At 46.4% G+C, this 125,033-nt stretch overlaps 1 protein-coding gene and 1 long non-coding RNA gene across 3 annotated transcripts; one reads left to right on the forward strand and one right to left on the reverse strand.

Moving 5' to 3' along the window:
- Positions 1-3,145: 3,145 nt before the first annotated feature.
- Pik3ap1 (phosphoinositide-3-kinase adaptor protein 1) lies at positions 3,146-115,707 on the reverse strand. 2 transcript variants are annotated; one of them, NM_031376.4, is made up of 17 exons: positions 115,562-115,707; positions 106,451-106,870; positions 62,814-62,950; positions 59,805-59,949; positions 58,697-58,839; positions 58,436-58,568; positions 55,090-55,286; positions 52,107-52,296; positions 39,041-39,136; positions 33,028-33,222; positions 28,817-28,882; positions 26,909-27,114; positions 23,358-23,430; positions 18,075-18,230; positions 13,685-13,755; positions 12,476-12,612; positions 3,357-4,958 (listed from the first exon to the last, which is right to left on the reverse strand). In NM_031376.4, the coding sequence occupies exons 1-17, from the start codon at positions 115,572-115,574 to the stop codon at positions 4,901-4,903; spliced, it is 2,436 nt and encodes an 811-aa protein (NP_113553.1). In that variant the 5' UTR covers positions 115,575-115,707; the 3' UTR covers positions 3,357-4,900. The 2 variants fall into 2 exon arrangements, with proteins under 2 accessions (XP_006527535.1, NP_113553.1); XM_006527472.3 differs by lacking the exons at positions 106,451-106,870; positions 115,562-115,707 and adding an exon at positions 100,590-100,832 and having other exon boundaries at positions 3,146-4,958.
- On the forward strand, positions 13,451-16,711 carry Gm52406. The gene is made up of 3 exons (XR_003952935.1): positions 13,451-13,810; positions 14,743-14,959; positions 16,390-16,711. It is a non-coding gene; the product is annotated as a predicted gene, 52406 (long non-coding RNA).
- Positions 115,708-125,033: the final 9,326 nt, after the last annotated feature.

The following is a 125,033-nucleotide window of genomic DNA, read 5'->3' on the forward strand; positions in this document are numbered from 1 at the left end:
GCCTAGACTGGCCTGGAAATTCTAGGAGTTAGGCACATTGCCTCTGGCTCCTTGAACTTCTGTTTCTTCTTCTTTATATTTGTCTTGGCCGTCACTTCAGGAAGATGAGGGAAGAACACCTGCCACTTTCCAACACTACTTTTCCTGTTCTAGCTGAACTGTTCTAGAAATTTATTATTGCTTTGAATTCTTTCTTTAGGAAGCTATCAGTCAAAACATTCAGTTCTATGGGCAAGCCAAGGTGCCTTCAATCCTTGTAACCTGAGTTTTGTCTCTGGAATCCTCATGGTAGAAGGAAGGAACTCCGTCCTACAAATTGTCCTCTGACCTCCACTGTGGGACAGATCTCTGCTCACCCCCTCCACCTCCCACGGCACACAAATGAGAAAAAACTTTACTTTGGGGACTTCAGAGCAATCAAGGCCATTAATTTCTTTCTGTGGTTCATATTTCATTGTATCTGACTCAGTTCCCTTTGGGTTTTGTTGTCTGTTTTTGTTTGTTTTGAGATCTTCAAGATAGAGTCTCGATGTAATTCAGGCTAACCTTGACATCACTATGTAGCCCAGGCTGGCCTCAAACTCATAATCTTTCTGCTTCTGTATGGATTGTACAGACGCAACACCACACTCTGCCTTCACCCAGTTGGGTTTTTTTCCTTTTAATTAATTAACCTATTATAATGATTAAAGGCAAGAAACAGCAAGTGTCACATAATATGAAGCTCTGAGGCTGGAGGTTGCACAATTGTAAAGCTCTTGCTCAACACAAGGAAAGTAGGGCCTTGGGTTCGATCCCATCTCCTCACCCTCTCCTTCTCCTCACCCATCCCGCCCCCACACAAGGATCCTAGCTGCTTAGGTGGTGATGACTCCAATGTTCCCTCAGAAGGGGTTCCCTGCCTTGGCATTCCAGACTTGGAGCCGCCTGGAGAACTACCAAGTGCACAACTGTGTGTTTCCAAGGTGATGAAGCATACCACCGTGACGTCATGATGTGAGTTCAGGCAGTGGGCAGCTGACTGAAATAAAAGCAGAGCTTCCTGCCTGCCAAATAAAGATCCTTGTCCTAATACCACGCTGACTCTCCTGGTATAGAAAAATAAAACTGTCTTCCACCCTGTGGATGAAATGAGCTTCGGCAGGCTAGCCGAGGGACCTTTCTTTCTCTATGAGAAAATAAATTCCAAGTTGTGTGTTGGAGAATTCTAAATCTTTTACCCTCCCACTCACCCTCTCACTACCCTGGGAAGCCTCGTGTCTGGCCAGCAGGAATGAATGAAAACTATTTTTATTCTTAATAACTTGCTTGGAAACCAAAAGAAATTTTACATATGAATCCAAAGCAAATATTTTTATAGTGACTCAGATTCCTCGTTTTAGATTTAATCACTTGTCTTTCTCAGAAACAAATCTATTACTAATATTTTGTCCACCAAACAGGTGGAACTCACACACTGTTTTCTGAAGGAGTTGCATAGAATACCTACTTGCTTCCTTAGGGTATGTGGGAAAGAAATCTAAAGACCCCAGCTATAGGAGTCTTACTGGACTGACTAAGCTGCCCTTTGCTTTTGTGTGTTTTTATAATAAAGGATCGGGAGAATCACTATCTGCTTGATTTGTGGGATCAGTCATTAAAGTGGTCTAGATGCATATTCATTGTGTGGCTACAGCAACGCATGAAGAGTCACTGGAATCCGTTAAATATGCCAATTTAAATTATTCGCTTGGAACATCAACTTCTCGTTCATATTTAGTCTCTCAGTCTTTGTGCCTCGTTATTTATGCAGTTGGTCATCTGTGCCTAGAAGTGAACATAAGATGAAGGAAAGTGCTTGCTGACCTCATTAATGGACGCTGCATGGAATGTGACTTTTGCTTTTCTCTCTGTTGAGCTCCCTGGTAAAATGTGGAGGAAAGAAGGCGGTGAAAAAGCTATCAGCAATGTGCCAGAGAAGACTGGGAGACCATCTATACCTACCTGCTTATTTTACCTTCTGCTCTTCATTGCATTTTTTTAAAAAATCAATGGTTTTATTTTATATAACGCATTCCTAAATGTGTGGGTAAATGTGTTGTGTATGTAAAGAACGAATAAATGTGTGCTTTGGGTGTGGTTCTCTTTCTAGGTAATTAGAATTCATTCTAACCCTTAAGAACAAACTTTAATAACACCATCCAGGTGATTCATTTGGATTCTTTCTTCCTCCTCCTCCTCCTCCTCCTCCTCCTCCTCCTCCTCTTCTTCTTCCTCTTCCTCTTCCTCTTCCTCTTCCCCTTCCTCTTCCTCTTCCTCTCCTCCTCCTCCTCCTCCTCCTCCTCTTGCTGCTCCTTCTTCTTCTTCTCACACAGCTTACCAGCTTGCTGAAGCGGGAGTTATGGCTATACACCACTTTGGTTGCCAGAGGATCACACGTGCACACCACCACCTTCCCCCACTCCACCCCTCCAGGAACTATCTTTGGATCCTCAAATGAAAGATACACACACATTAGCTTAATTTTAAATACCTCAAAGGTTGGACACTCCTAAACCTTCCCCTGCTACCCCAGGTCCAATCAGAGAAGTGGCCAGTGGCCACTTACCTGAAATCTCACTTGGCTGCTTGGCTTTATCTCCTGCCACTACTGTGTTCCATTCTTCTGCCCAGGGTCATCGTGAATCTCTCCAGTTCCTCTTTTGTCCTAGATCACACAACTCTAACTGTCCCATCCCATGCCCAGTCATTGGCTGTTGGCATCTTTATTGATTGATCAAAAACCAATTGGGGTCAAGGACCTTTAGCATATGGGCACTCAGATTCTAGATTGGATCAAAGCATTAGAACCAATCTCCAACAGCTTGCTGGTTCAGGGAATATTTCCTCAGGACTTAAGACTGGCCACTCCTGACTCTGAGCAGTTCTATGTACCTCCCAAGAGTGTCACGTCCATCAGTCCCAGGCTCCTCAAAAAGCACTTTCAGTTTTGTTTACTATTTATATATCCAGACATTGCACAGACAGCAGTGTTGTTATCAAACTTGTTCACCAGAATATGTACACTAGCCTCAGTTTGGTATCCAAAGGGGGCTTAAGATAATGAGATACAAATCTTTGATCAAAATCCCTGAGAAGGGGATGGTCAAGAACAACCACACTGATGTCATCTTTGTTCTATGTGATATTCTCTTACTTCTCCCAAACAAGTGACAAGAGGGTTGAGGGACACTTGCAGAATGGCTCCCATGTTCCAGGTTCTCTGTGAGATACTTTGTGAAAATACTCTCCCATGGTAGACATGATCAGTGGTGTGCTTTATACAACAACTCAAGAGTCCCCCAGAGGTTAAACTCAGGAAGTGTTGAACGGTGGAATGAGAATGAAGGGGAATCTTTAATTATGAGAAAAGGGCCCAGTAAGAATACACTTAAACAGATCAATATGTATATATATGGGAATGGACAATGGTTTCATGAGAAACAACCATATTACTTATATTTTAAAAGGACCCCTCCTGATAACCTTACTGTATACATAGGTAAAATTAAGGATCTATGCTCTGAAGGTAGGTTTATATAACAGGAACTCAAAATTCATAACATGGTGACAGGTCTATACTCTCTATACATATTTACCAGATTTGATTGTAACGGTCTGTAGTAGCAGTTGTATTATTATTGGGAGAAAACATTTTAGCTTCTTTCTCTACTCCTTCAGGCTCCTCAGGAGGGAAAGAAAAATCAAGGGTCCTTCTCCTTCTTTAATGGCCAGAACTAAGACATATAAAGGCCAGACCATAGTCTGGTTCTGATCATTTTCAGTGGTTTCCTATAACACAGCTAGTTGGACAGCATACAGAGGTATGAAAGCCCAAAGTGAAGGCGGCAGCTGATAGTCCCATACCTGGGTGATTCAGAAAAGGGAAATGTCTGGAAGGCAGACAGTGAGGTATGGCTCTCTATTTCTACATTTGGAGAGTTCTTAAGAGAGGGTGAGCCGTGGAAGGATTGGACTTCTTAGAGACACAAAGTGTGCTGACAGGGGCTGGGGAGATGGATCAGTAGATAAAGTGCTTGCTGTCCAAGCATGAGGGCCAGGATTCGGATCCCCAGCATCCCACAGATACCAAGGGGCCATGGTAACCTGGCTGCGGGAGCCAGGAGATCCCTGGAGCAAGCTAGACTGATTGTACCAGTAATCTCTGCCTCAGTAAATAGAGGGAGAGTGACAGAGACTTCCAACATTGCTTCTAATCTCCATACAGAGGTGCATACATATGCCCACAGACAGACAGACACCTGCACATGCACACCACACACGTACATACTCAAGAGAAAGAGGGTGATGACAGAACCACCTGTTCCACACGTCTGGGGGACTCCAAATGCCACAGTGGCACAGGAGTCTGGCTTAACCCCTTCTAAGATGTTTTTCAGCTTGTTGTATGTGACCAGCCCCAGGACAAACATAGAAATGTGGAAGAACTACTTGAAAGTTAGGTCCCTTCCTACCTCTGCTGGGAGGGTTATAACCACTTCCAGAGATTAGGCTGCTCTGCCAGGTATGTATGGGATAATGGATGTTGACTACAGTAGGCTCACTTGATAAGAACATGCCCATCAATCCTGGTAGTCTCCTGCTGTAGGATACGAGAGGTAAGTATCTTCATCCTTTTGGCAAACTAGAATGTGAGCCAATATATTCGGCAACGTTGAACAAAGACGCCTTCATCTCAGGTTTCATCATGCCTTAATGATGTCTTCAAGGATTACCCAAACCAGCAGGGCTACACCATCACCAGTGACAGTGGCTCTCAAGGTCCATAGTCATGCAGAAAACTCAATATGAAGACTTCATCAACAGGCTGAGAATTGCTAGTCTGAAAAGTCCTGAAGTTGGCCAGATATAGGAGGCGGGATCAGCGACCTCTGGGTGGAACCGGCGGAGGAGGATGGAAGGACTCCCGGGTTAGAGGCCTGCAACGAGAAATAAAGCAACCCTATAAAAAACTAACCAAATCAGAGTTCTTGGGTATCCACAACCTGTGGCTAATTTGAAGTGATGTGTAAAAGACACTGTCCTTTGTCAAGGAGTCAAGACACAAGAAATGTCTCATGACATAGATGCCATGGCTTCTGATCCGTGAACGTAGGGGTCTACCAGCAGAGGTAGTGACAAATGCCAATTCCCAGGCCCCACTCCTGTGGTGGTTTAAATATGCTTGCCCCAGGGAGTGGCACTAGTAGGAGGTGTGGACTTGTTGGAGGAAGTGTGGCCTTGTTAGAGGAAGTGTGGCCTTGTTGGAGGAAGTATAGTACTGTGAGGGTATACAATGAGACTCTCCTCCTAGCCACATGGGAGCCAGTCTTCTCCTGGCTTCCACTAAATGAAGATGTAGAACTTTCACCTCCTCCAGTGCCTGCCTGAATGCAGCCATGTTTCCTGCCTTGATGAAAATGAACTAAACCTCTGAACTTGTAAGCTAGCCCCAATTGAATGTCCTTTATAAGAGTTGCCTTGGCCATGGTGTCTGCTCACAGCAGTAAAACCTAAACTATGACGACCTCTGTTCACCACACTCTTGAGCTCAGTATAAGACCTTTCTACAGTATCCCAGTCGCAAAGCCCTCGAATTAACTATGCCTTTCGTTTTCTGTTGCTTTGTCACCCTTGGGTCTTGTTGACCCTGGAGGGACTGCATTTCTCACAGTTTGCTAAAGCCCCCATGGCCTCCTTGTGAGCATTATCAACTTGCCCTTTTCACCCCAGGGTCAGGTGGCAGACAGCTATAGTCCCACTGCCTCAGCACCTACTGCAGCCATCCAAACTACTGATCCTAGGTCTATTTGACCCCTGCGCTACTCACTGTTTCTCATGGGAACCACAATAAAAAGCCCATGCCCACTTCTGACCTTTGTCCCCTCTGCCTCCTGACCTACATGCATCCCAGCAAGAACCCTTGCCCATTCTCCTGCCCCACTCCCGCTCTGGAGAACCACGGATCCAGCACACCATCTTCTCAATACCAGCTGTCTCTTGTTCTGTTGACCTTATCGTATCTAAACAACAATGGAGCCTAGATGGTAAATGCCAGCAATTCCAATAGGCAGCCCGGATAGACCCGCTATCATAGTGAGGTTGGAAGAAAAGAGACAAAGAATTCCAGTGTCTGCTTCCCACTTCCTCCTGGATCACTGCCATTCTATCTGCGCTGCCCACCTAAAAGTCCCTCTTCATGTTCTTCTGAGTGGATTTTTGTAAAGTCCTAAATGACACTCCAAGTAGACCAGGGTGGGTCTATTTACAGATCGGACCAATGATTACAGATAGTATTTCCATGTGTGTGCTGTAAAACCAATATTTAGTCTCCAGGAAACAAATCAATAACGTTCAGAAAGAGAGCTTTGTTGGTTGCCATAATTGAACTGTGTAACCCTGGAGCTGCATAGACCAGGATTGAACTAATCTGTGAGTAAATATTTGCTAAATGCCTCCTGCACAGTGCTTTTGAACAGGTCAAGGAAATGACAAGAGTTGGAAAAGAAGAGGCTGTATCCTGGGAACGAGAGAGAGAGGAGAGAGAGAGAGAGAGAGAGAGAGAGAGAGAGAGAGAGAGAGAGAGTCAGACAAAGCAAAGAATAACCACAGATGTCCACAGGAGGGGAGGGCTTTGTGTGTTGGTCACTGAATAGCTGGACTTTTCCCAGTGAAAACAAAGGAACGGTGTCCTTCCACCTCTCTTCAGTCTCCTGCCCTATGAACTATGGGCCAGGCCATACCTCCTAAGCAAGTTTAGGCCATTCCTACCTTTCTGCAAACATTTGTGACAAGCAGCAGGTAATAGGAACAAGGATCTGGCCATCAAGATACTGTGTGCATGTGCATGGGACAGAGAATGTGCAAAATCAGGAGACCATCCTATTTGACAGGTGAAGCTAAGACCTTAAAGCTCATCTAAGCATGGATGTTTACATACACAACTCTCTCTCTCTCTCTCTCTCTCTCTCTCTCTCTCTCTCTTTCCCCTCCCATCTCTCTCTGTGTTTCTATTTGTCTTTCTCTTTCTCTCTGTCTCTCTCCTTTCTTTCCTCTCTTCCTCTCTCTCCTCTCCCCTCTCTCTTTCTTCTATATTTCTCTCTCCTTCTCTCCCCTCTCTTTATCTCTCCTCTCTCTGTCTCTCTCTTTGTCCTCTGTCTCTCTTGCATCTTTCTTTCCTCTCCCTCACTCTTCTCTCTCTCCCTCTATTTCTATCTATCTATCTATCTATCTATCTATCTATCTATCTATCTATGTCTCTGTGTCTGTGTCTGCCTCTGTCTGTCTGTGTGTGTGTGTGTGTGTTTATGTGTGTATGTGAACTCAACTTTGATGACCATGTTTTCTCATCTGCTCAATCAAGGTATGTGGGTGCTTAGAGATGACATGGAAATTAGTTAGCTGCCCTACACCTGGCCCAGAGTAAAAGGCTAGAAATCTCAGAAAGGTAAGCTAGAAATCTCACTCTGAAGATGAGCAGTCTCGTCTGAGACCTTTCCTCATGAATGTTACAGTTTGCCTTACTCTATGAGACAGTCCCTGTGCCCCCTGGTCCCCTCTCTCATCTTGCTGCCATGTTGACACACCTACAAGGATATCAATTTAGTTTCACTCTGATGGCCAACTCCAGCAAAAGATCAGAAGCCCCGTCTCAGAGAGAGGGGTTTATGGCAATAGGTATAACAGTACCAGGGGAGCTAAAGGATATTATGTCCAAACTGGGAGTGGTCTGTGTAGAGACTGCCTTCTCAGATGCTGAGAAGCTGAAGACACCCGCATACTTGCCACTCTTAATCCAGTGAGTTTTCATGGGTGATGTTTGGTTCAAGAACCCAGTAACTTTGATAGTGACAGTGTCCTCTGAAAATGAGGTTTTTGCCTGGCATGCCTTCATATACACACCACTAATACAACGTCCCAATTCCCTAAAAGCTAATTGTTTTGTTTTGAAACAGCCTCTTACGTTATAGACCTGGTTGGCCTCAAAATCTTAGCAATCCTCCTGCCTCAGCCTTTAGAGTGCTGGGATTTAGAGACATGAAATCTGGCTTGATGGCTAATTCTGCAAGAGCTAAAGAGGTCCAACCCAAGCATAACCACTCTATTTTCATAATAAGTTTTTATTTAAGTTCCCAATTTGTGCCTGTTACTATGCCAGACAATGGGGAGAATAGGAAAAATCATTCAAAAGTAACTTGTAGCTTTGGCAGACAGCCTGTTTGATTTAGCACTTGTGCAAGCACGAGGACCTTCGTTGAATCCCATGTAAGAACCTGGGCACATCATGATGGGATGCTTGTAATCTAGGTGCCGGGGAGGCAGAAACAGAAGGACCCTTGTGGCTTGTTGGCCAGTCAGCCTAGCCTACTCTGCAAGTGCCAAGCCAAAGAAATACTTGTGTAAAAATAAAAAGGAAGCCTGGTAGTGGTGATGCACACCTTTAATCTCAGCACTTGGGAGGAGGAAGGCAGGCGAATTTCTGAGTTTGAGGCCTGGTCTACAAAGTGAGCTCCAGGACAGCCAAGGCTACACAGAGAAACCCTGTCTCAAAAAACAAAAAGTAAATAAATAAATAAAAATTTAAAAGGAACAAAAACAAAACAGAGTCCCTCGAGGTTCTCCTCACAACGACACACATAACTTCTGTTCTCTCAGCCTTTGAGATCCACTTGGACAGAGGACTAGAAACAGTGTTTGCAATAGGGGAGGTAACAGACTAGAATACCTGAAACAAAGTGTCACACTCAGTGTGGATCTATCAGGAAAGGCTTCCTAGAGGAGGGATGCTTGGACTAAGTCTAAAGGATGTACACAAAATGGAAGGGAGTAGAAAGAGAACCCTCCAGGGAATGGGAGAGATTGCACTGGAGAAATAATAATATTTCTGAGAATGTCTAAGTCATGGAACATAGAGGAGCATAGGAGAACGATGTGGCTTGTGGCTGGACAGGGCTAGGGCACACGAAAATACACCTTCTCCAATTCTGAGGTTCTTACAGGAAATGACATTATCAGCTGCACCTGCTCTAGACAGTGCCCTTGACTATGGTGTGGAGGAGGGACCGACGGGGGACAGCGAGGTAAGTGGGGGCCTCAAGGATGAGCCAAACCCTAGCAGGTGGGAAGATGATCACTGACAGGGCTAATGGATAATGCCTGGAGAGTCACTGGACGTGGAAGCCGCGAGGGGAGGGTATCTCCGCCCCAGGCTTGGGGACTCATGAGGAAGTGGCTTGGGGAAGAGAGTGGAAGATAGCCGGTTTGGTAAGCTCAATGCTTTTATATGCTGTGTCTGAGATACCATGGGGCATGAGAGTTCAGGTCCCCAGCCAACAGCAGGAAGTAGATGGTAGAGATGGAGACAGAGGCACCAGGCCGTCTGCTGGCAGCAGTTGTGGCCATGTGAATGGCGTGTCAAAACAGCGGTGGAATGGGCCAAGGCTTGGCTGGTGTGGGACTGAGGTTGCACCAGAAAGAGGAGAAAGTTGAGGAGAACATGGGATTATAGATTCCCAGAGGGGAGGGAGCTGGGGACATGTAGCCAGCTTCTTTTATGTCGATCAGCAGATCAGCCATTCAAGACGGTCAGAGAGAAACCTATCTTATTCTCTGCTCAAAGACTGCTTCCTTTTATCCCGAAACCTGCATACATCCTTACAACACAAGCTCATACCTGCAGATCCTTTTCAAACCAAAGTGCACACGAGCCTTGAGTTCTGTTAATTACAGGACTCCACAAATACCAATTTTTTTAGCAACGTGCTTTAGCTTTTTGTTCTCCCTATCTTTATCACAACATCCTCCCCAGCTCCCCAGACAATCAGTCTCCCATCTCTTCTCACACAGTTAAAGCCATATAAAATCCATAGCATGGCAACATGTGTCTGTAATCCCAGCAGGGGAGGCAAACAGAGGACCCTGGGTGCTTGCTGGCCAGCCAGTATAGCCAATTGCCAAGTTCTCCATTTAGTGACAGACACTCACACAGTTAAATGTGCTCCAGTTTCTAATCTTTTAGTGTCTGGCACTTGTTTTCCTGATCCCTCTCCTTTCGTTTTCCATCAACAACAACGACAATGATGTCGACAGCAATTACAAAATCCTACATGAGCCTACGGCTGCATTTCTCAAGGTTGCCACTTCCTGTCTGGGTACGATTAAGACAGGTGGCTCCGGAGTCCTCATCCTTCAGAAATAAAGTCTTGGATCTTGGATCTCCTCCTCTCTGATACCTAAGACTTTCTTGGCCACGTGTAACATAATGACTAGAAGATCCAATCTGTCAATCAGAGTATCTCCCCACCCACTTCCAAGCCTCAGCCTGAACACCTGCAAGAGGTGATAATCATAAGTAGGCTTTGGAGAGCATTAAGTCAGTCATGGACTGAACGCATCCGGCATGAACTCTGCCACACAGTAAGCAGTCATTAAGTAGCAGCATTGATTACCATAATCGGCCCTGCAAAGCCCCACCCCCACCGAGCACATAGTAACTTTCAAGCCACGTCATACAAACTCAGGGCACAGGCTTGGGTTATCACACTGGGAGTGGGAGTACCCTCATGTGCATCCCTAGGCTGCACCAGAGAAACATGCCTGTGGTTGCTGTGTGGCTTAGGGCTGTCAGATATTCCAGCAGCAGGTGTCAGTATAGGAATGTCACTGGAAGGAGCTGGAAAGCAGCAAACAGCAAAGGCCAGAATGGAGAGAAACAGAGAGGCTCAGCCCCACGAGTCGGCTTGAGCTCACTCTTGCTTACACTCCACAGACCATAGAGAATGTTCCTCCAGAGGCCCCTGTACCCACCAAACACAGACCCAGCAAGCGAGTCACATTAGTCTGAGCCCATCTTCAAAGCCCCAGGTGTCTATTCCTCTCCTGTACGAATATATCCTCAATGTTCCTCATCTCCTGCCACAGTCATTACCTTTTCTCGAGGAAATTCAAATAGTCACTCCATTTTACAGACAAGAATATCGAGGCAGGAAAATGTCAAGTACCTCATCCAAGCTCATGAGTGATAGCAGGACACTTAACCCCATGAGACACTTAACCCCAGGGCCACTCCAGAGCCTTGCTCACCCCCTCAGACCAGGATGGTTTTTGGTGTGTTTTTTTGTTTGTTTGTTTGTTTTTTGTTTTTTGTTTTTTTTGTTTTTTTGCCTTCACTTCTAATTTTATCTCCTGTTTCCAAGAATTCCAGAACCCACCATACAGCCAAGGGAATCCAATGCTATGGGCATAACTCTAACCAAACAGATTACTAACAGATTACTAACAGATTACTAAGGGGACTGGGGAGATGGCTCGTTTGTTAAAGTGCTTACAATGCAAACATTAGGACCTGAGTTTGGAGCCCAGGCACTCATAGAAAATCCAGCGCACGGCAACATGAGTCTGTAATCCCAGCCGGGGAGGCAAACAGAAGGACCCTGGGTGCTTGCTGGCCAGCCAGTATAGCCATTTGCTAAGCTCTAGGTTCAGTGAAAAAGACAGTCACACACAAATATGAACATACATACACACACGTGAATAAATAGTTAAACTTAGTGTTAGGAGCTGGAGAGACGGCTATGCACTTAAGAGCATTTGCTATTCTGCCAGAGGACCCAAATTTGGTTCTGAGCACCCACACTGAGGGGCTCACAACTGCCTGTAAGTCCAGTTCCAGGGAACAGTGTCACCCTCTGGCTTCTACGGGCACCTGCACACGTGTGGTGCTTCATATACATGGACACGTGCATACAGATAAATGGGAAAATTAAAACACATCTAAAAATTAGTTTAAATGCTGACAGTCATTTGAAGGTCCTTCACTTACGAACTTAAATGTTATTTAAAGTGTGAGCAGCTAAGCTGGGCATGGAGGTTTGTGCCTGTCATTCTAACCTTCAAGAGGCTCAGGCAGGAGGATTGAGAGTTAGAAGCCAGCCTAAACGATATTGTGAGAACCTAGCTCAAAATAATAATAATAATAATGATAATAATAATAATAATCAAGAACTGGGGGCTGGAGAGATAGTTCAGTAGGTAAGAGCAGTTGCTACACTTCCAACAGATCTGTTTGGTCCGCAGAACCCACATCAAGTGGTTCACAACTATCTGAACTCCAGCTCCGGAGGATCCAAGGTCTCTGGCTTCTGCAGACATGTAGACTCACACGCATATACCCACATGCAGATACACATAACCTACACATGATTTTAAAACATATAAATAAGTATTGTTTTAAATCAAGGGCAAAACCAAGCCAACAAAAAGTCATGACGTATTGGTATTTGTGATGGACCAAAGTATCGCTTTCTACTGAAGAGACCGTGCTGACTGACGTATGTCAACTACAGGTATCTCCATTGGCTGTGTGCTTGCTCTTTGGTTGGTTTTGATGTTCCTAAATCCTCCTTTGCCTTACAATTAAGTGAGTGTGAAGAAGACATCACACGGACTTCCATGTTACCTCTGAGAAGCGGCTCGAGGAGGCACCCTAGGGGGTCTCTCAAGGGTCCCGACTGGTGTTCCGGTCACAACTGGAGCTCCGTCCACCTGCGTAGGACCTGGGCCACGACTCCGGGTAATTTCGGGGATTTCGTTGTCCTATATCGTGCAAGATGAGAAAAGAAGGTGAGCATTGCACAAAGCACATTGTGATATACCGCCAAACACTGTGGGATAGCCCGCACCATCACTAGGCTTTGGCTGTTCCCAAGCCAAGGGTCAACCTGGTGACAATGGCAGTTTTCCACACCCTTCTGGTGTGGCCAAGGAGCATAAATGTACCAGGATTATCACAAATTTCCGGAACTCAAAATCCTGTCTTCTCCAAGTATGGCCTGCTGTCTGCTAACACCAGTGCTGCCTGAAAGTTTGCAAGCGTGGGCTCCCTACAGCCCATTCTCCTGAGTCCTCAGAGTTCTTGGTGACTCACATGATCCCTTGAGCTCAAAGCCACTGGTCCACCAGGTCAGGACAGACACTGGGACACATGTGGCCCAACTTGGAATGGGGCCACACCCTAGATCAGCTGACCGTCTCAGAAGCCTCTGGGCTGGAGAGCGTGTCCCTCTCATGCAGAAACCCAGGGAAAGCCAGTGTACAGAGAGGGATGAAGTCAGAGACGATGTACTCTGGGCCCTGGGACATACAGGACAATCCAGAAGCTCCATACAGCAAGACACAGGCTCCTGATCTAGACCCAGCATAATGCTGTCCCTGGAATCTCCAGCTCCTTCCTGCAGACACCCACTTATGATTAATCTGAATGGATCTGCCTATCCCTGGCTATGTTCCCCTCTTCCCCCTCCCTTCCTTCCTTTATACTGGGGCAAAATTCAGATAGCGTGAGGTCAACCAGCACAAAGTAAAATGGCATTGGCGCATTCACGGTTTTATGCAACCTCTGCCTCTGTCTAATCTCAAAACATTTTCCTTGCCTGCAAAGAAAACCCCAGACCTGTTAACAGTTCTTCATTCCCTCCACCCTCCAGCCCCACCAGCCACCAACCCACATCCTGTCTCTCTGGATTTGACCATTCTATGGTATTTCATACAAATGGCTGCCCATAATATGTGACCTTTTGTGTATTACTTCCTTCCCCCTGTATTCCTTTCCCTTGTGATAAAATGACCCCTAAGACCAGACAGACAGACAGGAAGTCCCTCCTCTCACCTCGTTGTCGCCCTCCATTCCACTGCTCACACTGAGGAGGCTCCGTGTGCTCGACCGGTTACTCGTGCTGCCTAGAAAGCAGAAACAACATCAGCTGGACTGTGGATTCTCTCAGGAGAGAGTGAGGTGCGGAACTCCGGCCCGAACTTATTTATAGCAACAGAGACAGTGCATAAACCTGAGAGTCTTCAAAGTGTAGCCACCTTAAGCCCTTCCGTTAGAGTTCAGCTTTTCCGTGAGCAGCATACAAAATGGTGTGCTTTCCGATGACCACTTTGGGCTTAATAGCTACCATTTACCCAGGGCTTACCTCACGTGGAGTGCTTTCGAAAGCGTGATTGCCATTTAATCCCTTTGGAAATCCTATTTGATATTAGAGCTTTGATTTGACAGACACGGAATCAGAGGTACCCAGGGTTTCAGTGGCTCTAAATCTGCAAGCTGCTTTTTTGTTTTTTGTTTGTTTTGTTTTTAACTGTGTCTTGCTGCTTAATTAGGAATTACAGGTCCAGGATGTACGTGTGGCATAGATGAGCCTTCTAATAAGAAATTACATGCCAAAGCCAAACAACAGGCAGGGCTGTGGGTGTGGCTCGGTGGTAAAGTCCTCGCTAACGTGTACGAGGCCCTGGGTCCAATCCCCAGAACCACAAAAACAGAAATACACAGTACAAATTCCAAAGTATAATTTATGTTCATAGTAGGAGTTCTGCGTGAAAAGCCTTTTCATTTAGGAATTTATTACCTATATCATTAAAATCGCATTAGCCCACAGAGCTTTCTGGAAATGTGTGTTACTCAATATGCTAGCTTGTGGGAGATGCAGTTTAGAACTAAGAAAATTAATTGTAAAATTGAAGTTTGTGTTTTGACATTGAGTCTCATTACCTAGCCGTGGCTGACCTAGATCTGGCTATGTAGAGCACCCTCCGCCCCCATGTTCAGAATAAATGCTAACAAAAACCTCTCTAGATGCCCAACTATAAACAATCCCTGAGCCCTGGGTCTCCACGCCTGTGCCTGAGCCTCCGTATGTCATTTGTTACTGTCCCTCACAGGCTCCTCAGGGAACTGAACCCCATCGAGTTCTGAAGTTTACCCATCAGCAGGAAGTACAACAGGCGTTGGCTCCGGGGCTGTAAATTCACACCCATCAACTCCCTTGGCATTCCTAAACCTATAACCACAATGTTTGGCTCTAATCCTTGGCACTCTGATGTTGTCTTCCCTCTGGGCTCATGACCGACCCACAGTCTGCTCCCTTGGCTGCTGTTGGTAAGCAATCTCTGGTCGTGACCCGCGTACTCTGTTCTTATGTCGGGGAGAGGGAGGCGGTACCACATCCTTGTTATCAGGGAAGAAGGTTCAGCATCCAACTCATGCTGTTTGTGCTTCCCTCCATGATGAGCCCCTAAAGACAGGATCTTTCCATCTCTCTGTCTCCAGCAGATGAATAAGTGAGAGGAAAAGGTGGCCAGTTATAATATAACCCGTGGGCCAGATAATCCACAAGGCCAACAGTAGTACAGTCAGGCTTTTGTTCTCTAAACACATCGCTAATCACTGGAGCTTAATGACTTAGTTAGAACCATGTTTAACCTGCAACTCTCTCCCTGCAGGTCCCGAGAGATGACAGCTGTGTTGTAATAAAGATAGTGGTGCTCACAGGCAAAGGGCAGCTGGTGGCTCGGGGCCTGGCTTCCCCACCCTCCCTCCCTGCCAAGGAACCGGTTCTATTTGGAAAGTGGAGCTTCCCTGGGTAATAGCACGGTCAGATCTGGATATGACTGGTGGACCCTCTGCTCACTTGTCAGAAAACTCAAGACCTGTTTTCTAATCTCTGTTTGTTATTTAGGAGCTACAAGCTTTACTGTCTTGGATGAACTGGGTCAGACAGGGGCATGCTTGTCATGAGAGGCAAAGAGCAATTGTGTGTCTAATTGGTGGGAGCAGCTACCATTGGCAATTTTAAGGCAGTATATTATCCTTTACTGCCCCCTTCCCCACAGTGAACTTCACCCCATTAGTGTCTACGCCTTTATGTTCCCCACACTCACTCCAGACTCAGACCTGCTTTAGCCAATAGAACATCAGCAAATGTGGCAAAGCCAAAACCCGACAATGGGCTTGCCCCTTCTTCCCAGATTCTGTTTCCATGTAAGAAGTTTGTGCTGTTGAGTTAAAGGCCACACGGAGTGAGGCCTTAGAGGATACCAGGCCATCCTGGAGGCCCCAGATGAATGCAGCTATCCAAGTGACTCCTGCTCATTGAACATGGAGGAGACATAAGACTCCCTTCTGAGTTGTGCCCAGGTTATGGGATCAGGTGTATGGAAATGGTTATATTTCAAGCAATTAAGTTTTGTCATGGTTTGTTACATAGCAGAAACTGGAGCAAGAACAACTCTGATCTGTAGCCACAACAAAGAGTATAAGCACTTGGTCTGGCATTAAATAGCATTTCCTATTCCCACGAGCTAGCCATTTTTGGGCAACAACTTATTCGATCTATCCTGTCTTCAATGTAGGCTGCCCCAAAGTAAAGCACACATAGAAAAACAACTTTGCAATTGTAGCACTTCACACACACACACAGAGCACTTCATATTTGTCTATAAGCTTTTGCAACTATGGTTCCTGTTGCCAGTGAAGGCTCTGGCACTCCCCCCTCTCCCATTCAATCATGCTTCTTTTCTCTCCTGCAGGCTGTGATTCCCCCATGGAACTCTCTTCTGCTCCTGATATCAAAGTCCTCAAATTGCCTTTGGCAGAGGCAGTCTTTGGGTACATGTTATTGTCCCCATTATGTGTGAGAAGGCTTTCTTTTTGTCTAGCCTACATCCCATGTAGTGACACGATGGACTATGGATCTGTTGCCACGGTCAAGCAGTGAGGAATATTAACTGAAGAGAACAAAGCTGGGCTCTACTGTCACCTTTGCTAGTCTCTGGCTGTTTAATTTTTAGCAAAATGCTTTCCCTCTCTGGGTCACAAATGACCCATCTATACAGTAAAGAGTCCTGACCTATGTGTCCTTGGGTGAGGAAAATTGTACATGTATTCATATATAGGTGTTTGAGGGTATGTATGGGTGTGATTTGTGTGTGGCAAGATATAGGCACGTAGGTTTTTCTGAGAAACAGATCCAGAACACACAAGAAATTCTCAAGAAGGCTGTGATGTAAAACAGAGCAGAGTACTGACTTGGAGCTCCTACCTTTAACCTGCATTCATTTGTGGACTCTCTGCCTCACTTGTAAGGAGACCCAAGTCCTGAAGTGTGTCCACTTCTCTCTACCTCTTTCATCATTTTTTTTCAGTTGTTTTGAGAACCGTGAAGAACGAGACAGACAAGAAACTCAGCATACGCTGCTAGTGAGGCCAGCACATCAGCAGATGCAGCCCTGGACACAGAGACAGTGTCGTCCCTGAAGCCTGCATGTCAGGCAGCGTCTGCCGCAATCAGACTCCCATTCACACTTCTTCACCAAAAAAACCCGAAGACGTGTCCTAATTAGATCCTGAACTGCCTGCATAGACATTGCAATTCTCAAATTTGAGTCTATTGTTGTCTACAGTTCTGATGAAGACTATAGACCTTAGCACAGCTGGAGAAGAAGCCAGAACGGGTGTGAAGAGCCCTGACTTGGCTCTAGAGTGAATCCAAATCCCAGCCCAGCCCAGCCCAGCCCAGCCCAGCCCAGCCCAGCCCAGCCCAGCCCAGCTCAGCTCAGCTCAATTAGATAGTCAGCCTGGGACAAGGTGCTAAACATGAGCACTTCCTTCTCAGTCAAAAGAGGTCACAAATCTACCTTAGAGAGGTTTTGTGGCCTTTAAACAATCAATGAAGACAATTCACCATTGGTAAATGTCCTATCAACATGAAGAATTATTATAAAGCAGGCCAGGTGGTGATGGCACACACCTTTAATCCCAGCACTCAGGAGGCAGAGCAAGTGGGTCTCTGTGAGTTTGAGGCCAGCCTGATCTACAGAGTGAGTTTCTGGAAAGTCAGGACTACACAGAGAAACCCTGTCTCAACAAAACAAAATACAATACAAAACAAAACAAAAGAATTATTATAAAGCAATGCTGGGCCAAATCTTTCCACCTCTGCTGACAATCATTAGGTCTGCTATTTATAAATTATCATACAACTGGGCAAATGCCCCAGACCAACTAGTCCACATACCCCACACCTCTCAAAACCAAATCAGGTCCCAGTTAGGGTCTTGGGCTCCAGAGGGCAAGGCCAACAGGTGCCAGCTGGAGTACAGGAAGAAGGGCTCCCCTGGCTTGCTGCAGGAGGCAGGTCACCCCTGGCTTGCTGCAGGAGGCAGGGCACCCCTGGCTTGCTGCAGGAGGCAGGGTGCCCCGGTTTGCTGCTTACTTGCTGTGCTGGACATGCTGTCCGTTTTCCAGTCCCCACGTCTCAGCTCTGTCCTGGCCGGCAAGACACTCTTCCTGGGGCCGCTCTCATACACGCCAAACTCCACTTTCTCTGGCAGGTGCTGTGAATGTCGGATTGGGACTGTGATCTCCAGGTCTGGAGTCAGAAGAAAGGAAGAGATTCAGGCAGGCTGTCATTGCCAAATGTCTCCCATACTCATTGTCCATCTGTCTCCTGGGCCTGGGCCCGGAGGGGGGAGAGAAGAGAGAGAGACCCCTGGAGTCTTGTCCCACTTCAGCAGTGAAAAGCCACAGAATCCAGAGTGGCCCAGCAGAGTAAAGGGATGACAGGACACAAGAAATGGGTAGAAGAGATCTTCCATCTCAGAGAGTAGAAAGAAGATATACGTAGACACAGCTTGGGCTCTGAGACCCACCACTTGGCAGCTTTGCAACCAGCCTCTCTGAGTTAGCCCCCTGCCTAAGAAAGGGTCATGAACACCCCCGATGTTTAAGTGGGGTGTCACGAACACCCCTGATGGTAATAAACTCCCCTGCACACCAGGATCGCTTTAACAACCCCATCTTCTTAGTTCACTGGATCCTCATAAAACCCAAGAAACTCACACTGTTACTATCATTCCCAGAAGCAATGAGAGCACAGATGAGTAAAGTTGTTCCCCCATCGCACAGCTGGACATGCCAAACTGAGATGTGGACCCTGGCCCTGAAGTCCAGGCTGCTCCCCACTCCTAGGGTCAAGGGCCTCTTGCTCCTTGAATTTACTAAGGATGACAGATGAGGGGGTCTGGGATGGGCAACCTATCCTGACAACAGTGGCCCTTAGCGTTTGTGACCAAAGTCCTCCACGCGGAGGACAGTGACTTCTGAGGCTGATTCATGGTAAAAACGCACAGACCTTACCCAGCTCAGTGTCAACCTGACCTCTTCAAGGCTGGGCACTGCCTTGTTAGTCCTCCAAAGATTTCGACCTCAGGGTCCTGGGAGCATAAATAACTTGTGCTAGTGGGCAGAGTAAGCTGTCTGGTATGCCATCAGCTTACACACACACACACACACACACACACACACACACACACACACACACACTTGACCCTGTGAGTATGAAGCAGACAAGGGAAACCATGGGAGCAAGGGTTAAAGAGAAGACACTTTGGAATTGTGCTTTGTTTCAGACACTGCCTCTCCTTGCCACGTCTGTTCTTCCAGGGAGCAAGCGAGCAAGCGCAATAGGAATTCAAAGGCAACCCTTCTTGCCCAAGCCAGAGTCCCACCAAGAAAGCTAATGAATAAACTAGAGCCCTATGGAGAAGCAGCATGGGGGCTGTATGGACAGGACACAGCGAACAGCCTGCAAGAACAGCTCAAGGGTGGATTGCTGGTCTTCACGGGCCCCACCATTCCTCATTCTAGAGAAGCTGGCTCTAGCAGTCACCGGGTCCTGGTGGCAGTCAGCTCCCCAGTCCTTAGTGAAATGGGGAGTGTTACTCATGTCCCAGGCTCTTTGATTACCCGGCTGGAGAAGCCCTAGTTGTGCTCACTGCTCTGGGCACGGAGTGTGGCTAAGGCATGCTCTCACGGGTGAATAGCGAGTCTCAGAGCCCGTGTGGATATACCATTCTTTCCTTTCCGTTTCAGTTTTTATCTGTCCTTTTTTTTTTTTTTAAAGCGAGCCACTTTACAACCTTTTTAAGGTTTCCAGACCGATTGATTTCACTGTGGTTAATCTCCCACCACTTCTATGAAGAAGAAAAATAAAAACACACAGGAAGAAAAGGACCAGAGGTCAACGGTTTAAAACTCGGCGACAGGCTAAATGTTTCTAAAACACTGCTACTCTTTGCCCGAAGGCACGACGTCAGGACTGATTTTTTTTTTTCCCATGTGTATTGATAGCTTTCCTGGAATGTATTCCTCTGTGTTATTATTTCCCTTTGTGTTTTGGGACGTTTCTATTCCACGGGTGATTATAACCCTTCAAGGAAACGAAGCTGCACAATGAGTAGAGGAAGGGCCCTAGACATGGAAGTGATTCAGTCGATAAGGCAAGGAGCAGAACCCAGGTTTCCTGAGCTTCCGCTGGCTCTGCCTCCCAGGGACACACCTGGAACACAAACATCAGCTGTCTTCCCTGTGGGGACACAGGATCAACAAGCGCCACCTGATTGACTGTGCCATCGACTCCCTATACCACAAAGCCACTCCCTGGGGCTGAAGACCACAAATGGAGGATCCGTCTTCAAGGGTCCTCGGTGTTCCAAGCCGGATGAAAGAAAAATGGTAATATGTGTCATTTTCTATGGCAACTGCAGTTTCCAAATTTGAATCAGTCTGGGGTCAGAATGAGTTACCCTTCCTAGAAAATGTCACACAGATTGAGGTGCCACTCACCAACCCCAAGGTTCTTACTGGTTGATGAGATGTGTGCCAATGGTTTTCAGTGGCTTGGGCAACAGAATTCTTTCTGCCAGTGGCCCATAGTATACATATAGAGGTCCTGAGGCCCACACAGAGTGCATTGTGAAAACCCACAGAACAGAGCATTGCAAGCCAGTATGTAAACTTAGAATTAAAGCTCACAGTTTAATAAGTCATATCTACCCAACCACAAATGATGCCCTCTCTTTGACAGGTGCCCTGATACCTCCTGCCTGACCCCAAAGGACAGAATCCAATTTCTCAATACCCAGTGTTCCTGGCCAGAACAGGGCACCATCTCTCCTAGAACCAGAGCTATAAATAATTGTAAGCTACCACGCTGGCACTGGGATCCCTCTGGGTCCTGTGTGAGAGCAGCAAGTGCTCCTAATTATGAGCCATCTCTCCACCCAAAACTGTGCCATTGGGAGGTGGTGGTAGCTTTAAAAGGTGGGGCCAAGGAGAGGCCTTTAGATTATTGGAGGCTGCCCAGAAAAAGACAATGAGAACCGTTTCTGTCTTTCCCCCTTTTTGTCTCCTTTTCAGCGGTATTAACTAGGGTTTTACTGCTGTGAACAGAAGCCATGACCAAGGCAACTCTTATAAGGGCATTTAATTCAGCTGGCTTACAGGTTCAGAGGTTCAGCCCATTATCATCAAGGGGGAACATAGCAGCATCCAGGCAGGCATGGTGCAGGAGGAGCTGAGAGTTCTACATCTTCATCTGAAGGCTGCTAGCAGAATACTGGCTTCCAGGCAGCTAGTATGAGGGTCTTAAAGCCCACACCCACAGTGACACACCTACTCCAACAAGACCACAGTACAGCAGCAGGGCCATAACTTTCTAATAATGCCACTCCCTGGGCTGAGCATTTACAAACCATCACACCAGCTGTGGGGGGTTTTGTTTCTCTATGTTCTCTGTACAGCCTCTGATATCCAGCCTCATCCCAAGCCACAGGATAACAGAGCAACCAATCACAGACTCAAAGATACAAAACTGTAAGCCAAAATTCACCTGGTTTTCTTTACTTAAAAAAAAAAGCCATTTTGTTTAGGGGAGAGAAAGTAGGTGTGTGTGCCATGGTATAACAGTGGAGTTCAGAAAACAACCAGAGAGAGTTGATTCTCTCCTCAAACGTGGGTCACCAGACTTAGCAGCCAGGTCCTTTTATCTACTGATAGGCCGGGTTGTGGAGGAAGGCAGCAAGGTGCAAAGGCCCTAAGGAGAGACCTGTGCTTTCTTGTTGGAGCAATTGCAAGGGAGTTATTAATGCTCAGACCAAGGCAGAGGAGATTGAGTACAGAGGTCACATAATGTGAGGCCTTGGGGGCCACAGCAGAGAGTCTGCTTTTCCTCTGAGTGGGACAAGAGCCCCCAGAGTACTGAGAGCAGAGTGTGGCATACTCCGATATTTAATTTTTTTGCATATCCTCTGCTATTTTTAATTATCTGTCTGTGTGTGAGGGTAATAGTACATATGTGCAGTTCCACAGAGTGGCCAGAAGAGGGCAGTGGACCCCCTTGGAGTTGGGGTTAAATGTGGCAAGAATGACCCTGCTGGAAACCAAATTCAGGTCTTCTAAAAGAGCAATACAAACTTTTAACTACTGGGCCATTTTCCTAACCCCTAGCGTTTTGTTGTTGTTGTTATTGTTATTAGTTACATTTTTGTGATAGAATCATATTGTGTAAACAAGCTGGCGTCAAACTCACAAATAATTGTCCTTCTCTGCTTCATAAGAACTGAGATTAAAATGATTTGCCATGACACCCAGCCATATGACACTTTATCTATAAAAGGACACTGACTGTAGGTTGGAGGATGAACTGCAGAAGGGTGAGGGTACATAAGGGTAGAGCTGAGTCCGGAAGCGACTGTACTAGCTCCACCAAGAGATGGCGGTGGTTTAGCTATAGTCATGGCACAGGAGAAAGAGCCACACTTAGCCTGCACATTGGAGTCGGAGTCCTGGGAATGAGGAAATGAGGTAGCAGTGATTAGGGCAGGAAGAGGCATGCCTGGGACAGCAAGCAGACCCTCCAGGTGTCCTGACAGAGACAGAATACAGAAGCCTACAATGGCCCAGAGTCTTCTCAGAAAGGGGGCTGCTGGACTGACCCACAGTCCCGTTATAAGGATGCAGGTTGTGAAGGAGGAGCCTGAGCAAGAGGCTCAAGAGAAGTCACCTGCCCACAGCTGAACACAAAAGAAGGCCAGGATTTTGCTTAGTTCTCTTAGTAAGGGGCTCCTCTTGCTGAAGTCGAGCACAGAGATCCAATGTGCTGAACACTCCTTGCTCAGGACAAGTGGTGTCACATGGCTGGTGTCATGGGAGGTTTAGAGGGGACAGAAGATCGCGTTCATAGTATATATATATAACAGTCATTCATGGCCCTACTGTCACATAGTGGGTCCCTAGATACTCGTGATAAAGACTGCCCACTCTCAGGAGAGTGGGGTTTTTCTCTGCTCTGTTGGTGCCCACATTCTCTTAAATGCTAAGATGGAGCCAAGAGAGAAGATGGAACAATCCTCTGTGCGTGGGAGGGGGCTCTTTCCATTCATTCTCTCATGGGAGGGGACATGCTTTTCCTGGTACTCCAGCATTTATAGAAGGGACAAGATAAACCTGTCACCTCAAAGGATCTCCCTGTCTAGTGAAGGACCTGGATCTGAAAACAGACGCTGGGCAAGCAGTCTGTCCACTCGGGACACAGCAGTAGGGAGGATCAGGGATGGCAGCAATGGCATCCCCTGGTGATGTGACATCCCCTGGTGATGTGACACCCCCTAGTGATGTGACATCCCCTAGTGATGGAGAGCTCTGAGAAGCCACCTACCTGTGTGCTTCCCAGACTTTGGCTTCTCTTTCCGTCTTCGGGTGATGCTCTCTCTTAGTCTTTTAAGATTTTCCTGGAAAATGATTCATTTGTTGTTTAAGTATCCAGCAGAATGGCAGCCTTTGGATATTGGAATTCCATTCTTACCCAATGCTCTTTATAGGAACCAGGAGGCTACCGTCACATCTTTCAAGATGGCCCCCAGAGAAACTCAAGTCTGATAAATTGTGCCTGAAATGTGCTATTTTTTTTCTACAGTAGACTCTACTTTCAAATGCCCGGTCCCATTCTCAGCCTCAGAACCCACTGCCTTCCTCCACCCATACCTCATGACCAACCCCACCCTAACAGACTTGAGTTCATTCCTGTGTCTGACTGTGCTCTCTGCTCAGTCCTCTGACCTCAAGAGACCCTGATTTCTATAAATCTGTCCCAGGCCTGGGTCAAGGCTACCTCCCTGAAGCCTTTCCCAGATGGCCCCAGGCCTTAGTGCTGTCCATGCCAACCACGTGGGCTACACTGCCTTGCATACAGTATATGCATGTGTACACATATGTACCCTGCCTCTTCAAGCACACCATGGGCTTTCCAAAGACCAGGTTCATGGACCTTTCTGTAATTCTACCATTTAGACTGCTGTAGTCACTCAATAAATGTTGACTGGATACATGAAGGTCAACATTAGTTTCTAACTTAAGTCAGTGCATAGCAGCAGTGCCTGGGCATCCCGGGGAGGGTAAACATCTGAGTACTCAGTACCCTGGGGATGTCTAAACAGTCTGGTGGGAGTCTCGGGTGGTAATGAGAGAGCCACAGGAAGCCAGACTGGAAGGGCTGGTTGGTCTGCAGCTGTGGGCTAAAGACCAAGCAACAAGGAACGTCATATGATGGTCATCATAATGACCTGGGGGTGAAAGAGACAGAGGCAAGGAAAACCATCTAGTGGCCAAGTAGTTGGCCTGATGCAGGTAACCAAGGAGGACATGGCTAGAGGAATGAAAAGACACAAAGGAAAACCACCACAGAAACAGGTGAGATCTCCAACTACTGCCTATGAGTGGGAGAACCCCAAAGTCTGTCTGGGGTCTTGAGAGATAAACAGAAAGGACACTACGTGGCTAGACAAGCCTCAGGTCTAGTGCCCCTCAGGAGAACATGTCCAGCTAATAGCTGCAATTTCGGAACTGGACAAGAGTTATCTGCACAAAGGAAGAGCTATAGAGAGTCTAGGCGGTGCCCACACACGAGGGAAAGGAATGAGAAAGACAGAGGAACAGACAGAAGCATTGGGAAAAGAAAGTGGTTACCCCAGGACTAGCTGTCATATTACCGTCCTGGACAGTGGAGGCTGTCAGGGTATAGACTAATGTGTACTTCTGCCAGCTGGGTTTTTCTGCTATGAACATGAACCCCAGCAAGTGTCCGGGAACTCTGAGCAAGGTAGTGCGCAGGGGTGGGTCAGCTTCTTGAGTAGGTACGGAGAGAAAGCTGATGATTGGTCTGCACTATAACTACAGGCTTTTCCACCCGTGCCGCAGTTCCTGAAATAATGACTCTGAGACTTGTTATTTATTAATAGCTGCCTAGGCCACACGCTTTGGCCCATCCCCACTAGCTCAGAAGTCAATTATGCCATTTAAACTAGTCTAAGTTCTCCTCAGTTTCATGTGTCTGTCTCCTCAGAGGAGAGTTGGGGCAAATCTGTTCCCAAACCTGACTCTATCCCAGAGTTCCTCTCTCCCTGCCGGAACTCCCGCCTCCTACTTCCTGCCTCAGCTAATAGGCCATGAGCTTTTTATTGACAGATGATGCTTCCCTATGGTATACAAGATATTCGCTAACACTGCCTCAGGCATGAGAGATGCTTTTCTTGGCTCACACTCTCTCCCTTCCCTTCACAGGTCAGAGGGGGAGAAATGGAGGCTCAGCAAGCCCACACCATCCAGCTGTAAGAGGCAGACTAATGGTATGACTTGGGCTGCCAGCTCCAGAGACAGCTTACAGCTACTTTGTCACATGGTCACAGTACTTAATGTGGAGGGGGAAAAATCAGTTTGGGGCCAGTAGACTTTGCTCAGGGCGGCAGCAGTTCTAGGGCTCCTAAGTGAAAGGGGCCTGGAGCCCTGTGTTTAACATCACAGGGTGCCACCACCCTTAAGACCCCCTAGAGAGGGAGGCACCTGGGAAAGAGCGTCCTCATGTTAAAAACACAGCTGGCAGAGTTAAGGACATGCAGTGGTTGAGGTGTGGGGAGGGGGGTGTAGACTCTAGAGCCTGTGAGCGAGTCTGCCCCGAGCAGTTCTTCTCCAGTCTGAGCCTCAGCTTCCTGAAAATCAGAGGCCATGATGTCTCCCTGACACTTGTGCTGTGAGGAGCCACAGAGAGTCATCCAGGCAAGCTATAGCACACACAGTATCTGCTGGGCAACTGTCAGAGCTCAACTAGGGCTGTCTTCTGCTTGTCCTGACATCTTAGCCACACCCCCAAAGGCACAGCTCCCCTCCCAGGGTCAGATGCCGCTGCCACTTAGATGTAGCTGTCAAGTCAGGTAGGGACACCAGGGACTGTAATACACCACTGGGGAGACCTTATCATTCACTAGAGAAGTGGACTTGAATATGTCCCTTAGTTGCCATGTCCTGATTTTCTCACTTTTAATGTGAATATATGAAAATTGTGTGTGTGTGTGTGTGTGTGTGTGTGTGTGTGTGTGTGTGTGTGTGTGTGAAGTTGTTTATTTTCTCATAAACATTCTCAAACCAGCTGGTGCATGCATGTAATCCCAGCACTCCAGAGGCAGAAGCAGGTGGATCTCTATAAATCTGAGAACAGCCTGGTCTACACAGTGAGTTCCAGGTCAGCCAAGACTATATAATAAAATCCTGTCTCAGAACAACAACAATCTTCAGACCATACAGATAAAGCAGGACTCTGCTGTGAACCCCAGTCCTCTCTTATGTGCCCTGCCAGAGGGCAGCCCTGGGAGAGTATGTTCCGTGTTTTACAGATCTTTGCCTTTGGTTATATTGACAAAATGCCTAGAGAGATTTGCAGTGTGTGTGTGTGTGTGTGTGTGTGTGTGTGTGTGTGTGAAAGAGAGAGACAGAGACAGAGACAGAGACAGACAGAGACAGACAAATAATCAGATAGACAGACAGGTTGATTTAACTCAGGAGGTTTAGACTCTGTAGCTTGTAATGTTAATTTCATCCTACTTCTTGAGGTCTTTCCAAGTTTTCTTCCTATCCTAAGGGAGTGAAGATCCACTGTGAGGGAGAAGCAAAGGACCCTGAAGCTCTCAAGCAGAGGTGGCAGGCCATGTGCCGAGGCAGAACTGGAAGATAAAGGAACTTTGTTCCTGACCTCCAGCCTCATAAAGAAAGCTTTTAGCCAGGGTTCCAGACAAGGTCACTCTTAGGCACAGCCACTGAGCGGGATACACAATGCTCGCAGGTTCCCCCATCCAGTTCCAATGTTATACATGAGCTTCAGCTGCCTCCTCTATGGCTGGGAGGTGGGGACGGGGAGAAGGGGCATCGCTGGCTACCTACCTGCTGGAAGCGGAAGGACTCGGATCGCTTCTTCTGATTGAGTTGCCACTCTTTGAAATGCAGCACGGCCTCGTCCACGTTGACGATGCCCAGCTTCACCTGCTCCTGCAGGGTGATGAGCTGCCGCTGGCCCGGGGTCTTCATTCCAGCAAATGGGTCGTAGATGCTCGATGGCGGCCTGTCCCTCCATGGCCTCACAAGTGGCTCTGGAAAGAATGGCAGATAAAAAATGGCAGGCACTGACTCCCGGGAACAGGCCTGCTGTATCCAGGAGAAACATTGACGCATGGAACAAAGAGAAGGTGGGGGAGGATGGGGAACCAGGATGGGAACGTTGCCGATAATCCCAACACTATTGCATTCACACAGATAAAGCCACGACACGGGTGGGAGGGGTGACGTCTGCTGAACACACGGAACTTTGACTTTGAAGGCGTCTATGGCGGGGTTTCTTCACCTGGAGACTGCTGCTATTTTGGGCTGGGTCGTCGCTCTGCATCATGGCGGCTCATTCTGTGCATTAGAGGTAATGAGCACCATCTCTGGTCACCTCCTACTGGGTGAGTTTTCTTGGATTCAACAACCCAAAATGTCCCCAGTTGTAGTCTCCCCTCCCCCAGCCTGAAACCTGCTTGCTCAGGGGTGGAGCTTCCTGCTCATTCGTTCTGCCACGCCCACTGCTGGAACCTGCGGAGCCACACACGTGCTCACCTTTCTACTGGATCAGAGATTATTTGGCGGAAATCGGGTCCCCTCCCCCTTCCTTCATAACTAGTGTTGCAACAATAAAATTTGAGCTTTAATCAGAATGAATTTGTCTTAGCTCCGTTTCTTCTTTCGCCCCGTCTAGATTCCTTCTCTTACAGCTCGAGTAGCCATATCAGTCGAACCGTTCACGTTGCGAGCTGCTGGCGGCCGCAACACCCAGTTATTGCTATGTGCCCTCTGGCAAGGAAGAACAAAATGCCCTCTCTATTTGAGAATCAATGTTCTAGATATAAATCCCCTCATAGAACAGAAAAGTACTCAGGAAGTCTCCAGCCGGGAAGCTTTTCCCAGACCTGTCTCTGAACTGATGGGCACAAAAATAACAATGAGGTTGCCGCCTTGGTCCGGTGGCACAGATATAAACTAGGTGCTTAGTGCTGGCAGGTTGTCCTCGGGCTGTTTTGTATCAACCTCTATTTCATCACGATTAAAGGACATCTTTCTACGTCAGAGGTAGGAGGCCAGCTTGCCGGTCTCCAGGCTGCAACCTGAATTACTTGCCGTTGGAGCCTGTGAAGACAGCTTGACATCATATGTCTCAGTTCATGGAGTATGTTCCAGATTTCCCCTGTGACCAGTCTTTGAGGAATCGCTTCGAGTGCTTGCACCCCACTGGGGCTGCTTTTCCAAGCAATCTTAAGTGGGAAAGGGCTGACTACCTATACTGGGCATCAGGAGACTAATCAACGTTTGCCTGCAGTTCTCGGTGCCTTTCAAATTTCCTTAAAAGGTCGTTGGGAAAACTGGATGTCCCGGTTGCTATAAGAAAGTAACTTTGATCAAAGTTGACACAAAGCAAGGTGGAGCTGGTAAAGACGAGGGCAGCAGCTAGTTCAAGATGGAGCTGGGCCCACTGCCATGCTGTTGGCATTGGCCTCAAACCCCTCCCTGTTCTGTATGGATACCCGTCTATTAGCCCTCTCTGTGGGGTCGGTTTGTACAATAATCTGGGGTGCTCCAGCCTCTCCCCCACTTTCCTTTGCCTTCAGTAAGGGGCTCTGAAGCATTGCCCCTGAGCTACGGCTCGGATCTCTCTCCATAAATGCCACATGTTGCTGTCACGCTTGGCCGCCCTTGTTACGGGAATCTTCCCGGAAGTTCCGCTTGTGTGTAGGAAGTCAAGGGCACACCCTGGCTTACCTTTTCTGATGCTCTCAGAAGAAACGTAGAAATTCCCGAGCCGCTCCTGACTTTTTTCTGCAAAAACTGTGAAAGAAAGAATATTCTGAGTGGAAGCAAGACGTCTTTCTCGGAGACACTGTCACACGTTTACAAAAAAAAAAAAATATATTAATCTCGTGCAAAAATGAAATAGACGTGACCACTGTGCACAAATTTCTGGATGAAAACAGTGTAAGAGCAGAGAGTATCAAGTCAAGGCAGGGCACACACACACATGGGCTCTCTCCGCTAAAAGACAAGCCAGACAGAGGATGTCCACAGCATGTCTAAAGACTCAGATGGGTGGTGGTGGTAACACACATCTTTGATCTCAGCACTTGGGAGGCCACGGCAGGTGGATCTTAGTTCAAGGATGTTGGCTTTGGCCTCAACCCTCTCCCTGTTCAGTATGGAAACCTGTCTACTAGTGCTCTCTGTGGGGTCGGTTTGTACAATAATCTAGGGTGCTCCAGCCTCTCCCCCGCCTTCCCTTTGCCTTCAGTAAGGGTCTGCAGAGTGAGTTTCAGGACACCTAGGGGCACATAGTAAAACCCTGTTTTGAAAAACCCAAAGAGAGAGAGAGAGAGAGAGAGAGAGAGAGAGAGAGAGAGAGAGAAGGGGTCCAGGGGCTGGAGAAATGGCTGAGTTGGTAAAACACTTGCTGTGTGCCAGGTGTGAGCTCCCCAGCACCCGCATGCATGCTGGGTATGGTGGCTCACATCAATAATCCCAGGACTGCGGAGTTGGAGATGAACAGAGTTCTAGAGCTTGCTGGTTAATAGCTGAAGTGGTGAGCTCAAGTTAAATGAGAGATGCTCTCTCTCTCTCTCTCTCTCTCTCTCTCTCTCTCTCACACACACACACACACACACACACACACACACATACACACATGCGTGCACACATAGACAGAGGTGGAACAATTGAGGACTGCTCCCCAGCACCCAGCTTTAGCTCCAAGTGCATCCAAACAAACGCATGCACTAGCACACACTACATACAAGGAAGGGCAGAGGTGGGAGAGGAGAGAGGGAAGGAAGTGTGCCAGGATCCCCACACAGAAGCATCTGTGAAGACCCGTCAGCTAGAGAACAAGAGGAGGCACCTAGTAGGTCAATCCGTACTCTAAAGCAGAACTCTACCCGGCAGAACGGGTCAAATGTTTCCCTCCAGAGGCACCAAGATGGACCCACTGGTGGGGAACAGGCACAGGACAACAGAGATTGGAAAGTGAACCATTTTGTTGGTGGTAGCTCCCTGGGCTCTGAAGAGGACTCCCTTAGTTCAAATCCCAGCCCCGCCACTCATGTATCATATGAGCTTGGATGATAAGCTTGACTTTCTCCATGTTCCTGTGTCTTACACAGAGTGAAGGCTACAAGCATTGGGTTGTCATGGGAACTAAGGGCTGGCGAGTAGCAAGCGCCTGGAGCACAGCCCGCTGCTTGTAAACACGCACCACTAGTCCTTATTACCATTATTCATTTCTAAGCTTTGAGATGGACGCCCCTGGGGTAGCGGCGTCATGCTAACTAGTCCAAGTGATGTTTCTTCAGTGCCTCACAGTTTAAAGGTATTTCCTTATGTAATATCTCATCTGGCCTTCAAAACAAAGTTGTAGCAGAATACTGTCATCTACCAGGACATGCATCAATGTAGACACACACTGTCATGATAGCCATTTATAGATAAGGAAACTAAAGCCCTAATGGGTAAGGTGACTTGTCCAATGCCCTATGCTGGGTTGAAAGAAGTCATCGATTGTAGGTGTGTTAGTGTGTACTGTGCGAAGGTTACCCTTGTGTTGTTCGAATGCTGATTTCTCTGCCCCTATCTCTTGTTTCAACCTGGACATGGCATTGTAATGCTTATGTCTAGAATCTCCTGTCTCAACTTTGTGTGAATAATTCTTACCCTCTATTCTCTGCCTGGTCAATAAATACTGATCACCCAATGGCTGGGCTGAAGAGAGAATAGGGGGAAAGCTTTATGTCAGACAGGAGAGCAGGAGAGAGAGGGAGATTCAGATTGGCCACAAGGCGGTGGGTCAGAGAAGACATAATGGGGAAAAAAAACCATCTGAAGCCCAAAGATCCAAATCAATAATAATATGCAAGCACAATGAGATGGGGAGGGAGGTGGCCAGGTTAGCACAGGAGGTTACTATAAACCAATGTTGCCCAGTATTGAGGTTTCTCTGTGCGGCTATTGGGCACTAGCAAAGATAAGGAAATACAGTTGCCGGATTAATTCAAGGTTTGTATTCATAACACAATAATTAATTTTACAAGAGATACATCTCTTCCTAGCCACTACCCCTGTTACACTGCTTGTCTCTGCTGCCTCTCTGCAATGAGCTGCCACCTCCTCTCCCATTTAGGAGTCACCAGTGTGTATTTGTGGGCTCGGAAACTGGCCCTGAATAAAGGATTTGATTGCTAGCAGTATGTCAGGGAAGCGTCCACCTGCCTGGATTTAGAATCACCAAGGAAACACACCTCTAGGTGTGCCTGTGAGGGCATCTCCAGAAAGGTTTAACTGAGGAGGGAAGACCCACCATGAATGTAGGTGGGTCCCAGACTGAATACAGCTGCGCTGACCCATCATGTCTCTGCTTCCTAACTGCAGACACCACATGACAAGCTACCTTATGCTCCTGCCTCTGCAGCTTCCACTGTTCATACTGCTACATCCCCCTCCCTGACCGCGACAGGCTGTACCCTTAAACCCCGAGCCACAGAAAACCTCTTCTTATTTAAGTTGCATTGTCACAGCAATGAAAGGGTTAACTACCACAGGAGGTGATGGAGGTGAGACTGGAAGTGGGTGAAGTAGTAAATAGTGGGTTGTCAACCACTGCATCACCGGGTGATCGTGATCGCACAACCGTGCCTTTCAGAGTTCTCCCGCAACAGCGACAAGCAAGCTGCCAACTCCCATCATTCACAGCCTGAACAGTGGCCCTCTCTGCTAATTCCCTGAGGCTTTCAGTCTGCCCTGAAATGGGCAATGAAGCACCATGTATCAGAGAAAGCCCTCAGTATAAGACCCAGCAGTCCATGTAGGGAGTGTGGTGGGGGGCTAGTCAGTGGGCAATATCCGAACAGACCAACGGAGATGTTTTCTGAGGAGATGGCAAACCTTGGTGACACAGAACTTCCCACAGCCGTGCTACAGGCTAGCGTAGGACTGCTGGACTGGGTAAAACCAAACCAAAACCAAAGAAGTTAGCTACTTGAAACATGGGTGCATCCGAATGTATTTGCTGTTTATATGCAATTCAGAGTTAACTGGACATCCTGTATTTTATCTGGCAGCCCCAACCCAGTCACCTGAGGCTCTGGATGGGTGCTACCTGCCCCAACACAACTTCCACAATACACGCTATTAAAAATGGATGTGGGTAGTGGCAGTGCATGTCTGTAATCCCAGCACTTGGGAGCAGAGGCAGAAGGGTCCCTAGGAGTTCCCGGGCAGCCTGGTCAAAATCCTGTTTCAAACAAAACCAAATAAGAGTTCAGAGCTGGCAGTTTTGCTCATACTGAGCATAAAACCATATTAATAAAATCAGGTCCCGAAGTGTAATAAATGTGCCTTCGATCTCTAACTAGCGTCTCAGGAAAAACAATGAAGAAGTCAAACTAAATTCTTGCCAGCTTTCATTAGCATGGGTAAGCAGACAGCCTGATTTAGTGGCTAAAATATTGGCTGTGGAGTCAGGGTCACTGGGGCCAAGCCCTGGCACTGCTAAGTTGTGACTGATCTTTTGATCTTCCACTTCCCGTCCATAAAATGGGGATCAAGGCCCTTGCCCGAAAGGCTATTGTAAAAAATTAAGTGTGAAGAATGTTCCTGGTAGATTTCAACAAGTGCCAGCCATTAAAATGATGAACGGCGACGACAGGACAAGTTATGAGATAGAAATGTACTAGGTTCTCATTTACCTCTGGCCTTACGATTGTGCATGAATGCTTCCAGAAGGCAGCACTGAATCTAACCACTGTCCCTGGTGTAGCTCCAGAGTTCGTGCTGACCTATGACCTATTGCCTTGGCTGGCAACCATCCAAAAGAAGACAATCTGAGCAACACTTCAGAAAGCCAGGGAACCAGGATGTTCCTGCTGAGGCTCTCAGAAGACCCCCCCAGCCCTCCCCCCGCCCTGCTGAGCACCATCCCTGGCCACACTTACCTTTAGAAATGTATGGCTCATTGTCAGGCGGTGGGGGAGGGCCAGGAGCGCTGGCCTCTGGCCTGGGCACAGGGACAGGGGGCCTGTTGGCTAGGTCCACAGAGAAGGTCTCATCTTCATCCACAATGTGATAAAGTTCCTCCCCATAGGGATGGTGTTGTTCTCTCTCCCAACTGGCCGGTTTCACACTGTTACCTGAAACACAGAGAAGGGGGACTGAGTACAGAACCGTGGTCCGGGAAATTGCCTGCCTGAAGGTGGTAAGACCGAGCGAATGTTCTCTGTTGCCAAAGTAACAACCTGTGACCAAAGGCTTCCCTTGGGGTATCTTCTGTGCCATTTGCTCAGGACCCATGAAAGCAACCAAAAGGAGACCAAGGTCTCCTTCACCGGCTACCCACCCAGCCCAGGACAGGAGCCACAGGCTCGGTTGCCTCGATCTCACCACTAGAATTCTGTTACTCGTCTCAGCATAATTAAAGGAGAAGAGGATTCCAAACTCCAAAGCCTGAGGACACCCAGAACCACTTCCTGGTGTCTGAGCAGCATTGAATTGATGCCCTGCATCCTCATCACCAGCTACTACAGCGTCTCCCCGTCCTCTACACAATGGCTACGTGGTATGGCTCCTCTTAGCTGAGCATGGTTCTCAGGTAATTTCTCTGCATGATTCTTGCATCTGGTTTTTAATAAACCTGTTGTGTTGTTACTACCAGTAACCTCAGCTTCCACACAAAGAAAGAACCTGAAGCTTTGAGGATCTAAATAACGTGTCCAAAGACTCTGAGAGCCAGGCTGGTACCCAGGAAAGCTAACTCTACAGGTATCCTTCCCTCCAACTGTCTACTGTTTCTCACACCCTCACACTGCCCCCCACTAAACAAAACCACTGAGGAGAGAAGCTTGCCTCCCTCTTCTGCCCACCAACACCCCACAACCCCCGTGTTCTCTACAGTGATATGCTTCTTTGATCGACACTATTTAGTCAACAAATCTGCTTCCAATGTCTGTTTGAGGTATAGGGCCAGAGCTTGGGTCTCCTTCCTGTAGAGGCCACAGCTCAGTGACTTATCTGGAATTCTGTTTTTATTGCATCTTTTCTGAGCTGCTGAGAGGTTGCTTTTGGCTTCCTGGTGTCACGTGTCCAGAGGATTGGCCAGGCTGACCCTCACTCATTAGAAAACTCGAGTTCCTGGGCTCTGCCCTCAAGGTAAGTTTCCAAGTACATGCTTATCTTAACTCACACAATCGGAGACGGGAACTCTGGGAGAGGCTGTCCAACCGTAACAAAGTGAAGTAACCTGGTGGAGCTGCCAAATACCCCACAAGGTACAGTGGCTACCTTTGTCTTTCACTGTCTCTAAACACACTGACGGCCTCAGTTCCTCATCCTGCTTGGAGAGGCTGCCCTTTCTTCTTCGTGATAACTTGTGCCAGGCCAAGCCCCGCTCCTCTAAGTCTCAGTCACACTATGACTCCCCAGAGAGGCCATGCTGACCGCCCAGTCTTTACTAAACTGCTGTTTATGCTCCTTGAGTTTCGCTCCTTTGCTCTGTGGCCCTGACATAATGGGGACTCCCTGCCTCTCTCCCTCCCTAGTCTGTCAGCTGCAGAGGGAAGGCCCTGGCCCTGGCCCTGGCCCTCCACATTGTCCTAGAGGCAAACACAGATCATTCTATACTGCGCATGCTTGGTCACATGCTTAGATGGAGGGACAAATAAACTCTGGGTAAAATGTGAACCAGACAGAGATCCGTGTGGCAGATTTGAGCCTCCCTACAGTCAGCCTGCCTCTCCTCCCAGTGGTTTCCTGGCCTTGGCAGATGTTGGGGAACTCCAAGGACAGCTTGGAGCTACTACAGTGTCAGGGCAAACAGAGATCTCTTCTTCTACAGAAGGAGAAACTTTCCTGGCTTCAGAGGCCGTGAGAGGCGCAGACTCGTGGAGAAGAGATATACATAGGGTTTACTTCCTTAGCAACATCTACAGGAGGGCATTTGTAAGGAAGACTTTTTCTGGGAAGCTGTGTATTATTAGGAGTCCTGGGATGCCCTCCCCCATTCTGTCAGCCCCCACAGATAATCAGAACAATTCCCTTGGCTCCTGCTGCCCAAAGAGGAATAATTTACAGAAAAAAAAAATACCTAGGAGCCATCAGGTTCCCTACAAACAAAATATACTAGAGAAGCAAAAGAGAGCCAAATGACAGGAAACAAGTTACCTGCGGCCTAAGGTCATCTCAAAGGAACTCAGTCTGAGCTGTTGGACCCCTGACAGGATGAACTCTGAACTCTGACCCCTTTCTCAGCCTCTCCCATCATGATCCAATTATGCCATTAAAAGTCAGTAACTAATGATTTAAATAAATACTGTATACCTGTCAGGTACTGCACTGTGCCGGGATCCACATTTCACTGGGAGCAGAAAGTTAATCCTGCCTAGAACTCTTTATCACGTTACTGGTGACTGACTGTGTGAAGGCTACATGAGTGGAATGAGGGTCATAACAGCTGGGCCCAGGCCACCTGTCTTAGCCTTATAGCTATACCTCCTTTCTCTCAGTCACAGATGGCAGATCTGTAGGCCTCCCACCCCCAAAAGTCTTCAGAGCTGCAAAATGCCAAGAGATGTTTCTAGAATCATGTGAGACAGACATAGAGGCCGAGGAGAGGGACTGAGAGTGATTCCAGTTTTATCTGTGGTGTAGGGAAAGCTTCTGCGTGATACTTTGCGTGAAAAGTGTTCTAGATCCATTCGTAACTTCTGGCAGAAACTGTGTGAGCTCAGACCATTGAGCAACAAGACACTCTCCAAGTCGCAAGACATACTTCCTGAAACCCTGCGATTCTGTCCTGGTGTTCTATAGCATACATGTTCTCAAGTATATGAAAAGGCATTACATACAACAAAGGGTATTGGCTGCACTGAGGCTTGCCAAGCTCAAAGCTGAAGACTGGCTAGTCTAAGAAAGTGTCTAGGCAGCTGTGGAAAAGCTAATGCTTGGGCTGACAGTGCCTGCGAATGAACACAAAAGAAAACACGTGTATACAATATCAATATTGTATAAAAAATTGTAGGAATATTGTAGAAAAAACTCTGAAGACTCTAGGGGGAGGGAGAAAGAGAAAGAGTGAGGTGGGAGAGAGGAGGGGGAACTGAGAGACACTGAGAGAGGGACTGAGAGAGATTCTGAGGAGATACTGAGAAAGACAGAGACTCTTCTTACTGTTTTAGGGCCAGATATGATGGCTCACGCCTGCAGTCTCTGCAGGTGGGAGGCAAAAGCAGGAAAACTACCATGAGCTTGAGGCTTGCCTGGATTACACAGTGAAGACCAGACCAGATAGGTCTATATAGCTTTGTCTCATTTGTGTGTGGGTGGAGTGTGTGTGTGTGTGTGTGTGTGTGTGTGTGTGTGTGTGTCTGTTGCACCACTTGAAGTGTTATTATATTTATCTATTATCATTATAATAGTTAACAACTATAACACAGTGATAGGTGGGCATAGCAGGGACCCAAAAGAGTTTCCATTGTTAAAAAATAAAAAACAGGGCTCAGAAAGTGCAGATTTATAACCAAGGCTCTCACAGTTACCTGCTGACCCAGCAGTAGCAGAGTCACACAGAACTTGAAAGGAAGAAAAGTCCAGGGTCCTACTCAGCCTTGCTCGTGAGCCTGTGCCTTCGAGAGGACTCCAGGCACATGGAAGTCTGAGAACCACTGCCACAGGGAAGGCTGGCCCTGCCACAGGGAAGGCTGGCCCTGCCACAGGGAAGGCTGGCCCTGCCACAGGGAAGGCTGGCAAGCTCAGCTCCACCAGCATGCACTGGAGACCTGTGTATAGCAGGTATCAAGAGACAATTTCCTCATTCCCTTATACCAGAGTCATGACCAGCCTGCCATGTAGACTCTTTTGATCCCCTTAAATAACATTACTCCCCTGCATTCCCATGGCACCCAGCACATTTTTTTGCACTGAACTATGTTTTTCATATTAAAGGAAACCTCACTTGGAGTGTGTGTCTAACTCCTCTGCAGGACAGGGCTGAGTCTTACCCCTCAAGCAACACCAGGGGTCTGCACAGACTTTGGGTTTGATGAAGGGCTGCCGGAAACTGAGCATCAGATGAGGTCTGGATGACGGGAGGCTGCCATCTGGTCCCTATCCCACAAACTGCTCCTTTCATAGAAGACAGTGCAACTATGGTCAAAGGAGACACTCTAAGGCGGGCTCAGGGGCCAAGAAGAGCTCTGTAGTCTGCTTACAGCCTCTGACCTTGGAAGCTCACCCACTCTGTACCTCTGGTCCCTCTCTCCTGCTGAATGAAAGAGGTGGTACCTAATGTATAAAACCTTAAGTTAATTTACCCTAATCTGGAAAGGACCGACCTGCCATGTAGACTCTTCTGATCCCTGTAAATAACACATCACTCCCCTGAGTTCCCAAGGCAACCAGCCTTATTTATACATTAGATACTACTGCTTATACAAAAAGCATGGAATGGGTGATATACATGAAGCCCTTAAGCTTGGCCTGGAGCATTGCTGAAGACAGCATGGCAAGCCTGAGGCTAAAAAAAAGAAGTTATGCAGAAAAACCCATCTTTGCTCTATCCATGCCTCTCTTGGTGCCAAGAGCTAGCTGAGGAACTTGCCAAATAGCTGCCCAGACCTCTGTCCTAGGTAAAGAAAGTTCCAGAGTAGGAGTCAGCAGACATGTTTTAAGGATCCAGATAGTAAGTGTATCAGGTTCTGCAGGGCAACAGTCTATTGCAACCACTCAAGCCTGTACCAGGAATGTGCAAGCAGCCATAAATAATAGCAAAGGAATGGGCATGGTGAATTCTGATAAAACTTTATTAGCAGGTCAGGCTGCGGTTTGCCTATGCTACTCTAGAGATTTTCTTCCCCTTCTTTTTTTTTTTTTTAAGATTTACTTATTATTTATATGTGAGTACACTGTAGCTGACTTCAGACACACCAGTAGAGGGCATCAGATGGTTGTAAGCTACCATATGGTTCCTGGGATTTGAACTCAGGACCTTCATAAGAATAGTCAGTGCTTTGTTTGGTTGGTTGGTTGGTTTTTCGAGACAGGATTTCTCTGTGTAGCCCTAGCTGTCCTGGAACTCACTCTGTAGACCAGGCCTGCCTCTGCCTCCCGAGTGCTGGGATTTAAGGCATGCGCCACCACTGCCGGCTTCTTCCCCTTCACTGCCCGAACCATTTGACCTCCAAGCCTCATGCCCTAAGAACCCTGCTTCTATGGCGACGTGACTGGCATACCCACCGTACTCATAAATGACTGGCAGAGTGAAGCAATTACTCACACAATGTAACACCTTGTATGTCTGAAAGCACCTATAGTAATGACAGCAGCCATGATGATAACCCTTGGTCAACCCTGGTCCTGGGTGAAGCTTACTGTCACTGAACATTCGTGACTCTGACTGTGACCTGCCTCCTTAGTGCATCAGGTGGAACTCAGTCTCCTGATGCTCTGACCACATCCATCTCATTTTACAGCTGAGGAGAATGAGGAGCTGAGCCAAACACCTTGTCTGAGGCCTTCTGGGTAACTGAAGAAGTCAGGGAGCACAGATTGGGGGGCCATGCTCTTAACCCCTGCAATGTTGCCTCTGCTTGGCAAATAGGGTGCATGTCCTCTTCTTTTAGCAGAAAGCCAAGGCTCCTGTGGGGGTCACGTCTTATTTTTCTTTGGGTTGCCAGTTTCGATATCCAACACAGTGCTTTCTGCCCGCTGCAGGTACTTAGTTAGTCTTTGTCAAAGAAAAACCGGCATGTAATTTAAGTGATGTCTTCTTGGGAGCAACTGACTTAGTATAATTGGTGACTCCAGCTGTGGGATCTGGCCTGTCTCTAATCAGCTGATGGGGAAGATCAGGGCAGGTGTGGAGGGAGGCAGAGAGCCTTTAGTCGTCACATGCCATGTCTGTGGCGACCTGTCCCTTGAACACCAGAGTTTCTGCTTCCCTAATCAGTGACAACTTACCTTCTAGAAACTTGCGGATCATCGAGTCTTTAGTGGGCCGAGAGAAACTTTCTCCCGAGACTGGGTTACCTGCACTGGCCTGAAGCATTTCAACATCTGGAAGGAAAATGAGACAGGGTTGATGTGCTGTTCTTCCAGGCAGGCTCGTTGATTTACAGAAAGAACTGCAAGGTTGGGTAGTGTTAAGAGATTCGCACATTTACCCTTTCTCCTCTCCCTCTCCCCTTCCCTTCCTCCCATCTTCTTTCCTTCTTTCCATCTACCAATCTAGTAAGTGTTGAGCATTAAGAAAAGTGGTACCCACACCACCACAAACCTCTCCTTGGAATACGGGCCTCCAAAGACACAAATATGTTCATTTGTGATGAAAAGAATAGGTTTAAAATATATGGTTCAAAATGACACACTACAGTATGGCTTATTACATCAAAAAATGGGTACAGAAAAAATAGAGAACAAACAAATTATGATTTGTTCAAACAATGAAAGATTATGTAGCAGCTAAAAAAAGAGAGAATGTCCTAGAGATACATCTACCAACAAACTTATATTTCCAACACATAGTAAGTGCTGAAGTTAGATACAAGTGAATACATATAGTAATAGCTACACAGACTTGGAGAGCTATAGCACAGTGCTACAAGCTACCTATGAATTAATAAATGTGCAGACAGCACAAAAGTGCTGTCGAATTCCTGACAGTGGTTACCTTTGAGGAAGGAGCAAGAATGACTGGCTCCAGCCAGCCAGCAGAGGACTGTACCCAGGATCACAATACTTAGCCTTTTAACTCGCGTGTGTATGTGTTTGTGTGTGTGTGTGTGTGTGTGTGTGTGTGTGTGTGTGTGTTTTACTAAAGTTCCTGATAGATCAAATGAATCAGAGACCTTAATTCCAGCAGAGGCAGGCAGAGCTCTGTGAGTTTAAGGTTAGCCTGGCCTATGTATAGAGATAACAAAAAAGAATCCAAATATTCACGATCATATTTTAATTACTATGTTACCTTTAGGAGGCAAAGTGAAAGTTTACTTTTATATTTTCACAAATATACAGTATATGAATCATACACACACACACCACACATACATATGTGTATACACACACACACACACACACACACACACACACATACAATCACACATTGTTGCAAGGAGATATAGGCAAGACTCAGTGGTTTTCTAGGATAAGCAGTGGAGAAAGTTAGCCCACTGATCTCTTTTTGTATTTTAAGGAATTCTTCTGCCTATTTAAAATAAATGAATGAATATTATGATGCTGTCTATGCTAACATAGGATCTCTCAAATAATAATAATTCCATAACCCCAGTCCAATCATAGGAAACACGGCACATCCAAATTGAGAGTTTACAAAGTTATCAACAAGCAAAGGTCTTCTTCAAGAGAATTGGGACTGAGAAAGCATGAGAACCAGCCCTAACTGGAAGGGACAGAGGGACAATCTGTGGGTCACAACAGCTGTTGTGACTGTGAAAGAAAAGAGGATGGATGGTGGGAAATGGAGAAACCTGAACAAGATGCTAATGTTAGACAATGAGGGGCAAGAAATGCATGGACTTCGGTATTCTTCAGTTTTTCTCTTAAAAACAAAAATAGCACAAGGGCATTTTCTTCCCAGTGCCAAGTAGCAAGCCCAGGGGCTTGCATATAATAGCAAAGTGCTCACCACTAAGCTAGGTGCTCATCACTAAGCTGGGTGCCCACCACTAAGCTGGGTGCTCACTACTAAGCTGGGTGCTCACCACTAAGCTGGGTGCTCACCACTAAGCTGGGTGCTCACCACTAAGCTGGGTGCTCACCACTAAGCTGAGTACTCATCACTAAGCTGACTGCTCATCACTAAGCTGGGTGCTCACCACTAGCTAGAACACAAGCTCCAAAAAAAAAAAAAATTCCTTGTAAGGAGAGGAATAAATGAGCAGAAAGGTGACTTCAGCAGCAAAAACAAGCAAGCATGACACACGGAGAGGACCCTCTGCTGAGCCCACTCTGTCCTCCTTTGCTATCGAGATAAGCACTTTCTGATGGGTGGCAGAGCAGGCATATGTAGATAGAATGATGGAGGTAGGAATAAAAAAATCAAATTTGTTTTACTTTATAGTCTTTATACTATATAGTATATTTATGGTGTTTTCATTAATCCTTAAGAGTCTGACATTGGAAGAAGAAAAACTAGGCTTTGCCAAATGGAAGTTTGGGTATCAGATCACAGTGCATAAACCTGTCTTGATTCTTCCACTCCTTCCTTCCTTTGCTTGAACTGACATCATACCGGCAACCCAATACCAACTAGTCTTTTATGGGCTTCTACCCTGGTTCTCAACCTGTGGGTCACGACCCCCTTGGGGTTATTGCATAGTAAACAGCTTACATATCAGATATTTACATTATGATTTGCAAACATAGCAAAATAACAGTTATAAAATAGCAATAAAATAATTTTATGGTTGGGGGTCGGCACAACATGAGGAACTGCATTAAGGAGCTGCAGCGTCAGAAAAGTTGAAACCGCTGCTCCAGAGCATTCACACCCACAAGATGACTTGGCTTGACACAGGTCCGCGTCTCAGAGGCAAGAAAGCATATCTGAACTCGGCAGTCATGGTTCTAGGAAATGAGAACTACATCAGGCAGAGGCAGGAACTACCCTGGGGAAAGGTTGTACCCACAAAAGCACACTTCTTATCACGTCTCCAGAGGTGCAGCTTCCAGGACCCCCATAACCAACACGCCAGAGTCATCGCTCCCCAGAGAGACTCAGAACGCGGGTCCTTAGCAGGTTTTCACAGCTGCGTACAGCTCCTCCCACATCCAGATATGTGACCAATCAGGGGTCATTCTCATCCTAGGTAATGTTGCCTAGAAACATGGTTGACATTTGGCTCTTATCGGGTTACCAGGGTAACAAAGCCAGGAAGTCAAACAAAGGTCAAATTCTCATGCAGAAAGGGAAATGAAAAGTGTTTCTATTAATTTTGCCCATCGTTATCCCGGGTCCGCTCATTTCAATCCATTCTGCTTCTCTTTTCCTGACTATAAAATGGTGGTGGCGACGGCACAGCTCAGTAGGTCTGTCGCGAGTGTCACATGAGAAGCCTTCCCAGAGCACAGCACAGTGTCCGCAAATACGAAGGGCTGGATGAACGCTCTCTATTATTTTTGTTATTAAATCCTATACCCAGCAAAGAAAATTTCAAAATAGAAGACTCTATTTACATGTTAAGAATTTCTAAGGGGTTTGGTATGCAGCTCACTAGCAAACAGCTTGCCTAATGTGCATTAAACTGATTTTATTATTTTATTTCCAGTACCACAAAAACATTTTTTTCATGGCATTAAGAACTGAACTTAGGAAAAAAATTGACACTATAGCTTATATATCCTTATGGGGCATATAGCGATAACTTTTTTAAGACTTATTTTTATTATCTTGGTTGCAAGCCTTATTAACAGCTGAGCCATCTCTTCTATTTTTATTTGCTAAGGTTTATTTTTTAAGTTTATTTTTATTTATTATTGTTATTATTATTATCATTATTATTACTGGCATGTGTGTATGCATGCGTGTGTGTGTGTGTGTGTGTGTGTGTGTGTGTGTGTGTGTGTGTGTGATGTGTGGATAAGTGCCACAAGGGCCAGAAGAGGACATTAGATCTCCTAGACCTGGAGTTACAGGAAGTTGTGAGCTGAGTGACATAAATGCTGAGAACTGAACACAGAACCTTTGAAAGAGCCACAAGGGCTCTTAACACTTGAGCCATCTTGTCTTTTCTTTGGTGGTTGTGGTTTTAGGTTTCACGTAGCCTGGGCTGACCTTGAACTTATTATGCAGCAGATAACCTTGAACATCTGGTCTTCCAGCCCCATCTCCCAAGGGCTGGAATTACACCACTCTCGGCTCACACAATGCTAATTTGATGTATGTTTACCGTGAAGATCGGGTTAGTTAACAATTCCATATCTTCAAACAGTTATCATGTTTTTGCTTGAAAGTCTCTGAACTTCTTTTAGTTCTCTATAAATATATAATAAACATTTATGAACTGTAGGCACCTTACTGACCAGAGAGCAGAATTTGTGTCATTCCCAACCAAGTGGATACAAGTGGCAAGATTCTTTTTTTTTTTTTTTTTTTGGTTTTTCCGAGACAGGGTTTCTCTGTGTAGCCCTGGCTGTCCTGGAACTCACTCTGTAGACCAGGCTGGCCTCGAATTCAGAAATCCGCCTGCCTCTGCCTCCTGAGTGCTGGGATTAAAGGTGTGCGCCACCACACCCGGCTTTTTGTTGATTTTTTTTTTAAATTTTTATCACAGCCACTCTAACTGGACTGAAATGCTACCTCACCGTGGTTTCAATTTGCATTTCCCTGGTGAGTCACGTTGAACATTTTCATATATTTGCTGGCAATTTGCATATTTCTAAAAAGAAAAGTCTAAAGTCTATATTAATTTCTGATCAGTTTCGGGTTTGTTTTTTTGTTATCTGAATTGTTCATATGTTTTAAACACCATTTTTTTTCCCTTTGGATACAGGGTCTCTGTGTCTGGCCTGGAGCTCACTATGCAGACTGGGTTGCCCTTGAACTCACAGATATCCACCTGCCTCTGCCTCCTAAATGCTGAAACTAGAGGTGTGGAACACCACACCTGGGTCTAACGTTTTCAAAGATTTTATTTCTGTCTATGTGTCTTTGTGTCTTGGGGAGCTCGCACATGTGCGAGCTCCAGAAGAGGCGATGGGCTCCCCAGAGCTGGAATCACAGAAGGTCGTGAGCCACCTGTGGGTGTTGACAACCAAACTGAGGTCCTCTGAAGGACCAGTGTTCTTACCCACAGAGAGCTTCTCCAGCCCCCTGGACACTAAACTTCTATCAGATGAGCATTCACCCCCATTCTGTGGATTTTTCTCTTTAATCTTGTTCTTCTTTGCTCTATAGAAAGTCCTCAATTTGATATAATCCCATTTGTCTATTCTTGCCTCTTGCCTCTTTTTATTGAAATGCTGGGTATTGAACCTAGGGCCTCACACACGCTGGGCACTAGAAAATACCACTGAGCTACTTCCTACCTCATATTCGTCTTTTTTTCTTTTTTCTTTTTAAGAATAAGTTGGCTTTCATGCATGCCTTCTGCCTTCAACATGAGTTTGAGAATGTGTTTCTCACAATATTTGAATTCTCATCCATGATCTCAAACATTATATTTTCAATTTCCTCATTGAGACACACAGTTTTCTTATAGTTAAGTATACTTAAGGCTTGAGTAAGGTCTAAATACAACATGCCAGTCCTTACAACAGGATCACGCGTGGAAATCTGACTTGGTTTGCCAAACATTTTCTTTGTTAAGATTCCAGGACACCCAAATGTCCTCTTTTCTAGAGGGCTGGATAGCGCCCGCTAGGTGGCGCTATCCAGCCCATGCTGGCCCCATTCTGTGCATTGGTAGAGGCTGTTCTTAGGAAGGAAGCCTAAAGTCAGAGGCTATGAAGAGTCAGTAACTAGACAGCGAGATGAAGCAAGGGCTTGGGGAAGAGATGAAGGAAGTGTACAGCTCCAGGACAAGGCAGTAAAGGCCAGGAGCCAGCCAAAAGTCTGCATTCAGGGGACAAAGCAAAGTCAGAGAAAGGCAGCAGCTGAGAAACCCAGTAAACAACAGAGGCTTGGGAGACTGTCTACTGGGCATCAAGACAGAGGCACTGGAAACGGCCTCTGGCATCTTGAAGACTTACGTTTAAATGCTGCCTCTGACTCCTACTAGTTCTAAGTCCTTGGGCAGGTTCCTTGAAATAGGTAAGCTTCAGTGTTCCATCTGCAAAGCGGGGATAAACCGCAGGGCGCCTGCCTCATAGGACGGCTGAGAGAGATGACTAAGACAATGTTGATGAAAGCACTGAACCAGTGCGAGATACCGAATTCCTAGTTGTCCTGATTATTCTGAGGCAGCTTCGTTCTGAGGCTACGGAGACAAATACCACTAACGTGACACGAATCCTACACTTCTGTGGTTCAGAAGCCAAAGCGGGTTCTGATGGCCAAAATTAAGGTTTTCTCCTCTATGGAAAACTCAGCATAGATTTCATCTCTTTTCCTGGGTCCGGGGTTGTCTACATACCTGGGCACCAGGCCCTAATCCTGTTTTCAAAGGCAGCAATGCCAGCTTTTCTCACTGTGCCATCCATCTCTTCTATCCTCTGGTTCCCTCTTTTACTCTTAAGGACATCCGTAGTTATACCAGACTCACACAGAGAAGCCAGGCTAGTCTCCGTATCGCAAGGGCAGCTGGCTAGCAAGCCTAATTTTGCCTGTAAGCCTGAGTTCCCTCTGCACATGTCAATAAAACACGGCCACACACTGGGAGCACTACTCTGTCTCCAAGGCTGCTGTGAATTTCTTCCTATGTTGGGCTGGAGAGGGGGCTGGGATTGTGACGCACTGAAGGAAGTCCCTTGTGCTTGCACAGACCGGGCAACCTTGCCTCCAAGGACATCGGCTTTTGCCACCAGTGTCTGGATGTGTATACCCTTTAAGTGGAGGTCCGGAAAAATATTTTCTGTCCTTTCCCATTCAAAACATGGAGGTTGTCCTTTGACTTAATGAAACATAGAAATCTGAAACCTGTTGCATCCAGAAGCCAGGTAGACAACAAGTAGCACCGGAGTGACCAAAAACCGCAGGGAGTTCTGTGGGCAAAGGGATTTGCTGAAGCAGACACGGGGGGTTGGGTAAAGCAGAAGAAGAATACATCCTTGCATTCCAGGATGTTCAAGGTTTTGTGATTCAGACTCCGAACACTTCACCTTCACCACTTGTCAGCTAAAAATAACCTGAAATGCGTCGGAAAAGTGCAAAGTTCTTTTCATCTCAGCAGAAGAAAAACAACAACAAGAAGAAAGCAACACAGGTCGCAGTCTCCTCCTGGAAGAGCCACTGCAGGCTCACAACAGATGCTGGGGGGTTGATCTTGAAGGATCCGTTTCTGGGATGCAAGAAGCTCGCATTCAAGGTGGCAAAACATCCCAGCTGGCACTCAATTAAGGAACGAATCAACGGTGTCACAAATTCCAAAAGAAACCTGTGAGATTCACCTCTCAGGACAGAACTTTGGTGTAGATGGCTTAGCTGGAGAGGACACTCACTCCATCCAGATGACATGCCAGTACCATATAAAGCCAGGAAAACACCAGGGACTAAAGGACTATTCCAGAAAAGCTCTCCAACCCTAAAAACCAACAAGAGCCCTCTTCTACCCTCCAGGAAGTATCTTTTGTGGCCAAACAAGAAGTCTTGGTGCAGGAGGCACACAGTAGGACCTAAGATAACCTGGAGCTTTTCTGGTCCCAACTACACCCGAATAGGTTAGGGTGACTGATGACATCAACGTAAAAGCCTAACTTTTCACATATGGATGGAGAAGTAATGGGAAGGAGAGACACACAGGAGAGAAGAACAATCTGAAATCAGAGGGGTGGGGAGTGATGTCTGGCATTAGCAACGAGGAAAATGGGGCAGAAATGCCCAGGTGAAAAGGTGGGGCAAGGTCTAGCCTGTGACTTTACACATGGTGGGCAAAGCAGCCCTGTCATGCAGGAGCAGATCTACAGAATTTGGGGTCCATGGGACATAGACTCTGGGAAGCAGGGATCATGACAATTTATTCACTGGCTGTTTATCGCCTGGCACCATGTCCCTTACACACAGGACAGATCTGATAAGGATTTAATAAAGATTCGTTGAATGAATGAATGAATGAATGAATGAATGAATAGGTTAAAAAAAACTTACAAAGAATAAGCATGTGCTATGGTAGAGTTTGGGCTTTGTGAAGGAGTCTAGGCATTGCTCAGGCAGAGAAAAAAGGCAATTTAGGCAGAAGAACTAGCATAATGTATACTGATATGAAATAAATGGCAGCCTGGAGAAGCCAGGGAGCTATGACCCCACCCTGGCGTCTGCACTCGGCAGTACCTAATCGATATCTCACTACATCTGCCACCTCCCCCCAAAAACCAAGAGTATTGCATTAGAATGTGGACAAGCTAATCTGCACTTGGACTTCCACAAAGTCTGGGATGACATCTCATTTTCTAGCACCTCTATTGGCTGAGCACAGCCTATGCACAGTACTGGGCTGGGTGCTGGGGAATGACAGGAAGCTGTAAGTCATTCTTATGGAAGCCAGGGGCTCAGAATCAGAGAGACATATAATTAATGACAGCCCAAGGTCATTATTTATGCGCAGTGCCCAAAGAGGGACATGGCTGGTAGGCTGTTGTGGGTCCAAAGCAGGGTGAGGCTGGCTGTTGGTGGTAGAGAATTTTATCTCATTAACTAACCCTACAACATCTAATCCAGTGTTTTCACCAAGCAGGGAGAGGTCAGGAAGCACCCAGTGTCCTGACCTGACCCCTAGATGGTACAGATCTGACCTGGTACCCAGAACTAATGCCTCTGTTGTAGTTCCAAGCTCTGCTCAACAGAATCTTCTCAAACGGGTCACCAAGGGGATGTCTGAGCCTCTGCAGCTGCAGGAAGGGAAGATTTCTGGACAAAAATAATGTCGATGGGGTATGGGACATGTCTCCAAAGCCCACCCATAACTGGACAATTTTGCCTAGAGTGAGACCTGCAGTGTTGGCTGCAAGGTCTTTCACAGCGTCCAGCTGTGCCCCCCGGCTCAGATGGAACCTGGCTCTTAGCAGGGACTGTAAAATCAGAGAGCTCGTGCAAAAGAAACCACAAAGTAGAGTTGACCTGCCACAAGACCACGGTTACTACTAGGGAATTGCTGAGGGAAGCCAGTAAGATGGTTGTGGCCAAGGCAGTGCGCACTGCCACTTGCAAACCTCGGCTGGGGCAGATCCCAGAAAGGTCAGGGGTCAAAAGAAAAGTTTTATTCTAGACAACAGAAAGCCACTCTAGGATTGCAGCGACACCTGTGAGTTAGAAGTTCCTAGCAGCGTGATGCTGTACCTTATGCCACGTAGACAAAGGTGAGACTCTGAGATGTGTAAGTAAGCAAAGCTATAACGCAGCAGCGGGTTACCCTGGAAACAGACTGGACAAGGGCCTCCAGGCACTAGCTCCCCAGGTTTCCAGAGCAGAGGCATTGATTGGGTGATGCTGACAAAAGAAAAGAAAGACTCCCATCACAGGACGTGAGGACCATAACCCATCCTCAAAGGCAAGGATGGAGGCACAACAAGCAAGCATGTTAGGGGCAGGTGCCTCGATTTTTATCCAGTGATTGAGCTGTTTTATCTTAAACAAAGACAGTTCTTACACAGCGAAGGTGTGCAAGTGGATGGTTTGAAACTCCAGATCAGAAGCAGCAAAACGGAAGACCTGGAGGCAGAGACACACAGTCACCGCCTGGTGGCAGCATATCTAAGCTAAAGACTGAGAGTGTGAAAGGGTGTGTGTGTGGTGGTGGTGGGGGGGGGGGTGTGCACTAAGGGTGTGTGACAACACGTTGGTGGAGGTGGGGGCTGTTGCTCAGGGAGCTAAGGGAGTGGAACAGAGCCATAATCCCCAGGTCAGACCTCCAGTTTTTCCTCTTAGCTCCCCTTCATTAAACACTGAGAGCTCCTCTGTGACCTTCCTACACAGTGGTTGTCTGAGGCTCCCTTTGGGGAAGAACTCATTTTTCCCAACGCTAATCAATAAAAGGACATATTTGTCCCAACAACAGTCACGGGCTCATACTAAAGCCTCCGGTGAACCAATAGTCTGAGTAAGTGGTGAGTGACTTTCCCTAAAACACTGATTTTAAGCCTCTAAGAGTTACCATTAGGAATGACAATAAAGGTGTGCATTGACACACCTGGCTATTCAGACATACAGAAGCAGCTCCCGAGGCATGTCCGCCCCAAGGGCAGCAAACACAACCCCAGAAGGACAGGTTAGGGGGTCCTTTACCCTACTGTGGTGGCAGACAGACTTTCCTCTAGGACCTGAAGACTCAGATTCCTGAGCCAGTTTTCTCCTGATAGACTTAGGGATGTCACTAACTCTTGGACCATGTAGTTTACTCCCTGTAAAGCAGAGGCTCGTGTGGTTTGGTTCTGTGGTTGCTGGGTTCGACCTGGGGAATAATCCCTTCTCTGCTGGTCCAGAAGGATGGCCAGGTAAGACCGAACAGATAAGAGCAGCCATCCCACTTCTGGGGAAGGCAAATGTGTGGGCATCACCATGTTAGCGCAGCATCTGAGATGGGTCTGCTTGCCCTCTGTCCTGCTTCTTCTAGAACGAAACTGTCATCTCACCCGGGCAGTCACTGTGGGTGAAATGAGTGAATCTTCCCAGGCCCGAGTGGCTGCATCTTCTGAACCAGCAGGGAAGAGATCAAGGGAGGAGATCATTCCTGGGTTAGACCCAGTAACCACAGACACAGAAACAACCCAGAGCACGCCAACTGTCAGAAACTTCAGAGATTATATGATCTGGCAAACTAAAACTGTCATCACTTCATTCTCTACCCAAACAGTAGCTGTGCCCTACAACCTACAGCCTGCCTCTTTCCCGGTAACCTCCGTGGGTCTGTGACATCCAGACCCTCCTGACCCTGAGCGACTTTACAGGTTGCCTTCCAGTCACAACGAGTCTGGTCCCATAGCATCCCCTGAAGCACTAGTGAGCATGGGAGCCCTTTGGGAGGCCTGCAATACGATGGGGAAAATTCATATTTTGGAGGAGGGGGAACAGCATGCATGAAGACTGTCAACAGACACTGTCAGTAAGCAAGGAATTCATTGTTCAACAGCCCCCAGGCTAGGGAATGGGCCAGGAAGCAGGTCTGCTTTCTGGATTCCTAAAGGGTCCTGCCCGAAGTTTTCTGCATGAGTCCCTGTGCTAAAGTGGAAAAAGTCAGGTCTTTGTCCACTGTGACTCCAACACCCAGGGAGAGAATCAAGTAGCTGCAACAGAAATGTCCTTGGAAATACATGCTAGCTATGAAGGTAGATGAGCAGGGGTGTGTGTGTGTGTGTGTGTGTGTGTGTGTGTGTGTGTGTGTGTGTGTTCATGTCAGCAGCTGGGTTTCTTTGTTTGGGGATCTTCTTGTTTAGGATCTGAGACAAGGTCTGCTGGTAATCCAGGCTAGTCTTTTTGTTTGGTTGGTTGGTTTTTTTGTTTTTGTTTTTTGTTTTTTTGAGACAGGGTTTCTCTGTATAGCCCTGGCTGTCCTGTGCACCACCACTGCCCGGCTTAATCCCCCTGCCTCAGCCCAAGTGTCGGAATTACAGGAATGAGTAGCCTTGAGCTGTTTTGTTAGCTAGCTCCTGGATCTGCACATGGGGAGAAAACAGCCTTAGAGGCCAAAAGGCTTGCTGGAGGGGACGGGAACTACAACGACGTCCCAAGTTAGAGACAAATTTGGCCTGAGTTAAATGGTATGGAATTTGTGCTCTATAGGTTGTTAGCTGTGGCATTTGGGGAAGTGAACCTCTCTTTAACAGCAGGTAGCAACAGCATCCGTGGGGTTGCCATGTGGATTCAGTGAGTAAAACAGTGTGATGGTGTGGATCATGCCTCCTTCCTCACAGATCCAGCAAGCCGGGGCTCATTTGTGAAGAGCTTCCAAGTGTGCTTCTTCCTCTCCCCAAGGGTGAAGGCAAGGGACCCCCAGTCAGCCTGCACCTCCTACTCTACAGACTCCTGGTGGGGCTGGCGGTTCCGTAAGCTCATGGGCAGGAGAAGCAGGCTCCTTTCCCTGGTAGGTCCTGAAAGGGGTGGGGGAGTACTCAGCTTAGCCATCCTGGAAATCCCGCATCCATAAAACTGACGGGTTGCCGCTTAGTTATCTTATCTTTCTTGAACCTATTAAGTGGACTCAGAGGGAAAGAGCGCTAAGTCCTGCGCAGTGTGTCAGAATGCTTAGTGCTTCGTTGTACACGACAGGAAATCCAATCTCATTTAGATCAACCTCTCTGAAGGGTGGCACCAGGCCCCCTACAGGGAGTTCTGAAGAGCTCCGAGGGTGGTTTGGATTGCCACTACAGTGGAGGAACACGGACTCTAACCAATTCTAAATTGTCAAGCTGAGGAGATGGCTTAGTTGGTAAGACACCGACCGTGAAAGTCCAAGGAGCTAGAGCCCACACAAAATCTAGTTGTGGTCTCCTGCATCTGTGGCCCTGTGAAAGGGAGGCAGAGACAGAAAGATTCCCCAGAGCTTGCTGATCAGACAGTCTACCAATCAGTGAGCCCACGGAGGTCAAAGTCAGACCCTTCAAAAGATGATGACCTCTGACCTCCACAGACACATGCACACAGGCACATACGCCTTCATATCCACTGCATGCACGCGCACACACACACACACACACACACACACACACACACACACACACGGGGTCGGGAGGACTAGATATGTCTTTTAAAGTACATTTTGTACATTGAATTTTCTAAGAATTCAACATTGTATAAGGTTGTGAAGAGAGTTTCATCATTTAAGAAACTCCAGGTGCCAAGGCCAACACTGTTCTAGGTAGTTGAGTCACCAAGACAACAGACACATGTCAGTCAACATGTAAGGCTATGACGTTGGTGGTGGCTCTGAGTGTAGTTGCCTGTACAGGGCTATTTCACATGTCTTCACATGAAGACATGCCTATTCACATGTCTTCACATGCAGACATGTGTAAGCATGTGAAGTCTCCACTTACTATACACTCAATTAAGGCAGTATAGGGAAGCCAGTGGGTTTCATGTGTGTTATACCATACATAAATCGTGTGTCAGATAATAAAGCATTGTGAAACATTGTCATAAAAGGGCCCACAGAGACTGGTAGGGCTGAGAGCTTGTTGACCACAGGCCATGCTGTCAAGACGAGAGGCTTCCAGGCAAGCAGTGGAGGAAGTTGGAAAAAGTCTCTCTTGCTATGACACACAGCTGCAGCCCTGATGCTGTTGCAACACAGGCTCTTCACTGGGTGTTTTCAGAGATAATCAGGGCCTTTTGGGGGCCTTTCCCCCTTTGGACTAGCATGAAAAAAAAAAGCCATTTCTCAGCAGCAGGACAAAAGCAGAACCAGGCAGAGCTACTTACAGAGGTCTTCTGTGGCTGCTGGGGCGAAGGCAGCCATGGACTCGTAGAGCTCATCGTCACAGCCAGGGTTGAGGGAGCACTTCATCAGCAGGTCTGTGGATAGGTGGGCCATGGACTCGTACACATCGTCCGCCTCCTCCCCTTGCATCAACTCCTCCTTAATGTGTGTCTTCAGCATGTCCACCGTCTCCTGCGAGAGAAGACGGACCCATTGCACACTGAGGAATCTGGCTAGCTGGGCAGACTCAAGTCCATAGTGGACTTGAAGTGGGCAAAGGGTGTGGTCACGGACCAGGGTTATAGTTGTTTGCAGGTATTAGCGGGTATTCTTCGCCTGGCAGAGCTCTAACCTTTGTTCCTTCCTCTAACGCTAAATACAGAGTTAAGCAGTTATATCCTGGTTAAATGTTCAGGGGTCTGGGAACGTAAATAAAAACTACACTTCATGAGTACCTAGTAAGAATCAGGCTCAGCACTGGGCACAAACCAGCACCCACCTCCTTCGGAAACCCCCCCTCTCCCTCTTTTAGACGTGGAAAAACAAAGCTCAGAAAATCTAGTCCTCCCTGCAGGGCTCACATTCTCAGTTTTGATCCTTATAACGGCCCGGTGGGCACTCAGTGAGAAACAAATGACACAGAGGGCCACACAGATGCACAGCCTATGCAAGTGCGCCTGCACTTGTGCAACCAAGTGTCCTGAGGGATGTCTTCACCCCTGCACCTTATGGAAGGTTTATCCAAGTGCCTGACAATTTCCAGGGCTTTCTTCCCCGGCTATCAGCATTCTAGATGTCCCCAAAGACAGGGACCTTACATAAAGGAATCTTGATGTCAGAAAGGCTAGCCCTGTCCCTCTGTCTCCAGATAGTATGAGGCTGTGGGCTGACTTCCCCACAACCTGTGAACAGCTTTTCCTGGCCCAACAGCTTAGTGTGTGTCATAATCCTTACCTCTGCCTCAAACCACAGACAGCTCCCTTCTCCTCATTAACTCCTGGCAGAGGCCACCTTTGGTTGGCACTATGTTAGTTTCCTGAATCCAGTAACAGTTTCTTATGTTTGGGATTCCAGGTTTAGCATTTGGCAAATAAATAAATAAAATGTGCACTACTTATAGGCCAGTGGTTCTCAACCTTCCTAATGCTGCAACCCTCTAACCTGGCTCCTCATGTTGTTGTGGCTCCCAACCATAAACTTATTTTTATTGCTACTTCATTACTGTAATTTTGCTTCTGTTATGATTCATAATATAAATACCTGTATTTTCCAATGGTCTTAGATGACCCCTGTAAAAGGATTGTTTGATTCCCCAGGGGTTGAGAACAACTATCATAGGCCATGAGCAACATGTAGGGACCACCTTTGGCAGCAAGGCTAAAGTGGTGTTGGTAGAAGGTGACTTAGCTAGAAGTCGAGAAGATATGAGAAGTATGATCCAGATTAAAGCTCAAGGCACTCTGAAAATAACACTTTAACCTCCCCTGATACTCAGAGCAGGATAACAAGCCCCAACTTTAGCAGCAAACTAGGTTCAAATCCCATCTCCACCTTGGCACAATCACCTTGGCTTTCTATGTACTTTTCCTCAATTATAAGATGAAGGTCTTGGCCCCTTCAACTTCAAAGAAGTGTGGTGAAAAATTAAGTGGCACGGGGCATTTGCTGATCAACTGAGCTCAAGAACTTAGTCACTACTCCAAACACAGAGTGGCCTTACTGAAAACGACTAACCCAAAAATGGTATGCTGTGTTTAGCACATGTGTGATTTCAAACTAATGCCAAGTAAAACCTCTTGAGAGTGTGAGTGCCTTTGAGCCCATGTATGCCAATGAGGACCCAAACAAGGTTTTAAACTATTCTGAGTGTTTGAAATACCTACATGTCCTTCAAAGCAATGGGGCCCCTCTTCACCCCTTGGCTTCGCCACCTTATGAATCATCTGTCACAGAGCAGAGTGAAGTTTCTGATGATGTGTCAGGCTCACTCCTGTCTGGAGGTAGTCTGTCTTATACTGGGGGCGGGGGGAGTCTCAGCAGGATGAGCTAGTCTCAGGTGCTCTTGAGGAGCAGCTGAAGGGGGTGGAGTCCAGAACAGCTTCCTCCAAGACAATAGACACAATCCTGGGCATGTGATAAGACAGAGCAACTCCGAACACCGGTGAGCAAGAACGACCTGTCAAGAAAGCTGGGTGCATCCACCTGCCTTAAGTTCAAATCCAAGCAGAGGTTCAGAAAGAGACAGAATCCACCAGAGAGTGAGATCTCAAAGGTACCTTGATACCTCCTCTGAGTAGTACTGTATTATGGCCTTAGCTATTAAAGAATCAATTCTCCCACAGTTTACCTGGGCCCAAAGGTGGGCAAGGCAGCTAGGGACACACTACCAAGGAGCCCTGGAGGTAGTAGAGACAGTCCATCAGCCTTGAGCAGACACACTCTGTGCAAGTTCCTGTCAGTATTTTGGAAATGGCCTCAGCACTTTGCATGTGTTGGTTCCTTTTGTTCTAAAAACAACTCTGTGAACAAACCTCTTAGGATTTTTTTTCCCCTTTTTGCATATTAAGAAATGGGAGAAAGAGACTAGAAAGATCCCTCAGTGGGGATCTTTGCTTCTCTTGCAGAGGACCAAGGTCCTGTTCCTAGCATCTACAGGGCAATCCACAACAATCAGTAACTCCAGTTCTAGGATATCTGCTGTCCTCTTCTGGGGCCACCAGGCATACATGTAGTGTACATATGCAGGACACACACACACACACACACACAGAAATTAAATTAAAGGGGATTTATGACTTGCCCCAAATCACATGGCTACCAAGTAGATACAGAAACTTGGACTTAGGCCCACAAAAACTGAACACTCCCAGAGAGACACATGAGGACAGGTTAGAGACAAAAATCCATCAGTGCCTTTGGTGAGAAGACGGTCCTGGAGCCACTCAGCCCATGTCTCAACCCAGACCTCTCTCACCCGGAGCTTACCACATACTCGTCGATGAACTGGCGCAGGTCCCTGAAGCCGTGTTTCTCGGCAATGGTGTTGGGATAGTGGCCGTGCTTGTTGGCTACACTGTAGGCCTGGAGAGCCCCTGGACAGGTGAGCAGCAAGGCAGTGAGGTTCTTCAGTCCATACTTGGCAGCAAAATGCAACAGCGTGGGCAGCTCTTCGTCCCTCTGATCTAAAAAGGCATCGAGGAGAATTCAGCCGAAAGGCAAGAAGACAGGCGCAGAAAAGCTTCTGAGACTTAGCACGCATGCAGTAGGCACTCAATGACTGCTTACTGGGTGTCCGACATAAGTGATGGCTTCCTTTAGGCAACCTCTAAACACCGTGCACTCCCAGGATGGAGGAAATGTTATTTGAATTAGTAGATCTAGTCATTAGTATTGCACCCTCTGCTTTAAAAAGAGTGGGAAATCCTTAGAAAATGTTACCCTTTTCTTCTTTTCTTTCCCTAGAGCTCGGGATCAAACTCAGGGCTTGACATGCTAAGTGAATACTCTACCACTGAGCTACATTTAGGCTTAAACAGCAGCCACAAAGCAGCATCAAAGACACTGATGGATTTTGTCTCTAGCCTGTCCTCATGTGTGTCTCTGAGAATGGGCAGGTTTTGTGGGCCTAAGTCCAAGTTTCTATAGCACTCAACACTGGTCTGACACTATTTTGTGCTGATTAAGGGATAAAAGATCCGGGCTGGAGAGATGGCTCAGAAGTTAAGAACACTGGCTATCAAGCACCTACATGGTAGCTCATAACTTATCTCTAACTCCAATCTCAGGGACCCAGCACCCTATTCTGGTCTCTGAGAGCACTCTACACACATGACACACAGACATACATGCAGTCCAACACCCATACACATGAAATAAAAATAATGATCAAATAAAAAGACATCCGTCCATTTATCTCTTATTACCAATTTTGTAAATATGCCAAGAAAACAAATAAGCTCATGTTGGAGACTTAGGGAATAAATCTTTTATTTTCTTTTCATAAAAGTTGATTTCTAGGCTCTGTCACTTTATATGTTATTTTCTATTCTTTTCATATATGTGTGTGAAGTATACATGTTATATGCATACTTGCAAGTGCATACGTGTAGGCATAGTGTTTGTGTGCAGTGTGTAAAGGTTTTACTTGTGTTAGTTAAATGCTGATTTCTCTGGCCTCATGTCTTGTTTCAATCCGGACACAGCACTGTAATGCTTATGTCAAAAATGTCCGTTCTCAAGTTTATGTAAACAATTTTACCATTTGTCCTCTGCCTTATCAATAAGTGCTGATCACCCAATGACTGGGCAGAAGAGAGGACAGGACAGAACTCCCGCCAGCCAGGGGAAGGGAGAGAGGAGGGGAGTTGAAGTTTTAGCACTAGGAACAGGCCGGGAGATGGAGACTGGAGTTAGAAGGAGAGTCTCAAGGTGAAGGTCTGAGAAGACATCACGGGGAAAAACATCTGAAGCAGAGAGAGCTAGAACAACATTAACCTGCAAGTATCATGGGAGGTAGTCAAATTTGTTTAAGGGGTTAGTGTAGATCAATACTGCCCAGGTAGTATGGTAAAAGCTTGTAAGTAAACCTTGATCCCTCTTTGTCATTATTGGAGACTAGCAAAGATAAAGAAATGAGTTGCCAGATGAGTTTACTACATGCATTTATATTAAAAATAATTAATTTTTTCCTATAGGCATGTGTGAGGCGGGTGCCTGTGAATGTACATGTGTGGGGAGGCCCAGGAAGATATCAAGAATGATCTATCATTCTTCCACCTTATTCTTTGAGGCAGAGTCTCCCACTCAAACCCAGCGCTGCTAGCCTTCTTGTTGCAAATCATATTTCTGCCTTCTGAGACCAGGCTTACAAATAGGATCATCAGGCCCATCTGACATTTAAGAGATTCTAAAGAGCTGAACTGCTTGTGTGGACAATGATTTAACCACTGAGTCATCTCTCCAGGCCTGGCTCTGTCATTTAAAAAAAAAAAACGGATAAATCCAGTTTCCTGTTTACCAGGACATGGTCCCTGGGGTGAAAGGTCCGATATGTCCTTAGGCTTCCACTTCATCAGGCTCTGAGATACTCTCTCCTGGGCCTCTGGTTTAAGAATAAGAAAATAGAACCGTTGACAGCCCTGAGGCAAGAACACTCCACAGCAGGAGACAGAGGAAGAGGCCTCAGGGAAGTCTTGGAGAAGGCCTGGCAGATTATTCTCTTCTGTGGTTCCAACACAGAAGGCAGATGGCACTCAGTCAGAAGGTAACCAGAAACTTGAGGACCACTGTGTAGTACCACCATGTTGGAAAGGAACAGACATCCTGTGCAGCTCACCAGGTGATAGCCCAGACAGCTGGTGTGACCCTCCAGGTTCACAGGGCCCTCTCTTCACTCAAGTTACAAATGTTTGCTTAAAGAGCCAGCACTTGGAGATACCTCTCCCCCTTCCCCGCCCCAATGAGCTGAAAGCCTAGTAAAAAAAAAAGTCAGACATGGCAGACAAGCTACAGGGCTGAAGGTCCTAGGTGCTAGGGGAGACCCCATCCTGTGGTAGGACAGACTCCTGGAGGACTGGGGAAGGCTCTCCTCCCAGAGAAAATGCTTCCTGAGGAGATGAAGAGAAGGCCACCGGGAGAATGACAACCAAGGCAGGGACAGAGGAATGGTGTTTTCATGGGTGGAATGGCAAGACACAGATTCGAGAAGCATATACTATCTGGGGACAGAAAACCACTGAGAGGGGTGCGGAGAGAGTTGATGGCGGAAGCACCCCTTGGGAGGGGCTTGTTATCAGGCAAAGGAGTTTGAACTCCATCCAGAAAGTAAATAAGAGCCACACCCGTTTTTTTAGAAGGGGGTCGAGCGTAGTTGTGTACCAGGCAATGACATTCCAGGTACAGAAGTCCTATGGGATTGGAATGGAGCAAACAAAGCCCTTCCTCCTAGTGATGCTCTAGCTATCATGATATAGCATAAAGCATTCCTCACATGCTGGTGTGAATGAACCTACTGGGATGGCTGCCAGTCATATAAAAATATGACACACACAACTACATCATACTTGGTGATGGGACATGATTATGTCACTGGCTTCTGTGCCTACTGTACCTTTTATCAATATTTTAGACTATATTGCTACTTACTAAAAAAAAAATGCTGTATAAGAGCATGCTGTGTCATGGCAGCAGCATCCTCCTATGTGTTGCTTAGTTTAATCCTGTCTTTCGGTTCACCTTGGTGCTGGCGGATGAAGCTATGCCCTCCCCAGATCACATGGCCCAGTTGTGTGGCAGGCCACACCATCTACGACTGAAATGACCGCTGACATACTTGTCATCATATCGTCTTCTTCCAGTTGGTTGATCCCAAAGAGGTGCAGTCCACTTGCGGGGATGTTGTTCTTCAGGGACTCGGTGAGCAGTTTATCGAGAGTCTCTGTGTTGTAGGGCACGATTTTAAAGGCCTACATAAAACAGTGAAGACGGTCAGGTTTCAAATCCAGCTAGCGCCTGCCAGTCAAGGTTAAAGCTGAATAGCCCCATGTACAATTCCCATGTCCAGAAAGCTCGGGTCTTCTCCTACCAGCCTTACCTGACACATAAACTCCACAGGATTTGCAGCACTCGACAGTAAGTTCCCAATTTCCTCCATGTCGGTATAATAGCTGACGGTGGTTTCGCAGACCACCAGGTCCCCAGAATAGACCTTCAGAGAAACATTCCCCGAGGAGAGGTCTAAACAGAATAAGAGGGACCGGTCAATGCCAGGAAGAGCAAGTGTCCTGCAGAAAGGAGTCAGCTCAGAGCTACATTTGAATGCTGAGGCAGCTCACTGGGGCTGGAGGGAAGTGTCAGAGGTGACCTGGGAGGAGATGAACAGGCCAGCACGTATGAATACGTACACCAAATAGGAGTCCTCGTGGTGATGCCAATTGCATCTTTAAGGGATTTTCATCTGTTGTGCATAATTTTCAGTATTTGTGTGTGTGTATGTGTGTGTGTGTGTGTGTGCAAGAATGAACACTCGTGGGTGCAGATGCCTATGTAGGAAAGAGGCATAGGATCCTCTGGAGACTGAGTTCTAGGCAGTTGTGCGGTCTAATGTGTAACTTGGAACCGAACTCGGTTTTTCTGAAAGAGCAAAATGCATTCTTAACCACTGAGCCAGCTCCCTGGCCTGTTTCACTGAATCCCGCAGGCCTTGACGAACAAAAAGTAAATAAATAAAAAATTAAAAGAGGGCTTAAGGTGCTTTGTATGAAGGCCAATAGTCACCAAGGGCTAGGATGCAGGTGGTTGGAGGATAACACTTTATTCCTACCATGATGGGCTGACTTGCTCTGCGGCAGACTGTACTACGTGCTCTTCCTGGGGTGGGAGTCTATACCACCGGAAGAGGTTCTGAGGGGTGAAGAAAAACATTAAAAATACACCAACCACAAAGATTCGATTCACCAAAGAGGAAATGTGACAACCGTGAACGTGGAAAATGACGAGGTCACACTGGTAACCCAGGGCAACGAGGATGCTCTGCTCCTTAAAACATCAACTTAATGAGGCCACACTGGTAATCCAGGACATCAACTACAGCTTTTAAAACACCAACTCAGCCGTGCTGAGTGATGCTGGAGAGCCAAAGGACAGCAGTGTTTCTGAAGGCAGCTGGGTAGCACACTCTGGGTCACCACGGGGCCACTCACCTGGTGCTTTCACAGAGACCGTGTACTCATTCTCCAGTGTGCCTTCCACCCGGATGGAGGGAGAATCCTCAGGAGAGAACTCTGCTTCTGTTGATACCTTCTCGTCCAGCTTGCATCTCACAATGATATACACAGTGGTTTCTGCCTGGAGTGGGAGACAAGTTCTGGTCTCTCTCTCCCTCCTGTATCCCTTAGGGTGCTGGGTCAAAGGTTATCCCAGCACCTCGAGCCTCAGCCCACTCTCTAAGAGAAGATGGTCTGGTCTAGGGGTCTTGATAGACCAGTGCTGGCAGAGAACCATAGGCTATCAGTCCAGTGGAGGAACTTGTGGAAAACAGACTCAACATTTATAAACCTTTACGAGGATTAGACAAAAACTTTGTCTATTCTTTATTTTCATAATTTTTTAAACCTAGGGACTACAAATGTTTATTTCATTTTATAACATCTTAAAATTGCTCTTTATATACATATACATATATATACACATATACATATACATATATATACATATACATATACTTTTAGTGGTCTTATCATACAATGGGAAAAATAATGCCCATGTAGATACCATATGCTATCAAGTACCAGAAATGGGTTACATCTTTTTGAGTCATTGGCCAAAGTGGTCCCACAGACCCCTACCCCCCACCAAAAACAAACCATTGCAAGCTATTGTCAATGCTACTGTTACCTTCCACGACCTGACACTAAAACCCTATTGCTGAAGACAGATACACTCATGTCATCCAACACAGAGAGATCAAGCTGGTGCCCAGCCGGAAGCTGCACTCCTACTGACTAGCAGTCACAGTGATGGAAGGAGCGCCACTCACTACTGGAGGAGAAACGTAATCACCAATCAATCTCGCCCAGTTATGAACCCTGTGATCTGCAACATTCACATGACTACAAGACATACCGGTGTGGTAGTGGCATAAATGTTATAAGTGTAACCAACCACTTAAAAAAGGGGGGGGGTGTAATATGAAACTCCAAAATCCAAAATGCTCTAACCTGATACCACAAGCGGAAAGTTCTATACTTTGCATTTAGGTCAAAGACCAAATGCAAGGGAAGTAACATGTTCTATAAAACTATTGTCAGGCTGTGTATAACGTGCATATAAAATATAAACACACTTTGTTTTATAACATATCCTGTTGTGCATACAGAAATAATCTAACATCTCCCTAACCAAATTCAAAATCTGAGACACTTCAGGCCCTTAGCATTTTAGGTAAGAGACACTCAACTTGTCTCTTGTTTTACTCAACTTGGCAAAGATCATTTTAGATAAGACCGGTAGGGCTGGGCCCTCCCCAAAACCAGAAAGGCAAGGAGAGATCTATGGCCAGAGCCACAGATCATCCTTAGTCATTCATTCCAGGACTGTTATGTAGTCGTCATAGCAACCCTTCACAAAGGGATGCCGAAGGCTGTTCCAAGTGTGGACTTTGTGACATGAGAGGGCTGTGGCCCAGGCTGCTGCTGCGGCCACTATAACCATTCGCATGACCTGTGGCTGTCATCCTTCCTGCCAAACTCCTGGTCCTGCATCTCATCCGAGAAACATGAGGAGCCCAAAAGAACGCCTGTCAGTTCTGCAGGCAGTCAGGACCCACCACAGGCCAGACACCCTAGGCCCACAGACTCAGTGTAGGCAACTGGGATGATCCTAAGTGAGAGGGCAGCAGAGAGGGAGCAGGAAGACTTGAACAGAGTGGGATGAAGCACGCATGGGTGCCAAACACCCTTCCCACTGCACCTGGCAGTCTGACCACACACCTGTGGGAAGACACGGCACTGGGAGAGGAGCCAGAAATGTCCACATCAGTCCAGCCGTGACTGCAAAGAGGCTACAACAGGCTGGATTTAAAAACCAGGAAGTGGCCAGGTGTGGTGGTACACACCTGTGACCCCAGCTGTGGGGAGGATAAGAAAAGGGGTTCACTAGTTCAAGGCCAACCTGGGCTATGTAGAAAGACGGTCTCAAAACCTCAAAAGTAAAAATAAAAACTGAAGATCAGAGAATGGTGGGGACCAGGCTACAGCGGGCATGTCCCATGGGAAAACAAACACAAAACCAGAAAGCCTAAGCCTAATATCACAGATTCTGACTCATGAGACACCAAGAAACACCAACTTCTTTTCTCTTTAGAAACACCAACTTTTATGCCTAATTTTAAAATCACTCTGAAGTCCAGATCAATCATGTCTAAGAGTTGAATGCAACCTGAAATACAACCGACAACTCTGATGCTGGGAGCCTGTGCCCAGCACCTTGTGGTCTCAACTGCAAAGGAGAAAGTCAGATTCCCCCACCCCCACTTCTCATTTCCAATGTTCTCATGCCCTGAGGTTCTGGGAAGCCACCGTGGCAAGCTTAGCAAAGAGCTTGTATCCATGGAGAAAGCATTCTGGTGCTCTAACCTATCCAAAATGCCTCCCGTTTTAAATCAGAGAAGGAAGGACTGTGAAATATTACGATAGGGTGACTATCCCGAAGTCTCACACAACAGCTCCCTTGTGACTGACTGACAACCATAAAATGCTAGCCATACATGGCTTGGGTATTTAGGCAATCTTTCAGCAAGCAATATTGGCCAGCAAGTTTCCTCTATCAAACCTTAACACCCTCCCTGAGGCCAGGGTGGTGACCAGTAAATGAAGAAGCAGGCTCCCACAATGTGTCACCTTCTCCTTCCCAGGCTAGGCCAGCTGGAAGATATGCAGGCCTCTCTCTAACTCTGTGGCCTGCTGGTATTCTGTCTGCCCTATGTTACACACTCATGAAACAGAGTCCTTACATGGATGGCACATACACTCCCAGGTTCGATTCTCTGACTTAAAGAAGCTACTCGTGTCCGAGGTGATGGGAGTCCCGAGGGAAGGTGGTGGTTCTAATAAGATGTATCCTGATACCTTTGCACCCTTTACTGAAACAAAGGCATCTACTAGGAAAGTCGATGCCCTGATGGAGATGTACCAGGTCCCCAGGATGCCTACCCCACAGCGAATGCGGTCCGGCTGTACCACCATCAGGTTCCCAGGCGATATCTCCGGAGGCAGGTTTGTCTGCTTTGAGAAAGGAAGCTCTCTCTCGTCCTCGGGCTCCGTGTCGGTTACTGAGTCACAGCCAGAATCTATGGGACACAGGACATGACTGAATAAGAGCAGAAAAAAGAAGAACTAGTAGACATGCTTCACCTCCCCAAAGCCCCACACGTCACCGTGCAGGAAGCGGCTACACAGATGCAAGCTGAAGGGACCGGATCGCTAAAGTCACAAAAGAGGACCCAATAGGGGGAAAAAGCCAAACACTTTGCAGGCCATTGAGTGACAGAAAAAAAAGCAATGTTGTGGGGTTTCTGGAAGCTTCACCTCACTGAAGAGTGGCAAGAAAAAAAAAATGGAGTCGGGAAAGGATTGTCTACACCAGAGTAAGAAACTCTGCAGACAGCCACAGGAACTAGGGTCACATCTACCCAATGTCTCTCTGTCAGCAGCAGTAAGAAGCAATCACTTACAACATGCCTAAGGTCAGAACCCCTGGGTTCCGGGTTAGTACCGTGGCCATTCATGAGCTGGAAAAGCCAGGACAGAGACAGGGATGAGTCTCTAACTGCCAACTTGCCACTACATAGAAGCACCTGAGAAGTTAGCTTTGACTGGAATTATCCAGATCAGATTGGTCTATGGACAGATCTGACAGGGGCTGTCGTGATTTCTAATTGATGTGGGAAGATCCAGCCCACTGTGTCGGCACCATCTCCTAAGCAAAGAGTCCTGATTTTTGCAGAAGAGGAGAAATCCAGAGGAGAGGAGGCAGGAAGGCTGAGTCTAGGTTTCTCTCTGCTTTTGACTGTGGTTGCGATGCTATGCAATGTGACAGGCCACTTGAGCTCCTACTTTGGCTTCCCCTTCAGTGATGGTAACTAGAAATCGTAAGCCAGATAATCTCTTCTTCTCTAATCTGCTTTCGGTCTGGGTGTTTAATCACAGCACCAGAAACGAAACTTAAGACCCAGGCTCTGAGCAGGCAGGCAGGGGTGTGAAGATGAAGATGAAGAGGGTGTCAAAGATGGTGAGACCACGGCGAGAACCCGTAAGATTTCTCCAGCAGGGCTCTTAATAAGCATCGACTGATCAACAGGCCTCCTGGTGAAGTGAGGCCCAAGATCATGTATATACAGATGGCAAATCCACACATAAAAAGATCCACACCTATTCTATCAGAAAAAAAAATGCTAATCAAAGCAACAAGGTATACCACGGCACAGCTCTTAGAATAGTCAAGATCCAGAACAGAGATGACACCAAATGTCTTCAAGGGCATACAACACCAGGCACCCTTTGCTAGTGGGAATGGAACACAGAAGAGCCCCTTTGGAAGGCGCTTTGGCAATGTCTTACAAGATCAAATACGCTTTACCACTCAATTCTACAACCATACTCGTTTGGTGTTTTCCCCCAAGCTGTTGAAAATGTAGGTACACAGAAGAACCTGTGCACAGATGTTTACAGCAGCTTTCTCCATAGCTGCCAATAGTCGGAAGCAGCAGGCATCCTCTAGCAGCTGAACGGATTGACAAATGGCAGCATAAGCAAGCGATCATGGAACGCAGCAGTAGACAGCACTGAGCTCGTGGGGGAAACAAAAGGGGTTGGTTTTTGTCCACTGGACACCAGCTAGGCACATCTGGGGAGAGGAAATCTCAACTGAGAAACTGCCTCCACCAAATGGGCTCGTAGGCATGCTTGTGGGGGCATTTTCTTGATTCATGAATTGATGTGGGAAGGTCCAACCCACTGTGGGTGGGGCCACCCCAGGGCAACATGGTCCCAGGAGGTGTAGAAAAGCAAATTGAGCAAGCCATGGAGAGAACGCTGGTGAGCTTGGCTTTCTTATCCTTCACTGTTCGACTCCAGGTTTCTGCTTCTTCATGATGAACTGTGATGAACTGCAAGCTAAAATAAAGTCTTCCTCTCCAGGTTGCTTTGGTTATGGTGTTTATTACGGTAACAGTAAGTAAGGGAGGATGCTGAGTGGAAGAAGGCATAGAGTGTGTGGTTCCACAGACACGCCACTCTGAAAAAGGCAAAACTATTGGGGGAAAATACCTGGTTACTAGGAGGGAGGGATAAACCGTCGAGCTGCACAGATTGGTTTGTCAGGGCAGTAGATGTATTTTGCATGATCCTATAAGGTGAATATGTGCTATCATACATTTGCCCAAGTCCACAGACTAGAGAACACCAAGAGAGAGCGCACACTGTGGCATACATGACATTGATGGGTTTCTGAGCAGGCTCAGCTGTTGTAACTCAGGTCCTGCTGTGGTGTTGGGTGTTGATAGTGTCAGAGGCTGGATGTGTACGGGGCCAGAGGAGTAGGAAACTGTTGTACTTGCCACTTAATTGTTGTTGGAAATCTAGAGCTGCTCTTAAAATAGTCTTTTAAAAATTAAAACAGCCAAAAATTGCAAATCACCACAAAATAAAGGAAATGACTGGTAAAAAGATGACTCACGAGGTAGTCCTGCCAAAACAATGGGCTACTATAAAACTTCCTTTTTTAAAGATAGATTTATTTATTTATTTATTTATTTATTTATTTATTTATTTAATGTATGTGTGTACACTGTAGCTGTACAGATAGTTATGAGCCTTTATCTGGTTGTTGGGAATTGAATTTAGGACCTCTGCTCGCTCCGGTCAATCCTGCTCGCTCTGGTCGGCTCCACTCTCTCAGTCCCTGCTCGCTCTGGCCCAAAGATTTATTTATTATTATAAATAAGTACACTATAGCTGTCTTCAGACGCACCAGAAGAGGGCATCAGATCTCATTACGGGTGGTTGTGAGTCACCATGTGGTTGCGGGGATTTGAACTCAGGACCTTTGGGAGAGCAATCAGTGCTCTTACCCACTGAGCCATCTCTTACCCACTCAGCCCACTATGAAACGTCCTAATTCACAAAACTCTAAGGTGAAATTAAGATGTACTACAGATGGAAATGCAAAATAAAAATAAAGTGAATTTTAAAAATTAAAAGATGAAAATATGGATGGATGGATAAATTACCATTGACTAGGGAAAAGATTTAAGAATTGAATCTGACATTTTAGTAAACAAACAAGAGGAGATGGGGAGGAAAACAATAAAATGGAGTATATCCATGGGATGGAATTATGCAGCCATGAGAAGGAGTGAGGCGTGCATTCAGCCCATGCCAGGGATACATCTTGAAGACACCGTGTTAAGTGAAAGAAGTCAGACAGAAAAGGCCACACATCACAGGATCCCAAACCCCTATGTCCAGAATGGACAAACCTATGAAGGTAGGAGAAAGCAGGTTAGTTCTTGCTTTATCCTGAAGAGTTTGGGATGACTGCAAGAACTAAATGATGAAAATCTTAAGAACTTATTGAGACAATCACACAGATCATTGAATGTACCAAAGACCTATGAACTGAACTCTTTAAATGGGATAATACGGCATGTGAATTACTTCTCATAACACTGTTATCCAAAAACCCAATGGGAAATCACAAACTGTTTAAATTTTCAAAGTACTCGTAATGAGGCTGATCATGAGGCTGACCACCTATATGGAGAGGATGTAGAAATCTCTTTTAAAATGTCCCACGCTCAGTAAATGACACGATAGAAATACAAACCACTTCCCCACTTTAAAAAAAAAAAATAATGTCACTCACTCTGACATCAGGAAATGCAAGAGAAAAACCTTTGCTGCTATTTCACTTTCCCAAACTAAAAGACTTCATGAGTGACAGGTCCCTCAGTCAGTGGCAGGCCCAGATCTAGCAGAAGAGAAAGGAACACACACACACACACACACACACACACACACACACACACAATTCACATGTCATATGAGCCCCTGTTTAAAGAGTTTTAACGGTCTTTGGTACATTCAATGATTTGTGTGATTGTCTCAATAAATTCTTAAGATTTTCGTCACCCTGGAAAGAAATTCTATACCCTTCAGTTATTTCTCTGCAGTCATCCCAGACACTTTAGGATGAAGCAAGAACTAACCCGCTTTCTTCTCCCTTTATAGGTTTGTCTGTCCTGGACATAAGTGTTTGGAATCGTGTCATTCCACCTCCAGTCTTTGTATCAGGAAAAAAAAAAAACCAACAGAAAACAGTCTGAGAGAATATTAAAAGCATTCCTTTAGGCTGGATATGGTGGTGTACACCTTTAATCCCATAACTCAGGGAGGCAGAGACTAGAGTATCTATATGAGTTTGGGGCCAGCCAGGGCTACAGAGTGAGACCTGTCCTTAAAAACAAAAACAAGCAAACAAAAAAGACCCACATTATTTTCCAATATTTTCAAGAGACACATTAAGAAAGAATATAAAATTATGTGTTTCATACTACAGGTTTTCCATTTTACTAAATTCATCTTCGGAAGTCAGAAGAAAACCTATGTGACATTTTCCTTCCTTCCTTCCTTCCTTCCTTCCTTCCTTCCTTCCTTCCTTCCTTCCTTCCTTCTTCCTTCTTCCTTCTTCCTTCCATCCATCCATCCATCCATGCATCCATCCCTGCTTGTACTTTTACTTTTTCCACTGTGAGAAAGCCCCGCTTTAATTCTGGAATCGGGTGATGAATCTGACTCATTATCCTGCCACGAGGCCAGCGGGACCTAATGAGACAGACCCCTAAGGCCAGCCCTCCAACAGGCCCCTCAGCGATGATGCTTTAGGGAGCTACAGCCACCAGCAGTGTGGTTCGGCAAGTCAGACAGGAAGTCATTTACTCTATCAGGCTACTGCTGCTGGAGACTAACAAGCCATAGAGATCTCTGTGTCTCGGGACACTGCAGACAGAGAAGCTGTGTCTCAATGGGGTCACTTCAGCAGATTCAAAGCTTCTGGCCAAAGAAAAGCCAACTCAGCACTGTCACCACCTGAAACCACCCCATCCAGGGCAATGACCCCAAGCGTCCCTGCCTGATCAAGGTGGTCCCTCTTCCATCCCTACCAGAAGATGCTGCTGCTGCTGCTGCCTGAATCAGCGTCAAAGGTCCTGGTGAAAGTACCAGAAACCCAGCATCCACCCACGACCAGCCTAGAACAGTATTAAGACGCCAGGAGACTCTCTGCTGTTTTTTTTTTAAATATTTTTTTATTACGTATTTTCCTCAATTAAATTTCCAATGCTATCCCAAAAGTCCCCCATACCCTCCTCCCCAACTCCACTATCCACCCATTCCCACTTTTTGGCCCTGGCGTTCCCCTGTACTGGGGCATATAAAGTTTGCGTGTCCAATGAGCCTCTCTTTCCAGTGACGGCCGACTAGGCCATCTTCTGATACATATGCAGCTAGAGTCAAGAGCTCCAGGGTACTGGTTAGTTCATAATGTTGTTGCACCTACAGGGTTGCAGATCTCTTTAGCTCCTTGGATACTTTCTCTAGCTCCTCCATTGGGGGCCCTGTGATCCATCCAATAGCTGACTGTGAGCATCCACTTATGTGTTTGCTAGGCCCCGGCCTAGTCTCACAAGAGACAGCTATATCAGGGTCCTTTCATCAAAATCTTGCTAGTGTATGAAATGGTGTCAGCGTTTGGAGGCTAATTATGGGATGGATCCCTGGATATGGCAGTCTCTAGATGGTCCATCCTTTCATCTCAGCTCCAAACTTTGTCTCTGTAACTCCTTCCAAATGTAGCAGAATCACTAGGCTTTCAGGAAGTCTATAGCACACTGGGAAGTGGGAAACTATATACGCTGTACAGCCAGTTTCCCCAAACCTTGTCTTCAGGAAACAATTGGCCCAAATTCTCGTATTCAACAAGAACAACCGAACAACACGATTCACCCTTTGCCTTACTTACTGCCAGGTCGCTCACAACTGACTTGATTCTTAAGCACTTCCATGGTCTTTATTGGGAGTTCTGGGTGTTTTTGTTGTTTTGTTTTGCTTCGTTGGCTGGATGTGTCTGACTGTAGTCCAAAATGGCTTCAAAGTCCCACTCCTCGTACCTCACCCTCCTGAGTGACAGGATTACAGGTATCTTAACCTCTTTTACCTTCTTGTCCAGGTCCCTGAGCTCAGCTTTTTCTCATTTCCATGCTGTGTTGAATTTCGGAGGTTATTTCAAATCCTCTGTGTGTGGGAATCGTTGTAGCCCTCACCTACCTCCCTTCTGTGACTTTATGTTTAAACTGTTCATTCAGATGAAAACGCCTTTAAAGCAGGACTGCAGCACACTGGGGAGCATGCTCACCAGGCTGTAACTGGGTCCGGCCACAGGATGTTGGTACTGTCTGGGTATGCAACTGCTCTGTGGCTAGATAGTGCTATGCTGAGTTAAGGCAGACCTAAGGGTTCTGTGCATATTGCGTGCAGTAGAGAAATCAGACGGGAGATCCAGGTCCTTCGATGCCACAAATCCCCCAACAGTCTCTGCAAAACAGCCTCTGAGCCACACTCACAAGCACCCTCCCTTCTCAACAAACCACACTGACTTTGACTAAGTGAATCTAATCCATGGAACGTTTATGGTTTTTTTGACTTGCATTTGCCTCTTGTCCATTTGTTTTGCTTTTAGAATTGAGACAGAATGAGAAGAACCGTATGTCTCCACAGGTTTAGACAGTCCTTCCACGCGCAAAATTCACAGTACTTCTTTCCTTCCTTTAAAAGGGAGCCTACGGGGGGGCGGGGGTGGGGGGGGGGGCTGGTGAGATGGCTCAGCGGTTAAGAGCGCCGACTGCTCTTCCACAGGTCCTGAATTCAAATCCCAGAAACCACATGGTGGTTCACAACCACCCGTAATGAAATCTGATGCTCTCTTCTGGAGTGTCTGAAGACAGCTACAGTGTACTTACATATAATAAATAAATATTTTTTTTTAAAAAAAAGGGAGCCTACTTCTTACTGACTTCAGGGAGGACTACGAGTTTTTTCCGACATAGTCAGCACGGGTAGTCAGACCCGTGACTGAACCACACTGAGTAGCTTCCCCTAGGCAAGAAGGCTGTGGACACATTCACTACCTTTCAGTGAGTGGCAAGGTGACTGACTACTCATTGGTCTCTGTGTCACCCTCCCCGCCATCCTGTGAGATGGGAACCAGCATCCTCTTTTCATTTTAAAGATAAGCATTCCGTGCCTGGAAGGGAGGAAATAGCAGGGCTGAGCATCGAGCCGGGCCCAGCGGCTCTGCGCTTCCTTCCCTGTGGGCAGTAGAAGTCAGCGTCACGAGTCTTCCTCAGCTGGGCTGTGACTGCGCAGCTCATGAGACATGACTCGCACCTCCACTGTCTCAGAGGCCTGGTGGTGCCGTGGTGTTGTGGGCACTGCTGTTTGCAGTTCTGTGACCTCCTGCCAGGGCCAAGGGCACATTCCACAGGCAGGGGTTAAGTCAAGAGGCAGTGTATACCAGCTGGACCAATCAGTGTCCTTCGTGGGCACGTGGCCTCTGGCCCACAGCTGTACTCTCTCTTTCTGGTTAAGCTTTCCCACACAGCACGGATGGCCTCTTTCATGAACCCCTGGCGTCTCTCAGTCTGTACATCAGAGCACAGGTCAAAGAATGGTACCTACTGATCTGGGAGGGCCTCTCTCAGACTACGCAAGCTACGTTCTAATATGATGGGATGCTATCCTTTGGGGAAGTATAAACAAATATTGCTCTCAAAACCAACAACAAATGCCACAGTTGTACATTTACGATATGCCCAGGACCACACAAAATATAATCTGTTTTATCACAGCTGGGAGGCAGGTGTGATCCTGCCCGTTTCACAAATATAACTAAGTTATCCAAGTCACACAGTGAATGCTATATGGAAATATAACCTCAACTCCACACTTTAGACACTGACTTACACACTGATGACCCGAGTTCGATCCCCGGGACCCATGTGATGAAAGAAGAGAACTGAGTCCCACAAGTTATCTCTGCCCCCTGCACACGTATGCGCATTCACACACACACAGGCACACGCACACGCAAATTATTAATGTAATAGAGAATTGCAAAAAATATTCAGTTTCATGTCTTTCAATTCTCCTATGTCAAGAAGAAAGCCTTAGGGGGGGCTGGAGAGATGGCTCAGTGGTTAAGAACACTGACTGCTCTTCCAAAGGTCCTGAGTTCAATTCCCAGCAACCACATGGTGGCTCATAACCATCTATAATGTGGTCTGATGCCCTCTTCTGGTGTGTCTGAAGACAGCTACTGTGTACCCATATGCATTAAATCAATCAATCAATCAATCAATCAATCTTAGAAGAAGAAGAAGAAAGCAGCCTTGGGGCTGGAGCAATGGGTCATCAGGCAAGGCACTGGTTGATCTTCCAAAGGACCCGAGTCACTTCCCAGCACCCACATGACAGCTCACAATTGTGACTTCAGTTCCAGGGGGGGCTCAATGCCTTATTCCAGCTTCTTAAGGTACCGCATGCACATGATGCACAGACACATATTCAGGCAAAATTAAAATAATATAAGTAAATAAAAGCTAAAGAAGAGCAAAAGGGGAAGCCATTTCTTCATCCCGGTAAGAGGACATTGTCAGACTCCTCTGACCCGCTTAGCTCCCTCTGCACCATGAGGGGGCCAGTCCATAAGCTCACAGCCTTCCCTGGGCATCCAGATGAAGAGTTTAGTATGGATGTTTGGTTTTATTAGCTTATTATTTTATGCACCTCTCTACATCAAAACACTAGTTTTTCTTTCATTTACAGTAGCAAGGTTTACTTTAAAAGAAGCCTACTTGGATTATAAATATGAATTGTCTTAAGAAATCATTAAGTACAATAAACACACTCAGGGCAAGAATAGTTGAGAGGGTTCACATGATCTTGTGGATGTAATCAATGTCCTTGAATTTTATGCTCAAAATTGATTTAAATGACAAGAACTATGATACGTATGTTTTGCCAGAATAATATACCCAAGACCACTGAATTGCAGATTTTAAAGGGTTCACTGGATGCTCTGTGTATTAAATCTCAATAAAATTGGCTTTTGAAAACATTAGGACTATGACATGAAAATAAGGCAAGAAATCCCATCATTGATTCACAGATTACCGAATGGTCAAGGGAAGCTGCATTATGCTATACTTCCCCCATTTGCTAACATTTATTACTTGGAGTTTTTGCTCTGCCTTGGGAGCCAGGCTGGGTTCAAGTTCAAATCCCTCCTGCTCCAGCCTCCCAAGCACTAGGATAACATGCAGCATCGCGTCTGGCTATTTGTGAAAAGCTGAAATAAGATAAAGTCAAGATGTGAAGGCAGAAAGAAGGCTCAGAGCTGGAGAGATGGCTCAGTGGTTAAGGAAGAAGGCTCAGAGCTGGAGAGATGGCTCAGTGGTTAAGGAAGAAGGCTCAGAGCTGGAGAGATGGCTCAGTGGTTAAGGAAGAAGGCTCAGAGCTGGAGAGATGGCTCAGTGGTTAAGGAAGAAGGCTCAGAGCTGGAGAGATGGCTCGGTGGTTAAGGAAGCAAGAGCTCATTAAATTATTCTAAGTTTTGGATGATGAGGAAAAAGAAAGTTACCAGAGAAGGAAGCTAAAATGATGACCTTCAGCAGAACTAGAGCTTTCTGTCGACCTAGTCAAAACAGGAACGAAGCAGAAAGGGCTTGGGGCCAAGCTGAACATGTGTCTCTGTCTGTGCGCTGGAAAGGGGTGGGGGTTGGGGGGGGCAGTTCCACAATGTTCCACAATCTGACTTGCTACCCCATTTTCTAAGGCCATACCAGGTGTCCACTGAACCGGCATGTTCTGGCACTGACCTGGGTCCCATTGTCTTGGCCCTTAAGGAGCTTAGCTGAGTAGGAAGATAAGGCTCTGTGTGAAATATGGTGAGACATTTTGCACAGCAAGACTGCAAATAGAGCTAAATGAGGTGAGTTTAATGTCCCAAACTGCTATGAGCTGTGTGGACACACTACAAATGGGACCAAAGTTTAAAGAAGCTTAAATAAAATGAAAGGAGCATTAGTGAACAGAGAGGTGTGCTTGGTTAGTGTAAGTCACAGAATTTTGGGAGAGCGAGCTCAACCTTCTAAGAGAAAGAGCAGCATTTTTCAGTGATGTTAATGACATCATAACTCCTTCCATTTCCCCAGTGAACACTCACTGCTACCAATGGCCACTCAAAGCCTATGCAGGGGCCACCAAGACATGGAAGGGTAAGAAAATGTGTGTCCTTGCTAGTGACAGACCTCCATATCTGAGGGCAGGAAAGACTGTGTGCCAATGTGACTGGAGGCACAAAGGTGTGGCGGGCAGGTGCTGAGCAGCTGCTGCAGGAAGCAGTTTGGGGCGCCTTCCACACGGGAGGCTGTGAGGAAAGGAAAGCCTCCATATTGAAGACACCATATTGAACATCAAGAGAGATTCAAAATACAATGTTATGTGGCTTTAAAAAAAAGTTAAAGGCTTTATTTTGTTTACATGGTTTGTTTTTCTTATTTGTTTATTTTGTTTTGTTGGTTTGGTTTTCTAAAATAGGGTCTCCCTCTGTAGCTTTGCCTGGCCAAAGCGATGGATCCTCTTGCCTCTGCCTCCCTAGTGCTGTCATTACTGATGCGTAACGAGAACGTGCCAGCACCCTTGCAGTCTGGTCAGAACTGAGAAGGGGAGTGGCTGACCACCCCATCACACTCCTGCAAACTTTACCTTCAAATGCATGCAACAGCACAAACTGGTGGCCAACGGTGTTACCAAGCCAACATCCTGCCTGATCTGCTTCAGGAACAAATAAGATGCTATAATTAACCAATGTCTGAGAAACTACCCTACAAGCACGGTCTGAGCTTGCTTAGAAAAATTATTCTTAATAGGGCTATAGAGTCCTCCAGTTCACACTACCTTCACCTCATTGTTATTTGCTGGTAGCTTAGAAATGTGGCATCCTGGCCGTTGTGTCCTTGGAGAGCACAAAAGCCCTCAAGGCTGGCTCAGACCCCAGTGCCTAAATGAATAGACTCAAGTGAAATTGTTCACCTTAGCTGAGGCACGAGGAGAGTGGCTGGCATCAGTGACACTCTACAAATACAGAGTTTCGGTCTCTTCCCTGCAGCTTCCTGGCAAGCACTGAGATACCTTGCCATTTTCATTGTCACCCACCGGACTTTCTTAGCCTACCCACCCACCCACCTTGATTAATGGGTATTCAATTTCCCATTCTACCAACCCCTTTCACTTACAGAACTACCCCAAAGAGTAACCATGTACACAGCTGGCTAAGAGTGAGCAGCTACTTCCAGTTGTCAGAAACTTTCACACTTGGTGGAAGGGGCTGGTGCCTGCCAGGCTCTTACCACTAAATGTGGCATTAAAGTCGGGGAAGGAAGGAAGTGAGGATCATGTTTTGGTATGAGAGTAAGTTAACTATGTTGATACTTATCATTCTATTCTTCATCTTCATCACCCCTCTCATACCCATGATGTCAAACTACTGAGTAGAACCCTAGGGACTCAACTACAGCTTTAAATATAGTCAGGGCAGCCGATGTACCTCCCTGGATAGAGACAAGGAGAAAGAAGAGGAAGAAGAGGAGGAGGAAGAAAAGGAGAAAGGATGAAGAATAAGAGGAGAGGAAGAAAGGGGGAAGGGAGGGAGAGAGGAAGGAAAGAAGGAATCCATTCTTTCTCCAGTCTTCAGGTTGACAGTGTTCCTGGCTCTTGGAACCTGGTTGACTCCCCTGCCATTCTACCCTGCTTCACCATCTGGGCGTTCTGCTCCAGCTGCAGAATCCTGAGACTGTCTGGCTTCACAGCACATCTGTATTTGCAGTATTGGACACAGCACATCTGTATTTGCAGTACTGGACACAGCACATCTGTATTTGCAGTACTGGGCAAACCGTAATCCTCTGCACAACTGACCCAGGTCTTTTCCAGCGCACAGAGGCGATTATATATTTTTGCTACTCTTGCCAAGTAATCCATTTGGTTCTCTTCAAGGTACATAAGGTACAAAATCAAGGGGTCACCCAAGAGGAGATGGGACCTCAGGGCTCTGTGGCCTTTACACATCGTCAGTCTACAGAAACTGTTCAAAGTGTTAGATTTGGATGGTTTTTGGTTTGCTTTTTCAAGCGAAGTATAACAGCTCTTCTCTTCTCCACCTGGCCCTACCTGCTCTTCAGCTTGAACAAAAATAGCACCAGGCTACCATGACAACCAGAGCGTGTGCTGGCCCTGTCCACTGAGGATAGATATGCCTATGGCTCTCCGGGCCCTTTGCCCATCGGAGTTGGGGCCAGGGTCCTCCAACCTCCCAAATCCAGTCCTCAGAAAGCATTCCAGTGTAGTAGGGTAGAGTTACTCCCTCCTCATCAGAGAGCTGAGAGTTTATCCAGAGTTCTCTACCTACCCAGTGGAGCCTCTGAACTTTTGTGTGTTCTTTTCAGTGTTCTCAGGCACCTGCGACAGAGGTGACCGTTTTGGTTTTTTGGTTTTTTGCTTGTTTTTATTTAGCTGATGAACCAAGGGAGGCAGGGGCTTGTGGGCTCAAGCTAGTCCCGAGCTGTTGGTGGAAAAGTCAGGACCTCAGGTCCGGTTGACAGAAAAGCAAGAGGCAGTGCTGCTCAGAAAACAGAACCCCAACAGGTGGAGAGGACTGACGCTGAGCCACAGTCAGACGAGTCCTAGTGTAAGCCTGGGTAGCAAGAAGGGGAAATCTCCTTCCCCTTTCTAAACAGGTTCATAAATGCCCGTTTCTGTCCCAGACTCGGCATCTCTCGGGTTGCCTTCGTGAGCCACAGACAACTCAAAAGGGCCCTGGAAAACTCTCCTGCCCTTAAGGTCCTTGCCAGGGTCTTGGGATGATGCCCCACCAAAGAGGTAAGGGCTGGCGGGGGGGGGGGGGCTTAGGGCCCCTGCTTCATTGCTCAGGAAACCCCAGTGTTGCTAACAAAGCGAGAGGCACCACGGCCCCCCCAGGCCCCAGCCTAGAGGCTTCCTCTTTCTTCATCTGTTTCCGACACTTATAAATGTGCTTCCTCTCTTTATGTAAATTTGGTTTAAATGGCACAGCGAAGTCTTGTAATGAGGCCATTAATAACTGGTCTTTTAACAGCCTCTTCTCGGCTTCCTGATTCAAGAATCAATTCTAATCTAGACAAACGGTGATGTCTGGATTTACTGGTGTAAGGACAGACAAATGGGCTTTGTTTGGGGCAGGCTGTGTGTGTAGCTTATTTTTACTCAGCCAAGTGAAGGCCGAAGGCAGGCCTTGAGAGTAAAACCAAACTTAGAAACTCCGTTCCTTTTGCGCCTCCACAGCCCAGTGGAGAAACTTCCAGAAAGGCACAGGAAGGCTTTTTCTTTTCCATTCAGCTGACCCCCTAACCTGACTCCTAGCCTCCAGGCAGCTGAAGCCAGAGAACTGGTTGGCCAGTTTCACTTTCCGTTTCTAAGGAGGGCCTTTCTGTCCTTCCCTCCTTGTGAGAAATGCTGTCTTGGCTTCTCAGCATGATCACAGTGAGGTGAAGTGTAGTGTTCCTTGGGAAAGGATTAAAGAAACACAGATTGAGCCACTTCAAATTCTGTTTTAAGGGCTGGTGAGATACTTGGCTGATAAAGGGGCTCGTCATCAACCAGACGACTTGAGTTCAGTCCCTGTGCCCTACATGTTAGGACTGAAGTGACTCCTGGAAATTGGACACATGAACCTGGTGGCCCATGTCCCCACCCCAACTCCCTGTCTCTCTCTCTCTCTCTCTCTCTCTCTCTCTCTCACACACACACACACACACACACACACACACACACACACACACACGTGGGCACACACGCACATGAGGGCACATACATCACCCTCCTTCCACCATCACCACCAAATAAAAACCTTCAAAATTTTTTAAGTTAAAAGCTGTAACTCTTTTAACCCAAGATCTTTTAGCTGTGCCCTCCCCCACCCCCAATAAAACCTGGAGGAGACCAAGACTCTAAAGACTTACTCTTTCCCAGAGCATACACACTTACTGAGAGGCTCTGGAAAATAAGTCCCCTCCGGCCACAGAAGCCTGGACTCCAGTCCCATCTGTCCTCTGCCAGGTTTTCCTGAACTTTAGCCTTTTCTCTCTCACAGCCTATTTCTATCTGCCTGGCCCGTCTCACGCCTTCCACGGGCAGAGCGATAAACTCCGGGAGCCCTGTGAAAACTGAAAAATGCTTGACAAAGTTAAAGCAATTAGTGTGCTCTATCTGGTGAGAGTAGATTCCCTGGCCTTCCTTCATCTCTGTATCCCCCAGAGCCAAGACCACAGTGTGAAATCAATAAAAGCTTCTTGCATGAATGAACGAATCGATGAATGAAGTCAGATGAACCATTTAAATTCCTAGCTGGGAAAACACCACCTCTACCTCAGGGAGTGTGACTGCAGGGCCTTGGGGCCCTGAGGCTTCCAAGATCGACTATGGAGAGAAACAGGAAACTGTGTGATCCCCTAATTTACGTCAGCAGGTTGAACCAAGATGCCCTGAAAATTTGGCAAGGTATCGGAAGGGTAGTTCAGGTCTTCTGAGAAGCAAAGGCTGCTGGGAACTGGGGAGGGAGAAAGAGGCAGGGAGAACCTTGAGCCTGAGTCCAAGAGAAGGAGATGAGAAAAAAAGGTTGGTGTGTGGAGGACAGCTCTGCAATCCTGTCAGGAGTGGTCAGGCCGGCTCTGGCTATCTATCGAAGATGTCTGTGCTTTCTGGGGAAGGGCTTGCTGGAGCATGTACCCCACTGTGGTCAGTTACTAGACAGAAGAAGCCAGCTTTTGGTCAAATGCTATACCGGATGTGGAGTGTGGCCCTGGGTCCTTAAGCAATTCCACCTTGGGTGTCTGGAGGCCTCCATGGCACACTCTCAAAGCCACCACTCAGGAGGCAATCCGTTAGAGCATGGGGTTCCGTATCCGGACAATCTGGACTGAATCCTGGTTACAAGCTGGTCACCTTGAGTAAGTTATTTAATTTCTCGGGACCTTGATTCTAACAACGGAGATTATGACTGCTACGTCTCGGGATTGTTATTGTTGAGCACTGCTCACCAGAAGCTGGGTGCTGAGGTCAAGGCAGCTGCATCTCATCGTTATTGTCATAATCATCGTTAGCAAGGAACCCCTATGAACCATTGAGATCTGAGGACGGCCCTCCTGTTACATCCCAGTGTTAGAGTTTTATGAGGCCGCCACAGAGGGATGGATCGCAGCCTAAAAAAAACCTCTGGCTTGGCAGTATTGCAGTTCAAACAACCAAACCAGTTTGTCAGATAAATGAAAGGTCAGGGGGACTTTCCCAACTTGGCTATTTCCTTGGAGGGATGCCAGGATGATCTGTACTGCCAGCACCTACCTGTAGCCACAGTGCCCTCTTGACCTCTGCTTGATCCAGTTAAGTCTGTCTTTACCGGCAGTGAGATACTGTCTGTCTTTGACAAGGAAGTGCTGTCAGGAATCCTCTTACTAGAATAAGATTGTCCCTAGGCCACCTGAGACAAGGCTCTGCTATGCTCTTCATATCAGGAGCATCTGTTAGGGAACTCCCGCTTGCCTGGGTGCCTGTGACCCTAACTGGTTTAGGGGTACTGGTTTGGAATTTTTGGTGAGAAGGTTGAGGCAAAGTCTTGCTATGTAACTCTGGGTACTTGGAACTTACTGCATAGACCAGACTGGACTCCAACTTATAGCAATGCCCTTGCCTCTCTTTCCCAAATACTGGGATTAAGGCAGTGAACAAGCATTCCTGGCTTGGTTTGGAGAGAAGGATTGTTTTATCTGTGATCAACTTTCCTTGCCCGGCTGCTGCTAACCATTGATCGCTATGTCTTGTTAGTGTCACACAGTGTCTTCTCAGTGAACCGGAAGCAATTACAGGTTTCAAGGCCCCAACTGAGCATCTCAGGCCTTCCCAGCCTTGCCAATTCTCATACCAGAACAACCACAGAGTGGGGAACTGTCTGAGGGGTTTTATTAAAAAAGGCATGAGTGTATTCAGAGTTGAGGGCAGCAATGACCAAGACCTAATAAGGAAAAGCCCTCTAAAGTGAATACTGTGTACTTGTCTCTTCAGCCACCACCTTAGAGGCCTTTGCATCAATCCAGCCTCTGGTCTCCAAAGAGTCAACAAAGCAAAGCACACACTGTGATCTCTGGGAGTTTTGCCTTCCGGCGGATGACTTTTAGATTTTTTTCTGACAGAAAAGTCCCAAACTAAACTGAAAAGAACATTGATTCTTTTTGTTATTGTTTAATAATTAACAACAAAGTTGGTCAGGCTTTTTCTTCCAAAATAACTATCTCCAGTTCAGGCACTCTTTCCACACTCAGTCTGCCTTATTTCTGCCTGGGGTTAGGCAGCTCACGGCACAGCACCAAGGATTGGTTGGCTGAAGCTTCACAATGGCTTTCCCATCAGAGGAAAGCAAGACCACCCTCTGAAGCTGAATGGAACCCCTCGGTCTCAAGGCCTCCAGGATAAGCACCAAGCTTGTCGCTATGCACAGGTGCTTCCTCTACATTGGCCTTTCAAGTGAGAGCTGGAAAAGGCCGGGGCAATCTGACAGCAAATGTATCCAGCCTTCAGGAGACAGAGTGCGAATCACCAGAGAGAAACACTGGTTAAGCCACTTCCGTCCCCTTCACACACAACATGCATGAGGTGGGCACTGAGGCTGCTCACCATCGTCTCCTGCTTGTGCTGTTCGCTCTTGCCAATGGAAAAGGCAATTGTATTTGGTTTCTTTGCAAATCCAAATTCTTTAAGATATGATGTCCTCCTGGCTGGGTGGTAGTAGTGTGGTGCATGCCTCTAATCCCAGCACTAGGGAGGCAGAGGCAGGTGGATCTCTATGAGTTTAAGGCCAGCCTGGTCTACAGAGTGAGTTCCAGGACAGACAGAGCTATATTTTTGAGAGAGCCTATCTCAAAAGTAAGACTGAGTGGGCAATGAAATTCACTTTCTCAGGGCTGTGTTCAGTCCTGCACTGTGAGTCCACTGGCCTTGCCAACCATATTCCACTAAGCAAGAACATGAGTTCTTCTCCCTTCGGTGAGCATTCCACCCAACAGCCCAGTAAGGTCATGTGTGTGTGGTCCAAGACACAACGGGAGAGAAGATATATCTTGGTTTCTGGTCACAATCATGAAGACAGAGTTTCCAACTTCATCCTCTATATATAACTCAGCACCCACCGGAAGCTGCTCCTCACTAAGCTGAGGATGAGGAGACATCTACCCTAATAGCTGACTCCTCAAAGAGGGAGAGTGTCTGCAGAGGTCCTACCACAGGGCGAACAACAGTGAAGATGTGCAGTAACGAAAGCATTGCCTTCATCACACTAGAATCTCACAGTTTAAAATAAAAAGGTATTTTCACGGGAGCTAGGGGAGGGTCTAGGAGTTAAGGTGGACTTGAGCGGAAACTTCTTTTCATGGGATCCCTGCCACCTTCAGCCTCTGTCTGCCAGTCTCCTCCGCTCTGTGCTCAGTGGCCGCCAAGACTGTGATATTAATATATCACAATATTAGTATCTGTGATGTTACAGTCCTTCATGCATCATGTCCTACCAGCCCGACAGTCACAACATCATTTATTTCCTGTGTGATTAGAGCTCAGCATCTTCCAACAGTGAGGGCACAAGACACAGAGCCCTGAATGGGGAAGAAGACAGTAACCCACACACACAGCTGGCCTGGACTCCCCCACCTCCACACTCTGCCAATAAAAGCTTTATCTCAGTTATTTCCCTAAAGATAATGCAAATGCTTGGGAAAGGTTCCATTGCATTCTCTTTCACACATTAGTAAGAATTATTTTTGAGTCCTAGATCATCAAAGAACCTTTCAAATCATTTAGAATCAAATTACATTCAATAATGGATTTTTTTGAAGTCAAAGTCAGTCTCTATTTGAATATTATAACAAGAAGTCCTACTTCAGCTGATGAACATTGCGAATTACCTGTGATCACATCCTTATCTACATTTCATCCCTGTGGAGTCTGTGAAGATGGTTCTGCCAGTAAGAGAAAACCCAATGCAAATGTCTTAAATACTGAAGACATACATTCTTCAGAATAGAGTCCAGCAGTTGGGAGAGTTGGGGGCTTTAAGAACTCAGCACCATCACCAAGGTCCTGAGTTCATTCTGGCTTTCTAGTCCATCATCTTCAGCATGAGCCTCATCTTCAGGCTGACAGTGAGACCATCTCCACCATCATGGACTCTTTCCTTCACTCTGCTTCAGCTCCTGTGTCATATATACTAACAGTCACAAGAGAATCCAGATTAAAACATTACAGGATTTGAAAACCATGTTTTGATTATCATGTTCTTCATTTCTTTGTAAAGACGTTGTTAACCTCACAGTCTGCTTTTATAGGTGAGAGCCATGTGAGATTCCAATCAGGCCTCACTGGCTTAACTGGTTTTATGAAGCTGGGAGCAGAGCTTAGGCTCAACCCTACTGAACTAGATCAGGATCACTTAAACAGTACTTCTGTCCTTTGGGGCAGCAACTACACAGTCACCTAAGACATTTGAGCCCTCCTTAAAGTCGCACTAGTTTTTCAGGCTGCCATAGTAAAACCCACAGGCTTGGGTGTTGTAAACGACGGTAATGTTGTCTTTTGTGACTCTAAAGGCAAAAGCAGAATGCCAGTGGATGCTGATCTCCAAGTCTCTTCCCTTGGTCTGCAGGCGGCAGCTGCCTTCTGTGCCCTCCATATACACTTATGTCTGTGAAAGGACATTGGCCACAGTGGATAAGGACTCATCCATGCACCTCCATCTTCATATTCTGGAGTTCTGAGGGGTGGGGCTTGGCTTCAGCATGTGCATAGAGGGAGAGTGGAGTCACAGATCAGCCCATAGCAATGTGAGGGCTGATATCCAGGTTGGTCTTAGAGTCTGAGAAAATCTGGCTGCAAGATCTAAAGCCAGAGCCTCCTGAGTCCTTCAGAGATGACCATCCAGTCAATTCCTTGCCCAGGCTGTGCTGAGATACGTCTCTTTAGAGTGGATATATTGACTCTTGGGGAAATGTTGATGAGAAACAACATTCTGGAAACTTCTAAGTGTACTCTAAAAGGTGTTTCCATGGTCCCAAAGTCCACATGTATGATTCTCGACTCCTGGTGGTCGAGTCAGGAGGCTCTTTCGAAGATGAAGCGTAACAGAGAAATGAGGCGAGCCTATTGCTGCCAAGTTTTACCTAGGACACAGCAGCAGCAGCTGCTCACGAGACACTAAAAGTCGCCCCATGTCCCTGAATCATGGATGAACTGCAGGAATCTTCATTGCCTTGTTCTGAGACTAGCCTGGTGGGCAATGATGACTTATTGGGGTTTTTCCAAGGAACCAGAATACCTAAGTTTCTATTGGTGTGGTCAATGGAAACGATTAATAGAACACTCCAAGAACTGTTCAAGAAAGACAGACAGACACCACACACACACACACACACACACACACACGTTTATATGTAGGTGCACTGTAGAGCAACTACATGTAAACATGTAAGAACTAAGGAGACTGTACTAAAGAGATTTAAATGAACACTGGTTGAGAATTAGAGAGATTTCTGCTCCTTGACTCTAATCTTAGGTTGAACTAGCCACAGAGGCAAAAGCCCGTTCCCTACATGGCTTTAGGATTCTGATGACTGGGCTGTGGTAGGTTGGTGTTACTGAGCCTCTCTCTGGAATTTTCCTATTGCTGGAAAGAGCAAGGGTTCTGAGGCTGAAGGCTCTGTCAGGCCACTCTGTCCATCTCTTTCACCTGATGTTCCAGGCTCCTGTCCTATGAACCAAATCCGTCCTGATAGTCAATGAAACCTGGCACACGAAAGTTCATCTTTGCTAGAGTCACCTTCTTCCTAAACCTCTTTTTCTATTTCCCCAATGAAGAAATTGTGGAGGAAGGACATGTCTTATTTATTGGACATTTTGTTGCTGCCACACATAATGAGTTAGTTGGTCTGTGCTTAATTACACAGGTGTTGAGGGGGCTCAGTGACTCTTTTGTTCTTTTAAAAAGTCTTTTTTCCCATTAATAGATGTTTTTTAGCTATTTCACCAACTGACATCAAGCCTTGCCTCTGGTCTCTAATCAAAACGCAAACACTGGTTTTACATACATAAGCTGAAATTTGCATTCAATTGTCACCATAGCAACCATCATACAGAATTAGATACAACTTTCCCCCTCTAATATAATCCACTTCTTTTAAAAAAAAAATCTGTATTCCTTTTGACGACAAATCCAAGCTATTTGAAAGATAAAAATTAAAACTCTATCTGGAAAAGAACACATTTAAATGGATGGAAATGCGGTTTGAAAACCACACATGATTTCTAGGCCCGTTGCATCAGTCCCTCACTGCTTGGACTGGAGAAGACGGTAAACTGTGAGCGGTTGGAAGACCTAGCCAGCTGTAGAAATTGCTGAGGTCAAACAAGGTGAGACTCAGAGTGTGACAATCATCCTCACAATTGTGCCCCGAGGCAAGGACCCCAAAGTAGGGTAGAAAATTCTGTTATTCACAGAGCTATGTTTATTATGTTGAAACACAAACAAAAAAAAAACCACCAAAAATAAACAGACAAAACCCAGAAGGTTCAATTTGACTAGCCAGCGTGTAAGAGGGAAATAAATGCCTTGAAATATCTTACATTCACCTACTCTCAGAAGAGGGGCCATTCAATTGCTAATATGAAGGCACAAGGCTTGGTGCAAGACCATCCCAAGAGATCTAACTCTCTCACCGGTGAGTAGAAGAAAGACAGATATTCACAGATACTAGGAATATATGCTTTATATAGAAAGATGCCTTTTAGAAATAATATCATGACCAATAAAAACGCACTTCTACCAATACTAACACCACTAGCAAATGAATGAGAGCCCACCCATCTCACCACCTAGTTCCAGGCTGTTGTCCTGAAAATTGAGACAATGAACTGCAGTCATTTCTCCTAAGTCAAGTAACTTTATCTTGTTTATAAAGCAAGCTGGTATGCAGTGTGTCCAAACAACTCAGCTGTTCATTTATTTAGTATTTACAGAGTACTGAAGTCCATTCATTTATTTAGTATTTACTGGAGTCCATTAGACCTACATCTAAGGGAAGATGAGAGACTTCAGTCAAGGCCCCATCTGTCCCTCTAACTCATCGCATGGCAAGTGTTTTATACTAAAATGTCACAGATAATTTAATACATCCTCTCTGAGTAAATATTTAAGGCTTTCTCTGTACATAGCAATTACATCATATCATCCACTTTAATGACCTCAAAACAAACCTAGATGCTAGTTATTAATGTTTTCCTTCATTAAATGTAGTAGACCTCTGCAGAAGACATTTGAGATTTCTGAAAACACCCTAGTTTGGTTTCATTGAAACTAAATCACTTAAGAGAAAAATGACTGAATTCCACCCCCAAATGCCTGACAGTCAGAGGTCATGAAATCCAGGATGATAGTTATTAAAGAGTCTCGCTTGCTCTTTTTTTTATGCAAGAACTGACCAACTAGACAACCTGGGTAAGAAGGATCTTGTTTCCAATTATCTGCCAATATATCTGTTATGCCTGGAAGTGAGAAATCCTGTTTGTTAAACAAAATGGATGCTCTTTCCTCTTTACTGTGGACAATATTAAGTAGTTGATCCCTTGCACCCAGACTGAGGTCAGAGCCAAAACTCAGCCCAGCTCAATGAGAAAAGATGCCATAAGTCATTAATGAAATCTGACCTGGGACAAGCAGGATGCCCCATACAGTGTGTCTACCATACAAGATATTCTAGATCATGCTTAGGGGCCAGGGGCAACATACATGGCTGATACGTGACCAGAGAGAAAAATGGCAGTTCACTCAAAGGGTCACAAACCTGGGTCGGCAGCTGAAAACAGCTGGCAGAATCCAAGACAAAAACAGTCACTTTCTAAATAACCAGGAGAGATGAGAGCCCACCCAAAACATTTCATATTGGGGGACCACACATCAAGGAGGATTAAAAAGAGGAGAAACTGGTTATGGTCACGTGGCTGGGCATACACCATTTAGCTGATAGAGACTCCAATCCAAGGATGGGCGAAAGTCCTTTTGTAAGAGCCCCAGCGTCTAAAGAATGTACACACTACAGCCTACACTGGAGGCTTCACCGCCAGTCTTTTCTTTTCTTTCATCAAGATCTGTAGGACGATCACAACCTCCTGTCGTAGCCTCCTCGCTCGCAGGGATGCGGATGTGTGGCTTTTGTGGTCAAAAGAAGCAAAGGATGTCACAGTGAGCTTCTTAGAGCTGAAGACCGGGCTGCTTTTGAAAAACATAAATAAATATTTCCACAAAAGCCACAAAAGCCAGCTTGCAACTTACTTACATCTTGATTTTTCTCAAGAGTTTCTTAGATGGCCAGTGCCAGATCTAAAGCAAAAGCAAAGCCCGCCCTCCGCCCCCGTGTGGTCTCTGGTTGGTCATTCTGCCCTCCTCAGTCACTCCCCACAGCTCTGAGGTCTGTGGTCAGGCCCACCCAGGCAGACAGGCCACCAGATGCCAAGTTGTGCTGGTGCCACCTCTGTAGCTAGTCTGGCAGCAAATGATGGTCTTCTTCGTCGAAAATGATAGCACCCCTCTTGGTCCCCATCACAGATAGAACTGTCACGTCTAGTACATACAAGCAGGATGTGAGATGTGTGCCCCGGGGTTGAGCTGGCTACTGGAGCACAAATGTGCCCAAATCGTCGTTTAGCTCTCAGGGGACTTTCTAAAATTATTTATTTACTTAATTTTATGAACTTATGTGTGTGCACCTGAGTATATGTGCCATGTGTGTACAGAAGCCTGTGAAGGTCAGAGGACATGGGATCCCCTGGAACTAGAGTTACGGGCGGTTTCGAGCTGCCACATAGGTGCTGGGAACAGAGCCCAGATCCTCTGCAAGAGCGGTTAGCACTCTTACATCCTGAGCCATCTCTCCAACACAGCTCCGAAGATTCTTGATGGCAGCCCCTGTGCTTGCTACAGAATCTGCAATCCTTCAGCACTGAACTGCACGTGTCTTCACTAGATTCTCTGTGTGGGTGTTTAATAAATGTCTATTAACAAGAGGGCAGACAGCAGGATCACCAGAGGGCACCTGAAGGGGCTTCTGATTCTTTATTTAGAGTGTGAGTGGCCCCAGGGTATCTTTTCTCAGCAAGTCGGGATGTAGGCTAATGGTGCAAATGTGACAATGATGACTGTAAGCCCGAGGAGACAGTAATTTAATCATGTGATTCAGAAGCAGCTTTGACTGAAAGCTAGAATCTCTGTGCTCTAAGTGAACTGTCCTTCCTAAGATCTCCAAGTGCTCACTCTAGGCTGAGCACAACAGAGAATCCCATGGAATAACATACTGGCCCTGCTCCTCCAGAATGCACAATGTAGCTGGGGAACCAAACTGGAATGCAGTTAATTCTAGTGTGAGTGAGCGCTCCCTGAGGAGACCCACTGATGCCTTCTATAGGAGTGCAGAACAAGAAAAACCACAAGTAGAATCCTCAGCCGGGCTAGGGAGGTGGCTTAGGTGAAGAGTGTTTGCTGAGCATGTGCAAGGCTCTGTGATCCATAGAACCACAAATAGTGGTAATGGTAGTAACTTTAAAAAAAAAAAAATATATATATATATATATATGCATACATACACACTATGTGTGTGTGTGTGTGTGTGTGTGTGTGTGTATCAGAAGGGTTTAGGCTGGCAGAATAAAAAAAGATACAAGATGTCAAGTCTTGTCTATTTTTTTTCCAGATTCATTGTTTTACTTTTGTTTGTTTGTTTGGTGGGAGTGGCAGTGTGTGTATCCTTACAGTGGAATTACAGGTGGTTGTGAGCCATGCCGCACGTGTACTGGGTACTGGATTTAGATCCTCTGGATCCTCTGGAAGAGCAGGAAGTGCTCTTAGGTGCTAAGCCATCTCTCCAGCCTCTTAGCAACATGGAACCATTCTTCAGTACCTGCAAAAGTATTCACGGTTCTCATACTATTCATCTGACAACTCCCTAGCACAGCTTGGCTGCCTGACCAGGGCCAGTTGGATGGTCTCACACCCATCTCTTAAATAGCAGAGCTAGTTTTTCACTGAGTTCAGCAGGCCTGGTATGGAGTAGGCTTCCGGCCTCCTCCGTTCGACATCTAGGATACCAACCAAAGTCAACACAGTCCATAAACATAGGTCCTAGATGGGCCACTCTGGTCTGTGACATGTACTGTGGGTGTGTCCAGGCCACCTGGTAGAGAGCCAGTGTCCTGAATATGCCTCTTCCTTTTGCCATCTTCTATCAGAGAACTCTAAAACCCTTTTTGCTAATGGAGAGCTGGAGCCTTCCTTGATGCTGCATCCCTGGCCCAGAAGCTTGTCCATGATAGATGTTCGATAAACAGCAAATTAAAAGACAAATCTGTCCATCCAGGCTCATCTCACACAATCCAGTCCCCAGTTGGCAAAGTCGGTTCCATGGTGGCTTCAGGTTGTGGTACCATTGCCACAAGATCAGAGCCTCTGAGACTGAATGTCCTTCTGACCCAGAAATTGGCCCTCCGCAGGCATTCCTCTCAGAGACATCTGTGCCCACGTCTTGCTTGCCCTTGCTCTTTCCTCACTGAATCTTGTTTTGGATGTGGTATTCATAGCCCTTGCTTTGCAATGCACGGCGACTTAGACAGGGTAGTCACCATCACACCTTTCTGAGACGCAGACCCATTCACCGTTTGCAGCCACCCTTTCTTAATTTCTTAAGATTTGCATCACATACACTTAATGTGTTTGTGTGTATATATGTGTGTGTGCCCATGTGCACGTGTGTATACAACTCACAAGAGTAAATTCTCTCCTTCTACCATCTGGGTCCCCAGGACTGAACTCAAGTTGTCAGATTTGGCAGCCAGTACCTTTTCCGAGCTGAACCATCTCTCCAGCTCCATCTTCCCTTCCAAACCACACCTTGAATCTACCCGTTATCCTCTGCTTCATCCTATCCCCACTTATTGCTAAACCCCAGGTCTGGAGAGAGCTGTCTTGGTAAGCAATGACTGGGGGTCTAGTGAGAGGTGATTTACCCACAGGGCTGTTTGGAGCACACATTATCTGAAAGCAGAAGTAGATCAGGATGAGGGGTTTGTTGGAAGAAAACTTACAGATCAAGTACATTATTTTCTCTGTGTTTATACACTGCTAGTTGAGGGACACTCAACCCATCATTTGACCCAAACACCCCATGGCATTTCCACTGTGCATTGTACAGACAACACTGCATGTCAGGGACTTTTGTTCCTTCTGGTTGGCCCCTTTCCCACCTACACTGGAAATGAGGCCTCCTGTAAACACACCTTCCAAGACCTTCAAGCTACAGCAACACTGATGAGAAAGGGGTTTGCTGATAAAAATCAAACGTCTAGAAGAAGATGTCAGAGGAACTCAGCATCCGATGCTATCTCAATAAAGCGTTCATGAACCCATGGAAAATACTGTAGTACCCCACCAAAAAATCTGATATGCTTTCCATTTATTTTTTTAAATGAATTTTTAACGGACAAGCAAAATTTTCTTCTTGTGATCAAACACAGTATGTTTTAAAATATTTATTATTCTGAAAGGGTTAGATCAAGTTAATAACATCCATACACCTCTCATTTAAGGAGGATGTGTGACCATTTAGCTCTTCCCTCAATTAATATTGAAAGACTCTAGAACGTGAGCCAGTCCTCTAGCTGACAGTTTCTCCAAGTGCCATCTTAGTCTATATCTATTGCTTTTGTGTGGCACCTCAGATTTAAAATAATAATAATTAATCAGAAAATTTTCTCTACAGATGTTCTTCCTTCAGTCTCACAGCATTCTGTCCTCAGCATCCTCCCCTTCTCCCCCCAACCCCCTATCTATAACCTCTAACTTGCCCTAGGAACCTGGCCCAACACACAGTGCCTGCTCCTATACCAGCATCCTGCAGATGCTTGAAGGGAACTTCGTCTTCTTGGGCTCTTCTCTGTGCAGACAGTGAAATGTAGTGGGAGGACTGAGTTCAGGGCAGTCCTGGCTTCCACACAGCTCACTGTCCCCAGGCAAGCCACTCAACAACCATTCCTCCATTGCAGCCTAATTCTGTGGCAGACAATCCAAGTCCTTTCCTGTTTTTAGGATCCCCCAGAGTGGCAGATGTCTTCTGTGTCACTTTAAAAGAACAGCAGTCCTGTGTGGGGAAGCTCCTGGCTCCTCCACATTGACCAAATGCTCTGAAATCGAAATTTTTAGAAACCTCACACCCCAGGCTACCAAAATGGCCAATCAGTGTCCTATAATCTCAGGGCCACAGATAATAGTAGCCCATAGACCCTGACCCAAGTAGTCCATAATCCCTGAACCAAGTTTTTTCTTCTATTCTTCCTCTAAAAAAAAAAAAAAAAAAAAAAAAAAAAGGTGATGGGTGGTACAACCAATCCCAGCACTCAGGAGGCAGAGGCAGGTGGATCACTGTGAGTTCAAAGCCAGCCTGGTCTACAGGGTGAGTTCCTGGATAGCCAAGGCTACACAATGAAACCCAGCCTTGAAAAAGATGGAGGAGGGGAAAGGGGGAGGGGGGAGGGGGAGGAGGAGATGAAAGAGGAAGGAACTAAGGAAGAAACAAAGGAAAGAAGAAGGAAGGAAGGAAGGAAGGGAGGGAGGGAGGGAGGGAGGGAGGGAGGGAGGGAGGGAGGGAGGGAGAAAGGGAGGGAAGGAGGGTCTCTTGTTATGTTGACAGTTGATGAGGTTGGTATGGAACTTGCTGTATAGACCAGACTATTCTGAAACTCTCCGCTCTCCTATCATCACCAATACACTAGGATCATGTGGCCCTTGCCCAATCTATTTCAGTTTCTGAACCAGAAAGAATGAGCATCAACTCCTCTTGGGGCTGGAGCTAATGAAGTAAGTCAGGGAGCTGAGATGATCCTTGGGCCCTAATTCCTCCTCTCGGGGACAATCCACCAGAGATATGACATGGGACAAGAGTCAGAGTAACACAGAGTTCAAGTCCTTGGTTGCAGATATCCCAGGATCAGCAGCACTCTAATCCTTTCTTTAGTGTTGTTAATTTTTCTTTCAACCAAGGTAGGAGGTTCTCCTTACAATCCATGAGATGGTGAATCGGTAAGCAAACCGTTCAGGGGACAGCCCTGACCTGGACACAACTCCCTGCATCCCTGCATCTAACTCTCCAGCCCTCACGTCCCATCCATGGCCACTCTAGATAGATGACAAGAGTATACTATTGGAAAGGCTGTCACTTTTCAGCACCTGCCCACTGTTCTGAAAACCAACTGGAGACTGCCTCTTCACGCAGCACACTGCCTTGCTTGTGGTCCTCTCAAACCTCCAGATCTTTCTCACATAGACCATGGAATCCAGCCTTTCTTTTGCCATACCACAGTGGTGCAGTGGGTTTGTTCAGGGGTTTTCAGTGGAGTGTCAGAAGTCTGGAGCCTCAACTGTTGGACTGGGGATACTGTTTCAACCTGTTGAGAACTCCACCAACAGCAGCAGAATTCCCCAAATAGTCTCCCAGGTGAGACGGACTGTCCATGTGCTAGAATGTTAAGTTCCTTGGTTCTTTGCTCGATGGAATGAAGCTTAGGGCTGAGCCATACACAAGGCTACCAACTCTAGCAACCTTGCCGTGTCCTAAGTATCTCTCTGTTTCAAGGTCTGGTAGTCAGCATAATATTAAGAAGCCACCTTTTTATAACACAAAATAACTTAGTAACAAAATCAATTCATTTTCAAAATTGGTCCCTTTTTCAATATATCCCATTGAACCCTGGCCTGGGCACCACTCAGATGAGCACGTGAGAAATGGAAGAGAAGGAGAAACAAAAGGATGTGTGTACAATGAAGAGATGGAGAATGGGAGACTCGAGGGTAGTAAGGAACAGCCTAATGTGGGAAGCTAGCGATGCCACCTAAGGCCATGATGAGGTACTGGCCCACTCTGTCTGTGGACCTGCAGCAGCAGGAATCTGTTACCTTCAAAGGCCATGCAGACATCCCTGGTCTGGGCTGCCACCTGGGGCCATGTTGATGTCTGAGGGCTGTGCAGAACTAGCCCCACTCCTCTCCTGCGCATTAAGGGAGAGCTGGCCCAGAAGGTATGGGAACAGAAGAGTTGGCCCAGACCCTCGCCAGTTGCAACACTTGGGAGAGCAGCCCCGCGCCTCACCCAGGAAGTACAGTAGAGTTTGCCTTTGTTTCACAGGTTACAGGATAGCCAGCCAATGGAGGTCATGAAAGCTGGAGAGCTGTCCCAGTCCCTCACTTGCTGAACTACTCAGAAGAGCAAGCCCCACCTGGGAAGCACAATAGACCTGGCTTTGGTTGCTTGGGCATGGGGGAACCAGCCAGAGGGCATGACAGCAGGCTAGTTGGCCCCTCCCCTTGTCAGCTACGTCATTGGGTGAGTTAGCTGGGGCGGTGCTGGAGAGCTCCTCCTTGATGTGGATGTGGGGAGAGCTGTCAGGCTGAGCAGCTCAGCCACCACCCAGGCCCAGATCCAGGACTCTGAGTTAACCCACTCTGATGTGTACCCCTTAACTGCTGGAAATGTAAAAGGGCAGGTCCTGCAGATCCAAAGCTGCAAAATCTCCATGACTCAGAGCAATGGGATATCAGAGACATCCGAGAAGACTCCTGGTGAGGACCCAGTATTGGTTAGTGTAGCAGAAGCCAGAAGCCTCAAACCAGACCAATGACGACTCACTGAAGTGAACGTCTGCACGTAAAAGTGTGGACAAAGGGGTATTCTGTGGAGCACACTGTGACACACCACAGCTTCCACAGTGAGATTTTTTTTTCTTTCCTGGGGGAGGTTGCAGGATGGGGACATGAGTGGGACTGGAGTGCATGGTGTGAAATTCACAAAGAATCAATGAAAAGTTAAATATAAATAAAAGTGAAAGTAGGATTTTTAAAAAAAATATATTATCATTCATTTCTTTATTTTGGGAGTGGCAAATGGCACACATCCTGCGGCAGGTGGGCAGAGGTCAGAGGTCAACCTACAAGAATCCATTCTCTGTTTCTTTTCTTTTTCTTTTCTTTTTTTTTTTTTTTTTTTTTTGGTATTTATTTCATTTACATTTCCAATGCTATCCATTCTCTGTTTCTAACAAGTGGGCTCCAGGGGTAAAACACGATATCAGGGGTAAAACACGATATCAGGCTCGGTGACAAGCATCTTTAGCCACTGAGCCATCCCCATAGCCCAGGTTGGTTAATTTTGATGCATTATTTCCAAGCATCAAATAACAGTTTGATGCATGGTCTCTGCCAGATTTAGGACTTTTCCATAATTAACTGTAAATGCAATGCAACTTGACTTTACAGAGAAACAGAGAAATTCTAAATGCTGCCAAAAAATGCAGAGTTGTATAGAGTTGATGAAAGTGATGGTTGAAAACCGCTAGAGCTAGCCAGGAGCAGTAGGGCATGCCTGTCATCCTGGCTGCCCTGCACAGATGGAGGACCAGAGATCAGAGGTACTCTTTCCTGTCATGAGTCTGAGGCTAAAACGGACTATGTGAGTCTCTGTTTCAAACATACATACATACATACATACATACGCATATGCATGTACTCACATATGCACACACATATATGTATGCATATGCATGCGCACACTTGGGGAGAAAACAGAAGATACATAAACTGGTAGATCCACAACAAAACACTGTCAATGGAGACAATACCTCCTGAGCAAGCCAGAACTAATAGGAAACATTCTAATAATGAAAAATTGAAGGTAGAAACTGAACAAAGTGGCACCTGCCTTTAACCCCAGCCTTTAGCAAGATGAGGCAGGAGGTTTAAGCATTCAGGACCAGCAACACTATCTCAGAACAAACAAGCAAAAGACAAAAAGACACACAACAATAGAGAAGAGGTCTCCAAAACCTGTGGAAATTGGATATGCTGTGAATTGTATTTCAACAGCTTTTCCAAAAAGTAAATACGATCTAAGGAAAACCATATGATTCTAGCATAAAATTGTATCAGAAAAAATTTCAGAAAGATGTATCCAAGCCCCTCTGCCTGAGATACAAAAAAGAGTTGATTCAGTCTTGATGTGGCTTTACACAACTAAGACCAGGTTAGTCTTGGGTTTTTGGTTTACTTTAAGAAATGAAAGTTCTGATCAAATTCTCTCTCTCTCTCTCTCTCTCTCTCTCTCTCTCTCCCTCTCTCTCTCTCTCTCTCGTGTGTGTGTGTGTGTGTGTGTGTGTGTGTGTGTGTGTGTGTGTATGTACATGCATGTATGTCACATACGTACAGATATCAGAAGACAATTTTCAGTGTCTGCCCCCTCCCACCAGCAAGCAAGCAACTTCTTCACCCTCTAGGCCATCTCCCTATCCCCAGCCCAAATCAAAAATTTTCAAATGTATTATTTTTTGTTCATCTCTTGGCTTTTTGTGAGAGGGTCTCATTATATATCTCAGGCTGGTCCACTACTCACCATAAGACCCAAGCTGATCTCAAATTCTCAATCCTCCTGCATCAGCCTCCTGGATGCTGGGAATTCTGCAGGCATGTGCCATGATGTTCAGCAAACATACTGCAATTTTAACCTTTTTTTTCTTCTGGTGCTAAAAATCAAACCCAGGACCTTATACATACTAGAAAATGTTCCTACCATGGAGCCAAGCCTTACCATGAAATTTTAACATACCGCTTTTAACTCCCCACTCTCCATAAAAATTTGGCTTCAAAATGAGTACCCCAAATCCTTACTTATTGTTAGCACCACTATAGATTTATCCATGCTCCCTGCCCTGTCTCCTGCAGAGACACAGGAAAGGTTCTGCCTTCTAACTGTTTCTATGATAGCCTTCAAAACCCTAAAGATAGTTCTCATGGTTCCAATAAGACACCATTTTCCACAACAAAGTAATATCCTCCAGTAAGGTGTCATCTGACAGAATTTGAAACTCCCCACTCATTCCATTCAGTCATACGTTCATCACTGAATGGGGGTTTGCTATGCAGCGAGGACTGTCTCCCTTCCTGGAGTCAGTGAGCAAAGCCCTGGCTCTCTGCTCTCCTGAGATTTACTTAACAAATAGCACAGATACTAAAAGTCAAATTTATAAGTAAGTGAATATATGTATGAATAAATGGGCAAATGAATGGACCGATGGATGGATGGATGGATGGATGGATGGATGGATGGATGGATGAATAAATGGGAGGGTGGGTGGGTGAGTGGGTGGGTAGATAGATGAGTGGGTGAATGAGTGGGTAGATGAATGTATAGAAGGGTGGATGTCTAGGTGGCTCAATGGGTAGATGGGCAGATAGGTGAATTGGGTAGATAGCTAGGTAGTGGGATGGGAGGATGGATGGGTAGATGCTAGGTGGAATGGTTAGGTGGCTGGATGAATAATTGCGCACAGTCTTCTTCCTTTGCTTCCCACTGAAATGGCAAAAATATTCAGGTAAAAGAACCAATTCAGGGCAGAAGAGTATCTTCTCTAATAACAAGTTTTCTGTTCATGAGCCTGCATGAGGTTGTTTATCTGTTTGTCTGTTTGTTTTCTTAATTCCCTGAGATCTTGCTTAGTTTACCTTCAACTAAAACCACCAAGTCCTACAAATACTGCTCTGGAAACAGACTCCTTTCTTCTACATCTAGATAATAGTTCCAGCATTTCTCTTGAGTATTAAAATGACCCTTATTGAGCTGGAGAGATGGCTCAGTGGTTAAGAGCACTGACTGCTCTTCCAAAGGTCCTGAGTTCAATTCCCAGCATCCACATGGTGGCTCACAACCATCTGTAATGAGATCTGACGCTCCCTCCTGGTGGGTCTAAAGACAGCAACAGTGTAACAGTGTGTACTTATATATAATAATAAAATAAATCTAAAAAAATGACCCTAATTAATTTTCTCTTTTGTCTGTATTAATTTTTGACTTAATCTTTGGTCTATCTTTCCAAACAACACACATGTAGATGAACTATAATGTGATTTTCAAGTTGTGGGGATATGTCAGTACACATGTCAACAGCGCTGCAGACTAGAAACAAGCAAGACATTAATTTAAAATAGAATGTGTGAGTAATGCTACTGTAAATTTTAACACCATCATAACCACTACTCTGAGAAAATTATTACCGTGGGGGTTGAGATTAACTTTGGGTTAGCATTAGTGAGCCATCTACTCTAAGTATAAGCCAGCCTGGTTTTCCTTTTCTCCAGGATGATGTGCAGGATACACATTCTTCCCTAAAAAGATGGTTTAGGGAACTATACCAAAAGGGTTTCTAGGAATCACAGAGCCCCTTTATGAGTCCCCTGGCTTCTCTCTGATAAATGCCCCAGCTCCTGGCTGTTGTAGAGTGTGGCTGTTAAATGCCCTTCTCATAGCATGACACATGGACTGCATAAAGACAGGATTTGAATCTCACTCTCTGACCAAGTTCCTTTAGAGTCTTACGCAAGACCTCACCCATGACAGGCACCTCAAAATGTTCAGTAACTCACCCGTGACAGGTGCCTCAGAACATTCAATGACTAACTACTGCATAGAAACATAAACTGTCTGCTCTTCACTCTCGGAGTAAGGGCATTTAACTCCTCTGAAACCCACTTTGCTCATTTTTAAAATAAAGAACTAGGCCAGATGACCCCAACATTTTCTTTTCTGCTGTCTCCATTCTGTGTTTCCACCTCTAATGACTCAGTTTCCAGAAACTCTAAAGTTTGATGGCTTCCAAAGAGTGGGCAAAGTCTAGTTACCCAAACAACTTTGACCATAGACTGGAGCAAAGCAAAGCAACACTTAGGGTTCATAGAACCCACAGGACATAGAATTCCAAATGCCTTTGAAACAAAAATAAACCCTTAAGCTGCCAGATTACTGTACAAAAGTTTCAGTATTGCATGTTTCCTTTTTTAAAATAAAAACTCACAGAATTATTATCACACCTCTGGAAACAAGTCAAGGCTTTGACAAATGCTACTTGGAATGATGGGACATGAGAGGAGCATCGGACCCAGATGACTTGGGTCGGAACAAGGGACAAGTTGGCAAGTTTGGGAAAAATAGATGCCACCTCCTAGACAAGAAATGTTTCCCCACATTTTACACATTCAAAAACAAAACAAAACAAACAAACAAAAACAAAAAACAGATCAACAGCCAGGTAGTGGTGTCATACGCTTTTAGTTTATGTGTTGCCAAAGCCAGCACAGGCACACACTTTTAATCCCAGCACTTGGGAGTCAGAGACAGGCAGAGTTCAAGGCTAGCCTGGTCTACAGAGTGAGTTCCAGGATAGCCAGGGTACACAGAGAAACTCTATCTTAGAAAACAAGCAAACAAACAAAAACCCAAGATGAACAGTTTTTACAAGCATCGTTAATTTGGGCGCATGCTCTAGTTAACTGTAGGTACAGTTTCCATCATTAGGTTATACATGTAAGTGGAAAGTTATTCTAGTCTAATTTAAAGTAGAGCATTTTCATTTCATCCTCGGCCTCCTCCTCTACTTCCTGTGTTATCAGATGTTAGAGAAAGAGCCCACAGGCTGCTTGTGAAACTAGCACCTTGTTGGATGGTATGTGCAGGCTCTCCCACGTTATTTTATGTAAGAGCCTAGTAGAATCATAACTGTGGGGAGGTGACGGGGAAAATCACACACATTCAGACAACACAAATTCCAAAAGGCCTTTCCAAAAGAGACTAAGTCAATTCCAAGTTACAGATATCTTCACTTTGTTGTGATCGATTTTTTTTGGGGGGGGGGGGATTTAATGTCTGCTCCTGATGGATCTGTACGCATGTCAGGGAAGCTCAGGCGGTTTTCCTTGGTTCTTTATAGGATAAGTCGTCCTACATGCTTACATGTGGGCATAGAATGAAATGGGTGTACTCTATGGGACGTTTTTGCTGTGGATGAGCTATTATAAACACCCCAACTGTGTGATCCAACATAAGCCATTCCATAGCAACAGTCCACAGTGCAAAGGACAGCTGTTTGGGGCCCCTCGGTAGGATGCGCATGGGGGATGTCTCCCTCCTCATCCGGGATACTCAAAAGGAGACCATGCGTACACGAATGGCCCCAGACAGGTTTCCAGTAACCATCCAGTCACCCATCCTTGCGCCACTTATCGGGCACTTACACATATAAGCATCCATCTCTGGAAGCACAATGGTTCATTGTTACTAACCATGAAAAGGTTAAACCGGAAAGTCTCCAGTTGTCCTTCACCCTCAACACAATTTCCACCAATTACTGACTTGATTCATTCTTCTGAAGCTTGCAAACGAGCTGCCTTTGGTTCAAGTCTACATTTTACAAACCCGCTAACACAGTTTTCTGCCCAAAAGTCCATGACAGGTGGCTCCGGTGATTTCTCTAAATAGGGAAACCAAGAGTCATCTGCAGTATTAAACCATGCTATTTGGGGGCCTCTCAGACGTGCTCTTTGGTCATGTGAATGAGTAGTGGAAACTAAATTGACAAGCTGTGAAAACCTATGAGGGAGGGAAATGAACAGACCTGCTCTGTCATGCTCACTTGCCGGCGTTTCCTCTGGCCCCGTTATCTTCCTAAGAACCCATATGTGTAAATCTTCCCGTAGACCATAGCAAAAACAAGCAAAGCAACAACAGAAAAATAAAACAAAACAAGTAAAATGTTGGATGCACATGCCCTACCATTCCACAAGATAAAAGCCTGATGCTATAGTCTAAGATTGAAGTCAGCTACTTGCCGTACACTGAGAGTATTAAGTCAGTTTAGGCATTGCTTAAGTCCTCTTGTAAAGGTTAACTTCCTAACTGGAATAAAAATAGTATAAAGTCACTTGGTAGTATTAAGAAGGTTCTGGCTCTGAGACACAGAAAAAAAAAAGTGTTTAAAATCCTATGTCACCAAACTCACGGGACTTCATAGCTACAGGCACCTGAGGGGTCAACTGTCAACTCATATCTCTGTGCTGTCCACACAGAGAGCAGGAACAGACCCAGAATAGTCAAATGACTCGCCTGCTGGAGCTAGCGTCCGTCTACGAAGTGCACACTCATATTCACTCTTACCGGTCCCCACAGGGACTGTAGTAACCTACAAGGTCACCAGTACAGATGTGACAAGAGTGGAATGCTATCTGACTCCTGAGAAGTTCCCTCTTCACAGGAATGGGGCCACACCTGGTAAGTGACAGAGCCGACTTCACAGCAATGGCGTAAACCAATGCTACATCACTTCCCCTTACCAGAAGGTCTGTCTGGGGGGGAAGGTCAAAGGGGTTTTTCACAAGGACTTCAATTTTCAGTTCAACCTGCTTGAACTAGAGGATTTAAAAAAAAAAACCAACACATTCCTCTGCATTCAGAAAATCCTCAAGATCATTTTGTTTTCCTCTAAGGTTTCTATCTGGAAAAAAATCATAAGCATAGATAAAATAAAACGTTAGGAAAACATCTACAAGGAAAGTTCAAAATTACTTCCATCCACCCAAAAGTGCCCTCCGGTGACAGTTTCTTCTGCTTCTTCCTAAGAAAGCTAAGGGTTTATCAGCACAGACACACATACATCAGCATGGATGGATGCATTTATTTTAAAGTCCTAACTAACATTACAGGGGGTACATTTTTCTATCTCTTGCCTCTTCCTTTTAGTCAGGTTTCCAGACCTTTGATATCAGCATGACGGGAGCTGTTTGGGTCTCTGTGGAGTCTGTGGCATTCCACTGCACTGAATAGCCGACTGAGTAACTAATACCAATAACCTACGGGGCCAGGACCTGACCCAGGACGTTTCCTGGAGGACAATGGAGCGCTCCAGTCTGACTCGGTCATTGCAGTCTGTCAGAAGCTCAGCCTCCGCACTTTAGACAGTAAACTGGTTATTTCGAAGACAGAAACTCTTGTTCAGCACAGACCCTGAACTTGTAGCTCTTGGGAACACAGCTAAGCAGGTGATGAACACAGAAAGTCGTCTGAGCTCAGAGTTCGGTAAGAGCACATACAGCTATTCCGAAGGACCCACGTGCAGTCCCTGCGCCCACTCACAACCACTTCTGGCTTCAGGGGCTTCAGTGCCCTCTTCCGGCCCCCTTAGACACAGCACTCATATGCACACATACAGACGCACAAGTAAACACATAATATAAAATATTTTTTTAAATATAGAAAGTTTCAAAAAGAAGAAGAGAGAAGGACACACACAAAAATAAGAGACTAGTCAAAAAAGAAGAGGGAACTGCACGCGATGCCAGCGCCTGGCAGGGGCTCATCAGAAACTCCCCAGTGACTGACTGTATTGATGAATAAATGAGAGAGCTATGATAGATGTGTTTTTAAAGCATATGGCATGTAACTCATTTCCCCAGCAGCTTTTATACTTAATGTCTATTAAAATAAAAATAGATGGAGCTAAATACATCCTAAAATTAATTTCTGCCTATCTCTTTACTGCAAAATTTTTTTCCAGCTGCAACTACTAGAAAGTTACACATTTCCCAAGTAGCATGCACTGTATATATCTAGTATGCTGGAGTGTAGACACGGGACAGCAGCTCTAACCCAACCCCAACATGGGGCCTTGAGAGTAGCAGGAGCCTAGCTAGCACCATCAGAGGAAAGGTTGGCTCTGCCATCTGGATAAAGAGGTCACCAGACATCAGACTACAGATCAGGACTCTCTATTCCTGCTCCTTCCTCAATGAAAAAACTGAGACAGTGAGCAAGGCATGGATCTTGTGGGCCTTGCTTCTGCCATCTTGAAGAAATAAATGGTAAAATGCCAAAGTCTGAGTGGAGTGTGGCAGCACAGACCTTTAATCCAAGCACTTGGGAGGCAGAGGCAGGCAGAGCTCTGTGCATTAGAGGCCAGCCTGGTCTACAGAGTGAACCAACCAGGGCTACACAGAGAAATCCTGTCTCAAAAGCAAACAAACAAAAAGCCAAAATCCCTGCCTGGTGACTCCATTCCCACCTATGTTAATTTACAGACAGATGGAAGCTTGACCCTTCCCCCAGAGGACTTCGGGGCTTCGCCCTGTCTACCCACAGCACCACAGCAGCCCGCCAATCACTCTCAACCAAAGAACGTGCAGGCACTCTGAGAGAACACAGCCCACCCAAGCGAATGGAGAAGTGAAGTCCACTGGTCAGGTAGTTGATGGAGCGGGGGGGGGGGGGGGAGGCGGGGAAGCTTCAAGCTCACCACCCTCTCTGCCCGTTGGAGCTCACACTTTTGTGGGGGGAGTTGGAATTCCGATGGGACTTGGAGATTTGGGTGGAAAATGTCCAGGGCACTGGCTTCTCGTCAGGTACTGGTCTTCATTAACTGCTCCGGGTGCATTTGACAATAAGCCATGCAGATAGAAGAGCAAACTGTGCCCCTCCTTTCACAGGATGGTCAGGGGCCCTGGCGGGGGAAATCTTAGTGACATTTGGACAGGCTGTAGCATCGCAGTGACACTAGAAAGATTTCACCATGCCTGCCAGGTGCCTCCTTCCCCAAAGCATAGATCATTTCAAAAGGGAAAGTGTGAAGAAAGTACCCATAGTGGGAGGCTATGTGAGGGTGTGCCAAGGAGCTGGCTGCAAAACCAACTAAACTATGGCATAGAAAGAGCAAGATCAGAAGTCCACAGCCACACAGGACAGTGCAGGAAAAATGAGTCCAGTCCAACAGATCTCAAGCCAGCTCCTTCCCCTTGGTCTCTGCAATGGACCGCAAGGGACCCCAAGAGTCACTATAACTCACCATCCACGAGGCCACCACACAGAGCGAGCACAGCAACTTCCCCTTCGCTGCAAGGGTCTGGCTTCTCTAAGTGCCTGTTCCAGTCTACCTCCGAACCTCTGGGACTACTGTCCTGTGTCCTCTCGGAGCAGCACTAGGGTTGCTGCTTCCTCTGACAAGAACAAGCAAATGATGGAACACCAGGCCCAAAACAGAGCTCAGACCTGGCTAGCCAACCTGCCGCTGAGACTTTTTAAAATGCTTATTTTCAGCTAACCCCAGAGACTGTGTGTGGTTCAGTGGCTCAGGGGTGGAGCCCTGTATACAAAGCACCAGGGCAATGCCAAGGCCCTGCCCGGCCTGGGAATCTGTGGTCTGGAGAGTTCAAGGAGGTCTCAGTTTCCTCTGCCCCTTTCTCCTGTAAGCTTTTGCTTTATTTGGAGTCCAAACAGGAAAGGGGAAAGTGGGGGAAGAAGACAGGAAAAAGCAAGGCAAAGCAGGAAACACACTAAAGCACAAAGGCCTCTGGTGCCAACGTGAGCTACTTGTTCTTCACATGCACAGTGAACCTCCTGAGCCTCAGTTTCCCCATGCATCTGCCCATCCGCACCGGTGAAAATGCATTGCATAAAGTGTCCAACACATTTTACTGAGCAACTGTCAAAAAAAAAAAATTCACCCAGGCTAGGGATGGCTCAGTGAGTAGAGCACCAACTGCACAGCCTGAAGGCCCGAGTTAGAACATCAGCACCCATTCTGTAATGCTATGGGAGGGAGACAGAGACAGGAAGCAGAAGAGACAGCTCCAGGTCCAGTCAGATATCTGGTTGTAAATGAATAAGGCAGAAAGCAATAAATCAGGATACCCAATGACCTCTATGAACAAACACAGGGGCACAAGCACCTGCACACACACACACACACACACACACACACACACACACACACACACACAGGCATTTAACTTCAATAAATGGAACTAAACCAGAGCACAAATGGAAACCTTTAAGGAAGAATAAAGTATAGCATTGGAAATGTAAATGAGCTAAATACCTAATAAAAAATGGAAAAAAAAAAAAGAATAAAGTACAACAACCAAACCTACAGGAAAGCCATGGATGGGTCCCTGGGAAGTCTAGGCTCTCTACCGGGTCTGTGGGAATGCTAGAGGTAATATGAACAGGAAGAAATCAACAGAGATTCACAAAACCTGGCATAAAACATGAGAAGAGTCTCACCATTTATTTATAAAAAGGGGGAAATCATAAAGAAACCACAGGGTTTTTTTTTTAATGTACTATGATAAGCACTTTATTTGGGAGGAAATGTTCACTTTAATTTGAGAAAAAATGCATAAAGGAATATTACTCAGCCATAAAACAGTAAGAAATCCTGTCATTGGCAGCACAAATGAACCCAGAAGACATTATGATGTCATGAGCCAGATACAGAGAGACGATGATGTGTGGGCTCCCTTACACATGGATCTAAAAGAGTCAGACTTAGAGAAGAAGTAACACATGCTAGCCAGGGATGGGAGGGGAAGGAGGTTGGGGGATGTCACTCCATCCAAAGGTTCAAACTGCAGTCTCGAAATGAGCTAACTCTGGAACTCTCTTATGCAATATAGAAGTTAGAGCTAATAATGCCATAGTGTTTACTTGGAGCTTGCAAAGAGCTCTCAACACGCACGCACACACACAGAGGGGGGGGAGGGGAGGAAGAGGGAGAAGGAGGGAGGGGGAGGGGGAGAGGAGGGAGAGAGAGGGAGGAGAGAAAAGGGAGAAGAGGGAAGGGGCACAGGAGGTACGTTAACTAATTTGACTATTTTTACACTATATATGTATTACAAATCCTTATTTTTGTACTTAGAGTACACCTAATTTTTATTGGCCAATAAAACTGGAAAAGAAAAAAAAAATCAGTGGAATGGAAACCAGATATAGACATTACCCTCTCAAAGTTGCCCATGGGAATCAAAGGGGACATACAATATCACATGAGATTCCTGGAACACAGAAGGTCTGGCAAGGCAGGGGAAGTGGAGAGAGGATAATGCAGATGAAGAAGGCAGACAAGGGCTGGGTTCTCACATGGTTCAGTGCTAGCTGTGCAAGCCTAAGGACCTGAGTTCAAATCCCAGCATCTACCTAAAAGCAAGGCATGGTGGAGCTTGCCTGTAGTCTTCATGCTGGAGATGGGTGCAATTGGTCTCGCCAATCTGTAAGCTCCAGGCTCAATGGGAGAACATATCTTAAAAAAATAAGGAGGAGACCAATGGAGAAAGACACTGGAGGTCAATCTCCAGCCTCTGCACACCTGAAGGAAGACACACACACACAGACAGAGGGGGGAGGATGGATAATCTCAAAAGCAGATAAGTTCACTACTTCAGTGCTAAACAAAAGCTTTAGTGCCTCAGCTTGTGGGTGTGCATGCGTATGCACAAATGTGCAAACACACAGGAGAACCTCTGAAATAAGCTCACTATCACCTGGTGAGGTCCTTCCCACATAGTCTCACAGAATCTATTTTTGTATCCCATTGAGATTTGCAGCAAAGAATAGGGCTTCAGCAAAAAGAGGAAATGATTGCTGTGCTGTACCTTGGGTTTTCTCACTTCCCTATCTGAAAATAATCACCCAACAGATCCAAAAAAATGAATCCAGAACAATAGTGCAGCCCTCCGTACACTGCCGTGCATTGCTGCTGGGAACTGAACGGGGTCCATTGGAAAGTTTGGGTGACTTGCCATCTTCTTAGCAAATGTCTAATGATATATTGCAACCCGGGAAGCTGGAAGAAGCCTTCCACGTCATCTGGTCCAACCCCACCATCTTACAAATGCAGAACTTGGATGATAAATTCCAACAAACACATTGCAGACTCTAATTAAACCATCTCCCTAGTGTTAAGGACTCTGCCAATCTTAGAGATAACATAAGACCTCCAAAATAGTTTCTGGTGAAATAGAAATACTTACCAATTATTAAGTAAAAAAAAAAAAAGAGTAAGAATTAATGTAGCAGGAGACCCTCCTGTACCAAAGTCAGGACCATTTATATCTAGAAAAACAGATTAAAATCTTCTACCTACTTTGTAAGTAGAAGAGAACTCTGGAGTTCCACGCTGACGATTCATGGTTTAACCATCAAACACTGCTCCAATTTTATACCTACACCAATTTTATACACAGTGGGTATCCAGGAGCTGCCCTGGTTTCCAAAGAAGTGGAGCTGTGACCAGTGGCCTGATGGTGGTGGATGTGGGGTCCCACTGTCAGCAGTGTGGGAGCCTGTTAGAAATAGAGGCTCTAGAGTTGCACCAGCTCTCAGGCAGCATACTCTGCTGACAAGGTCCCCAGGTTCTTCTCTGCACATGAAACCTTGAGAAGCATGTATCCAAATGCAAGTCTAACTGATAACGTATAACCAGCAGCAATCTGTCTTTCCATCTCCCACCATTTCTTTAATTCTCTATGCCCCCGTGCCCACTGACTCTCAGCTGCAGATTGCCCACTAAGCGGTTTATTTTCATTGCTTACCAAAATAATCTCTGTCTAGTGACAGGTTATTTGTTCTTGGAGCAGAAACACTGCTGTGAAATCGTCTTTCTAAAACACTGGAAGGTGATCACAGCAGGCTGCGCCAGAGTCAGAAGTAAAAATAAAATACCAGAGAAGATCAATGAATGCGGAGGTCTAATCACTGGACGCCTCCGAATAATACTGCAAGTATTCCTTTTACTTTATAAGATTATGTGTGCATATGTGTATCTGTGTGTCCCAGGAGGTGTAAGCTCCCCCCTGGAGCTGAAGTTACTTGTAGTTACAAGCCACCTGAAGTGGGTGCTCAGAATCAAACTCAGGTCCTTTTTAAGAGCAGTACAAGTCTTACCCTTCAACACCCCACATCTTAGGACTTAAGCCATACATAGACCCCCATCTATGTTATACAAGTGCTTTCCCATTGATCTTCTTCTCGACCCTTGAATATTTAAAAAAACATCACCACCATGCTGCTTTAGAGAGTAGCGATGATAATATACTGTGTGAGTGACAGCGCCTCCTCAGAGCTCTGAATGATTGGTTGGTGGATCACAGGGGGGCCTGCAATGAGGTTGCATCGGACCTCTGCAATGAACAACTAATATGTGAGGGTTCTTTGTAAGCGTCCATGGCTCACAGCTCCCAAAAGGCAATGAAACGCGAACGTGCACACTTGAACGGGGTGCTTTATCTGTTATGGCAAAGTCAAGATGAGCAGACTCTAGAAAATTGCTAACCCCGGGTCCCAAGCATTGCAGGCGAGTCATCTCTTGCATTTACACCAGTTATTTGCATTACAAAGTGAGCGAGGCTCTACTATGCTGAGACCTGGTCGTACCTACTGGTTAGATCATATCTTATAGCACCCAGGAAGAAGAAAACCTGGACTGAAGAATTGTCTCCATCAGACCGATCCATGAGTATGCCTTTGGGCCATTTTCTTGACTTCTGATTACCTGGTCAGGGCCTACCTGTGGGCTGGTGATCCTGGGTTGTATAAGAAAGCAAGCTGAGCAAGCCATAGGGAGCAAGTCTGTGAGCAGCATCCCTCCATTTGTTTCAGCTCCTGCCTTAAGTCCCTGCCTTAGCTTGCCTTGGTGATAAGACTAAATCGTGTAAGCTGAAATAAATCCTTTGGCCTGAATCTTTTATCATAGCAACAGAATGCAAACCAAAACACAGAATTACTGTTCTTGTTTCAGTCCTGGGGACTGAACCTCCAGCCTTGCACATACGAGGAAAGAGGAAGCCTCCCAGAACTCCTGCGGCATCCTCAGCCCTCTTCTTGACTTCCTCCCTCCCCACCCTAAGACAGGGCCTCACTCAGTTACCCATTCCTGGCCTTGAAATCACTGTGTAGCCCAGGCCAACCTTGAACTTTTGGTCTTCCTGCCACTGTTGCTCAAACAGCTGGAATTTCAAGCATGCACCACCAGGCCCAGCTTAAAGTTGGTAAATTCTGGGTTTAGGTTGTGAAATGGGATAGAGTTTGGATGAGCTATATGAACGCACAAGTTGCACCTGGGACCACGGAGGCACAGTGGCGCAGTGGCATAGTGAAATGAGACTGGGAATTGTCCAGATTTCTTGGCTGGTGCCAGGTCTGTAAGATCTCAAATGATAAGAAGACAGAAGGCAGAAGTATAACCTGCTTACAGCACACACAAGGGCCAAAAGGAAAGGCCAAAGAGGAAGAAAAGCTATGACCTGCGACCAACCAGGTGCCCATCTTCTGCTTGTTTCTTTTAATCAGACTGTGTGTGTCATATTTCCTGGGCTCACTGAAGTCATGAGCCCTGCCAAAAAAGACTGGAATGTTACCAATCTGAAGCAGTGCAAAGAGCAGAAGCTGGCCTAGCCAGATAAAAAGAGGGCCATTTCTCCATCAACAGGGTATCTTTAATTGACACCACTTCAGCCAAGCTATCAAGGTCACTGGAAAGAAGAAGCAGAAGCAAGAGACCTGGCAGATGCACCCTTCACACCTACAGCCACCAAAGACTCTCCCTCCTATCCCTGCTCTCCTGAATTCCATGTCTTCCAAAGCATAGAAAATTCTAGAAAGAAGTTTTTAACCCATCCCATCTTAGAAATCTGGTTTCTCTAAACCAAGAAATATGCCTAAATCTGGAGATTGAATCCAGAATCTTGCACATGGAAGGAAGTACTTTATCCCTGAGCTAGAGCCTCGGTGGACACCAGATCTTTCCAAAGAGCTTTCTCAATTTTATAGCACGATGACCAATGTTCAAATAAAAATACTTTGCTCTGATCCAGAACGTGGCTCTGTAATTCCTCTTGAACTCGCTTCTCTCTGCCTTGTTAGAACCCTTACCTTCAGAAATGGCCTTCCTCACAGCCGCCAGGTAGGTCTCTGGCTCATCATCACAAGTCATTTCCTGCCAGTGGGCCCAGTCAGGAAAGAAGGCCTGGAAGTCCTCGTCGCCTGGCTGCACTCCACACAACAGCCGCACCACACGCTGCGGCGGATGGCAGGCACGCTGCAGCATTGGCAGCAGTCCTGGCTGGCCGAAGCATCCTACCAGCCCCGCCGACAGTAGCACCAGCACGCATCGCGCATCCCTGAAGACCCACAGGTCCTGGGCAGAGAAAGAGGCATCCGGGACCAGCCGGTATGTCTGCGTCTTCTGGCTACGAACCTGCCGGCAGGACACGAAAAGATCCTGTAGGTACTGACACCATTCCTCCGCATCTGGGCTGTAGAAGATGAGGATGTCGCATCCCCGGCCCCACCCTGCATGAGAGACACAGAAAAAAAAAAGCTCATTAATGCCTGCTCCTTCTAGGAGGCTCTCTGAAACCAGGGAGATACAGCATCCAACGGGGCCCAGCATCCACAACTTGCCAGGTCTACCTGTAGCATTTTTCCAGCCCTTTTTCCTTACTTACAGCCCATCAATGTGCCAGACACGCCACCCTCTCCACCCAAACACGTCCGACTGTTCTAGATCATAGAAGCTACTGCATCACCCACCATAACTGCCCAGCCGTTATCCCCCATAGCTGGTCTGCTCTAGCCTATCAGTAAGCATTTATATAAAGCCTGTGCTATTCAAGTCTTCATCCACACACACTGCTGGTAAACTCCCTTCATCCTCCCAGCATCCTTGAACCTTAGGTACCATTACTAGCCCACTGGAAAGGTGGGAGAGGGGTGTCAAGGTAGCATGTCGGGTAACTTAGCCAGTGAGTGACTCACAGTGGTAGCCAGAAGCTGAATTGTTTGATGTGACCCTGAAACGTGGTTCTATTTCAAATACAGTGGTCAGAAGTGTACGACTGGGATCAGACTGTGAGGGTTAAAAGTCTGGCTTTGCCAACTCTATGCAGAGCTCTAGGAAAACAACTAAAGTCTCCTGTGCCTCAGTTACTCATCTGGAAGTAGAAATATAATGGTCATTTTTGTGTGTATTTCAGGTCAGTCACAGAGCTTGGACTATAAAAAGATCTGTCAAGAGTTGGAAGCTGGTGTCATGACAATGTGTCATGTAAGTGGAAACAGGATGAATCGATGCTCTGAGCTACACCACATGGATGCCAGAAACAAACAGGGCAGAGGAAGGGGCACCTGGCCCATTATGCCCCTCATTTACAGAGGAAAGAAACATTTTGAGAAGATGAGGGGGCTTGTTCAAGTTCACACTCAGTAAGTTAGCACACTCAGTAAATTAACAGCAGAGCTAGGACTACCCCTCAGGGTGGCTCCCAGCTCAAACCTTCGTCCTAGCCTCCTACACTTCCTTCTAACAGGAAATATGCCAAGAATATTTTAAAAGAGTCAAGTCACATTTTCCAATGATGAAAGAAGGTAGGCTCCTGACATTACTGTGACTGCTGTCCCAAACCTTCACCTCACCACTGTTTGACATCTTCATCTGGAAGGGAAGTGCAATCAATGAGCACAAAGTGTCCGTGCTTCCTGCAATGTAGGGGTCCATCTTCCCCCTTGGAGAAGGGCCTGGACTATTTGTGAAGCAGGAATCTAAGTTGTAGGTTTACAATTGAATGTCAGCATAGGAGCTATTGAGATATCTCAGTGTATAAAGGTGCTTTTGAACAACTTGGCACCTGAGTACAATCCCCAGAAGGTGGAAGGACAGAATCAATGCCACAAAGTTGTCCTCTGACTTCCACACACATGCCATGGTATGCATGTACTGGCAACATGTATGTACACGCAATAAATATAAATATGTAAATGTCATTTCTGGTCCATATGTCATTGAGTGGTTCCAGGTAAGGTCAGAGGCAGGCTTAGAGTAAGTCCCTAAGGCTCTGAGCTCTGGAAAGACCTGAAAGCTCTGGAAAGAGAAATACTTTTTTTTTTCTGTCCATCTCCCTAGGGAGCCAGTTTTAACCCTTGTCCCCACCTCCCAAGTGCCAGGATTTAGAGGTATGTGCCACCATGCCAAGCCAATGGTAATGTTTCCAGGAAGAGTAACAAGTGGACAAAGATGTCAAGGAGAAGGGGGCGTGTCTTAAATGTCAGAAGCATCATTAGGAACACAAGGTTAGGGGCTGGAGAGATGGCTCGGTGGTTAAGAACATTTGTTGCTCTTGCAGAGGATGCAGGTTCTTAGGCAGCTCACAAGTCCCTGTAACTACAGCTTAAGGGAACCACATGTCTTCTTCTGGCCCCTGCTGACACTGGCAGACATAGACATGCATGCATGCGTGCACATGTGCACACACACACACGAAAAATAATAATTTTCAAAATCTTTAAATTTAAAAAATGTAGAAGGAGGAAGAAAAAGTGGCACCAAGGCTAGTAATCCTAGCACCTGAGAGCCTGACATTTGGAGGGAGGAGGAAGAAGAAGAGGTGGAGGAAGAAGAGAAGGAGAAGGAAGGAGGGAGAGGAGGCAAGGCTAGTAATCCTAGCACCTGACAGCCTGACAGGTGGAGGCAGGAGGTTGAGATGTTTAAAAGGAAGCCAGCCAGATGGCTTAGGTAAAGGCACTTGCACCAAGCCTCATGACCTGAGTTTAGTTTCCAAAACCTCACATTCTAGAAGAGAACCACCTCCCACAACCTGTCCTCTCATCTACATCTGCAGAGTTCAAAGCCAACTTTGGAAACTTCGTAGAGAAGTCAATGACGGCCTGAGTTTCATGAGCCCCTTATAAAAAAAAAAAAGGTAACGTTACACGAGACCTTAGAGGTACTGCCTGTGATGGTTTTTATATCCTTGGACCAGGGAGTGGCACCATCTGAAGGTGTGGCCTAGTTGGAATAGGTGTGACCTGGTTGGAGTAGGTGTGTCACTGTGGGTGTGGTTATAAGATCCTCACCCTAGTTGCCTGGAAATCAGTCTTCCACTAGCAGCTTTTGAATGAAGACAAAGAACTCTCAGCTCCTCCTGTGTCATGCCTGCCTGGATACTGCCATGCTCCCACCTTGATGATAATGGACTGAACCTCTGAACCTGTAAGCCAGCCCCAATTAAATGTTGTTTTTTATAAGACTTGCCTTGGTCATGGTGTCTGTTCACAGCAGTAAAACCCTAACTAAGACACTGCCTTAGAAGAAAAAAAAAAAACAAAAAACAAAAAAAAACAAAAAAAAAAAAAAACAATTTCCCTGAAGACTGTGTCCCTGAATGGCTACTCCAGTCTTAGGAGAAAGATTTTTCACCTAGCACTGACATCACTAAGAGAATGAGTACACACACGAGCCAGGAGATACCTTCATAGCTTTGGCTTCCTTCTCTGTAACAATTGCTATTCCTTAAATATAGAGTTACCAGAAATGGTTAATCTTTCTTTCCTGGGCACTGACCTGCCATTTTACTAAGCACCTCAGCTCTCACTGAAGCCTCAAGATAAGGCCAGGTGCACACTCTCAACAGCCTCACCTGGCAGGCAGTACTTGACCTCATTCTTCATGAACTGCGGCCAAGAGCCATGAGGACTGCACCAGGTGCTGACCGCATGGACCCCACTGACTGCAGACCCCACAGGCTGAATTTCTAAGGAGCACTCTATTTTAAAGGTCAAAGAAATGTGACATATAATCCAGAACATATAAACTAGAAATAAAACATCTAGTGCCATTGGCTTGAAATACTATTTTCTATTTAAAAAAAAAAAAAGAGCCAGAAATTCTTAGAGAAATGGTGGGTTCTCCTGGTGATTCTAGTAATATGTATTGCAGACAGCAAGAAGTGTCCAGTGAGCCCAAAACATCTTGTATGTCCATAAATAAGGATGTGCTCAAGCAAAAACTAACACAGAGAGGAAATGAGAGGCAGCTGAAGAAGCTCCCACAGGCCAAGCAGGAGCAGAGTGGGAAAGAAAACAAGGAAGCAACAAGACACTGCAAGCCAGAGCTATACTAAAGGCCCGTGGATCCATTATGTATGGACACAGTAACAGAATTGGGTGAGTGGGTAAAGAAACCGAAGAGAGGCTGGGAAATGTAGCTCAGTGCCGTAGCACAAGGTCCTTACTTCAATCTCCAGCACCAAAAACTAGTAAACTAGTAAAACAATAATAATTTAAAACTGGGGGGGGGGGGACACAGATATCTTACACATATAAATCCCAAGAGGGCCACACCCTGAAGGAAACAGAATACGTCTCTTCATAAATGTGGCTGCATCTAGAGATTTCTTTTCACAGAGCCCAATGTGGAAAGACAGGGAAAGTGACTTCATTGGGCACAAACTCAGCAAACAGCTCCACTCCATAACCAAGATCACCACCAACAACGTACGATCCTCCCAATCTAATGAACAGGAAAACATCAGCTAAATCCAACCAGGGGAAAATCCTCAAAACTCACTGACTCGTGTTTCTCAGGGCTTTCAAAGTGGAATATAGGTTGGGAGGAGAAAGCAAAGGCTCCAAGCCAAGTTGTAGAGGATGAATATAATCAAAACATGGTGTACAGGCATATGAGATTCTCAAAGAATCAGTGAAAATACTGCAGTCTTCAAAGGCTGTCGAGGGTGTTGAGAGTTGGCTCAGCGACTAAGAACACTTGTTGCTTTAAAGAGAACCAGAGCTCAGTGCCCAGCATCCACACAATGGCTCAGGCCTTCTGTAACTCCAGTTCCAGGATAACTGATGCCCTTATCTGACCTCCTCCGGCATCAGGCAAGACACGGATACCCATAAAATCAATCTTGAAAGAGAACTGTCAAAGCTGATCGAGATCTGATATGATAAAATCACAGCCCTGAGGCACCAAAGGATGCCTCACTTGTAAATGAAGTATGGTGTCATGAATGGGAACCTGGGACACTGTGTACAAACTAAAACACTTGAATAAAGAATAGGACTAAAAAAACAACTCACCACCCAACACATGGGAAGCGAGTCAGGAGAAGCAAGAGTTATAGACTCCACTAGGCAACATTCAGTGAGTTCCAGGCTAGCCTGAACTATATGATGGCATCCTGTCTTAAAAGGCACCCCCACCCCAAATAATAATTATCAATTCACTAATTTCAGTAAGTGTGTTGTATTCATGTAAATTGCCAATAAGAAGGAAGGTTTGGAATATGTAGGAACTCTTTTTATCAGTGGCTCTCAACCTCCTTAATGCTACGACCCCTTAATACAGTTCCTCATATTGTGACCCCCCCAACCATACAATTATTTTCGTTGCTACTTCATAACTGTAATTCTGCCACTGTTACAGGTCACAATGTAAATATCTGTGTTTTCCAATGGTCTTAGGTGACCCCTGTGAAAGGGTCATTTGAGCCCCAAAGTGATCATATCCCACAAAGGTTGGGAACTGCTGCTCTAATGGTTCTTGCCATTCTCCTGAAAAAATCTAAATCTGTTCTGAAATAAGCGCATTAAAACCACAACTGAATATAGAAAACAGCCATTTAAAGTGGCGTATTGCTGGGGTTCAAAGTTTGAACCCAACCCCCATTTAGCAAGAATATTTGAGAAGGAAGTAGTTAAGCTTCAGTCAAGCTAATGTCATGACCTCTCTCTCTCTCTCTCTCTCTCTCTCTCTCTCTCTCTCTCTCTCTCTCTCGATGTGGGGGGGGATGTGTGTGTGTGTGTGTGTTTGGGGGGGGTTGTATGTGCGTGGGTGTGTGATTTGGACCACTATCGTAAATGGAGGAATATCTGCCCTTAGCATACATGATGGCAATTACATTTACCATCCCAAAGACTTCAGGGTCACTAAAACCAAAAGGTGGAGCAGCTGTAAAACAAGAGTTCAAAGTGGAAGTTCAAGTTCCCCCCTGGCCTGCCAGGGAGCGCCATGGGGCCATCTGCTTGGTCAGCAGCTCTCCCTGTGTGGGGAGTCCAGAAGTCATTGCTCCCCATTCTAAATTACTTCTCTCTTTCTCCTATTCAGTAAGAGAAACAACGTGTGAGCCAGCAAGGAACCCATAAACCCAGGCAAAGCTGAGAAAGGGGCTTTGTTCTCCTGAAGCTCAAAGAACAGGTTTGGCTACAGGAGAGGGGAATGGTTTGGGGACAGGGCTGGCTGACCACAAAGGGGAGTCCCAGTTGGGGGAGGGGGGAGCTAAAAGAGAGATGACACTGAATGATTCAGAAACCATCTGAGAAAAGAACAGAGAAGTGACCGCAGGTGACCTTGGAGTGGAGCCCACGTTTGAACCTGTGCACCGTTTTGTTTGTCTGTTCTATGTGTGTGTGCACGCTGGGTGTGTTCATGAAGCCACGGCCCATGTATGGAGGGCTGGGAGCAAGCAACAGGATTTGGTTCTCCCTCTCTACCATGTGGGCCCCTGGGACCAAACTCAAGCTTGGTGACAAGCACCCTTACTCACTAAGCCATGTTGCTGGCCCTGTGGTGCTAGAAGACCAGGAATAGTGGAAGGGCTTAGAGGTGATCCTGGCAGGGAGCTGGTCGGGGTCTGAGAGCTATCCTCAGGTTCTTGGGGGCCAAGACCTGGGGGGAGGGGGGCTCTAGTCTTCACCAGCTGCAGACCTGGCGCCTTTGGGGAAGTCCCAGGCGCTTTCCTCACTCTCTCTGGTAAATAAGAGAAACTATTCAAGCACAGGCTGGTTGCTCTCAAGGCCATTCAACAAGCAAACAAGTCAGGGAATGGAAGAGGAAGACTGACACTCACCCTCTAATGGCAAGAAATTTAAGAAGACCGGGGGATTAGGCTACAGTTGAGTGAACCTTGAACACATCATGCAGTGTGAAGGAAGTCAGTCACTAAAACCACAGACTACATAATCCCATTCATGGGCAAGCCCAGAGTGGGGCAATCTAGAAGAAATACTGGAGAGGAGGTGAGAAGAGAAAAGACCTCTCTTTGAGTTGATAATAACATTCTCCCAGATTCACATACTGGCAAGGACACTAAAGGCCACTTACAGCACTCTTTCAGGCACAGCCAATCAGTAGCCCATGAGCTGAATGTGTCCCAGGATAGCTATGGGTGTGGCTCCACTCATTCATAGATGACATCATGCCACAGTATCAAAAGCTGGGCACACAGCATATTGAGTGCATGCATTATGACATTGTTTTTAAAATAAGGACGCCATACAGGATATTGGCCTGGATGGCTCTCCAGCCTATAGCATGTTAGTGGGAAACCTGGCTTTCCCCTAACTATATATGACCTGCCCTCAGGGCTACTCATAAGTATAGACAAGTACCCAGGGAGCCCAAAGGAACGCAGTCTCACACCGCCTGGCATAGTGTTCCACCACAGAGGACACTGACAGCAGAGTTTTGGACAGCTTTATCCACTACCCCAGCTTTGGTTGTTGGGTTAGAGTCTTCATCTGAACCTGAGTCCACCCTTCAAACCTAGCCCCTTCAGTTATTCCCCTTAGAGCCAGCCATCAAGACACTGGACAGGAAAAGCAGGTTGCTCAAAGGCTTCCCAGTGTGCTGTCCTCTAGTGCACAGCAGCCCAGAGCCCATCCCATCCAGGAAAGGAGACAAACAGGAGCTTAGCCACCTTATTTTTAACTCTCCCCAAACCCTCCATCCACCCAGCTACCATAGCTGTTCCGTGTATCTCAAACACATAGAATAGACCCCTTGCCTGGGACATACTCCTCCCCAGGACCCCCTGCCTTCCCTCCTTCAGGGCTTGCCTACTTTCCCCTGTCCACTTTCCCGATGCACCTGCCTTGATTTTGTTATTCAATGAGCTGTTGCCTCCCCTGTTCTCAGTTACACAGCTTTCATCTTCTTACGACAGTGCCTGGAAACGGCAAGCACTCAATAAAGTTTGTCCAGTGAGTGGACCCTGAGCCACAGTGCTGCTTTATCCCATAGAGCCTGGCTAGGGAACCGCAGGCCATTGATGAACCACCCTCCCAGCCCCTTCAATAATAATAATAAGCATGTATTATCAAAGCCTTTTCTACCTTCGTTCCAAAGTACCATGACCCAAGGCTAGACCTTAGCAGATCTGGAGACAGTTGGCTTTAGCATCTGCTCCCTTCCCTCCCAAGCATTGACTTCCCCCAGCCCACGCTACACGATCTCTCTCAAGAGATGCTATCATCTGGTTTTCATTCTCTCTCAAAGCATCACGCTGGAGCTAGGTAAACACAAGTCAGCCAAACCGAAAACATGGCAACTCTCTCTTCTCATCTAGCAATTCCTCATTTAGTTACTGTTTTCTTTCACACCACCAAAACTCTGTGGTGAACAGAGACCAGACCGACAAGGTTCTCACCAAGAATCTACTACGCCTATAGCCACTGAGGTGTATAGGTGCTGCTCACTAACTGTCTCTCAACGTTGTCCTTACATGGTTTGTCCTGAACCTCAGCGAGCTAAGGACTTGCCAAGTGTACATATGCTCATGAGCTAGAAAGAAACCCAAGACCAACCAGAAGAAACTTCTGGCACCTTTTGATGATTTGCCCACCAAATTCCAATTACCCCTGGGCACATAAGTTACATAGAGAACAGAGTAAGAGTAAAATTAGAGTGTGGTCTCGGTTTTTTACCAAAATTCCAGAGAAGATATACAATCGCGGTGGACAAAGGGGGCTTCTGAAGCTGTCCCTGGACCACCTAAGACTGCCTGAGCGCCCCCTATTGGTTGGATAAGACCCTAAGAGAAGCATCTGGCTTCTTACAGAATCCGCCCTCCACCTCCTATCAACTGTCCTCAGAGTACTCAGAGTTAGAGCTGAGAAAGCGACCCTTGGCAACTTACAGCTAGAAGGGAGAAAAGAAGACTTAGAAACTGGGATAGGTCGAGCCCCAGGCAGGAGCAAGACAGAATCGTGCACAGACCGGTTAGGGGAAACGTGAGAAAGTTCAGAGGGGAAGTTTGCGACAGAGACTGGAGAAAAGACCGGAAAGAATACAAAATCCCCTCACTAAAGACTAAAGAAGTAGGGAGACAGGTCTCAAGACTGGGAGGGTGGTGTCAGAGAGCCTCAAGGACCAGGGGCGCGCGAGCCAGGAGCCGGGAGCTGGAGAGCGCTGCGCCTGCTACCCACCTGAGGCTGCCATGCCGTCCCGGGAGCAGCTCGCATCCCCGGCTGGCACCGGAGCACGGTATCCGGTGCCCACAGCCGCGGTAGGCGACGTCGCTGGCGCGGGGTTAGAAGCAGAGTCCAGCTGTGCTCAGGACAGTGGCGACTCTGGCGCTTCCTCCTGCCGGGCAGCGGGGACTCGCACGGGGGCGTGTCCAGAGGGTCTGCCCCGCCTGCGGGGCTCCGCGTGGCACCTGCACGCGCGGCGGTTGGGGAGGGGAAGTGAGAAGTCCACACGACCAGCCGCCAGCTCCCGGCGCCGACCCCTGCTCGTGCCACGTGTGTCCCGAAAGCAGGCAGCCACCTCGATGTCCCCCAAGAGCAGTCTGAGGTGCTGGAACTGGGGGAGGGAAGACAGACTGTAGGGCTAGCTAGTCTCAGACTTGAAGTGGGGAGGCATAGCACAGCTGTCCCAACCACCTTGTCCCTTGGGACTTGTCCTTGAGACACTGCCCCCAAGAATAGGGAAGGCCTGCAGGAAGGGGAAGGAGAAGCACCTGGCCCTAGGGTCTTGGCGTTGCCCTTGGGTGCCCTCCTGTGACCCTTCTGCATTTCCTTGGATCTGGCCCTCTAAGGGCACATGGGTGTTAAGCATAATCTTTGATAGATAGATGTTATCACTGCCAAGAACCTTCCACACACGATTGTTCCACTTCCACTATCAGAGCTCTTTGGCTTTCTTCCATCTTCCTCCACTTTAAAAAAAAAAAAAAAAATCTTAGTTTATTTATTTTGTGTGCTTGTGTGGGAATGTGCATGCACATGTTGTTCGGTTCACAGAGTGGACAGAGTCTGTTCTCTCCTTCCACCATGGAGTTCTGGTAAATCAAACTGATCAAAGTGGCTAGACACTAGGCAGCAGGCACCCTTACCCTGAGCCATGTCACCAGCCCCTTTCCCACTTCTGAGGGAATACATTAAACTGCCCGGATCGTCCAGGAAAAGACATCTAAGGGCCCCTTGATGGCAGCCTCAATACATCTATCTACAACTTCAGACCCTTGTCCTATAATGTAGCAAATTCACAGATCCTAGAGATTTGAGTCTGGGTATCTTTGGGCATAGTTTCTCCACCTAACACAGGCCAAGGGTCCCTAAAGCAGAGATGAACATGCTGCCTGCCATTCCCCCTGTTTAGGATATCCTTGGCCTCTGCCCCTACTCTGACACACCGTGATAGCCATTTCACACTATTAGAGTTCTTTAATTGAGCTTATAAAAACATTTCTTTATTTTTTCCAGAATGGCTTTAATTGATGCTTCCTGTATTCAGCTCTAAGTTCCTCAAAGTTAGCTCAATCTTTTTTGCTGTGGAGTCTCTATCCTCTGGTGCTAACTCTGGCCAGAAAATGTGCTCAGAAATGCATATGACCAGTAAATCCTTAGATCTGAGATCCAGGGACAGACCCCTCTTTTGAGACACTGAAAATTTGAGAATCCTGAGCCAAGAAGGAGGGACTATAAAATGCCAAAGTTAAGCCGGATGTTATAAAAGCCATTAGAGAGCAATGCTAACGGGAGGATTTAAAGTTTAGAGATCCTGAGCTTGAAGTGTCTGTGTGATGGGGAGCCCTGTCATGGCAGAAGGGCAAGGATGCAAAGGGTTGGGGGTTGAGAACCTTGTCATGGATGCCATCGTTGGAGTTGAGGCAGCAGTAGTGGGTGGGGCAAGGGGGTAAAGAGACAGAACCAGAGCAAGGGCAGAGCCATGGAGACGCCCACGCAAGACCACGGGTGCTTCTGCATCTTTGCTGAGTAGGAACAGGAACCCAATGTTTGGGAGGACCAGGCATGGGGGCCTTGGAGGCAAGGCTGTTAGTATTTGAGGATCACTGTGAGGCCCTGGGGAGAATGTCACCAGGCAGAAGGACAAGCCACTGCTGACACTGTAACCAATATGCAGGAGCCCAGGCTGGAGCAGCGGAATATGAGCAGGAAATGGGATGGGTGGTAGGACCAGAGCGTGGAGCAGGGACGGAGTTTAGCACCCTGAATTCTTATCTGACTCCTTCACTTACCGTTATGGAGCCTCGGCCAAGCTGTGACCCTGAAAGCCCACAGCTTCCTGGTGTGGACAATGAAGGAATCCCAGGTCAGAAAATATAAGACTCAAACACCAGCCCTCAGGATCCTACCTGAGCCTGAAGCCTCCTTCATGCCCCTGGACCTCTGGACATAGATGATCTATGTCCCCTGTTAGAGTCACTTTATAATCACTTGGCCTATATTTGAGGCCAAATCCCTAATGTCCCCGCCTCAAAAGCATGCTCCCCTCTTCTGACTGCAGGTTCTAGAAGAGTAAGGGCCCTTTCCTGACTTTTAACCATGATAATCTGGATGACATCAACCTAAGTATTCCTGCCCCTTCTCCAGCTGTTAGAGGTCACCTGTCAGGGGCAGGCAAGGTCTTGGTCACTCAGTCTACTGGCCACGTTTCTCACATTGTGGAGCCGCATTGGTTCCTGGAATTTGGCTGGGAGAGGACCCCAGAGGTCAATACTCCTGGGTGAAAGGGCATTCCTAGTTTTGGACACAAGCCACCATGTTTCTCTGATCAACAGAAAGAATCAGGTTAGGGGAAATAGTGTCTCCAGTTTTGCATCTCTGATATGACAGAATATTGCTCATCAGAAGAAGGGCCCATCTGCCATCCAGAAGAAGTCCCACTAAGTGGATGGAGAGGGTGGGGGACTTAGACCTGATGGTTACATGTTTGATATTGGCAAAGAAGAGCCAAAGGAGCCGGGCGTGGTGGCGCATGCCTTTAATCCCAGCACTCGGGAGGCAGTGGCAGGTGGATTTCTGAGTTCGAGGCCAGCCTGGTCTACAGAGTGAGTTCCAGGACAGCCAGGGCTATACAGAGAAACCCTGTCTACAAAAACAAAAACAAAAAAACCCAAAAAAAACAAAAACAAAACAAAAGAGAGAGAGAGAGAGAGAAGAGCCAAAGGAAAAGAAATTTCTATTCTTTATTTCAAGATGCTATTTTGAGATTATAAGTCTGAGGACCTCGGTGTTCTTGTGGGCCATCTCAATCCATCCTAATTCCCTTAGCTTTTCTGTGAGAATGGTACTGCTAGTATACATCCCCTGTAGACCAAATGTTGGCATCAGGACCTCTGAAACCTATGACATCACATAGGCGACAGTGCAACTTGTGACCTGCAAACCTGTTGTCAAGGCAACAGGCACCATATTCCCAACATCCACTTGGCTCACCTCCCACCTTTACCTGTGTTACATCATTCCCCATATAAATTAGGAAAACACCCCTCCCTCTCTCTTTCTCCCCCTCTTCTCTTTCTGCCGCCACCGTCTCTCCTTTTCCCTAATAAAACCTCTTCCACATGGAACTGCCCTGGCCTAGCGTGCTGTTGAGACGTGACCTTCACATTCTAACACATCACCAAAAGGTCAAGAACTTCTGCCCAAGGGTATACAACCAGCAATTGCAAAACTGTTTGAACACAGTCATTGCTGTGACCAAGTGACAGAGCCAATGCACGTGACCAAGTGAAAATACGTATCAGACTCTGCTTTGGCCTAAGTCACCTATGCTGGCGTCACTTCCATGGCAGTGGAAATTGCAGATGTTCTGTCACCTGTGGGCTCCCTCTGCTATGCCTGGCCTGGACAACTCTCCAAAAAAGGAGTTTGGGAGTGGAAGTTCACCCAGCATGTCTTACTCCCGCTCATGCTCTGAGCTGGGCAGTCCATTGGAGGCAAGCCTCCTCTTCCCATATCCTCTCCTCCAATGCCTTGTATGGGACTCAGCCCACAGCTGTTTTTAAATCACCAAGTACAAGCCTTTCAGTTTGTAGCTGGAGTTGCTAATGTGCAGGTTAAGTTACCTGCCTCCGTTCACCCCACCTTCCTATGGAAAGCTTTATTTTCACCCTGTTCCAGAGTCCCAAGACACTGGGGCCAGTATATACCATCAAGGTGCAGTGTGTGAAGACAGGATTAAAATGGACTTTTAGGCTGGATTTCAGAGGAGGTGCTGAGTGACCGCTGTTCCAGGCAGTTTCAACCTGACCCAGCAGGGCATCCTATTAAAAGCCCAACACAGGATATTGTGACATTCTGAGAGCAAGCAGCTTTGCAAAAGACTGGAAGCCTCACCTTCTTGCAACAATGTGGCCATCTTCTCTGTTCACCATTGTAGCCCCTCTTTCTGAAGGCCCTCTGAAGGAGCTCAGAGGCCCCTCTGCAACAGCAATGCTAATTGCAGGCCTGCAACCCAAGTTCAAAGACACAAAATTCTAGGCATCTGCCTTTTGGCTCCAGTGAGGTAATTTCCTGAACATTTGCCATTTTTTAATCCATTCATTGCTCAGGAGCTGCCTTATCTCCCGCCTGTGAAAAAGGAATGTGAAAAATGTCATAGCGTTGTCACCGTGTCTGCATTCCCTCACTGTTTTCTAGTTCCGTTGCTGTGATAAAACCCACTAACTAAAGACAACTTGGGGGGAAAAGGGTTAACTGACATTACACTTCCAGATCACAATTAATCACAGAGAGTAATCCGGGCAGGAACTCAAGGCAGGAGCCAATTAGGAAAGCTGTTTACTGCCTCCTTCTCTGACTGATGCCCAGCTAGCTTTTTTTTAGGCATGGCAGACCCATCTGCCAGGAGATGGTGACATTCACTGTATGCTGAGTCTCCCTGCATCAATTTAAAATGCAGAAAATCAGCCGGGCAGTGGTGGCACACGCCTTTCATCCCAGCACTTGGGAGGCAGAGGCAGGTGGATTTCTGAGTTCGAGGCCAGCCTGGTCTACAGAGTGAGTTCCAGGATAGTCAGGGCTATACAGAGAAACCCTGTCTTGGAAAACCAAAAAAAAAAAAAAAAAAAAGAAAGCAGAAAATCCCCCATCTTCTTTCTTACAGACCAGTCTGATCAAGGCAGTTCTTTAGTTGAGGTCTTCTCTTCACAGGGGATTCTAGGTTGTGTCAAACTGGCAGTAAAAACTAACCAGGACACTTTGTTTCTTATTCGAGGGTAGCAATGTGCTGTATTAAAGAGTTCCATTCCCAAGCATCTCTTGCAGGTTTAGCAGAGACTAACAAGATAAATGAAAGCCACCCAGTGGAATCTAGGGATGTCCTTAATAAGAGATTTAAGTTTGCTAGATCTTTTTTCCTTTTCTGCCTTTGTTTTATCTCCTGCCTGAGATGTAAATGAGACAGTTAGACGTCAAACATCCTTCTTGAATTGTGAAATAACCATGTGGATACACTAAGAATGGGACAACAAGAAGACAGACAGAGGCTGACTCCTTATGTGATGGTTACTTTTAGTTGTCAACTTGATACTATTTAGACTCACCCAGGAACAGACTCCCAATGAGGGGCCATCCAGATCTGATAGCCTATGGACACGTGGGTAGTGGGTTGTCTTGATTCCATAAACTGAGGTGGGGGGATCCTGTCCACTGTGGGCAGCACCGTTCTCTAAGTAAGGAATCCCAGACTGGGTACCTGTAGAGTGAGTGCCGAACACAAGCATCCTCTCTGCTCGTCACCGTGGATGTGATATGACTAGCTAATTCCAGTTCCTGCCCTCTCAGTTTCTCTACAAGGATGAACCGTAATCTAAAACTGTGAACTAAAATTTCACCTTTCTTTCCCTAAGCTGCTATTAGTCTGGGTATTTTTATCACAGCCTCAGAAATGAGGCTAGGATGCCTATCAGCCACGGAGCTTCCCAAAAAGCTCCAGGCTCCCAACCTGTCTTTTTTCCATGACAGATATCTGTACATCTCCGTGGAGTTGCGCTTGTCTGAGTGTTCAGCTTTATTTCACCATCAGGCTCACTGATGTGTGAATGGAAGCAACATTTAGTGAGCACCAACTGTAACACATGTTCTTTCGTATGCTGGCTTGCCTGATGCTTTACAGAGAAGGACACTGTGAGCTTGTATTGTGAGATGCTTTCCCAGGGCCAGTACACCAGTCATTCTGAGCCATGGAACAGTGACATATCAGACTCCCTCCAGAGAGTTCATTTAAAAAGCACTTCCTGAAGCCATGAGGGCGTTCTCAGGTGGGGCCCTGCGGAGTCTCACCCCTTTCAGTCATGTGCAGATGGTCACTGTCGTCACACGTGAAGCATATCTCACATACGTTCCACTTCTGACTTTCGGGGTACTGAAGCAGAAACTCTAGTCAAATGTGACAAAAACTAAGGGTGCCTGAGACTCAGTGTCTGAGTCAGTCGAGGCCTTGAGAGGCCATTATTGTTGGAGATATTTGGAAACCAAGGCAGAGGCGGCTGAGTAGCCATTATCACATCGTACATCACCTTGGAGGCAGAACCAAGGTTCTCTCTGTCCTGATCTCTCATCTACTGCCTTTTACTGTATTTAACTATCTACTCTTCCCGATTAGAAAACTCTTGTTTTATTACGTTGCTTTCCTGAATCAATCTATCACTAGCAGTCAAAGGATGCCTTACTTTGAATCTCTTCTGGGTCTCACTTTCTCATGATAAATTATTCTTTCTCCGGATTGCTGATTGAGTAATACTTTGTTAAGAATTTTGTTTAAATGTTTTGTTTTGTTTTGTTTTTTTAGTTTTGGGTCTTGTCGTGACAAACTGCTTGATACAAGTAACTTAAGGTTGGAAGGATGTCTTTTGCTCACAATTTGAGGGTATAGTGGCAGGGAGCTCATAGCAACAGGAGCCTAAGCTACTCACAGTGAGTCTACAGTCGGAAGCAGAGAGAGCTATGAGAGGTCAACTCACTTTCTCCTGCTTATTCCATCTAGGATGCCATCCGTGGAAGGGAACCACCCACAATAGGTCTCCCATCCTGATGAATCCAGAGTAGATGGTCCCTCCCAGGCATGCCCAGGGGCTTGTCTCCTACGGGGTTCTAGAGTCCATCCATCAAGTCAAGAGTGCACTCCATTTTTAAAATTTTTTAATTAATTAATTTATTTATTTATTTAATATGAGTACACTGTAGCTGTGTTCAGACACACCAGAAGAGGGCATCAGATCCCATTACAGATGGTTGTGAGCCACCATGTGGTTGTTAGGAATTGAACTCAGGACTTCTGGAAGAGCAGTCAATTCTCTTAACCTCTGAGCCATCTCTCCTGCCTGATTTTTTTTTCCTGAGATTATTTTGTCAGTTTTTAACATTGGGGTTAATCTAAGTTCATAAAAGGAGATAGGGGACATTTGTTTATCTCCATTTTTTGATAAACATCAGCGTTAAATGTTGTTCTCAAATTTCTGATTGAAATAAATCATGAACCTATCAAAACAGACATTTCTCTATTACCTTTTGCTAGAAGTTTCAACTTCCTCAATAGATATAAGCAGAATTTACATTCTCTCTTGGGCCAGTATTGGCTGCATTTTTCTATAAATGTGTCCATCTCATCTAAGCCCTTCAGGTTTACTGACATGGAGAACTTTCAGTGTTCCCTTGTGTTTAAACCTGCAGGGTTCATTTCAGATATTGGTAATTTCCCTCTCCCTCTCCCTCTCCCTCTCCCTCTCCCTCTCCCTCTCCCTCTCCCTCTCCCTCTCACTCTCCCTCTCCCTCTCCCTTTCCCCCTATCCTCTCCCCCTTTCCTCTCCCTTCCCTTCTTCTTCTCCCTCTCCCTCACTCCCTCTTCTGCTTCATCTCCCTCTCCCCCTCCCTCCCTCTCGGTCTCTGTTTTTCTTTCTGTCTCTGTCTCTCCCTCCCTCTCTCTCTTTATCTGTTTGTCTCTCCCTTTCCCTCTCTTTTCTCAGGTTTTGCCAATTTTTCTTTTGTGTTCTATCTCATTGACTTCTCCCATCTTTATCATTTCCTTCTTTGCCCTTTATTTTTCTAATGTCCTTTGAGTACTTCTTGAGCCTCGGGTTATTTAAAGCAACTTAATCTCCAAATATTCAAGGTTTCTAAAAGAAAGCTTATTGCTAATGACTTCTGACTTCATTCCTTTAGGGCCAGAAAACAGACCGTGTCTCCAACTGTTTTAATTGTGGCTGTATCTACTGTCTACCTTATCTTCTCATTTCAAGAATGTGCATTTGAAAACAATACTTACATTGTGATTGTTAGATACAGCAACAGTTATGCAAGAGGACCAGCAGGTAACACTGGATAGCCCCCTCCCCAACCCCCAACACTCAGAGCTTAAAGAGATCAAGTCTACTTAAAGCAGACTACTGTTTTAACTGGATCCAACACCAAACTCCTTATTCTTTACAACAGACAGCAGAAATGGAAGTTTCTGCCCAGTTCCATCAGTCTTTAATGACCTCTCTTGCATCCCATCCTGGACTTGAGAGGCTTGGGCAAGTCTGCTGCCTCATCTCGTGCTGGATCTTTGCTGAGATGATCTCTCCTTTGTAGCCACTGAAGCCTTTGAATCTTCTCTCTAGGTAGATCGTTGTCAGATTAATCTAGATCTTAGCTGCCCCTCAGATCCAGGACTGGTCAAAAGCTGAAAAATTAAGATGCCTACGAGGTAGGTGAAAGATGGAAGAAAGACCCTTCCATCTTCAGAAGCATGTAGCCACTAGCATCTTGAGCCTGGTAAAGAGATAGACACCTGGCTACCACCTCCGTGCCAACTAAGGGATGCCGAAACCAGAGGGATACATCAAAATACAGGACAAATTAACGCAAGCTTCACGGGTGACTCCCCACAGAGAGAAGAAACGTAAGCTGCTTCCTGTTTGAGTGAGTAAGCACAGGCCTGCAGTAGACACTCAAGAACAACATCAGGAATTGGAGACGTAACTCTAGTTACTTGCTTGTCTAGTGTGCTGGAGGTCCTGGGCTAGATCCTCAGCACCACACAAACCAGGTGTAGTAGAATGTGCTTATAACCCTAACAACCTGGGAAGAGGAAGCAAGAGGTCGGCAGTAGAAGTGTAAGGTCTGCCTCAGTTACAGAGGGAGTTCACGACAAGCTTGGGTTGCATAGACACTATCTCAGTGTGGGCGGGGGCGGGGCTGGGGAATCCTGAATCAGACCTGCTTCTTGGTCAATACAGACGTACCTGCTTGCTTTGTAAAGATTTGTTTGCCTGGTGCTCTGCCAGGCTATGCGACTCGTGTAGATGGGCATTAACCTTTTTGCTTTGAATTAGGGACATCTATTTGCCACTCAAAAGCCACTTTAAAATACTTACCCCTAAATATATTACCTTCTGGACGGATGCTCTCCTTTCTGTGGGCCAGTTCATACACACACAAAAAGTATTGCTGAATCAAACAGCTATATAGCTTTAAAACTAGTAGCCTTCCTTCACAGAAGGCTATAGAAGCTCATGTTTTCATACCAAATCATTAGCCTCACCAACCTTTTTCATTCCGGTCCATCTGGTGGATCCAAAGTGCTAGAGGGAAGGAGAGAGGAGAGAGTGCAAGGAGGAAGTCAACCAAAACTAGAGGTACTGGTAGAGTGTGGTGGCACACATCCTTA

This window comes from Mus musculus, chromosome 19 (assembly GCF_000001635.26).
Source record: "Mus musculus strain C57BL/6J chromosome 19, GRCm38.p6 C57BL/6J".
In the NCBI taxonomy this organism is placed as follows: Eukaryota; Metazoa; Chordata; class Mammalia; order Rodentia; family Muridae; genus Mus; species Mus musculus.

What these genes read in the sequence shown, in the direction of transcription:
- Pik3ap1 (NM_031376.4), bottom strand. An exon ending in CGGACCGCATTCGCTGTGGG is followed by an intron (nt 59,950 to 62,813) that starts GTAGGCATCCTG and finishes CTCCCACTCCAG; the next exon opens with GCAGAAACCACTGTGTATAT. An exon ending in CCTCGAGCCGCTTCTCAGAG is followed by an intron (nt 4,959 to 12,475) that starts GTAACATGGAAG and finishes TTCTCGTTGCAG; the next exon opens with GCCTCTAACCCGGGAGTCCT.